This window comes from Acipenser ruthenus, chromosome 29 (assembly GCF_902713425.1).
Source record: "Acipenser ruthenus chromosome 29, fAciRut3.2 maternal haplotype, whole genome shotgun sequence".
Lineage (NCBI taxonomy): Eukaryota > Metazoa > Chordata > Actinopteri > Acipenseriformes > Acipenseridae > Acipenser > Acipenser ruthenus.
In genome coordinates, this window is record NC_081217.1 from 1,204,869 (window position 1) to 1,346,358 (window position 141,490).

Consider the following 141,490-nt stretch of genomic DNA (forward strand, 5'->3'; position numbering starts at 1 on the left):
GACTCCAGTTTGAGGAGGTACGGCAGTCGGTGGTTAACTATGATTATTACTATATTTTACTATACTCCCATACGTGGTAAAGCATAGGAAACGTAATCCATTCTTTGTGATGGACCATGTTCGCTATGCTTTACCCTGCTTTCCCTAGGCTTTTACTGGGCTCCACTGCACTGGCTTGTACCATAGTATACCAGTAACTTTAACTGCAGAAGGGATCATGGACTGTTGTGGTTCTAATCTGCAGTAATATAATATGTTAACCTGAGATCCTTCAAGGTTGTGGCACTAGAAATATCAGAACTCTACAGGGAATTAGCCAGCAAGTGTGTTATGGTACGAGGGTTCGTTTTTGGTGTGTTTATTTGGAGCAGCTGGTCAAATGATCTTTCTGCCGTGAAATCCCCACTAGAAAGCTAGCACCACAGAGAGTTTCAGCCAGTAAGACTCACCACCCCCAATATCAGGATCAGATGACAGTGTAGAAGTAAAGTCCTTGGGTGGAGGTGAGCGGTCAGAAACACAAACGTCAGCGTGCTTTCTCAATAGCACGTATCGCATTTTGTACTAGAAGAAAGAACACATCTTCTAAACTGAGTTGCACTTTAACCTCTCATTTGCCTGGACCTGCTTTTTGGGTCTTCAGTTCTCCAGGTGGGAGGCAGGTCTGGAGACAATCATCCAGTGAAGCGGAGTGATCGCCAGGGGAAACCGCTCTGGAACAAAAACTGGGTTTAACATGAGAGATGACATCATTGCCTCCTTGCGCAGCTCTATCTAACTGCAGAGATTCACCTGCGAGTGAGTCACAGACTGGCTGGAGTTCCTGTTTCATGTTGCTCTTCTATTGTTGCTAAGGTGACGGCGGAAGGTCACACTTAAAGGTTTTGTAGCGCTAAGGACTCATCGATGAAGCTCTTTAATAAAATAATTCCCCAGCTTCACATCCACAGACCTGCACTGCTTTATTTATGAACACAGTCAGCCTGTGGGGGCTCATAGAGATTCATTTGAATGTAAGAATATTCACTCTGTTGGCATGGGTCTGTTGTCGGTGGGTGTTCCATTCAGCGATCAGACACTCCCAACGATCCCTGCACTCAGCCAGCGATCAGACACTTCCAACGATCCCTGCACTCAGCCAGCGATCAGACACTCCCAATGATCCCTGCACTCAGCCAGCGATCAGACACTCCCAACGATCCCTGCACTCAGGCACAGCCAGCGATCAGACACTCCCAAGAGAGCTGAACCCTCCCCTTCCCAACCAGCTGCACGCTGCCATTCTTGTGTCCCGAGTCTCTTTGATCTCATGTCTGTCTGCAGAGTGTTTTCTTTAACATCCAGTTACAGTAACAAATCGTCCTAACATGTTGAATGCACTGCATGCCGCTTTGAAGTCTTGACATCTTGCACTGGTTTGCTCAGTTTGTATAGATACGAGATCCTCAGATGAAAAAGGGGGTGGGAGGCAGGATGCGCTGCGGGACGGGAGTGGGGGGGCGTGATTAATGAAACCAGGTCCTCAGTCTTGTAGACTGGATGAGCTTCACTCTGTTTGATTGAGTAAACTTGTTTTAATGAGAAACTACTGCATGTAGTCAGTGGCGCGGCACTACTCTGTATCCAATGGCATTGAAAGTGATTCACACAGTTACTGTTTGTAGCATCCATAGTTCAGTGAGTTAAAGTTTGACTGTGTAAAGTTCCCAGTAAAACAAAGCGACTTGAAAATAAAGCACCATTTAAAAACAATAATATACATTAAATACAACATTAGTACCAATTGACGTCAATCTGATTTATTTATAAGACAAGTTAAAGGATTGTTCAGTAATAGACTGTAAATATATAGCATGATCCAGCAAGCAGCAAGACCAGAGGCACTGTCGTGAAACTGTATGCTGAAGAGGCTTCAACCTGAAATGCATACTTATACAAACTGAACTTTAATATGATGTGCTGTACAGTACATAAAGGTATGGATAGTAACAATCTGGGATAACTGTGTGATAAAGGTTAGTCCTCACTGTGTCTTTCTTGAGCTGTCTCAGAGGGATCCGCTATAAAACCCACCCTGTTAAAAATAACGCTCGCTGCTGCTGGAGCCGTCACTCTGAAAACACGAGTCCCTGGATTTACAGCCACTCAATAAACAAGACATGAAAGAACAAAGAACGGGAGTCCACACCTTTGATGTCATCCTGTCTAGTGCAGCATTCAGCAAGCCCTTTAATAATACATGTTAACCGTATTTCACTGTGTATACGGTATGCATGTGTGTCTGTGTGTTTGTGCACACGTGGATAATGGAGACGTCCATATGGGTACTGCAGCCAGCCCCCCGTTAAGAAAGCAGCGGCTACCTCAAGGGTGAAAGGTTTTCCGAAGACAATAAACAGACCTCCTGGATAAGGGCACGACCGTTCCTTTTGAACAATAGCTGTTGTTTTTGTTCCCCTAGTTGGTTCAGTCTCAGTGCAGCAGGTAGAGCAGGGCTGCTGATGCTATCTACAGGGCAGGCTGACATGATTGATAAACTCCTTTGAACTGCACAAGTCAGAGAGGAAAGTAACCCAGCCTCACATTAACCTCTCCACCCCGGTCTCCCCGGGGCACTGAGTGCGGAGGGGTCCCGGGTGAGAGGGCTTCAAATTGGCCTCTGGGGAGGTGGGATGGTGGGGGTCTGTACAACAGGCTGCTTCTCACTTTTAATCTCTGAACCTGGAGCTCGTTCTGTGGATTCCCTTCCGTCGCTGAGTCAAGCCGAGCAGATCTAAAGAAGCCTCTGCACCAAATCCTGCTGCACCTTTTCACTTAATTAGGAAGCGGTAAAGTCTGTCTAACTGAGCAAAGTGCAATTATCAGCTTAAGATAACAACTCGCTTCACACCAACCTGGGGGCTTCACCAAGAACTGGTACAGGACAGAAAGCAGTGGAGCAACCTTTGCACTGGAGCTCAGTGTGAATGACCCAGTAAGTGTTCTCTCTATTGATCTGCTCCTGACTGTGTGAAACAGCTTTTCTTTTGTTTCTTTTCTTCTTCTATCACTTGATCTGTGGTATGAGCGACTCTTTGAAGACCAGCTTGAACTAATGGTTTGTTAGAAAGCCATTGAACCAGCAAGGCCGCCAATGATTTACGTAATTCACTGCCGACATGCCTCCCCGCTTTAATGAAGAAAAAAAACAAACAAAAGCAGATACTGTGCAAAACCAGCCTGGCTTCCCCTTGAAATACCCATTTTAACCCCTTGCTATACCGATAAGAGTTACGCAGGTGTTACTAAAAGGGGAATTGAAACAAAAGGTGACCAATTGCACTCTAAAGCTGAGTGCAACAGCTTCATGGTGGGAATATACAGTGACAGAGTGTCAGGGTGGTTGGCAGTCAGCTGATAATGAAGGAATGCAGATATTTGTGAAAATGCCAGCTCTGTTGATAGCATCAGCATGGATGGAGCAGGTTATCCTTACCTTAGGTTGGGTTTAAATCAGTGAAATTGCTGCCTAAAGCTATGTATGAGCCCTACAGTCTGGAGCCACCATCATCGCATTCCACAAGCCTTTACATCTGGCAGTCTGCTCTTAAGGCTTGTCCCATCGTAGCATTAGATTAAAGATGGCGAATTTCCATAATGATCGTTGCTGGTAATCACAGCCCTATTAACACAATGCATTGCCAGTTTCCACCCGTCTCTCTTCACTGTGCTTCACTTTGCAGTGCTTTACAATAGCGATCGCTGCTGGTAATCATGGCTCCATTAGCGCAATGCATTGCCAGTTTCCACCCGTCTCTCATCACTGTGCTTCACTTTGCAGTGCTTTACAATAGCGATCGCTGCTGGTAATCATGGCTCCATTAGCGCAATGCATTGCCAGTTTCCACCCGTCTCTCATCACTGTGCTTCACTTTGCAGTGCTTTACAATAGCGATCGCTGCTGGTAATCATGGCTCCATTAGCGCAATGCATTGCCAGTTTCCACCCGTCTCTATTCACTGTGCTTCACTTTGCAGTGCTTTACAATAGCGATCGCTGCTGGTAATCATGGCTCCATTAGCGCAATGCATTGCCAGTTTCTCACCCATCTCTTTTCTGAACAGCGCTCAGCAGTGGAGCTGTCAGATAGGGAGCTATGAGTTAGCAGGCCATCATGCCAGGAAGACAACACCCTTGAGGGAACGTCAGCCTCCCTGCCATCCCGATGAATGGACCTCTTTCAGAAGCAGTTTGTTATGCACCTTGTATCCAGGGAACACAATAAGCATTGCACTGACCCCAGGAAACCCTGGCCAGTGAAACCTCGACTCAATAGAAGCGTTATGGAAATGTGTTGGAGTGGAGCAGAGAGAGCCTACAGGATTAATATCAGTGTGATAATTTAGTGGCTTCACAGGAGCATTCCTGTTTGATTTGTTTAGTTCACAGGCAGCTGAGGGTCTCATAAATAACTGCCAGGAGTAATAACACAAGCCCTTCCCAGGATGCTGTGTTTCCCTCTTTATTTCAGATGAAGTCAGAAGAGCTTTAAAGCTGTACATTCTTATTTATTGTAGAATTTAATATAATCACCATTAAAAAAAAAAAAAAAAAAAAAACATGCAAAGCAACTGCAGCAGCTTCTCCTGCTGGCAATAGAAATACACACGGCTGATGACAGAAATACACACCGTATAGTAATGTTTACAGTGAGGCTGTTATCGTGCAGCAGAGGTATAATGTTGGCTTTGGTGAGACCTGCGTTTTGGATTTATTGTTCACTTGCTCTGACCACTCAGTTGAAACACAATGCCCGCATTTCAGGGGTACAGCAATGCCAGAATGTGAAGGGAAGTGTTTGCAAACAGACGGGCCCGTGAGATTGTGCTTCCTTTCCCTTCTCCATCTCACAGGAAACATGACGCTGCTTCATCCATGAAGTGAAGAGAACTGATTTCAAGAAATCCGACTCTTATCAGTTCCAGAGCAGATGATCTCAGAGTTAGCAGTGGAATGGCATGACCCTCTTTGATTGCTCAGCAGCCCCCGTTCCGTGTCGAAAACATTCCACTAAGTGGCTTTACGTACGCAGTGCCAAGCACCTGCTTCAAGGTATGAGATTGGAAGAGATTATTTGCATTACATTTGCTATTTCAATTTTTTCTAAGTTGACATTTTACCCCAAAGTCTTTTTTGCTCTTTCATCTGAGCCAAAGTCAACTCATTCCTGAATTTATGGGATGGATGTTTCTTTTTTAATCTTTTTATTTCTTGCAGTCTGGTCAGGTCTCATCTGGAAACCCATACTAGCGGGAGCTGTCACCAGTCCAAGTGTTTTATCTCAGCTGCCTTATCTTTCCACAAGATCAGCTAATCCCTTTTTTAAAATGCAAGCGATTAAAACAGAAGCTGATGAAACACATGTTGTATATTGTAGGAGCCAAATGTTGAAACGAATGACCGCTTCAGTAATTTCCAATGTATTTGTTTCCATCTGATTTGGAAATACAGTACAAACAAAAAAATATATATATATATGGTTTTAAAAAAAAAAAATTCATGCAATTACTTAATTTCCCTTTGAACTTTATCTTAGACCAATAGTATCCATGTGGTTTACGTTCTATTGGTATATTAGTGAGATAGAGAATGATTGTACCACATACAAACAGCAACCTAGACCCATAGATGAATTTACTGTGGTCAGCTGTTCTACAATGTACTATACTTTACCTAGTTACTGTAAACACCAGTAAACTGAGCCTGAGCCAATCAGAAAGATGAGATGGCAGACTTCTTTGATAAGATATAGCACGAGTCAAATGCATTTCCGTCTCAGAGTGTGGCGGGCCCATCCCTTATACTAAAACTCATTCATTTCACGCAGCATCTCAGAAGTAGTCTTGAGTAGCTTGTTTCTTACTTGAGTTTTGAATCCTTTCGAAAATTGTGCTGTTAAAAAACTCCTTAAATAAAACGACTGAAGCTGAATAAAAAAAACACAGACTTGTTAAATTGGTGTTTAGCTACAGTTCTGTAAAAAAAAAAAAAAAAAAAGTCAACTGAATGCACTCGTTTCCAGAAAGGCGATATCATTTTGCGAATGAACTCGGAGCGTCCTTGTTAATATCAATCTTAATCTAAATATCCCAAAAGAAAAATGCTAACATAACAGAAGCATTATCCCTCGCTCTGGAACAGCCAGATTCCTGCGTCTAGGGTTGCTGGAGTCTAGAGTCCCTGGAATGGACGATGAATTCCAGAGTTCCGTGGATAAACAGCAACTATGTCAATAACAGGAATACCCCAAATAACTTTCTCTGGCCCCGCTGCAGACATACCCAGCCTGCGACGGTGGGAGCCGGTCACATGGGCAGGGGAAGCAAACAATGTGCTGCAGGGGCATGTCCTTGAGGACGGTACCTCAGTATGCAGGCTGGCTTGGGGTTCGGTTCTGTGGCATTTCGTTCTGAAAAAAAGGACATATGCAAACATTTACTCTGCATAAGCTTATAATCATGTGGGTTTATAAAATTACATATGTAGCTCGTTTTGTATGTGGATATGTAACAGCTATCAACAACACTAAAACAGAATAATAATGATAATAATAATAGCTTGTTGAAATGACAATGTGGTCGGGTTGTCTTTCTTTGAAGGTATGTGGCATAACCGCAGCGCTGAGTAAAATCGGAACAGTATGTTGTCCACTGAGAAAATCTATGAAGATAAAACAACTTTTAAAATGTTTGTCCTGTTGAAGTGTGGTGAGGGATCGTGTTCAAGCAAGGCCCTCAGGGATCGTGTTCAAGCCTCAAGGAACATGTTCAAGCGAGGCCCTCAGGGATCATGTTCAAGCGAGGCCCTCAGGGATCGTGTTCAAGTGAGGCCCTCAGGGAACGTGTTCAAGCCTCAGGGATCGTGTTTAAACAAGGCCCTCAGGGATTGTGTTCAAGCGAGGCCCTCAGGGATTGTGTTTGGCTCCTGTGTAGGTGTGGTTTCCACCGCGAAGCAGGCAGTTTTTTGAGGCATGTGCAAAATCTCATGTTGGTCCTTCACCAGTGTGAAGTAACAGCTGCAGCACATGCCACGTATTGCTGCACTGCAGCAGCTGGCACTGCGGTGGACAGGCAGGGCTCACAGGCAGGGCTGCACGCAGACACCTTTCACTGAAGAGTAAAGAATGTGCACAAACCGATAAGGGGCTTTACTGGGAGAGGAACCACCAGCATGGATGTTTCCAATATGAGTCACCGAATAGAAGACGTTTTTAACAAATAAAAAAGGATGAAATGTGATTTCTAGTACTTGTGCAGTGAGTTGGGTTTTCCATTGCCTCTTATTAAGTTGTGGTGAAAATCCCTCTTCATTTTAGTAAAATATTTACTAAAGCAGGATCCTCCAAGGGCATGGAATGGGAAGTTAAAAGACATTTAAGAGCAATTTCTTTTTTAAGCAGACGCACATAATTCATGCTTCATTATTATAGCACAGTGCCCCAGTATAATATAATATATATATATATTTAATTTAGAGTACCCAATTATTTTACCCCCGATCTTTCTCTCCAGTTTAGAATGCCCAATTATTTTCTCCTCATGCAGCGATTCCTCACACAGCTCAGAGGAACTGAAGGTTCAGTGGCATCCTCCGATCCCACGACCCAACCAGTAACTGTTGTTACAACACCTGCCTGATTACACCTTCCATAATAAATCAAAGCATCTAATAAGTGCTACTGTAGTACAGCAAACCCTCTTTGTGAGCAGCTCTGGATACCTGAAGACCTCCCTTTATTAATCTGTTCGGTGCCGCTGGGGGTCGGATTACAGAGGGATTCCTCTGCGTTTATGTCGGACATGTGGGGATGAATCCCCAGTCTGTGCCTTTCCCAGGAGAAGTGCTTTGGATTGAGATGGAGACCGACGCGCACGGGTTCGTGTGTGACGAGTCGGGGGTCCCCGTGTGATCAGTCAGGTGGAAGTGAGGCATCACAATATGCTTCTCAGCGCCCTTATTTCCAGTCGCTGAAGAGCAGAGCACAATATCATGAAAACGTCCTCCTCCCTGTGCTGCTGTGTGTGTGTTCTCCTGCAATCCGACTCTGCCACGGGAATTCTGCAGATAACTTTTCCAGGCTTGTTCTGAGCGACCGCGCTTCGAACTACATAAGCGGTGATTAGAGGAGGTGCTTATCAGATGAGCCGATGATTTCATTGCAGCTCTGTGGTCGTCCAGGCTGTCGAGACATGACTTGAAGCCCCGAGTCACGTGACAGGACCTGTTTGCAAAACCGACCAACCGTCACACGCTGTCGGAGGAAGGAACCATTCCTATCTGGTGGAGCAGATAAGCCCTCTGAAAATACCACGCTTTGATTGCATGCAATCTATTGTCTTCAAGTTAACCAAAGCCGATAGAGTAGGCTCTAGAGAAAGTGTTTGCAGTCTGTGTAGCATTTATTTCATTTTATGCAAAAAAAAAAAAAGCCATTATCATTCCAGGTGTAAAAAGCTGAGCCAGACTTTTTTTGCTGCATTGACAAAGGAACCGGTTTATACAAAATTATTGGAAGAGGCAACATAACTACCACCCCCTAACAGAAGATGGCAAAATATATATGGGTCTGTGTTCAGGCTCCCATTCGCTGCCATGGAGCACACTGTACTGTGCTGCACAGCAAGCCCGGCTGGGAGAGGTGCACCGGGGTCAGTCCCAGGCTTCCTCCCAGTCAGGGTGCTCCCCCCGCGGATCACTGATCTCTTTATCATCCTGGAGAACTGTGGCAGCCAACCGCGACTGAGATCTGCCACGTGGCTCGGCTCAGGTCAAAAGCCACGGCTGCACAGATCTGACTCACGTGACTCCGTCTGTAACTCCATAACAAATGATTTGAACAGTTATGGGTGCTTGAACAAGCAGGCGTATCAAACCCTGTTTCACTGATAAACGCAGCTGTATGTCTTCTGAAGCTTTCAGATAGTCTACTTTTACACAGCTTGCTCTCTTATACCTCAGTGTCTCAATCTCAGCCTCATTACCCCTTCTTCAGGCTCCCTGTCCATCCTGCTAAAGGAACCATCACATTATCGATGTTTCTCTAAAGAAAATACACCTGGCACAATGATTTTATCTGATTGCCACCGTCAATTTGTAGGACTCGCCAACAATGGTATTTTAAAAATGTTATTTGTACACTACATTTGTTAATTTACCTTTTCAGGAATAAAAGCCCAATAGTTTACAAAGTGGACAAACATTCCAGCTAAATGCCTTCTTCAGTGTAACAGTAACACACACACACACACACATGCACGCACACACGTACGCACACACGTACGCACGCACACACACTGACACACACACACACGCACACACACTGACAACACACACACACACTGACACACGCACACACACTGACACACACATACACACACTGACACACACGCACACACACACACTGACACACACACACACACTGACACACACACACACACACTGACACACACGCACACACACTGACACACACGCACACACACTGACACACACGCACACACACTGACACACACACACCCTTGTTTTTTTTCAGTAACTGGTGTATAAAGATAAGCAGGGCCCAGACAGTCTCCCGCTGAGTTTGAGCAGCAGGCAAGCTTCCACAACTCTGCAGCACCTTGCTCTCAATCCTCCCTGAGAGTGAATTCTGGAAGGGGCTGAGCAGTCTCCTCCTACTCCTCTCTCCTCTCCCACTTCAAACATTTAACTGAGGAGCAGCTCTGGTGCAGGGGCACAGTGAGAGAGGCAGGCAGAGCAGAGCAGAGAGAGAGAGAGAGAAAGAGAGAGAGAGACAGAGACAGAGAGACAGGGACAACATCCTGGACCATTGCTTTTTTACTTTTCCTTCACCCTCGAATCTGTGGATATCCTACCAGAAGACTTGGCTCTTGTGCTGCATTTCAGTTAAAAAGTTTGGGGAATTAAGACATCTCAGAGAGTCGTTGTGAAGACTTGCTATGGGTTACAACTCCAGAAGGGGCACCAGCTGAAGACAGAGAGAGACAGAGAGAGATAGACTTGTTTCTGGAGTGTGCAAGAGAGACACAGAAAGAGTCAGTCTCGTTCTTGGAGTGTACAATTGTTTTCAGACGGCTGTTGACATGATGCTTGCTCATCTCGCGCACCTGGTCCAGATTCTGTCGGTGGCATGGGCTCTGGAGGGTGAGTACAGAGGATGTTTCTGATGCCTGAGGGTCACTGATTCTTCTCATGCCTTCTCCCTGCAGTGGGTGGCTGCTTCACTTCAGTTCTCCACTGCGTCCCAATGATAAATGCTTTCGAAGTCTCTATAATGAAGGCAGCACAGTACAGTATTTCACGTGTCAGTAAAAAAGCGAAATGACAGTCACACTTTAAACACTCCCTTTAAAATAATACTGGAATACTTCTTACTTTAAACAGTTTCTTGTGGAAGTAAAATAGCCCTCGGAATAATTGTAATGATGCCTATTTCAAAACAGTGAATATGTTTTTATTAGAGTGCAGAAGTGAGGCTTGATTTATAGAATACTTGTATATCGGTTTGAAATTAATACAATAAAACAGAGTCTAGCCTTCGAAATGTCTTGTTTTCTAAATGAAACGTGGATTCTCAATAATTGTATTGCTCTGACGAATGAGATGTGATTTTTAAAAAGAAACGTTTCATCGATTTCATAACATTTTAGTATTCGTGAAATGTTTCTAAACTTTTCTGTTAAACAGGTGCTTTTTGGTCATACAAACTTAAAAACAAAAGTTTTAAAAAGTTATAAATAATTATGTCTTTAAATATCTTACAAGCGAAAGCTTTGCAAATTGGTTCCAGGATCCCCAAGCAGATAAAGGCTGAATTCTTTACATGCAATTCCATGTGTAGTTGTGAAGGGTATATAGGCTTGTGCTGCATTGTAGACTCCTAATACTTGAAGGACTGGTTGCTCCCTTTGGAAACCGGGTTACAAATCCCACTTACTGTTCCTTAATTGGGTCCTGGCTGCCGTCAGCTCCCGGCGTTCCGCTTCCTGACAGATACTCAGCTCGGATACGCTATGACAAGGGCTGGCTTCAGAGTCTGTTTGTTTACAGCAAAGGGAAGTGTTATCTGAAGAGTGTTGTAACAGTATTATGAGGCTGCTGGGGTGCTGTTTCGCATTTTCTCTCATCTCCGCTTTGATGTCTTTAGAAGTAATACAACATCTGTGACCCTTTTGCCCCCCCCTCCTACCCCTGTACTGAGTACAAGTCTTTTGTACGTTTGACATTCTGTAGTTTTACCTCCATTATCCCCATTCAGTGTGTGCCTCTGTCTGAGAGCAGTGAAGTGCTCTTGAGGAGCTGCGTCTCTGGGCTCTGCCAGCTCCCTTCCCTGCGCTCGCTCCAGTGCCTGTCTGAGAGCAGTGAAGTGCTCTTGAGGAGCTGCGTCTCTGGGCTCTGCCAGCTCCCTTCCCTGCGCTCCAGTGCCTCTGTCTGAGAGCAGTGAAGTGCTCTTGAGGAGCTGCGTCTCTGGGCTCTGCCAGCTCCCTTCCCTGCGCTCCAGTGCCTCTGTCTGAGAGCAGTGAAGTGCTCTTGAGGAGCTGCGTCTCTGGGCTCTGACAGTAGACGGTGGGCTAGTTCTGGTAACAGCAGGAATAATAAACCAACATAACTGTTGCACTGAAGCCACCCTCAGTCTCGTTTTATTTTTAACACTGTCCTTGAGTCCTAATTTTTCTTGTCATAATGGTGACAGTGAAGGGGATGAAAGTAGAGCAGTTTATGGAGCGTGAAATTAATTTCTAGTAACAACAAGGATTAGAAAGAATACAATGCCTCCAGCCTCTTTCTTTGCAGATGCTAGCTCTGTGCAGCTTCCAGATCACCAAGCCTCAGGAAGCCTGCTCCGTAAGAGAAAAGCAGGCTGATTAAACTGGTCGGGCTCAGTGTAATCAAACTTTGAAATCTGCTTGAAAGAATAGGATGCAAAATTGCCTGTTTGCAGACGTTCACGTAAACAAGTAAGAGAAAAGCAGGGAGGAGGCCAGAGAGCTGCAGTATCGGATTATACCGCACATGTGAAGTGTAATTACACCCCGTCCTAATTCAAACAGGGTGCATTAGCTCAGCGAAACAGGAGGCTGGCTGGAGTCTGCACGTGCCCTTCACCATGTTCTTCCAATGCTTATTCCATGCACTAGTTTTGTTTGCATCATGTTTTATCATGCATCTCTGTGGGATGGGGTTGGGAGGAGGGGTCTGCCTTAAGGTCATTTTGAGATAAGCTGATCAGAGAGGGTGAGTTTGGTTGCTTGATTGAGTGATTGCATGATTACATGATAGTGTGTGTGTGTGTGTGTGTGTGTGTGTGTGTGTGTGTGTGTGGTAGGCTTGGATCTTTGTGTTTTTTTCAGTTAAGATACCTCTTTATGGGCAGCAGTGTGGAGTAGTGGTTAGGGCTCTGGACTCCTGACCGGAGGGTTGTGGGTTCAATCCCCAGTGTGGGACACTGCTGTTGTACCCTTGAGCAAGGTACTTTACCTAGATTACTCCAGTAAAAACCCAACTGTATAAATGGGTAATTGTATGTAAAAATAATGTGATATCTGTATAATGTGAAATAATGTATAATGTGATATCTTGTAACAATTGTAAGTCGCCCTGGATAAGGGCATCTGCTAAGAAATAAATAATAATAATAATAATAATAATAATAATCCAGTAGGTTTCTACAGTACAGTGTACTCCTCTGTGCCTATGAGGATCTCTTTACAGCATGGGGTCTGACAGCTGCGGCTTGTCATTCATTACTTTTCTGAAGTCTCTGCTGTTACATTGTCGCTAGTAGCTGGCTGCAGGAAACCAGCATTTCATTTTAATGATCTCCTCTGATGTTCCAGCTTCATCAAGGCTGTCAGGCTACTTTATCAGCAATGATCCGGGTTTCTGCACAGTTGTGTCGACGTCAATCTAGATACTTGTTGCGCTAGTACAAGCCAGTTAAGAAGCTTCAAATCATGTTTTACTAAAGATGGCGTTTGTAAAATGGTTATCAGAGAGAAAACTAAAATAAAATTACAAAATCTATTTCTTCATTCAGTTAGATTTGTGTTACAATGTTTACCTCTATAAACACAGTCATGAAAACGTCATCAAAACAGACTTTAAAGGAAAAGTAATAAAGTAACGAGCTGCAGCCTTTTTCTGTTAGATACCAGGCTGTTTATTAAGCATGCCCCTGCTCTGCCAGGGGTCTGTTTGGCAGCTCTGTCTCTGAAATCACGTCACCATGCACGCCACTTTAATTCAAAGAAGCAAGAGCTGTGATCAGGACAGGAATGAGGATGATGCCAACCAACAAAAACATGGGCAGCACATTTCTAATAAAGAGAGCTGAGTTGCTGAGTGGGGCTTTGAACCGTGGAGGTCTACATGGCAGCCACCTGCACCACACAAAGACACTGACGCTTTGGGCTTGATTCCCTAAGCACTTACTAAACTTGCTCCATAGATTTTCTTGTTCCGCTTTTCCAAACTGCAAAAAGGCTTTGTGAAATAAATCAAATCAAACCTCATTACTCAACACGTCGCGCAGCATGAAAAACGAGGCATGTGCATTTTTTTTTTTGTTCTTGTTGTTTTTTTAGTGGTTTTTTAAAAAAAAAAATTGCTGTCATCTGGTTCCATATGGTGCGCAGCTCGGAGAAGGCTGTCCTCTGAGCAGACAGCCAAGCGCACTGGAATTACAGGACGCGGGATAAGAAAGTACAGGCTGCCTTAGCCAAACATGTGAGTACAACAGCAACCAAAACATTGCTAGTCATGGGAACTGAGCCTCAATAAGCACGGACTCAACTGGAATGTGTGTGATGTGTGCTGTGTGTGAGATGCACGGCTCGCCAAGCCCCCTCTGGTGTAAGACTGAATTCTCTGAGCAGAACTGCTCCTAGGCAAGAGGACAGGAGAGCACTGGCTGGGCTGTCCCATCGTTCACCCCACAGAGACAGCACTGATAACAGGAAGGGTGCTGCTATCGGAGGTGTCTGCCAGGCTGGGCTCCAGCCCCTATCTGGCCCTCAAGCCATTCACCTGTCACGCTTGCTTCAGCTTTTGGGTCTCGGGTTCACGTGTTTTAAAGAGAGATTTCTTCAGGAGTCCACTGTAAACAAGTTGCACGTGTCCAAAAGCTCCTTCAGAAGAAAGCTCCCATTGTCTCCCATTGCTTTTTCAACTCCTAATGATGTCTTATCAGACACCATACACCACGCTGTAATGGACGAGGTAATGTGAGCCTCAAATGAAACACTGAACGATCCTTTTGAGCAGTGCTGAGTGTACCTGCCAGGAAACAGAAAGGCTGGCAGTGATTTGTAACAAATTATTGAAGCAGGGTGTCAGTGATGTGGAGTCGCCCAGATTGCTTTACTGAAGTTTTGCATGAATCACATTGTGGAATCTATGAAAGCAGCCATCTCCCAAACTGTTCTGCCAAGTAAGACATGTGTATCCTTTGTTCACGTAGTTGATACTGTGGCAAACCGCGGTTTCTCACAGGAGGAGGAGGGACGCGAACCCGGGACCTCCCGCTCTGAAACGCAGTGCCGATAGCGCTGTACAAAAGAGCCGGGCTCTCTTGCAGGGGCAGCTGTCAGCTGTCCCAACTGCGTCGTTAATAACCGTGCTGTCTGCTGTAACAGCAGTGCTAACTCCCGCGCTCTTCTTAAATATACAGTCAAAGCAAGACTTGTTTTGCTTTGCTCTGCTCGTCCAACCAATGAAAATCTTCCGATCAGGTCTGTTGTTTAACCCCTCCCCCGGGGCTGAGATACTGAAAGGCCGTTCAAAGGGGCCCGTTCTCTCTGCGTGCTCCAGTGGATTTATTCTGTGGTTGGGTTGGTGGTCCTGGAATTCTCATAGATTCTGACCTGTACTTGACTCTGCTCAAGGTTTATGATGTTATTTCCTCAGTCATGGCGCCCTCTGCTGCCGAGCCACTCTTATTACAAGCCAAACCTCAGGCTGGTTACACACTGTCGACATATCACACGTGTCACAGTGCCCTCTACTGGAGGGGAAGAATGTTACCAACCCCATTCCTGTCGCCTGCCAGTCCCTGGCTGACCAAGCCCAGGAGATGTGGCTTCACCAGGACACTGCTACACAAATATATTCAGCAGTATAAAATAACCTGGTAGGAATTACAGTATATTAACATTTCAATAAGTTACAGTCTTTACAAGTTCAGATTGGTTAAAGAGGCTGCAACTGGAACTAGCAAATCCCCACTAACCTAGCTGTGCATCTGGTTACGCTGGGTGATGCGCTACAGCCTCCACTGAACCCCTCGAATTGAAATGATGCATTGACGACTCTGTGGCTTGTCTGGTTTCAGAAGAACAAACACGGTCACTCCCTTTGGACGGAGTACAGAACAGAGAGCGGGATTCACTTTGTGGGATTGTTTGACAGGTTCATTCCTCAGGCACTGACATGCCAAGACCTCTCTTCCAAAGCGAAGGGAAGCTAGTCCGGGGTCTGGATCAAAGCCAGGCGGCTGCAGCCCAGCTGAGAAGCCGTCGTTTTTTTTTGCCAAAAAGACAGTGTGGTTTGTGAGCCAGCATCCAAAAAAAAAATGAGGGAGGCGGTTTGGTTTTGATGGAATGGGGCAATCAAGGAGATGAATCTGGAGAGGAACCTGAGGGTTTCAGGGCTGTACTGGAAAGCAAAATACTGTATGTCATTAATATACGGGGGAGAGGAGCCTTAAGAGTTAATGTCACTCTGTTCAAGACGGGTCACTGATATGTGGCTGCTGCTGCTGCTTCCTAACATGCATGTTCTTCTATGAGCTTCTGGTTGACGTTCAATGCATTCCTCACTATACCATGAAAGCCCTGGCTTTAAACTGTGGTGCTCAGTCCTGTTCAGAATTGTGATTCCTATTCACTCTGTTTATTCCTTCATAAGCCCAGGCTTATTGAGACACACACATACAGCCTTGCTAAGACACACACAGACAGTGGATTCCACTCTCAAACTTCAAACTTTTTCAGACAGTGTTGGAAGCCTGTAATTACATCATGCCTTGTGCATCTGGTGTAGTTGTAAAAGCGACTTCTCCCACCTCTGGAAAGACTGAATGTGTGCACAGAGCAAGGGAAGAAGGCTTTTAAATGAGCCCAGTTCTTTGTTCTGTGAAGGCACAGATTGCAGGTGCATGAAGACATGTTGAAAAGGGCTGGTCTTTGGCTTTCGCGTGGCGTTCAGTAAAGTCACAGACCGGAGTTCAGACGGCAGAGGGAACCCGGCTGCAGGCAGGCAGCCCCGGGTTTGACACCTGGGACCGAACGAGATGGAGCTTTATAGACCGGATTCACCGCACTGACAGAAACGTGGCTTAAGAGACCGAGTCAACTTTGCTGACTCAAGAACCAGCATCCTGGATTTCTGTGGACCCATTCGAGGGAAGCTTGTCCAGCATTGAGGCTTGGTCATAGTCCAGCTCACCTCTCAGAGCAGTGATACATGAATAGGGAGGTCTGTGCTGTAACTGAAAACTACGTTTCCAAAGAGGGCTGATACCCTCCTGCTGCTGGGCTTCTTGTAATGGACTGCTGTCTGACGCAGCTCATTATAAAGCATCAAGCCTCTAGCTCACCAGTGCAGTTGCATGTAATTGCTCTCTGTGCAATTTGAGGTGTGGCAGGGGACCTGCTGAGATCGTGATTGAGCCTTTTAATGACACACATCTCGTTAAAAAACTTTTTAAAGGTTGAAACCGCAGTTTATATTCACGGAAAAAAAGCGAACCAATTTACTCAGCATCAGCCTCGTATGCTCAGTAATTTTAAAAGCTTTTTTTTTTCATAATTGCAACCATATGTTTAATCACAGATGTAATCTTTTCCACTGAAAGGCACCGAATCATGAAAAATTGGGTGAAATTGAACGGCTCCGCGTTTAAAACCCAAAGCATCCCAGTGAAATTGCAGCTCCCACTCAAATTAAAATGGTATTTTTATTATTCCTTTTGGGGGTTTTTTTAATTCTCATTTTCATCTCATTTTACTGGTCTGCAGACACAGTTGGCATGCTTTGTTTCTCCAGAGTTAGTGAGAAGTCTACATGAAACAGATCACTGAATGGACAGTTTAAATAAATGTGTGACTTGGAATAAGCCCTTTAATTAAACCTGATTTATTCTGTAACCCTAAGAGAATTTCTCTAAGATTCTGGCATATCCCAAGAGTATTACAGATTTTTGTTGTCAGTTACCAAAATATTTACAGAAGAAAATTACAAACATATTTATTTGGCTGGAAATATGAAAGCTGTATCCATATTTTGGTGGTAGACACTGAAACTAGCAGAATGATACATGAGGTGACAAGCTGGTCTGTATCTCCATTGAAATGGTTTCTGGCTAACCCATAAAATGGTTTTCTTCTGCATACTTGGAAGCCTGAAACATATGGAATTAATATATTATTTTTCTGAGTGCTGATTAATTGTGTTCCGTTGTGAATGGTTTTGAACGCGTATCAGCTAGCTGGCTGTGCTGCAGTAAAGTGTTCAATTAAAACACATGTGCATGATAAAAACCTGCCTCTATCTTGTTTTAATCACCCAGCAATGAAGGCAGCGCTACCGTTGAGGGGGTTTATTCAACTGATCCAAATCACTAACAGACAGAAATCAGATGAAGAGTCGCACATGCACTGCCAGGTGTTTGGTTTGAATCAACTCACATTTTATAATTATGCACCATCAAATAATGTATTTCTACTAACTTCATGTTACAATGACTTCATATAAAATCCAATTTGCATTTGAAAAGAAGCATGCCTGTTTGCTACCGACATCTTGCAGTAAACAGCTTTGAGAATCTAGACTCAGTTTCTGCTCCTGTATCTTGCACATTGCTGCCAGTGGTTTTGCAGTCATTAAACAGCTCGCCTTTGTCTTTCCAGTGCTGCCGATCTCTGGAAGCAAGCTGTGGGACGTCCCGTCAGCTCCGCACCCCCAGGTGAACACAACGGTCAAGCTGCAGTGGGAGCCGCAGTGCCAGTTCCAATTGCGCCACTTGCAGGACGGGGCGAGGATCACAGCCCTCGTACCACCTCAGCTGGAGGGCAACTGGGTGTCCACAGGGTAACACTTCCATCTGCTGACTTCTCATTGTTAGCTTATTCAGCTCCCTAGCAGTTCAGGCATGACAGAAAGTAATAAGAATTCTCCAGAGAGCCTGAAAGCATGGCAGCTGTTTCTATTATAATTTGAATCCATGTTCATAAGCTCATTATGTCATGTTGTATTATATTATAGTTTGCTAATCTCATGCGATCTTAACAAACTTAGCAAGTTGGCTGCTGTGTTTGCACTGCAGAACTCCAGCAGTGCATTGTGTAAGGAGGCACTGTGCCATTGCTCAGACAGGACAATAAACAAAGCCTGCCACTGCTAACAGGGGCCGGTCATTCCTTCAAAACGAAAGCTATCCTGCTTAAAATAACTTCATGCAACATTATTGAATCTTCCAGGAGTGTTCCAGCTGAGGTGTATTAATGATACGGTTTCCCACCCCCAGGCACAGACTGTAATGAGGTGCCTGTGTTTCTGCCCCTGTAGGTGTGAGGTGCGCCCTGGTCCGGAGTTTCTCACGCGGTTCTACACCTTCTACTCCAACCGGCTCTTCAAAGCCCTGCAGTTCTACTACCGGGATGGGGGCTGCCGGGAGCCCGCCTACTCACTGACCATCAAGGGGAAGCTACGACTGCGCCAGGCATCCTGGATCACCCGAGGAGCCACCGAGACCGACCACCACGTCAACAAAGTGGGCATCGTCTTCCACAGCCAGGCAGCCATGCAGGAGCTCACGGGCCGGATCAACCTCACCTGCCCGGGGTTCCCGTCGCGGGGGGGCCGCTGGGCGCCAGGGAGGGTTTACGAGCTGTACAACTCCAAGAGCGGCCGTGACTGCAGGGCAGGCTTGGGCTTCTCCATGCTGGAGCTGGGGCTGCTCAGGGTGGAGAAGCAGCAGCACCCACAGCGCCGCCTGGTGGAGGAGCTGTTCCTGGGCGACGTGCACACCGACTGGGCGCAGAGAATGAACTACAGGCCCACCGGGTACCAGCGCCCGCTGCAGAGTGCCATGGTGAGTGAGTGAGTGGCAGCGGGCTGTGTGTCAGAGTAAATAGGGCTATCCAGACAAGTTGGATTGGGCTTTCTCTCTGCGTGATATAGTTTAGAGAGGGTTAGGCTGCAGCTGTGTGATGCTTAGGTGCAGTCCCATTGCCAGTAACATGGGTTAGGGTTATGGTTAGCATGCACATTAGGGTTAATGTTAGTGACAGTGGTGACTGGTAACAATGTATATTAAGGAGGGGGGTGCTTGACATCATGGTCCTGGTTTAATGAATGGCTGCTTCAAAAACAATGCTCACAGAGTGGACCTCTGCTACCCTGCTAACCCTCTGTCCTCCCACAGCACCACATACACCCGTGTCCGGCGTGCGGAATCATCTACCGCTCCAACGAGCACCAGCCCCCCATCCTGCCCCGCCAGCCGGACCTGCCCCTGGAGCTCCAGGGCAAGTGGGTGAGCCGGGAGTGCGAGGTGCGACCCGCGGTCCTCTTCCTCACCCGCTACTTCATCTTCCAAGAGCGCAGCCGATCCTGGGAGGGCTACTATCACCACTACTCTGACCCTGCGTGCCGGCAGCCCACCTTCACCGTGCACGCCTCGGGGCGCTACGTGAGGGGCCCCCGCTCCGCAGCGGTCCCCGGCGGCACCGACTTCGTGTTCAAGGTGACTCATGCCAAGGTGACGGCTCTGGACAGGGCCTCGGTGCTGATGCTCAACGCCTCCGAGGAGGGCACCTGCGGAGAGGCGGGCTCCTGGACGCTCGGGGAGGAGCAGGACATCACCGGCACTCAGGGCTGCGCCTCGCTGGGCATCACGCTCCCCCACAATGAGTACGAGCTCTTCAAAACACAGCTGGACCACAAGCAGCGCCCCCTACTGTTCATCGGCGAGAGGCCCACCGACGGCTCCAGCCCCGACCGGCCTGAGAAGAGGCCCACCTCCTACCAGGCCCCGCTGGTCCAGTGCGCAGGGACGGTGGAGACGGCTGCCAGGCACGGCCAGCGCAGCCAGCCGGGCAGAGCCAGCGTGCTCACAGCGACTCCCTGGGCAACCCTGCTGGGGGTCAGCTTGTACCTGCTCGCTGTGCTCTGAGTGGGGACTACGGAGCGGGGATGGATTCTGTGCAAACTGGATGCATACGCAAACATGTAGATATTTATATATATATATATATTGTTATACCTTTAAGAACTATTTAAGAACTGTTTTTTTTTTTATTTTAAGGTGCTATTGCCTTTTGCCTTTTGAGAAATGACATGAAAAATTATATAATAAAGTCATTAATCAGATATTCAGGCTAATAATAATAATAATGGAACAGCCTATTTTAATGTGAGGTCCATCGAATACATGGTACACCTCAGTTCTGCCAAGTTAATAGAACTACTGGTACTTAAACCACTAAGCATCCCAAGTTATAAGAGGTATACAACTGTTACTGTTTCTGCCTCCTGGTAGAAGCAGGAGTTGCTCCAGTTTCCCCCACAATTAAATTCCTGCGCATGTCCCTCCCTATCACATCCTGAGACACTCGCTACCGGGGTGCGTGGGGGGGATCAAAACTCCCATCAGCATCAGAAAGCTGCTGCAACCCTGAACCACAAAACAAAACCTTGTGCCGAAACGCTGCTCCTTTCAGAGACAAAGAAAGCCACAACAGTCTTTGTAATATCTGGCTCGGTATCTGACATGTTCTCCATTTCCCTAGTAACAGCTGTTAAAAGCAAATAGTTCAAGGTTAGGGTCGGGGCAAGGATTAGTTTAATACAAACAAAATAATACAACGCTGCTTGGCAAAACCCAGCAGCGACTGCAGTAATGGTAATCGCTGGAGCTACAGAGCTGTCGCTTTGATTTAGACTGGAAGAGCTCAAAGGAAGCAGATTCCAGAGAAGATGAAAAGAAAGAATAAGAAGAGCTTCACAATGTTTGAGATTCCAGAGCTGGTGTGCTTTCTCCTTCTCAACCTTGATCTCAGGCTTCGGACCTGGATTCCAGAGCTGGTGTGCTTTCTCCTTCTCAACCTTGATCTCAGGCTTTGGACCTGGATTCCAGAGCTGGTGTGCTTTCTCCTTCTCAACCTTGATCTCAGGCTTCGGACCTGGATTCCAGAGCTGGTGTGCTTTCTCCTTCTCAACCTTGATCTCAGGCTTGAGACCTGGATTCCAGAGCTGGTGTGCTTTCTCCTTCTCAACCTTGATCTCAGGCTTCGGACCTGGATTCCAGAGCTGGTGTGCTTTCTCCTTCTCAACCTTGATCTCAGGCTTCGGACCTGGATTCCAGAGCTGGTGTGCTTTCTCCTTCTCAACCTTGATCTCAGGCTTCGGACCTGGATTCCAGAGCTGGTGTGCTTTCTCCTTCTCAACCTTGATCTCAGGCTTCGGACCTGGATTCCAGAGCTGGTGTGCTTTCTCCTTCTCAACCTTGATCTCAGGCTTGAGACCTGGATTCCAGAGCTGGTGTGCTTTCTCCTTCTCAACCTTGATCTCAAGCTTGAGACCTGGATTCCAGAGCTGGTGTGCCAAGGCTCTCCTGAATTCAAAATGTAACAGGAAATAATGTATGGGTTCCGGTAGACTTTTGCGATATCATTTTGTAGTTGCTTTGATTACACAATGTTAAATAACAGATCTAATCAAAGCAACTCTATGAAGTAAAGTCTGTTAATTCTACAGGGTGAGGCAGAGCTGTACACATATCTAAAGTATTTAATATGTAGAGGGCTTGCCATGTTTTTGTCTCATTTTAATGCTCATGTTATTGCTGCTTTGTAGGTCCTCTGCATTTCCAATTATATCATTTTATATAAAATACATTAAAACATGTTTTCCACTATAATTTCTGGAGTGGGTTTGGTTCTTCCTGGAAATCGAGTGTCTGTTTTCCTATCTTCCTGGCTAACGACAGACTGGGTTAGGATGGTTTAGGAACAGATCCAGCGGGTGTATTATAAATCACAACAGATGGCTCGTGTCTTCCATGATGTCAACACAGTGTTTCAGAGCTGTTTATGACAGCCATGGAGACCGCCACTTCTAAATCATGATAAAGCATGCTCTCTTATACTACACAATTATGTACTAGAATAACAAACTCTATCAAATAACAGTTTCAATGGAGCTTTTTTTGGCCCACCAGGGGCTGGGAAACTTGGCTCCTTTTTATGTTAATTTGTTTAAAAAAAAAAAAAAAAAAAAAAGTAACTGCCCGTCATGAAAAAATAACCATTTGATGTTTTTCGGCATCAGCTGATTAGATAACCAGCCTTTAACATGGATACCAGTTACACTCGTGACTTAGTTTTGCCAGCTTATCCTGTTTCAACAGTCAGAGTTGTTAAGGGAAGATATTTAGAAATAAAAATGCTAAATATTCTGGAAAGTGATACCACACCTCAGATGAAGTCACTGCACCACCAGCTCCCACAGGAAAGCTGTCTTTCATACTTACTAGAAGGTAAATTACCCAATTATTTGAAAATAGAAAGTAAGGAATCAGCTGGATTTGAACCCAGTGGCCCCCCAGGAGAACAGCACAGCATACTAATGAACTAGCCCACTCCCCCGCCTCACTTCCACGTGCACGCTTGCTTTTTCATTGACTGAACGGCAATTTAACCAAGTCTTTGAAAATAAAGGAAGGAAACCCTCAACAAAAACAACTCGGGACTGAAATGGTTAAACACGCAGCTAAAAACGGCACCGTCCCGCTTCAGCTCGGTCGTCACGTCAAGTTGTTTTAACTAAATCCTCTACCCTGATGGTAAAGATGACTTGTGAACTACAGCAGTCAGCTTCCAGAGATCACTAGCTCTGTTGGCTCTGTTTGAAAGGCTGCCTTTTTCCACAGCTCTTCAATTTTTGTATTATTTTTACTATTATATATTTCTTTTTATTATTATTATTATTATAATGTTTTTTTTCTCCAATTTTAAGAGAAATAATGAAGCAATAAACCTCAGGGTTTCATTAAAGATCAGTTCCTGGCTGGAACGGGACGGGAGGGTTTTGAGTGTCACGTCCAAGACAAACAGGCTTTTCAAATTAAGCCGAAAGCCTGCTTGCAGCGGTTGCTGGTACGCGCCATGAGGTAATCGTTTGGTTGCAGCAAGTGTACGAGGCTTGGGTTTTGAAAACAGCCAGCCTTTATCAGTGCTGATGGATGGGGTTTGGGATCCTTCATTAAATGAAGGTTAATGCCTCATAAATCTGAGCTGGCACACGGTTCCAACAATAACACGCGGGGATGCCCTACTGCTTCGCATTGTGGTCTGGTGTTTGGGAGGGGGTTTAGAAGTGTTCTTCACAAACACGCTGTGGTTTGTGGAAGAAAACCGACCGTTACTTCATTGTAAGCTGTTTGTAATTAAGCGAGCAGACGTTCAGTCCTTCTAAAGAATGGATTTTAGGAGTTTGCTGTGGCTGTTTCAATTTTAAAAACCTCGCAAGGTCAGGATGCTTGGAACGAGACGACGCCGTTGACACGGACAAGTTAATGCAGGGCAGGCCAACGTCAGCTACTGAGAAACCCAAAGGGACAATCCAGCTGTCCAGCCAGGATAACATGAAAGTGCTTGTCTCCGGGACTGGCCTGGAGCGGACACACTGCAAACCGACAGAGTGCAATGACTTTGTCCTGATAGAATACTGTATGTTACATACGGGGAAGGAGCTGGGAAAACTACTAGATCAACTAGGATACGCAAATAAAACAGGCAGCTGGGACTTCCCACCAAATTCAAATAAAAATTCAGACATCTGGAAGGGATTCTCAAAGGAGGCTCCCAGCTAGCCAGCCAGTTAACAGCAAAGCAGAGCTGCAGTGCAAGGATACAGACCTGCTAGGTGTTAATCTGTAGTGTAAATACAACGCGGTACTTTGCACATTATTAGTACTTCTTCACCACCCATCCTGTAAAAGTGGTCCCTGAAGTTGGCAGACAAATCTACAATGGGCATGCACTGTAGTTCCTTAAAATGAAGGACTGTCTCACATGCCCATGTGCCACACTACATTCAAAACACGAGGCACCCTCTGCAGTACAAGCCTGGCCATGCTTTCCACTCTGTCTGTCCTCAGTCCGATTTGAAACAAAGCCACTATATAGATTTTGAGTTTTACTGAACCTTTACTTATAGGATGGCTCAAAGTCAACAACGTGAGCGTACCGAAGCCTGCATCGCACGCACAGATACAAAGCCAGCACACAAGTCAATGGAACGTTCCTAACATGCATCGTGTTTTGTGATACAGTGATGTCACAGATCTGACCCCTGCTGGTGAGGTGATGTTAAAAGTGCTCTATCTACTGGGTGCACAGTACACAAGCCAGGCTATTTTGTGCAGTGGTTAAGTCACTTGACTGGTGCCTGGTTCCTGCGCCCGGTCTCTAACAATGCATCCGAAAGCCCCTTGCCAGTGTTAATATATGAAACAGTTCTGCAAAAAGCCTTGTGTTCTGAATGCTCCAAGTACCACAGCAAAGGTCTTGCTTGGTGAATAAGCACATCAAGAACACGTACACAATCGCAGCATGTTTGTTTAGTGCTTTTTATGGGTTTCTGTTAGCACCGACAATGGGGCATTTGGTTTTGTAAGGTATGATTTACTGTAAAGCCGGCTTCCTCGCAGTGGTGCTGTAAAAGGGGTAGAACAGATAAAAGTGTCGGCTCCAATCAACACTGAATACTGAAGTTCCAGCTGCTAAGCTTCTTGCTGGCAGACACTTCACACTGCCAAAATGACATCAGCGCTGCATTCATCTTCTCACAACTGAAATTATTATTATTATTTTTTTTTTTTTTTTAATGTCAGGCTCTGTTAAGAATATCCTATTATTATTTTTTTCGCCTATATAAGCTACAGCTGCCTAATAAAAAAAAAAAAAAAAAAACAGCATAAGAAATGCATTAGGTTTCTGGCTCAGAAAACGCAGAACTGTTGAAAAATGCAAACTTCTTTTTTTCCTTTCTAAAATGAAGGAAATGAAGGGGGGGGGGTTCTTTTGCCATATTTCCAAATTAGACCCTTAAATCGTTTCCTTTTTTTAGAACTGGAAAGTCCATAAATACCACAAGCCCCTCTTCCTGCTCCCATTGCATAAAGACTGCAGTGCCATCATAGAAGGGCCCCATTCACAAAGCTCTGAGGCATTACCTTTTCCTTTTTCTTAATAAAGAACGTCTTCTTATATACTGTTCTGTACTGTTTGTGGTTTCCAGGACAACAGTTTCATGCATCTAAAACATTATTTTATTTAGAATAACATTCTTTAAAACAACTCACGAGTAAGCTTGCTGAACACAGCCCATAGTCTGAATGGCAATGCAGGCAAAGACAACCGCGCTGCTGTGACAAATAAGTCATGAACCTGTATCTTAAATAAAAACAGTCCCTAAATGTTGATGGCATATTTTCCTTGAGACAATTTGAAAGGAAATTGAAGTAAATCCTGGAGATGGGAGGGAAGTAAGAACATAAGAACATAAGAACATAAGAACATAAGATAGTTTCCAAACGAGAGGAGGCCATTCAGCCCATCTTGCTCGTTTGGTTGTTAGTAGCTTATTGATCCCAGAATCTCATCAAGCAGCTTCTTGAAGGATCCCAGGGTGTTGGCTTCAACAACATAACTGGGGAGTTGGTTCCAGACCCTCACAATTCTCTGTGTAAAATGTGTAAAGTGTTTCTAGTATATGCTGCTGATGCTGTTAGAGGCACACACAAACAGCCCTACTGTGCATGTAGATTTGAAGTAAGCCGCCAGTTTAGAGGAGCATGCTACAAACCAAAACCTACGTCTAGCTCCCGGCAAAACCAAAGGCACAGCTGAGGACTCCAATTAACCATCAGAGACAAGCCAGGGTGTTCTCGCTTTAGACCGATAGCAACGCTTTTCTTCTTTTGTTAAACCGATGCAACAAGAAGCTAAATCCACAAGCCATGAAGCTAAATCCACAAGCCATGAAGCTAAATCCACAAGCCTCCCCATCAGCTCCTGATGAGCCAGCCAGGACTTCAACATTCAACGTGAAGCTAAATCCACAAGCCATGAAGCTAAATCCACAAGCCATGAAGCTAAATCCACAAGCCTCCCCATCAGCTCCTGATGAGCCAGCCAGGACTTCAACATTCAACGTGAAGCTAAATCCACAAGCCTCCCCATCAGCTCCTGATGAGCCAGCCGGGACTTCAACATTCAACGTGAAGCTAAATCCACAAGCCTCCCCATCAGCTCCTGATGAGCCAGCTAGGACTTCAACATTCAACATGAAGCTAAATCCACAAGCCATGAAGCTAAATCCACAAGCCATGAAGCTAAATCCACAAGCCTCCCCATCAGCTCCTGATGAGCCAGCCAGGACTTCAACATTCAACGTGAAGCTAAATCCACAAGCCATGAAGCTAAATCCACAAGCCATGAAGCTAAATCCACAAGCCTCCCCATCAGCTCCTGATGAGCCAGCCAGGACTTCAACATTCAACGTGAAGCTAAATCCACAAGCCTCCCCATCAGCTCCTGATGAGCCAGCCAGGACTTCAACATTCAACGTGAAGCTAAATCCACAAACCTCCCCATCAGCTCCTGATGAGCCAGCCAGGACTTCAACATTCAACGTGAAGCTAAATCCACAAGCCTCCCCATCAGCTCCTGATGAGCCAGCCAGGACTTCAACATTCAACGTGAAGCTAAATCCACAAGCCTCCCCATCAGCTCCTGATGAGCTAGCCAGGACTTCAACATTCAACGTGAAGCTAAATCCACAAGCCTCCCCATCAGCTCCTGATGAGCCAGCCGGGACTTCAACATTCAACGTGAAGCTAAATCCACAAGCCTCCCCATCAGCTCCTGATGAGCCAGCCAGGACTTCAACATTCAACGTGAAGCTAAATCCACAAGCCTCCCCATCAGCTCCTGATGAGCCAGCCGGGACTTCAACATTCAATGTGAAGCTAAATCCTCAAGCCTCCCCATCAGCTCCTGATGAGCCAGCTAGGACTTCAACATTCAACATGAAGCTAAATCCACATCAAAGGGCACTGTCACGTCTCCATTTTGTTCCCTATTCATTACTTGGGTTATTTTGCTCAGCATTGTGAAAGTGTATGAGTTGTGGCTTGACTGTCTACCAGTACAAACTTGCATATGGTCAAATTATTCTCAATCAGCATTTAAAAAAAGAAGTAATTTAATTCAATCACCAGAAGAGAATAGTCCTGCCATTTGGCATTCTTTAAACCCGTCCTTGTAGTGCCGGAAGCCTCAAGCCACACTATTTCCAGCTGTATCCTTGCAATCTTGTGGTGCTGGGATGCGAGTCACACGCACTCAATGATCCCGTTGGGACTGTTCTGGGCTCCCCTGGAAAATATGCAATTGTTTCAAAGTGTTCTGCAATGGTTTTGTTATTTCCCTTCTAAACCCAGCGTACGGGCCTCTCGACATGTGCAAGAAATTCATGCTGGCACTTGGATCATGTTTAGTCCAAATCTCTAATAAAAAAATTAAAAAACTGTTACCCGTTTTTAAACAAATCTAATTCCTGGGAAATATGTACACTGGGAAATGCTTCATATGAATCAATGCTAATTATTTAGACTGATTTTCTAGAAGGACAGGGCTGATGAGCAGGTCTTTAAAGGGACCTGCGAAGTGGCTCATAGGCAGTGAAAATACATTTCTGTGCTTAACACAGAAAACCTGTCTACACCTCTGCACTCACCCAGTCCCTCGCCTCCACTTGCATCTCAAGCCTGTTTCTTGTTCTGGTAGAGCTCTATCATAATTGGTGGATCCCCGGTAGCTCTGTGTTCTCATTGGTCGGTAGACAGAGAGGTGTTCAGCGGAATAGAACTTCAAGACAGGTCTTCAGAAGGTTGAGAATGTAAACACTGTTTGAGCTGCACATGAACAGGAAGCGCCGATCACTGATGTAACACATCTTGTTATGTAATTCCATCAAGAGTAGAAATGAGTACGGCTGGTCACTGTTGCAGCAAGAGGCGGGTAACTTCACAGGAAGTGCATTTCAAAGGGGCAAGTTAAGCTCATAAAGTGAGCCAACACTAAATGTTAAAGAAAAAAAAAACATGCAGTCGTTTTTTGTATGCGGGAAACTGCCACAAATAGGTTTACCAAAAAATGTCATCAGAAAACTCAACTGATACAAACATATATATAAAACAGTTTTCTTAACCCAATTAAGAAGCAAGATATAGTCTTGCCAAGAAAAAAAAAATAAACTAAGCATATTTAGTTTGAAAAAAAAAAATACATATTTTCAGGAAAATATTGCATCAACAACATTCTAATTACCTGTCATTTTTTTTGTAAATTGTACATGTTTCTGTGTGTGCTGTCCAACATAAAAACATTACCAGACAGCCATGAATGCTAACTACCAGATCCGCAATAGGAACCAGATTCCTTTGGGCTTGCCGAAAAAAAAAAAAAAATAAAAAATAATAATAATAATAATAATGATAATGTTAGCAAAAAACAGACAGAAACACTAGACCTGCCTTAAATATTAAAAACTTAAATAAAATAGCAAAAGCATGCAAAAAAACAAAACCCTAATTTCACTGTAAACCTGGGGTGGTAACATAATGTATCCCTTTATCTCAACAAGAGGGTTAACTGCAGACAAGCACTCTTCGCTTGATATATGTAAAAAGGGATCATTTTTAAAAGGCAGACGAGAGAGCTTCTAAACATTGGCCTTGTCACCTATAAAGAAACAGTGTGAAGCCGCAGTGACAGATCTCCACATGCTAAAAACATTTTAAAAAAATTTCAGCACTAATAAAATCAGGAAGTCATACATGTTAGTACAAAAACAAACAAATATACACAGCATGTAGGTTTGGGGCTTTATTTAATTTATTAAGATGCTACATAGTCCAACAGGGTTGGGCATTACACCATAGACTAGTTTACTACGAATATTCATTTCTCAGATAGAACTGTTATTGATATACATACAAAACAGGTGCCCGGCTTCTGTGGTAACACTATGGCGATGGTCTGAAGCTGCTTTACAGGCCTAGGGGCTGTTTCTCTGGGGGCTACTTTAACCTAAACAAACAGCATCGTGAGGGCATCACAAGAACAGCGTTCACAACCCAGTGTTTCCCAAAGCTCCATCCATCTCCAAACTGCACTTGAACCTGTCATGAGTTCACGGTTCATCTGGGGTCGTGGTGGACCTTTACAACACACTGCGACACCAAGAGGACGCAGATACACGTGCGTGTGTGTGTGTGTGTGCGCGTGCGTGGCTGCTTAACCAATAACAGTTTCCTTGAGTCTTCAGCAGCACCACACGAATATAACAGAGTTTTTGACCCTTTATAGATACCAAAAAAGATCGAATTCGTTTTATTTGCCTCTTTAGCAATACTTGAAAAACAAGCGAAGCTCAGAAGAAGACCCAGGGGTTTTGGGAAACACGCGTCAAGATAGATCTGAAGCAGTTGCACCGGATTAGAAGAGAATAGTTTTGAAGTCACAAGTAGTACTGTTGCAGGTCAGTGTCTAAGGGATCTCTCTGTGGGTGGGTGGGTGTGTGTGTATTTCAGCATCAAGAAAAGTTCCATTCACCTTTTATATGTTTTAAAGAGGTGTTTTTTTTTTTTTCATCTTGCAAGTTATCATTTTCTTACAATATGCAAACGTGAGACGAAACACATTTAAATTATTTATATGCGTATATTTAGAAATCCGTCCCATTGACATTTAAGACCATAGACTAAACTAAAGCTAGACACAAAGTGGTCCCTTTTGAAGAAGACAGTCCTTGGGGCTTGTTCAGAACGATGTTTTAGGGATAACTTTTATTACAGTGCATGGAAAAGTGATGCAGTGATAACACAATGAAGGTTGTGATGGCAAAGGAGTCAAAAACAATACAAATAATTTAAATCTATAGAACTGATTTATAAATGGATTTACGCCAAGTTTAAAAAAAAAAAAAAAAAAAACAACGAGCCGATTTAAAAGTGACTAACAGTGTTTTCGTTTTGAATAACAAATTGCCTTGGTAATCCATGCATTTCTGTATAAAGCTCTGCGCTATACCCACCTACACTCACTCCGCGAGAACAGATTATTATGCTATTTTTTTCCCCCTTGTCCTACAGTAGTAGAGCAATTTGCTCATCATCATTTCAAGCTAAAACTCTACAAAACTTTTGAGTTTTGTGGCTGAAGTCCAGAAGCTGCTCCTCAGCATGACAAAGGAAGACACCCTGTACTCCACATGCCTCCCAGTGCTGTATTTACATGTTGAATGTTACTGCTGTACAGTAGATATTGCTGCAATGCAAACTTTAGAGTAAACAAAAATCAAAGATGTAACCTTTCAGCAGCTTTGCTACATATGCCCTTTATTTTTAAATAAAGAATAACTTGCACATGAAAGATCGACATTCACTTGAATGAAGCTCGTTAGTCAGAACTCTCACAAGAGAACGCCATCGTTGCACAAGGCCCTTCCTTACAATAACGAACCCCCCCTTGGCATCTTCTATTACTAACAAAGTTTGCCTGTAGTTTCCTACCCTTCTATCTGGCCCAGCCCCAGATCTGGATTATGATTGGCCAGCCCCAGTTCCTGATTATGATTGGCCAGCCCCAGATCCTGATTATGATTGGTCAGCCCCAGCAGTCGTTCATTTCACTTTAGTTAGATTTTATCTAGAGGTCTAAAATAAAGGATTTAAAAAAACATTCATGGTATGCCATTAACTTTATCAATTATAAGATTTGCCTTGTCTGGTGTGTTAGGAAACGTCACTCATTTATTTAACTATACAAGTTATCATTTTTTCCCATTAACATTATCTGCATCTGTGCAAGGGGAGAGTAATTAAAAGGCAAGACCTGTGAGATTTTACATTTTATATATATATATATATATATATATATATATATATATATATATATATATATATATAATTTTTTTTATGTATTTTTATTATTTTTTTATTTTTTTAACATAGCATGATTCAATTCTACCCCAGTGATATGGCATATTTTGATTAATAATCCAAATCCATTTCTTCCTTAGCAAGCATGCTGCCTCTACAAGGCCAGTTTTCCTATAATCACACCGAGGATTAAGAATAACACAGCCAGAGCGAGCAGGCGGGTGGTGGGCCCTTCCTCTTTCACAAGAGCAGCGTTGGCTCCTCCTGAGGGGCTGCCCGTCATCGGGGCGCTCCTCCTCATCCTCAGCCCTTCGTCTTCCTGTGGGAAAGAGGATTAAACAGGACAAGGGTCAAACCAGCACTAGCCTGCAAACACTCCTGGCTCTTTAGAACTTCTCTCAATGAAGTCTACTGTCAAAACGATCAGGAGACTGGGAGTTTGATGTGACGTAAACTGTTCCTCCCTTTGCAGCTGCAGCAACGACGCCTATGTTAGTGACCCTACAGATAAATGCACATTTTCAGATGTCCAGGTCATAATGAACCACAGATTCTAAATGCTTGTTATTAGTCTCAAACTCTACATGTACAAGCGAATAAAATCACAAAAAGCCAACAGGTTTCTGAAGGGTTCATTGTAAGGGCTGCACAGTGCTTGGTTCCCTGGCATGCATACCTTGATTTGTTTGTTCTCGTCCCGTAGTCGCTGCACTTCAGCCTGAAGCCTCTTGCACTCTTCCAGGATCTTCTTCACTTCACTGTCATCCAGGGTGGAGCTGGCGGACTTGAACAACGATGACGATTCAGACTTCGACGCACTCGTTGACGTGATTTTATTCTGATCAACATCATGCTGTAAAAAAAATTTAAAAAACAAGCATTTTTTTCCCCCGCTTCCATAGTTGTAATGCTTTGGAGCTCAGATCGGAGACGTATTCTTTGCAACAAGTCTCTAAATTATTAGATTTGGACAAAACTCTGCTGTTCAGGCTCAGTATCTTTATGGCTTTTCCAGCTCAAGGTCCCGAAAGATAGCTGGATAAAGTATTGCATCTGTGGTTCTCAAGTTATGATCGTGTATGTTACAAAAACACACACAAAAACATGACTAAATGAATGTGACTCAGAGAAACAGTCCAGGAGGATGGCTCTGTCCCCTGTATAAAACACCTTACAGGCAGCCATGTATCAGCACTACGAAACGATTACTTGCCAGGGACAGGCTTGTGCTTTCCGTTAGGCATTTCTGAAAGTCCCAGCCTGGAGTGCGTATACTTACTGTTTTCTCATTCTCTGACGGAAGCTCAAAGACACACCTCAGCTTGGAATCCATCAACTCCTCTGGCTTTGCTTCTTTCCACTGGAGAGGAAGAGGACAGGGGGAAGGCATTAGAGCCAAGAACATGTAACCCACTGCACCTGTGCCCGATTCACTTTCTGGAAACCGCACGGCTTTCGAGACGTTTCACACTTTCTGCATTCCGCGATGAAAAAAACATACAAAAAATAACACAGCGCAGGACCGAATTCAAGCAGACAGGTTCACTACAGAGCAGGACCGAATTCAAGCAGACAGGTTTTAATACAGCCTCCCTACATAACCCTACATAACCCCCCCATCCACGATACTAATGGGCTAACCCCAACAAAATATACATTTCTATTTCAGGACAGGTACGAGACAACATGAAAACGTTTTCAGCTGGAGTGTGTTAAAAATGCTACACCCAGCCCTGTGCGTGTGGCACTGTTTACTGGATCCTGTGTAACACATTTCTTTATTTTATTTTAATTATTTTAATCACGCTGGCCCAGTTAAACATGACAGTGTGCTCTGCATTCTCTATCCTCTGTGCCAACGAGGTCTCGAATTCTGGCATGAGCCTCGCTCGCCAGGCTCTGCATGGTGAAGGCTGCGGGCCAGCAGTTAACAGCATGAACACAGCTCAGAAACGCTCCCAATCTGGAAGTAAAGGCGTTGCACACTTACTACTCCCTCCATGTCAGTCACGTTATCTGGAGCCATCAGCGACTGCACCATAAACTTGTGCTTGCTTTTCTCATTAGGGTCATAGTCAAACGGCTGTAGCATAACTGCAAGAAGAAAAGACAAAAGCACTAAGAATTAAAACTAAAACACACCGACATAGTCATCGTTTGCAATCCTTATGAGGGAAAAACAACTGCCACGAGGACCCTGTTTCTTTGGCAGCCTTTCAGCCTTTTGTGCATGAATTCTTGAAAACAGTTAAACACATTTGAAGTAGTTCTGGACACACAATATATATATATATTTTTCCCATTGCTTTATATGAGGAAATATTGCATCGTTATATGTGGTCGTTTGGGTCTTCCATACGTCCCCATATAACGATTAGAATAGTGTTTGTGATCTGTGCCCGTGCATGAAAAGGTTGATTATTTTTTAAAGGGCTTATTAACTGTTGATTGAATAGTAAGTATAGCTGAAACGTAAGAATTATAAAATCAAAAAATATACCTGAAAGATGTAAAGCCGCACCACCTTTTCACTAGCTGGATGAGGTCTGTGAAGCCTGCGTTTTGATGCAAGTCTGTTTTTAACAGCACAGATGTGGCAAAATCTGCATTTTTGTTTTTTATAGCATTCCATGTACATAATTAAGAAATAAACATCTCCAGTTTGCAAATTAAAACCAGACCCATGTTTTATTTTGTTTATTAAAAACAGTACCAGTGATACTTTGTTTGATAAGTATTCTTAAATATTAAAAAAAAACTAAAGAAAAAGAAAATAGACAAATGCCTGTATTTTTGCACACTTAACTGTGGCAACTAAATAGATTCCAAGTGCTTGAACACCTGGAAAGTACAACATAAGCGTGATTGGCGACTGGATGCCTCCTATCTAAAGCAAAGTGCAAGACAGTAAAAGTGGGTCATGAGCTTAGCAACCATGCAATGCAGCAAGGAGCGCAGCCAGACACTTTATTTAGCACATGTAACAAAGGCAGCTAATAAAGGCTGAAGATGAAAAGAGTCCAGAGGAGTTGTTTTTTTTTGTCGACTCCAAACCTTGGATGGGAAAGGGCTGTTGAAAGCTGTGTCTTTATTTGTGCAGTGTATAATTAAAGACTCGTGTTGCATGCCAGTTTGAGCTGTTAAAGCTTCTGGTGAGAGCTTAATTAAGCACACTGTGCATCTTCTGAAGAGGCCACGATCAATTAAGGCTCATGAAAACTTGGAACTGCCCAAATTGCTATGCTACTGGAGTCTTCACAGAATCCATGTTGTCCTGTATAACACGGTAAACAAATCTACATTTGCAATGCCACTCACAATTTGCAGGCTGAAAAGAAATTGGATTTAATAACCCTGTACTGTGAACAACATTTCCAGTGCAACACAGAGCCCGGGCTGCATTCAGACGAGTCATAACAGTCCCATGTAAAGAAGGTCATGATCCGGCTGAAAGGCAGCAGTAGAACCGCTTTCCTGGTGGAATGCAGCTGTGTTCATTTAGCTGCTGTGACCTTTAACACGGCAGAACAAAAAGGCTTCAGTTTGCCAAGGCCAATCCCACCTACAGGTGCAAATAAAAAGCTTGCGGACAGCGCCACGAACATGCTACCACTATGGGGAGCGAGGTTAATTACAGCTAATTGCTGTTCCCTTACAGCATGTTCATTAAATGTTGTGACTCAAAAGGAAGGCAATCAGAGAGCAGTTTCCGATCAGGATTAATTTGCTCCTGAGGGATGATAATAAAACTACAGCAGCAAGTAAGAGAAGTTCACCCCAAACGAGCTTCTTCACAGCTGGCGACAGTCGGAAAGGAAACATCGTCTAATGCTCAGTGAAAGGATGTCAAACCAGTATGACAAAACTATTGGCTAAATGCAGTGTCACGTGACCAAAAATGGTCAAGTCTGTGCTATTGCCCACAGACCGGGCAATGGTCACTATAGCGGTCAATAATGAAAACATCCATTATTGCCTCCTGATTTAATTTTTTTATCACCCATGCCTTTTACCCAAGGCAGAAACATAGACTAGGAATGTAAACAGACAGGTCTGTATTTTCTTTTAAAAAGAACATTATTTTATTTTAGTGTCACATGTTCTAGGATTGTGGAAGACTGCAGCTTTTCAAGTGTCATTAAGACTCTACAGATTCCAGGAGTCAGATTCCAAATCCAATTTAAAAAATCTAAATGTCAGTGCACACAAATACTGCCCGAGGGCAAATACTGCCTGCTATACAAGTGCTTCTAGCGAAACCTGCAATGCAAGGTTTTTATTATTCCTTGAAGGCCCTACAGGAGATCAAGTATCGGGGTGCTTGTCAGTGTAAAGCGAGGCAGTCACAGCCCCACCATTACAAGAGCCCCACAGTGTGAAACCCGATAGAAGCCCTATAAGACGATGCAAAGACAGCAGATAGCTTTCACAAATGGAAATGTAACAGCATACCGCCTCCCCTTTATCCAACCCTGAAACTTGATGTGGGGCTAGCAGCTGTTTACTGGGTGTCAACAGGGCTTCAGCTCCATCGGGGGTTACTGCACAAGTGGCAAATGACATCTGGGAATAACCAACAGTAATGCAAGAACACGCTGGTCTTCAGGGTAATGCTATCTCATTCCAGCCAATGAAGGTGGTCAGATCAGGCTGGGCACTGCATATTTGTGCATCTCGTTTACTAGAGCCTCTGTGTACGTTTCATTTCATTCCATTCCACTGAGCAGGTCCAGCAAAAAAAAACAGGATTGCAGAAAAACTAAAAAGAAAAACGCAGTAGTATTATTATGGAAATAATGCTTAACTTAAATCAGGTGACCCAAAAAAATAACTTTCCTGCATACTGGTTTGCAAGTATCAAGATTGAGTTTCTGTCTTTGATCGCTTCCCCCATGACTGCAGACCCACGCACACACACACACACACAGAGCCATGCATACACACACACACAACCCCATGCACACACACACGCACACAGTCACCTACCCGACACATCGACGGATGCTCCCGAATCCAGGACTCCACTGTTGGGTCTCACGCAGTACCGGCGCGGGGCCGTCGTCTTCACTTTAAAATAAACCTTCCTGTCTGAGGGGTTTGTGAGAGTAAGGGTTGTGGTGACCACATCTGTGAAGGGACCTAAAGACACAAACAAATAAACATGTAGAAAACAATGTCACGTCTGACACAACAAGCCCTAAAAAAAACTAAAAGCTCTTTGACCATTTCACTCCCCCCCCCCCCCCCCACAGTAGTAGCTCAACACTCATGAAAACAAACAAAAGCAATTAAACAATTAGCTCCTCATAGCATTACTACAATGATTATTAACCTGTGAAATAAAATGAATGATCTACAAAAAACAAAGAGAAACAAGACGCTCCGATACCCTCGAGGGTGCTCGTACTTTGCCAAGTTTGACAAGTCTGCAGAGGTGAGTCTGAGGTGCCATTAAAATATTTACAGAACTAGGCTACAGCACTGAAGAAAGGGATACAATTTAAAAGTAAATGAACACTGTGTAACTGGATCATTCAGTACCTACGAGTCACAAAAACACCTGCAATGTGAGGAGCTAGAAGCAACCTGCTACCTAACATTAGAAAGTAAAAAATACACAAAAAACACAGCAAGAATCACATTTTACTTTTAATCACGCAGATCAAAATAGATAGCATGGACAGAGTAATCCACCTGGCTGAATCCACCAGTCCCTTTCCTTGCACTGCAAGACACAGTGAGATGGGAGCAACACTGATCAGCACACACAAAATGGCCCTGGTAGGAATAGGAAGGGAGGCTTCATACAAATAAGATTTCTGAAGGCAAACGTGTGCACATTGAAGGCTTGTCTGTCAGCAGAACTAACTGCAACTTTAAAACTGGATCACTGGAAATCACCGCCTCTGTTTAAGGTTTGCACTCCTCTGACATATTGGACTGCCTAGTTTTGTCATGTGCGCACAGTCTACACGTGTATATGTAACAGCAACCAACAGGGAAGTAAATAACACTGCACACCAGTTTGATCCATTCCTGGTTTTCACTAGGAGTTCAGTAAGACACACCTGAGCTTGTTACCTATACGCTGTGGCTAATCAAGCTCCTAGTAAAACCTCGAACTGCCATGTCTTATTTGCATCCACCGGACCAATAATGATGATGCATGCATTTCCTTTTTGTAACTACTGTAATCAGGGAAATAATCATTTGAGCGCATGCTTTTAGCATTCAACAACGCAGGGACCTCCATCCATCACTCCTGGTAGGAATGCCATGATCAATACTGCTGTGCTGGCAGAAGATCAAATAAGAAAAAGAAAGGCTGCCTGACATGACCAGACGGACAGAGCAGGCTACAAATCCATCAAGATTTCCTTTTTAAAAAGAGATACTGTACTATGGTTTTGCACAAGTGCTCATTAGGTCTCAAGCTTTATAGAGCTCCATTGTTCTGCTTTGGAAGATTCAAGTTCTTTGCATTCAGGTTATGGTTCGGTCTCTTTCTGGGGGGCTGACTCGTGACATGCAGTTTACACTCTTTATATGTGACTCCTGATTACCAGTGAACTGTCATCATCACAATGGAGAGCATCAGACCCCTGCAGAGTGCACAGCACACGCATTCAAAGACATGATACTCCTACCTAACCAGAAGCTTTGCAATTGTGGGTGACACATACGAGGAGATTGTAGTGTGGGCTGGACGCTGTCAGAAAACAACGCCAGGTACAGGAGCCTTTGTGCACCCCAGTTATGGAAACCCAAATGCCCTCACCACAATGATGAGAGACTGCCTATTAGGTGTGGTGCACTAGAAAGAAAGAGAGGTGGTTGTATTTGTGGGGAGTAGGAGAGCACATCTGTGCTCAGGTCTGGGATTAGAATCGGGTTCAGGCATGTGACTCTGCACAAGAACACAGTGCAAACATCTCACAATGTTCATAGACACTTTATATTTCATTTGTTTTCTTTTTTTTAAAAGTTTAAAGAAGAGTCCAGTGGATTTTAATTTTTGGACAGCAGATTATATACAGTAGAAAAACGCACACATTTACAGCACTAGCGACTGCAGTTCAAGTGTATTAATAAATGAATTCATCTACTGCTGTACCAACAGATCATAAAATACCATATTCGTTCACTAGCTGAATTTACTGTAGGCAGCGTGCTAATATTACAAATACAAAGGCCTGCCTGACATTAACCAAGGGAGGAGGGGTTGAACACAAACATTTTCTGAAGACTAACAGTGTCAGAATTATCACAGAGAACTGTAAGAGTGGAATAAACGCCAGCGTGTTTAATACATGTCAAACAGAGGGGGGTATGCGACGGGTCTACAGGCTGACAGTGCAGTAATACAGAATGTCTACGTATGCGGTACATCGGGCATCGTCCTGCCGGACATTAATACAGGAAACAGCAGCACCTTCCTTAGCCCGGTCAAAAATGCGATTTGCTTTTGACATACAGAGCAATGCCCTAAATCAACAGAGGTATCTCCTTCCGAATAAAAATAAAACCCTTGTAATGATCTAGCTAATTTAAAACAACCAATCTCTCGCAGACGCAGGCCTACGGAAACCGAAAAAAAAAACACCATACTACAAATTCAGATGACATAGCTGAAATAACTGGGCCGGACTTCAGCCCCCGGGCCTGGGATATCAAATGGAGCGTGTCCCGGTGTAACCGGTGTGGATATACACTTGTTATTGGGGTGTTGTTGTAAGTGAAGGGCACACGGTAGCTGCTGTCTCTCTCTCTCTCTCTCTCTGTATGCGCCGGTCTGTCTGCTCGAAAGCCCCCTTCTCAACATGGCTGCCGCCGTCTTATTTTCCCATGCACATTTTGCACGTCTTGCTTGTTTTCAGTTTCTCCCCCCGTCTCCTTACCTTTAAATTTGAGTTCGTGCTCGGGCTGTAACAGCAGCACCTGTTCTAGCCTGGCCATGTCCCGGGGTTTTGGAGAGCAGTTTTGTGGTGTTTCTTGTTATTTTTGTTGGTTCGGGGGGGAGGAGGAGGAGGAGGAGGAGGACAGGAGGAGGATTTTATTTTACTGTATTTTTTTTTTTTTTTTTTGTACAGGGAGTTGCTGGAGAGCTGCTCGGGATGGCAGAGGCAGTGATGATGCAGCAGGAAGGAGGTGAGAGAGAGGCTGCCGGTGACGTCACCGCCCCGCAGCAGCCAGTGAGGGGCAAGGTGAGTTCTACGGGGGGCGGGGCTAGGGGGGTTGACGTCACCTGAGGAATATTCAGGTAGCTTCGACGTCAGAGGGTTCCATATATACATTTAATATAATTGAAACACATGTAAATTGAATGGGTTATGCTATTTCTACATACTACAAAAAAATACAAGGTGCATTTATTTTAAGATTGGTATATACTAGGAACATTTTTATTTATTTGTTTACAAATGTTAAGAGAATTAAATCCAGATGATAAAATCATTAAGGAAATTAAATAAATAACTGATTTTTTTTTTTGGTTTGTTTTGTGTAGATTTATCTTACAATCAAAATGGATTACTTCTTCAAAATAAGTTTGGATTCACAGCGGCTTCTTTCCGCTTAGCCGGGGGTGCATCAGTGACCTGGTTTTATAAACGCATTACTTGCTATAAAGGAAACGCATACACAAGTTTGAACACAAAACTCAAGGGTGGTAGCGAAGGAATTCTGTTTAAATTATTATTATTATTATTATTATTATTATTATTATTATTATTATTATTATTATTATTATCCAGGGTGACTTACAATTGTTATAAAATATCACAGTACAAAGTATCACATTACAGATAAGAGCAGTGGCAAAGTACAACAAAATCATTCGCAAAAAATAAAAATGAAATAAGAAAATTAGAGAATACAGTAAATAATTCCATGCAAGAGCAGTTAGCTTATATTATAAATATTTGCTTCTACGAGTAAAGTCCGGCGTGAGCACGTTGTAAGTAGGATGAATGGATGAGAGTGATTTCAAATCAGAGCAATTACAAAGTGCTCCAAACTCTTTGCAGCTCAGTTTCCCCGCTGCAGTGTGCACAGAGCCACGACCTAAGAGCACAGGTTACCAAGAAGCGCTGCCGTGCTGCGCATCCGAGACGCGGGCGCATTCTCTCACACGGGACCCTCGGCATGGCACAGGCTGCCTTCAATCCCGAGCAGCTTCAGCTTCATCTTCATCGCGTTGTTATAGAAACCATGAAGACAGGGGTCACGTAAACTCGTGTAGCCATCATTACTCATGTGTTCACAGTATGCCGTTGGAAGCGGTTTGTCTTTCTTTCTCTGAGTGCTATTTGTCCTGTAACTTGCCAACACAAGCGCCGGGTCCACGCTGTGAGTAAGGCTTTGTTGTCTTCCTCAGTGAGTAATATATACCACCGCCTCAGTGTGTGTGACTAACATGTCCCAGCTCATAGTAATACATCACTGTACTCTAATAGAAATATTGGAAGAAGAGCCCCTCTCTGCAAATTGGATTTTTATCTAGAGATTCCACACCAAGACAAAAACAAATCTTAAAAAACAAACAAAAAAAAACAGCTAGTGTTCTGTACCATTTTTTTTGTAGACGGTTACTTATATCCCCCTGGGTCACACATTTTCCAGTTCATTTTTAGAAATTCTAAAGCATTTTGCGTGAACTCTATGGAGTTGGAGAAGTTGCCCCGTCACAAACATGTATGCATTATAAAATGGATACATAGGTAGGAAACTTAACATGGTCCAATCGTGCACACGGTGACTGAAGCAGATATAGCGACTGCCGGTTAACTTCACACTCGCTGTAATGGGATGTCAATTTATAATTTATCACTGGGTTATAGCTGACATTACAACCATGTTCTTAGCGGGGTGGAGCAATACGATTGCAATGTTAAAACACAACAGCTTCAACAGTGTTTATAATCAAAGTTCAAACGTTCAGCGTACAAACAGATATCAGACAGCAGCTTACAGTACCACCTTGCCCCGGTCATAAAAATCCAGCGGTGCCGTGTTCAGCTGCATTCTGAGAAGCGTTCTTGTTGAGCCTGTAATGAGCTATAATCATTTCCCCTGGCAGGGAGGAGCAGGTTTGTAATTCATTAGAAACGTGTGCCGAGAATTGGAGATGCATTATAACATTCTATGATTAAATACGGAAAATAAAAAAAAAATAAAAAAAAAACATTTTCACCACCGAGACCAGCATGAACCTGCTTGCAGAGGGAGTGGAAAGCAGTCATTGGAACAGCAAGCACGTTGTGGTCTAGAATGAATGAACCTGCTTGCAGAGGGAGTGGAAAGCAGTCATTGGAACAGCAAGCTCGTTGTGGTCTAGAATGAATGAACCTGCTTGCAGAGGGAGTGGAAAGCAGTCATTGGAACAGCAAGCACGTTGTGGTCTAGAATGAATGAACCTGCTTGCAGAGGGAGTGGAAAGCAGTCATTGGAACAGCAAGCACGTTGTGGTCTAGAATGAATGAACCTGCTTGCAGAGGGAGTGGAAAGCAGTCATTGGAATAGCTAGCTCATTGTGGTCTAGAATGAATGAACCTGCTTGCAGAGGGAGTGGAAAGCAGTCATTGGAACAGCAAGCACGTTGTGGTCTAGAATGAATGAACCTGCTTGCAGAGGGAGTGGAAAGCAGTCATTGGAATAGCTAGCTCATTGTGGTCTAGAATGAATGAACCTGCTTGCAGAGGGAGTGGAAAGCAGTCATTGGAACAGCAAGCATGTTGTGGTCTAGAATGAATGAACCTGCTTGCAGAGGGAGTGGAAAGCAGTCATTGGAATAGCTAGCTCGTTGTGGTCTAGAATGAATGAACCTGCTTGCAGAGGGAGTGGAAAGCAGTCATTGGAATAGCTAGCTCATTGTGGTCTAGAATGGGTTTCGTGGCTATGGAAACGCAGCTCAAGGGGCGATCACACCTGGTGCTGGATCTAGTGCATCCAGCCAATCCATGACTAATTATAATAGGGGTTAATGTGCAAGTCAACACCCTCACTGTTGTAAACCCAGAGCTCTCAAATGACACCTCCTCCTGTAACAGATCAGTCACTGGCATACCAGTCCTGAACCTCACCATGGCTACCACTCTCAATTCACTCCAATGCACCTGCCAGTGTTTCCATGAGTAGCTTGCATTTCCACTGCAGTGATTCCTGATTACAACATTTTTATTTACAGTGTCAACAAAATGAGCTGTTTGCCAGCATGAACAGTATTAGCCAGAATAAAAATAATATATACAGCTCTGGAAAAAATTAAGAGACCACTGCAAAATTATCAGTTTCTCTGGTTTTACTATTTATAGGTATGTGTTTGGCTAAAATAAACATTTTTATTTGGAATTTGGGAGAAATGTTGCCAGTAGTTTATAGAATAAAACAAAAATGTTCATTTTAGCCAAACACATACCTATAAATAGTAAAACCAGAGAAACTGATAATTTTGCAGTGGTCTCTTAATTTCTTCCAGAGCTGTATATAAAATGAATACCGGTATGGTTGCAGGGGGAATAAATACACAGGAAGATCTGAACCGGGAAAGACGACTACCCAGCTAAATAAACACAAATAAACACAAGACTGTATTTTACAAATGGATTTATTAGTAAACTGTATAACATTTCCCTTTTGCACATTCAGAAATACACAGTAAACGCAGTGATTTCAAGCGATTTTTTTTTTTTTTTTTTTTTACAATCGGTACAGTATGTAAAAATATGAAAGCTCAGTATGACAAAACGTATAGGTGAAGTTAAGGAAAGGTCTTTCTGTTGTCGTGCCTTTGTAAAAACTAATAACGATACAAATCTGTGTAATACAGAAATTTCATCAGATGTGGTTTTATGAATTGTTTTTGCATCTACAATTAAAACAATAAGACTTCTAATGGAGTTACTACATTGTCTCAGGACCAGCCCAAGAACCTTTAAGAGAACTCACTCGTTTTCACTGAAGACTGGCACACTCTCCTAAACTACAATACTAAATATTCCAAGCGATAGCGCCGGATTTCATGCATTGAAGCTGCAGCCGTCAATTACAGCATGCAACACTGCTCGAAGCGGTTTAATGTACAGGCTACAATATAGAGGCACAGAACATGACGTTGCCACGACACAATGAAATCGTAGCGACCTGCCATTGCACTTCAACATGACAAACCACACCCTTTAAAACTTGGCACAGCAGGACAGAAGTGTCGCCCCCCCCCCCCCCCCCCTGCCCCTGCCCCTGCCCCTGCCCCTGCCCCTGCCCCTGCCCCTGCCCCCCGCGTCAAATCAAAATAAAACATTCATACAGAAAGAACATTTACAATGACCAATTCAAATCACTTTTAAACTTGGAATAATAATAATAATAATAATAATAATAATAATAATATTTAGATGCAATAAAAAAAGGATTCAATGCTCATCCATATTTATTTAGGTTTTAATAATACGCTGCTCTTATTTTTAATTTGCAGAAAATGGTTACCCTCCTGAGATAAAAAGGTGGTTGAATTGGAGTCCTGCGCTGTGTGACTCACCCTGCACACCACACGGCTGTGTTTTTACCAGGTGAGCCACTCGGGGTAACTGATGTCTGTAATTGTCCCTTAAGCAGAACGTGGCTAAAAGTATCTTTGAACACAATTCATGTCACTCCACACAGGGAGCCGTTTCTTTATCCCAATTTAAAGGTACAAAATTAATTTAGCAACCATTTCAATTTGATGCTTTTTAGGTGCATTAAAAACGACAGCAACCAAAGCTATTTAGTGGAGTGGTTTCAAGCTCTGAAACGCATGAGGAGGAGAAGTGTTTTATGGATCCTGGGCGTGACAACATTTAGGCTTTACACTCATGCCAGGTCTTTTTTGTGCTTTTAAATCCACATATTGGCACTACAACAGACTCCTAACACAAGCATCTCAGAGTCACAGAAAGGAAAACCCATAATCACACAGAACAAGTGCCTGGATTCATCCCGTACAATCGTTTGTACACACTGGGCACACACAAGACCCCTCTGGTATTGCTGAACACAGTCATTAAAATGAATTTAATGCTCTTTCCAAGCCTCATTAAAACAGCTTTTTGGGGGTTTTTTTATAAAGGGTTTTGGTCAGTCTCTGTGCATCATGCAAACAGCTAATTTAACAGAAGTGAACTGCATTAACTCTGAGGAGTGGCAACTCATATTTACAAGCGTGAACACCAAGGGACAGTACTGACCTTCTAAACCAGCCTGTCAATGATGAACTGAAATCATACAGACTCGGAAAAGGTGCACTGTGTCGCTGGATCTAAAAACTAATCTCTGATATTCTGCTCGCAGACAGAGACATGCATGTACAGTCGACTCAAGGCTGTGTTTTATTTGGCAGGTGAAAGGCTGCGGACATGCGCAGCTTCACTTTCACTAAATTAAAAGGCAATCGTTTTGAATTACTTCCCTCCTCATTCTAAAAACGTGGTCGTATGTAGCTGACATACTGTACACATCACCACAGCATCATTGTAACACCACATTACAGACGCCAGTCAGTACCATGATTAAAAAAACTGAAATGCCACCAGGACCTCCTTACACAGTATGTGAACACAGTCACAAATATCCATGTTTAATCAACGAAGAGCAAGCTGTTACAAACATAGATCCTTCACTAGCCCACCCGGAGCAGCCAAAAGCACTGGTCTGTTTCTTTCAAATGAGGACTCATTGATTTGAATTAATGAACGGTCGATTAATCGCAGGTCTTACAAGTCCCATATTATATGAAATTGTAATAATAGTCTGCCAACCTCAAAGCATTCAGAGAAAGCTGATTTAAGGAGATGGCTATTTTAATTTAGTGTTTAACTCGGGCGGTGAAGATAAATACAAGATGATCCTAAAATATTTGCAGTGCTTTTTAAAATGCCACAACTGCAAGAAAACCTTATTGGTAAAAAAATAAATAAATAAAATTGATTTGATCTCCAGTCCAAGACCATTATATTTCTTCCCAAGCCACTTTACCCTTTTGTTTTGTTTTTTATCTCCTGCCAGCATCAAAAACTATTTGGATCGGAATTATAAGCCAACACTTTTTTAGAAAAAAGAAAGTTTATAGAACAATTAAGGGGCTGGCACCACCTCAGTAAATCAACATCTCCTGTAAAGAAACAGCAGGGGTTCTAAGAATAGGCTTGCCAATGTATATACAATGGTTAAAACTGGACTTTTAAAACGCTGGTATTAGTCCCAGTGGTTACTATGAATTGGGCTGGCAACACTTTTAACCACACTGCTGTTATTCCTTAAAGAGCTTCACAGGGGTTCAAAGTGCGAGCATCCCAGAACAAAGTGAAATTGAGAACACAGCTTTGCAGCTCCAGGCTGCTGGTCTTGTAAAGGACAGGGCTGCCAAATATCCTGCACGGAACTAATTAAGAAAAAACAATCAAACCAGACTGCCAAATACTTATTAGGACAGGAATGGAAATAAGACTCGCATGTTGGCAACAGATATTATAAAGACTTATTCCTGGGTTATTTAAGAGACAAATGTGGCTCCTGTATGTGGTACATTAGAAAGCATGAACACAACACAACAGAAGTACCACCCAATGCAGGCATGTGCAGGTACTTCCAGGACCACTCAGGGGTTAGCATGCACACACACTCGAAGAGGACACGTCGAAGCTCCCCGGGACACGGCCCCGTGCAATCTGGTGTGGGAGGGCTACAGGGTGCTCAACTTTAAAATAATTCACTGGCATCTTTAAAAGTGCTTGCATTACATTACATTTCCCTTTTGCATAAACATAACAACACTGTGTCTACAACTATAAAGCACACTGCTCAGTTCAAAGGATTTATCGGTCTTGGCACAATTCAATGAAGTTACCATCTTGTCATGGTCTTTCTTTCTTCTCAACGAAAGAAATCCAGTCTCAGTCCGATCCCAGTCCTTTGCGGATCAGGAATTCGGAGCACATGCAAAGCATTCAGCTCCCCATCACAAAGCGCCGCGGTGCGTTCTGCTGCCAGGACTGGGTTTCAGTTTAGGAGCACTAAATGAGGGGCTATGTTTTAAAATGCTTCTGTATTTTTCTTTTTGTTATTTCATTTTAAGATTTGAAAAGGCGTTAGCAGTCTTCTAGCACTCTCGTTATTCCTGACGTGTGAAAAGCTGGATGCAAACCTGCTACACTAGCCCATTGGGATGAGGGAAACAAATCTGCATTTCCGTTTTCAGAAGCTTGTTGAGCCTCGACTTCACAAGCCATGTACAACACCGAGGGACAATTACTTATAGATAAAAACAGAAAAAAAAAAATTCTAAAAATCTTTTCTCCTTGGATAGAAGACGAGTCAGTTTGCTTGTTGGGATTTTGTGTAGATGGCTCCTGAAAAGCATGAAGGATTAAATACTGTAGAGCTCTTTTTAGACGCTGTGAAACGGAGATTTTAATGTGGAGACGGCTTTACAACGCTCCTGCTTGCGTGGTGGCGACCACGGATCTGCTTCCGGAAGGCCTCAGCAGCATCTGCGCTTGGTCTCGGACGGTTGCCTCCTAAGTTTGAATCCCTTGCCTCCTGCTCCAGCACTGGAATCAGCAGACGGAATCCTCTGACCTAAAAACACAAGATTTAATTAACAAGCCTGCCTTGTAACGCTGCTTTTAAGACTGTGTGGGGCAAGGGCCAATAAGCATGCCAACCTGGCAGATCCAGACACAATTTCTATCGGTCAGCAGGTCAGCATGTCAGCATGGGACTAACAACCAAAAGCGCAAGATGGGCCGAATAGCCTCCTCTCGTTTGTAAACTTTCTTATGTTCTTCATTGATCAGGACTCGTCAATTGGTTTCAAGGGCTGTCTATTTCAAGGCTTATCTATTTTGAAAATGCAGGGTTTAAACGATAACAAGGGAGTGTGTTTTTTTGTTGCACAATTTTACAATGAGGAGGGGTGGTTAGATTCTGCTCAGAAAGTTACTGCCCAGCCCAAAAGAAAACAACAAAAAGGAAAATAGAACAAAACACGCAGAGGGTCGGACAGGTTTGACTGCACCGATGGGAATTTACAGCTGCAGTTGAAGCAGGAGGAACATGTTGCAATACTCACTTATTTCTAAGAAGAGTTCATTAATGTTAATGGCGTTTTTGGCACTTGTTTCCACAAAGATAGCATGGATGGAATCTGCATAGTCCTTGGCATCCTTTTCAAGCACTTCCCTGCAAAGACACAGAGAAAGAGAGCAGCTCTGCAGCCCTGAATCTGGCAGGAGAACGAGGGCCCGAGGGTCTCTGCACCTCCAAAAAAACAACATGCTATTACTGGCAAAGAGAACGAAGGCAAACACACTGTGCACATTGAGTTATTAAAAGATTACCAGGAATTACATTCAGCACACTGGGCACGACGCCACCTGAACACAATGCAAACATGTCGGCTGCAGCATCCCCACTTCTGTTTGGAATTGGGGTCACCCTGCTGGATCATGTGGCGTGCGACAGAGGAAAACAGCCTTTACAGAGATCTGAAAAGCACAGAGCGTGCAGAGAGGCCCTGCGAACGGGACTGGAAGCACATGATCTGTATTCCTCAAAGCCGGAGCACAAAGGGGGCCGTTTCAAAGTTACTCACACAGAGACTGTGTTAATGCACGGAACACACTGAGTAGGTCAGCTGTCTTGTTAATAGTATACATTATAAAGCAAGTATGTCAGTAGCATAAGCATTGTACAGAACCTTAACTATATCTGTCTCCCCGGGACAATGCATTCACACCCTTATTTAAACATGCTGAGCTGCTTTAAAGACTGGCCACGGTTCATTAACACAGAAACACAAGCTCAAGGTTACCTTGCATCGGCAATGTCACATTTGTTTCCTGCGATTGCAACAACAATATTGGGAGGCCCGTGCTGTCTCAGTTCTTTCACCCAGTTCTTTAGTGTCTGGAAAGATTCCTGCAACACAAAGTGTGCACTGAGCTACAATACCAGTGGGGCCTCCTCAGTGAAACCAATCCAGATAGAAAATGCAACAGGAATTGTTACCTCTTTTGTGATGTCATACACAATGATAGCAGCAGCAGACCCTCTGTAATACATCGGTGCCAAGGCCCGGAACTGTTAGGGATTGAAACAAGCAGAAAAGGATTCAGGAGGACTGGAATACAATCGTTTATCCAGTAAAGCTGGACTGTTACCCTACTCAAGACTGCACACTAATTCAATGTAGCCAACGCCACCCCGTCACGCACACGCTAGCCACACCGTGAACACGCACTCCACCAACTCCAGCACAACCCATTTACTATAGGGGTCTGTAGCAAACATTACAATGTAAAAGACAATGGCAACGAATCACAATCACAAATTCACAGCCCAGTGCTGCATTAATCAAATACCTCTTTGTGTGTTTGGAAACCATTACTGCCTACTTAAACTGTACTGCAACACGTGGAAGCAATTATGAGAAAGACTAAAAGATGCCAAGGCTACTTAGAATCTCAATCCGTTTGGTACTGCAGATATCTGGGTCAGCCTGGCTTGTCAAAAAGATCCACTATTAGAGCCCTAATGGTTATAATAAAAAGCAGGCTGGGAATAAGTGTGCATGCCCAATTGAAAAAGCTCGAGACACTCAATACCTCATGCACTTCTTCTTAAGTGTAATATTTTCCAAAGGCTTACTATCGCTGGCTTTAAAATAAAAAGTACAAACCAGAAAAAAAAAATCTAAATCATTTGCACACAGTGTGAAGCCCCAGGGAGCGCGGCTGTTGTGCAGTGTGAAGCCCCAGGGAGCGTGGCTGTTGTGCAGTGTGAAGCCCCAGGGAGCGTGGCTGTTGTGCAGTGTGAAGCCCCAGGGAGCGCGGCTGTTGTGCAGTGTGAAGCCCCAGGGAGCGCGGCTGTTGTGCAGTGTGAAGCCTCAGGGAGCGCGGCTGTTGTGCAGTGTGAAGCCTCAGGGAGCGCGGCTGTTGTGCAGTGTGAAGCCCCAGGGAGCGCGGCTGTTGTGCAGTGTGAAGCCCCAGGGAGCGCGGCTGTTGTGCAGTGTGAAGCCCCAGGGAGCGCGGCTGTTGTGCAGTGTGAAGCCCCAGGGAGCGCGGCTGTTGTGCAGTGTGAAGCCCCAGGGAGCGCGGCTGTTGTGCAGTGTGAAGCCCCAGGGAGCGCGGCTGTTGTGCAGTGTGAAGCCCCAGGGAGCGCGGCTGTTGTGCAGTGTGAAGCCCCAGGGAGCGCGGCTGTTGTGCAGTGTGAAGCCCCAGGGAGCGTGGCTGTTGTGCAGTGTGAAGCCCCAGGGAGCGTGGCTGTTGTGCAGTGTGAAGCCCCAGGGAGCGCGGCTGTTGTGCAGTGTGAAGCCCCAGGGAGCGTGGCTGTTGTGCAGTGTGAAGCCCCAGGGAGCGTGGCTGTTGTGCAGTGTGAAGCCCCAGGGAGCGTGGCTGTTGTGCAGTGTGAAGCCCCAGGGAGCGTGGCTGTTGTGCAGTGTGAAGCCCCAGGGAGCGTGGCTGTTGTGCAGTGTGAAGCCCCAGGGAGCGTGGCTGTTGTGCAGTGTGAAGCCCCAGGGAGCGTGGCTGTTGTGCAGTGTGAAGCCCCAGGGAGCGCGGCTGTTGTGCAGTGTGAAGCCCCAGGGAGCGCGGCTGTTGTGCAGTGTGAAGCCCCAGGGAGCGCGGCTGTTGTGCAGTGTGAAGCCCCAGGGAGCGTGGCTGTTGTGCAGTGTGAAGCCCCAGGGAGCGCGGCTGTTGTGCAGTGTGAAGCCCCAGGGAGCGTGGCTGTTGTGCAGTGTAAAGCCCCAGGGAGCGCGGCTGTTGTGCAGTGTGAAGCCCCAGGGAGCGCGGCTGTTGTGCAGTGTAAAGCCCCAGGGAGCGCGGCTGTTGTGCAGTGTGAAGCCCCAGGGAGCGTGGCTGTTGTGCAGTGTGAAGCCCCAGGGAGCGCGGCTGTTGTGCAGTGTGAAGCCCCAGGGAGCGCGGCTGTTGTGCAGTGTGAAGCCCCAGGGAGCGTGGCTGTTGTGCAGTGTAAAGCCCCAGGGAGCGTGGCTGTTGTGCAGTGTGAAGCCCCAGGGAGCGTGGCTGTTGTGCAGTGTAAAGCCCCAGGGAGCGCGGCTGTTGTGCAGTGTGAAGCCCCAGGGAGCGTGGCTGTTGTGCAGTGTGAAGCCCCAGGGAGCGTGGCTGTTGTGCAGTGTGAAGCCCCAGGGAGCGTGGCTGTTGTGCAGTGTGAAGCCCCAGGGAGCGCGGCTGTTGCAGGGTCTGCAGCAGAAATCTTCTTTAGAGTATAAGAGCAGCACAATGGGAGCTGTGGATTCATTAAACTTTCATACAGACTCTTAATGAAACACGGGCTCAGCTTGCGCGGTGATGGACCTAAGAGGAGATTGCATTACTCCTGCTGCACTCACCAAGCCCAGGAGCGCTGCGTATTAAAGCTACGATACACATTCTCAAAGCAGATCTTCAACACAGCTTCAAACTCGCACAGAATGAGAGATACAGGAAAGCCATTCTGACTGGCACATAAAGGGAAACTGATCTGGGAACGCTGCGATGATCTTGCTACTGTACATACACACTGTGAGCAAATTATGTTTTGATTAACCAGTTTCAGTAAACCAGTAAAGTTGCAGTCCCAGCTTTACATGTGTCTAGGAAGATGTGAACGCATGGGCCGCAGTTTGAACACAGCTCAGACACTCTACAAAACACGTGGCACGGATCAAGAGAAAACTCTGGTTGTTATTACAGAAATTGATTTTCAGCAATTTTCCAAGTTCTATTTTGTCACAAAAGACCAAAGCCAAGCCCCAAATGAGTAACAGGAGCGGATTTTCCTTTGGGCTCCACATGAAAGATGCTACATAACTGGCATACCTGAACGCTGTTCAAGGCTAGTCCAACATGAATTACACACGTACTGTACAGCCCATGCCTAAAGACACTTCGGAACTGGTTCAGAAATACCACAGTGCGGTGTAGCGTCTGCTTGGCAGTACAAAGCGAATGGTTGTGCAAATGTCTCTGGATTGAGAGACCGCGAATCAGCCCTACAACAGTATTATTATTATTATTATTATTATTTATTTCTTAGCAGACGCCCTTATCCAGGGCGACTTACAATTGTTACAAGATATCACATTATACATTATTTCACATTATACAGATATCACATTATTTTACATACAATTACCCATTTATACAGTTGGGTTTTTACTGGAGCAATCTAGGTAAAGTACGTTGCTCAAGGGTACAACAGCAGTGTCCCCCACTGGGGATTGAACCCACAACCCTCCGGTCAAGAGTCCAGAGCCCTAACCACTACTCCACACTGCTGCCCTAGTAACAGTAACAGTCTATTGGAAGTCCTGGAAGCACCACATTATACTATCACAAGCAAACCTAAAAAAACACGTGCTAGTGTCACTACAAACCCAATCACAGACTGCCCCTTACAAACCACTGACAATACAGGATCCAATCACAGACTGCCCCTTACAAACCACTGACAATACAGGACCCAATCACAGACTGCCCCTTACAAACCACTGACAATACAGGACCCAATCACAGACTGCCCCTTACAAACCACTGACAATACAGGACCCAATCACAGACTGCCCCTTACAAACCACTGACAATACAAGACCCAATCACAGACTGACCCTTACAAACCACTGACAACCCAGTCACAGACTGCATCTTACAGACCATTGCCATTTTATGTTTGTTTTTTTACTTTACACAAAGCTGCATTACACTTCTGCATTCTACACCAGATATGTGTGGTCCAGCGGTTAAAGAAAAGGGCTTGTAACCAGGAGGTCCCCGGTTCAAATCCCACCTCAGCCACTGACTCATTGTGTGACCCTGAGCAAGTCACTTAACCTCCTTGTGCTCCGTCTTTCGGGTGAGACGTAATTGTAATTGACTCAGCAGCTGATGCATAGTTCACACACCCTAGTCTCTGTAAGTCGCCTTGGATAAAGGCGTCTGCTAAATAAACAAATAATAATATGTCTAGTGCCCAGTGCTGTTGTATTTGTGTCTATTGTGACCGCTGCAGCGCACACAGTGCATTCCAGCCCAGCAGCCTCTCAGCTACTGAAGAACAATTACACAATAAAATAACAGCATGATGCACCCCATCACCCAGTGAAAGAAATGCACCACAAAGCCATCTCAGCATCCTCTAAAAGCACTGGTTCCTCATTCTGAATGACGTAGTCTTTTTGTCTGTGTTCTTTAATAAAAAGTGCAGCTGTGGGCATACCTTTATCGCCTAAACATGGCAAGATGCACACACAGTTGTCGTTTCCCAGTATAATCAGAACATCTTGCTTCAGAGAGCCCTGCGTACTGCAGTACAGTAGAAAGTGCCAATCTGCTAAATACAGAAGGGAGTTCAGATTACAGGGGGTGCAGTACTGCTGAGAGTTGCCTAGATGGCACCATCATCCCAGTAAACCTGCTTTTTCTTGGTTCAATGACAAAGTGCTCCTCTGGTATGAATAGGGCCAAATCCAGGACTTGCTGAGCGATCCCAGAATCTAGTAATTTGCTGACTGATCAGCTCTGGTATTATTCACCATAGACACAAGCTGTTTGGCTGCAAACACAAACCCTGTCCCTACAAATTAAAACCAGGACTTGGGAGTGACAAACAAGTATCTCTCAAAGCCTGTTCACACGTGTAGAGCAAAGTGGGGTCATTTACATTCATGGCTGCATGTCAGTGACAAGTGGCTAAGAGTGCAGGTACTGTACCATGCAGAAATGATATGGCAGGCCAGCGCGTGTCCTTTGAATGGAGTATCACGAGAGGGATCTGGGTCAGTACTATGCATGCACTGGTTCCACAGCAGACCTGGGCTCAATAACACCTGGGATTCACTGCAATTACAACGGAACTTGCCTAGGTAGTCTTAATAAGATCTATCTATCTATCTATACGAACGCACACACACACACACACGCACACACACACACACACACACATACCCTCTCCTGCCCCGCTGTGTCCCAGATGAGGAACTTGTGTAGCTCGCTCTGGTACTGCACAGTTTTCGTCATAAATGATGCTCTGCAAAAACAGAAGTCACTTCAAAAACACATACATGAACAACAAGGACTGGTTCCACAAACCCTGATTAGCACGAATCTCAGACTTTAGATAAAGTCTCCCAAGATCAGCGCTAACCTGGCTCTGTGGAAGCAGACAGGAAGCTTGCAAGTTTAACAGGAATCTACATATTGTATAATATTAGTGGTACCAGTAAACGGAACAGAGAGCAGGATTAAGAGCCTTACAATGCTTTCCACTGGTTTGTGGTTACGGTGCTGGCTCCTCAGCAAACAGGCAGCTCAGTATTCACAACACTATATATACACCTTGGTGTGGCTGCTGCTGTATAAATACATGAGCTGCATGTTGTGTGATTGCTGTATAAACAACGTCTGGTTAATCCACTACTCCAACCAGCTCCAACCTATAGAAACTACCAAACAATAGAGGAATTGATCAAATACAAAAAAAATAAAAATTACTACTAACTTACCCAATAGTTGGATTGATATTAGGATCAAAGCTATCTTCCACAAATCTCCATACAATACTTGATTTACCAACCCCAGTGTCCTGAGGGGGGAAAAAACACATGGCTTGTAATCTTGCAGCTCCAGGGGTAAACTGTAAATATTCAAAACAGTAAACTGGTTTTGCTGGAAGTCCTTTACCATTGCCTCAGGTTCAGGCTAGATCTGTGCTCAGTGCTGGTTTCAGAACTACTCTCAATGAAGGGCGTGTTAGAATGATCTGAAGCCAGTGGTTTGAGTAATCCTACCCTCTAAACCCTTAATAGTAAACCTACTGCACACACTGAGGCGACATTTATTTATGCTGTGATAAGGGCGTGACGGCTCAAATTCCTTGAAACTAGTCATTTCTATCGTATACCTAAAAAGGGTTGTTCTGAAACCCAGGACTGTGTGCAGAACCCGTGTCATATTCTATGCAATTATGCACAAGTCTTAGCGAAGGTGACGATTTAAGTGGCTGTGTGTCAATACGGTGTTACCGTGTACATTAATATCGAAGACCTCTTATTTGTATTCATCTTTACATGTCGTGCAAATATGTTTTTATTTGTATTCTGAGGTTTAAAATATTCACGTATATTAACAATAAATAAATAAATAAATAAACAGATAGAAGCATCTCCCAAGGGAGGCTGTAAACGGTCATGTCCACAAAACACATACTGTTAGACTGCGTGGCTTTGTTCTGCAATGCAGATGTCTCGGCCCCAACAAAATAACTGCCGATTGACTTATGAACAAAATAAAATAATGATGCTTTTAAAAACACAGATCGATGTATTTATTTTTAAAAGAAACGTATTTCACGCATTCTGAACCTCGGTGACTGGGTGCAAAACGATTTATTTGCGTTTTACCTGAACGCATAAATAAGCAATGTAAACAAATAAATAAAAACAGATGTATAAAATAATAAAAACACAAGCACTCACCCCAAGCAGACAAACCTTCAACTCCCGAAGTGCCATCGTTCACAACAAATCAAAACTTTCTCAACATTTCAACAGAATAAAACATAATAGCAGCCAAAACAACCGACATACACAAAATACAAATACACCAGGACCGCTTGTCTTTATCGAGTACTCTTTTAAAACATCTAATTTATTTTAAAACCCAGTTAATTTCTGTCAGACTTCGGCGAGAAAAAAAAATCGAATAACAGACGCCATCTTGGACAGCCCACTCGGTCACATGACCTGACGTGAATTTATTTTTATATATATTTGAAGCGTAATTTTTATATATATTTTTTTAAATATGACACAGGTAAACGACTCTTAATTATAGCCAAGTCTTACGTATTTTAATTTATAATTTAAAAAACCCCACAAACCCTGTTTAGGAAACGGTTTCAGGAAGTGGTTTTTGCTCTCTGCCCCGTTCAGTGTTCAATTCAAGATGGCAGGTAAAGACATTTAATCGCTTTTAAAGTTTATTTCGCTGTGATTAAAACTCTTAACCTATATATATATATATATCTCCGTACTTGCATTTTACATTCAGCAGGAAATGTTTAGATAGGCGACGTTTGAGTAATTAATATGTGTTGTTTACAATTGCAAGTGAACAATGTATTACTGAATAGAAACATCACTGAATAACAAGGTCTCCTTGACACTAGCGGTATGCTGTGGTGATATTGCACAGGGTTGGTATTGTTTGCAGTCGCTAGTGTTTCTTTGCGATGTTTGTGCTTGTAGTTCGTGTTGTGGAGGCGCTGATTTGATCGTATTGTATTCACAGCACTGTCTGTAGGTCGGGTCATGTTTTGAAACGGCGGTGTGTTTCCGAGCGCCCATTCAAACATAATTACACACCCGTGTTTAAATCGTATCCGGTCACAACTGCTCTTAAAAGTGTCTGTCAATTAAATACAATGTTCTGAGCATGTGGATGTTTGTTCTTGAGCTGAACGTTTAATAATAATAGGTGTATACAAAGTCAAGCTAGATGGTACAGTAACTGTATTGGGGGGGCAGGCCGTTCTAGTTCTAGTAAACGAGTGCGATAAGACACTGATTCCGTTTGCACCGATTTTGGTAAATTTCTGTGTGTCTCATCCAGTTGTGTAATTGTAAAAGAGCAGGTATTGTGTGAGTGCTGCTACCGGCCAGTCCAATCGACTCGACTGTGTTTTAATAACTCACTACCGCGTATCGTACGCTGTGCGTCATTACCGGTATGTATATCACGTGGTCTGCATTCCTGAAGTTCCTTGCTTGCGCAACGCGTTACCCAGGTGTGCAGGTGTGCAGGTGTGCAGGTGTGCAGGTATGCAGGTATGCAGGTGTGCAGGTGTGCAGGTAGGAAGCCGGAGTCTGTCTGAAACGGAGTTGTGTATTGAGGTAACGCGTTCGGGTTTGACTGTTATTAATATAGCACCGTTTAAACCTTTTTATTTATTTGTATTTAGAAACGATTACATAAATGTATGTAATGTCAGTGAAATTGCAGTAAAAGTTCAGATGACACGCCAATTCAGGTGTTGAGTGTCATCTGCAGTATTTCCCGGTAGATGTTTGATGCATTATTACCATGAATTCGTTTCTTTCTTTCATCTATGTATGTATCTTTTCTTTAGGGCTTTCTTTATACTTTGAAGACGGTCATGATGATTTGGATGATTGTAAGTTTTTTTTTTATTTTTTTTTATTCATAGGCATGTTTAGTCAGTAATGTTTTCTGTTCATTCAGATCTGTTACCCCCCTATGCAAATACTGTTAAGCAAAGATACCTCTTACTGTAGTGATTTGGTAAGGGTATTGATTTAGTTTATCAGCATTATTCGAGTGATAGGTGCAATTTGAATGGTGGCTTGCTACATCAAACTGTTCATTAAAGTTCCTCTACCAGTCATGCAATACAAAACATATAGATGCTTCTGCCATCAGAAGAGAAACTATCTGGAACACCACATCCCAGTAAACGTGCAGCTTGTGAGGGTGAAGCTGGGATACTGAAACAAATGAAACTAAAGCAGGCTGTACACGGTGAAAAGAAAATATAGAGCCAACTAGACTAAGAAGGTAAAACCGAATCTGAATCGAAATAATAGGATTAAGAATGAACTGAAAGCATTGTCTCCCTGCAGCTTGATGAGCACGAGTGGGGTTTTCTAAACATGAATAGCAATAATAATAATAATAATAATGATAAATCTTCATGTCCACATCTATCAACAGAATTGTTTAATATGTCTAGAGGCTTGTGGTAAAGGATACAGTGTACTGTATCAGCCGATGGTGTCTATTTTAAACAGTGTCAGATAGAAATAGCTGACGTTTTCTCCCAGGTTTAATTAACAGCACTGAATACACTCATTTGACTGTAATTTACTGAGGTTTGAAGGAGGGGGCATACATTCAAATAAACCTGTATGTGTTAATTCCATATTGCAGCCAGATATTCACTGTATTTCATCTTTTTTGAACCGCAGTTGGATTTGATGACTATGGTACAGAGTGTGATGGGATTCGGATAACTGCTTTTCTGGATGCTGGGCAGGACAATCTAACACCACTGGGCCGTCTGGAAAAATATGCCTTCAGCGAGAATGTGTTCAACAGGTAAGGTGAAGGGTTGTATTGATCAGTGTGGCTGCTGTGCATACTCAGAAGGGTTGTATTGATCAGTATGGCTGCTGTGCATATTCAGAAGGGTTGTATTGATCAGTATGGCTGCTGTGCATATTCAGAAGGGTTGTATTGATCAGTGTGGCTGCTGTGCATACTCAGAGGGGTTGTATTGATCAGTGTGGCTGCTGTGCATACTCAGAAGGGTTGTATTGATCAGTGTGGCTGCTGTGCATATTCAGAAGGGTTGTATTGATCAGTATGGCTGCTGTGCATATTCAGAAGGGTTGTATTGATCAGTGTGGCTGCTGTGCATACTCAGAAGGGTTGTATTGATCAGTATGGCTGCTGTGCATATTCAGAAGGGTTGTATTGATCAGTATGGCTGCTGTGCATATTCAGAAGGGTTGTATTGATCAGTGTGGCTGCTGTGCATATTCAGAAGGGTTGTATTGATCAGTGTGGCTGCTGTGCATACTCAGAAGGGTTGTATTGATCAGTATGGCTGCTGTGCATATTCAGAAGGGTTGTATTGATCAGTATGGCTGCTGTGCATATTCAGAAGGGTTGTATTGATCAGTGTGGCTGCTGTGCATACTCAGAGGGGTTGTATTGATCAGTGTGGCTGCTGTGCATACTCAGTCTCTGAAGAGCTATAAAGGGTTACTTGCAAGCAACAGTGGAACTTTGATCCACTGGGTAAAAATTGAACATGCAACTCCTATCATAGACTTTTACTGCTTCAGTCGTGGTTCATTGTGTCAGCACTTTAAACTTGTTAATTGAAATATGCAAAAGCAGAATTTTTAAACTGCATGGCAATCGGTGTTTCAGCCTTGTGAAAGTGAGCTTCACTGATACGATTTGACAAGGTCTCATGAGTGGGATTTTCTGGCATTTACGAACAAGACTGGGGAAGTCATGTGCCAATAAAATACCAGGATCGGTAAAAGCTATGCAAACTGCAGTTATGTAAGATTGACAAGGGCATACCATTTTAAATTACATTGCCTGCTACGTATCAATAAGCCAAAAGAAAAACTACTGTGCAATGTAATATAATGACCATACATAAAAGCAGTACTGAAACACTGATGTCTGACATGCGCTAGTGTTGATAAAGGATACCGGGGGGATTTTTATACCTCGGCACTAAACTGAAATTGTTTTGTTTTTACTGTTCAAGAAGGATTTCCAGATTTAGTTTTTTTTGTTCAGAGTGTGGAGGTCATTTTTTTTGCCACACAAGTAGCTATGCAAAATGTGTGTTGGACAAGACACAAGCTAGCACAAGCATGAAAGACATCTACAGTCTGTCCCTCCTCTATAATATTCTGCAAGGAGAACATGAAACCATTGACTAAGAGGAACAGCCACTTCACTAGCTGAGTGACAAAAAAAACGAAAGAAGCTGCTGCAATGGCTTGTGTGACCACCGGTGTCACTGTTGCGCCGTATCTTGACAATTTTCCAAATCCAGGAAAACCAATGTACTGTATTGGATTTCCTGGACATGCTCAGTCAGCTTGTTTTTGTTGTTCTGATGCATGAAAAGCATCTCCTCGTCTCCCAGCAAGATCTTGTTTAATGTAGTGTATGGAAAGTGCTCTTCATTTTGAAGGCTTTTGCATGCTAGCCCATGCTTTGAAAAGCGTGTTCATCGAATGCTCAGCTGTTAATATACCTACACCCTAATTGTTGCCAGTCGGAATTAAGATATATATATATATTAGCAAAAACTGGTCCAGAAAGCGCAAATGACAGCCCTTGTAACTGGGCCAGTTATTGTGCTGATTGAATCAGACCCATGCCTTTAATGAGGAACAACTGCGCCACTTCATGTGTCTGGTGTGGGGCATTGCTTGGATTATATTAGGAGAGAAGACACAGCCCCAGCATGCTTTGCCAAGCACCAGGACTCCAAGCAGAATGCTTCTCTTTACTGAGGCTGGTGGTTTTCAAATGAATGTGCATGTTTGATGTGGTTTTGATGCTTTTCCTGAAGCCAAAGCTGTAACTGCTTAATGATACCTGTGGAAAACGCCAGGAGGCCCCCGCAGTTCTTCATCTGGAAAGAAAGAGTTGTTTGTATAATTATACGCTGTTAAGTGAAGTAGCAGTTTCTTCTGGAACGTTTTTTTACACCGCGCGGTACAGAAGGAATGTGACGCTCGCGGCCTTCAGTTCTGTTAGGAATTCGCTCTCTGGAACAGCTTAGAGTTTTTATGTTAGCGCACCAGTTAGACACACATGTGGCACAAATTCTCTTTTCACTGCTTTCTCTTCCTTCTTCTAGTGCCAAAATGCAGTACCTTTTGTTATTGTATTATTCCTAACCCTTGAAAATGTATTAAAACAACAAGATTATCTTAAATAAGGAAAGATACATTTAGAAAGAACAGCTATATTTTTAAATAACTAAGACACTAAACAAAAGCCCTTTTTAAAAAAAAAAAAAAAAAAAACTTACCAGGGGCAATGTTTAGATCTGCTGTTGTTGGTGATTTCAGTAGAGCCCAGTTATCTTTTAAGGACTGGTACGTAATTGTATACCTCTTTGAAGTTATGAAGGGACAACCCGTAATGAACCACATGTAAACCAGCTGCCCCTCAGCCTCGCACTGCCAGGCAAAAACAACAGGCAAAAAGATAGCAGATCAGAAACTTCATCAGCAGCAGCAGCAGAGCTGAAAGTGTGGCGCTGCAGTCAGCTCTGTGCTGACTCAAGGAAACCCTTGCACGCTAATAAAAGGTTTGAATAGTACTGGGCTGTTTCACTACCTCCTTGTTGGCTGAGCGCACAGAGTTCAGGAGCTGACTCTGACTCAAGTGCTGCTTGTGCTCCGCAGGCAGATCGTGGCGAGGGGGTTGCTGGATGTCTTGCGGGAGTTCAGCGACAATGAAAATGATTTCCTCACAGTCATGGAGACTGTTGCCAGGATGTCAGAAGATGGAGGTATGTGTGGAGCGCATGAGAGCTGGGATACCTGTGTGCGGATTTCATTTGAACCTTTTCAGCACCAGGTCACTTTCTGGAAAGACTCCAGCAGCTAAACTTTTAGTGTCTTAAACTGAAAATTAAAATTATAGATTACACTAGTTATTCTGGATTTTATTTTTTTATACATTTTTTATAAATAACGTACATGCAATCTTATAATCCAGACATATTCTCAAATATATAATCTAAACCCACACCCCAATACCGTCAGTGATGATTATTATCTAATAGGGATAGGAACAAACGTTACTTTTTTTTTTTTTTTTTTGAAGTCACTGTAGTAAGACAACAGTAATATGCATTACAAATCTGTTTTTGTAATGAATTTATAAATGGGCCCCACATTTTAATATTGGTCTGCATTGTTGAATAGGTAAACATCCACACTTTTATGGATTTGATTGTCGTTGTCATTTTATTAGCAGATGGAAACGCGAGACACTCTTGTGTGTTTGTTTTTTGTTTTGTGATTCCAGAGCCAACAGTGCGGGCTGAAGTGATGGAGCAGGTTCCCAATATCGCCATGTTTCTCCATGAGAGGAGACCCAACTTCCCAGCGGCTTTCTCCAGGTACCTGGTACCTATTGTGGTGAGGTACCTGACCGACCCAAACAACCAGGTGAGGAGATCTACCTTCACGTGTCTGCCGTGCAGCAAATCACTATAGACCTGGGTCGGGGGTCAATTCCTGTCTTTCAGTTCCAGTTCCTTTTAAAAATCAGTTCCAATTCCTTTTTAATCAATTCCAACGCATCATTGCTCAAGTATGCAATCGGCAGCATTCTGTTAAAACAAGCTTATCGCAGTGGCAGCGCTGTTTGTCAATTAAGTTGGCTTCAAATGAAAGCAGTTGAACAATCGCAACAATTATGTCTCTAAAATATCAATTCAAATTGATTTTAATTGAACCCAGCCCTGCTGATCAGGGTCTGTCCTGTGGCTCCGTGCCCCTGGTAGATCCTTGACTAGAGCTGGAAAGCAAGCCTGTTTTCTTTTGTGAATCTGCAGGTGAGAAAGACGAGTCAAGCTGCGCTGCTGGTTCTGCTGGAGCAGGGTCTGATCAGCAAGAACGATGTTGAGAGCAAGGTGTGCCCTGTCCTGCTGGACCTCACCACACCGAACAGCGACGACGACTACAAGATAGAGGCCGTGGCAGTGCGTACTGTATTCCGCTTGACTTGTATTGTGCTGTTTTGTTTGATTTTTGAGGTTTTAAGGTAACTGATTAAACAATAAAGATTGAGTATTATCTACCAGAGGAGTACAGCTTGTAGTCTTGTAATTTGAGGAGCTCTGGTTCTAATCGTTTTCTGTATGTTTTGTGTTTTTTTTCTAGATAATGTGTAAATTGGTCTCGATGTTAACCAAGGACACCGTGGAACATCTGCTTCTGCATCGATTCTGCGATCTGTGCAGCGACGGAAGGTTGTTCCAAGTTCGTAAGGTAAGAGATCCTACAACATTTCATGCAAGGAGCATTTACTCTTCTGAATTCAATATGAAACAGGCTTTGTGTCTATGTGCTCATAACAAAATAGCAACGTTCTCATTTTAAATTCATTCAGCCCCAGTCTCTGTAAGTTGCGTGCATTTTGTTGTAAAGTGTGTTTTGCACCCTGTGAGTACTTGCTTCTTTCTTAATAGGTATGTGCGGCTAATTTTGGGGACTTCTGCAGTATTGTTGGACAGGATGCCACAGAAAAACATTTGGTAAGTGTGTATAAAACTGGCGTGCATGTGGTGCATTGTTGTTGGAGCTAAGCAGGCAGTGCTGTCCAGGACTGCTGTAGTGCAGACAGTTTCAGCAGAGGCTTTCTCTTTCACTGGTGAATCCGAGATGGAAGCCGTCCAGAGTCCAAGGGTTTCATTTTACAATCTGTTTGATCTTTTGTACTTTTCAAGCCTTGTTTCCTTATTTAAATAATAAGAAAGACGTTTAACATTTGTGTGCATTTTTTCTTTCAGATTGCTAAATTCTTTGAGCTGTGCTCGGACAGCGTGTGGGGTATACGCAAGGCGTGTGCAGAGTGCTTCATGACCGTGTCCAACTCCACCTGCCCTGAGGTCCGGCGGACTAAACTGTCCCCTCTCTTCATCAGCCTCATCAGCGATCCCTCCAGATGGGTAAGATCATACAAATATAGGCTGTTTCATATTTCCAAAACGATGTTCGTTAAGTGGACAGTGTTTTGTTATTTCGTAAATTTAAAAGGTGGGAGTGGTGGTTGTAGATTCATTTAAAATACCAATATTGGGGTGCCAGAATGCACACAGCATGGAATCAATCGTGGTAGGAAAATTGTTTTGTTTTTCGAGTGATAGAAAACATTTCGTTTTTTCAATTGTAGGTCCGCCAGGCTGCTTTCCAGTCCCTCGGTCGGTTTATTTCCACGTTTGCGAATCCCGCAGGCGCAGGGCTGTACTTCAAAGAAGACAAGTGTACTCCAGCAGGGAGGTAAGCAGCCTCTTGCAAACACCTTGTGTTTCTCAATACAGGGGAGTGTGATTGTACAGTATACTAATTGAAACACTGCTCCTGTTATTGGTTTATTTTACTGAGTTCCTTTCGATCTGCTCTTAAGTTTACATCATCTAAGAGTATGGATGGATCCCTTTCTTTTTGATATGCTCTGTGGCGTTTAATTACTAGTACTGGTTTTGCTTTTCAGGTCTGAAATCGCTGTTGAGGGCTCCACCTGCAGAGAACAAGACAAGAATCGCTGTGAAGTCTGGAAAGATGCACCCACTGCAGGCAGTGAGGCTGCACAGATCACCCCTAGCAACTGCACTGAAGAGTGGGGTGCTCAGCCAGCATCGCCCGCCCCCTGCAAAGCAGAGGAGCAGCGCTGTCTTCCAGCTGCCAGCGAGAACAGCAACAACAGTGCAGAAGCGTCTCCGGAGAGCAGCGAGGACACCTACAACTCCTTTAACTACTGGAGACCTCCGCTCCCAGACATCAGCCAGGACCTGGAGCTGCTGCAGCCCCAAGCCAAGGGGGAGAGGGAATCCGTCTGGAGCTCCGAGGGACCAGCTACCCGCAGAGAAATCCAGAAAGCTCTGGAGAGTTTGCAGCCTCACATGGATGACCCCGACGTGCAAGGTAATGATGAGAAGGAGGGCTCAGGGCACCTTCGCGATCTTCTCTGACGCCGCCTGTGTCTCGGTGGGCTGGCCTGACTCTCAATAAAGTGCTCTGTAAGTAAATGCCATGTGCGCATCATAAGACCTCGGGTCTCGGGCAGTTTAGCTGCCGGGTGATGCTTTGGATTTTTTTTAGCAATCAATGAGCTCTCTCTTTAAGTTGTGCAAAAAAACAATCCTATTATATAATGGCCTTTTTTATCATAATGGTTTTTTTTTTGGTTTTTTTTTGTTACCCTTTGCAGACCCCAGTTTGTGTTTGTCGATTCTCTGTGTGTTCATTTTCTGCAGTGTGCTACAGCTTGTATTTGAACCCTTCCTGTTGACTTTTACAGCACAGGTACAAGTCCTCTCCGCTGCCCTTAAAGCAGCCCAGCTGGACGCACACTCTGAAGAGGAGCTGCCAGAGGCTAGTCAGGATTCCTGTGGTACAACACAGCAGCAGCAGGAGCAGCAGGAGCAGCATGAGACTCCATTGCTAGCCTCCCCCTCAGATGGTGTGGACCCTTCAGACAGTGAAGCCCCACCAGTTTCAAACGTGGGTGTTGAGCCCCCTGTGAAGAAACCTCCCCTTGATTATGACCCTTATGATAATGTGAGTTCACTGAATGATGGGATGCAGTTCACAGTGGCTGTTCAGTGGAGAAATGCATATTCTTACATGAAATCCTTTCCTTTTCTTGCCACAGAGGATGATGCCCCAGCTGATTGAGAATGTGCAAGAGCTGCACATGGAGCAGGACCCTGATCTGCTGTTTGAAGAAGAGACATCCAAGCTTCAGGTGAGTTTCAGCACATTGGGAAATGACACATCCCAGCTGGTGCATGCCACTTGATTTAAAAAAAAAAAAAAAAAAAGTTTCAAATCTCCTTTCCTTTCCCTTGCTCAGAATGTCATCCCGCAGCAGCTGTTGGACCAGTACCTGTCAATGACAGACCCTGCCCGAGCCCAGACTGTGGACACTGAAATAGCCAAACACTGTGCCTTCAGCCTGCCAGGCGTGGCACTGACCCTGGGCCGACAGAACTGGCACTGCCTGAAGGATACCTACGAGACCCTGGCTACCGATGTGCAGGTACATTGCAGCCAGAAGTGATCAGCAGGAACCCTCTGAACCGTGCTGGATCTTAACACAGCTGTCTTTTGCCTTTGTGAAAACCAACCTCTCCCACAGTACCGGAGAGCCTCTTTCGTGTCTTTTTAGAGTCTCTCTTATCTTTTAAACTTTACAGAAATGTCAGGATTGTTCCTAGTTGTGTTATTTAAACCGGTATTTAAACATTTTAGATAATTGATCCCGTTACCTATATTGCTTCATAGTCAGGGGGTTTTAAACGAGAGCTATACTGAAGACTTTGATACAGATGTTTGTCAAAGAATTGTAATCCAATATAGTACTAACTTCTATAAACGTGCAATCACTGTCCGCTACGAAAGTGCATACATATGTGTAATAATGTTGCAGTGCCTCCTTACTGAGGGAATAATGCCATGAAAGTCCCCACGGTTTTCATAATGTGCTTGAATCGTTCCTTCGTAGTGGAAAGTGCGTCGAACCCTGGCCTTCTCAATCCACGAGCTGGCTGTGATTCTGGGAGAGCAGCTGACAGCTGCAGATCTCCTACCCATCTTCAACGGTTTCCTGAAAGACCTGGATGAGGTGCGGATCGGAGTCTTGAAACACCTCTACGATTTCCTCAAGGTAAGAGAAGCTGCTTTGTTACAATGCTAATGAACATGCACTCTGTGTGTGAGCGATATTGTAATAATGAAACTCTGTAATAAGCTGTAAGTTCTATTGATTTTTGTGGTTGGGATGCAAGCAAGCCAGGTGTGAATGCTTGCTTGTTTTTGGTGTTCATTTTCACTGGTTTGATTTCCAGCTGCTTCATGCTGATAAGAGGAGGGAGTACCTGTTCCAGCTGCAGGAGTTCATGGTGACTGATAACAGCCGCAACTGGAGGTTCAGATACGAGCTGGCAGAGTGAGGCAAACGATAGTTCTTTTCTGTTTATTTGATTTTTCTGCGACAGTGGTGCGATATGCAGTTTATGTAAGCTTTGAGCAGGGTTCCATTTTTTTGCATTGTGTCTTCATGTATTTTCTGTTCTGTGTTTTAACAGGCAGCTGATCCTGATCGTTGAGCTGTACAGCCACAATGACATATACGACTATCTGAGGCAAATTGCACTGACGCTGTGCTCTGATAAAGTCTCTGAAGTCCGATGGATCTCTTACAGGCTGGTAGGAGAGCTTTCTGTTATCGTTCTTGTTGTTTTAAATCTGCACGTTTCTCAAGTCTTGTAAATCTGTATGATCCAAAGCAGAAACCCATTCCTAAAGGGTGCAACGACTCCTCCCTTGTTAAATGTTGTCAAAACTGTTCTCTGACAGGTGGTGGAGATCTTGAGGAAGTTCTACATGAATGGGGCCAATGACCTGGGCTTGAACTTTCTCAATGAGCTCATAATGAGATTCTGCCATTGCCCCAAGTGGGTGGGAAGACAAGCTTTTGCCTTCATCTGTCAGGTGAGCCCCATGACAACTTTCACCATGTTCAGTAACTTGAACAAAAACCTGTATTGCATTCGACATTGTAATCACTGCTAGGCATCTGAACTCAATTTTAAAGTTCCTAGCCCTAGTGTAACAAATGTAAGACTCTTATTTGAGTGTGTAAACTCTGAATACTTGTAAGACAATGAAGGAAATACTTCCACGTGCTAACTACATCTTCTAGTGCAGCAAGTGATTGGACAGACTGGACAGTGGAGGAATCTGTCGTGATTTTAAGGGTAGCACTGTTCTGAATGTGGTGATAGAAACACTGCTGCTGCTGCTGCTGCTGCTCATCATCTCTCTTGTCTCGACTGCAGGCTGTGGTAGAAGAGGATTGCATGCCCATGGGCCAGTTTGCTCAGCACTTACTCCCCAGTCTTATTGCGCTGTCTGCAGACCCTGTGGCTAACGTCCGAGTGCTTGTAGCCAAGGCTTTGCGGCAGACTGTACTGGAGAAAGGTAAATACGCATGCAAAGGCAGCACTTCTAATATGTGAATTGTTAATGTATTCAACATCTGCTGTATTCGTAGAAGGCTTGCGTCCTCCTTGCATGCAGGTCGCATTGGCAATGAAAATGAAAAGAAAATTGTAAGCAAAGCAGGCTTACAATTTGAGCACGCTGGCCGACCACGTTTTATAACCAGAGCCGATTCCCTTGTGGTTTTAACTCCCAACACGTGCTCTCTTGTTTTGTGTTCCCCAGCGTACTTCAAGGATGCAGGTTGCCCCCATCAGGAGACTGTTGAAGAGACTGTGATAGCCCTGCAGGCTGACCGGGACAGGGATGTCCGGTTTTTCGCTAGTTTGGACCCATCAGTAAGCACAGAGGACACTGCTGCCTTAATTTAATGACACATCAATGGAGAAAAAAAACAAACAAATAGTACTCTGGAGCGAAGCCAGCACACAGTCTGAACATGCCACAGCGCTCGTGTGCCCTCTGCGCCCCAAAGGTGACAAGTTCAGAAGCCAGCACTGTGACTCGGGTGGGGTTGAGTTCATCCCGGGCTGTGTTCAGCAGGAGGGCTCCTCTCCTGTGGGACGGGGGTAGCAGTGGTCTGCCGCGCAGAGGTGAAAACCAATGCACACAGTATATATATTATATAGTAAAGTCTGTTGGAGAAGACGACACGGTAACCGCCGATGCTATTTCAGTAAATGGTGCTGCTCAGAAAGTGGGATTGCCTGATGTATTACAGTATAAGCATTTAATATAAAAAGAGTATTTATAAATAGTTTCAATGGTTTTCTTTTAAGCTTACTGTAATATATATTTTTTTATTTATGTTCTTTTATTTTTAGAAGAAAAGAAATAGATGTTTTAAAAAGAAAAGAAAGCAAACACTCAGGGCTCCACACAGTTCAGTTGCCCGTACATGACCAGGACATGTCTCGCTCTGTTCTCAAGTCACAGGACTTTTCGTAGCTGACACTGTGCTTGTCTCCTTTTCCTGTAACAGCTGCAGGACTTGAGCTTCAGCTGCAGTTCCCTACCGCCGTTGTGTGCAAATGGGCTTCTAAAACAGGAGACCACTGACCCACAAAATGTATTTAGGAGGTAGGCTAAGTATGATGTCGAGCAGATTAAACCCACAGCCACTCAGTCCAGCTCCATATATAACCACTACATGGTTTGGGTCGATTTCTTCCTGCTGTAAAACCACAGACACACATTTGTGTTTTTTTGTGCAAGTTAAAGGCTGCTCTGCCTTCAGCTGTGGAAGTAGAAAGCACTACGGTTTACTAAAGCGATCCATGCAGGAACCATACTGCCATGCTTTAAGTGTGATATTTAGAATAGCAGTGCCTTCACAGCCACCAAGAGGGCATTAGAGTACAACAATATATATATATATACACAGATACTGTGTTGGGTTTGTTATTCGGGGTGTGCCCGATGCCATCTGGCATTATGTTGGGATCGCAAATGGAGAAAACAGAGAAGTCTGAATCTGGGATATGCCCCCATGATTCAACCCATACAGGAGCTTGAAGTGGGCGTGGAGCTCTGTGAAGGGAGGAAAGGGCAGGCTGAACTGTACTGTCAGATAGCTGTGCAAAGAGCAGAACCCAGTAAACCCTGCTGGAGGATGGGAGAGGCACAGTGTGGTGGACTGTTCAATAGCCCAGCAAACAGACGAAAGGATGCGTTTGAGCCGGGGTGCTTGTGATGGGAGAGCAGCGGAACAAGACAGGTTGCAGGAGCAGCTTCGTGGGTAACGGGTGGACCAGTCAGTCTGGCTGAGTCAGCAGCAGTGTGGTTTCCCAGTGCCTGTCCATCTGATGATCCCTGCAGGACCAGCTTCACAGGTGGACAGGCACCTGAGGTTTGTCTCTGTTCCACGTCTGGGGCCGCACGTACTATGGCCAGTAGAGGGGGTGGGTAGTATTGGGGACTGTTGCACGTTTATTTAAAGGATTTTTCTATTTATTTTTCTTTGTAAAGGAAGGTTGGTGTATTGTGGGAGCATTGTGTATCGCCTTCAGCAAGCACTGGGTTGCATGTAGCGAGCGGGTAGATCTCAGTTAGAAGGGGCAGTTCTAAAGCCTGTGGGTTCATGTTTTCAGACCTCTGTTCATCTCATTCACAGATCACAATGTCGGAATGAGGCTAAGTCTCAGCAGTGTTTATTTGTCAGGGTCTCTGAACTTTTTAATGTTATAGAAATGTTTATAAATATTTTATGCAGAGTTTAATTTGTTTTTCTAAATGTACCTTGTTTATTGATTTTAAAATACTTTGTATACTAACTTTGCAGTTTTCAAAGCATTTAAAAATAATTGTCAATTTTTAACTTGATACATCTTTTTTTTAATTATAATTTTCTGTATTATTTTGATTAGCCTTCAATAAACATAAGTTTGGTAATGTCTGTGGAGGAAAATGTAGATTCAAAAATGTAATTACACAGGAAAGTGGGAAATGTTTATGCACAAGTAAATCATTTAAAATATTGAAACCACGTTTACCAATCACCAACAGTACACATTTTAATTAAAATCTTTTGCTGAAAATGAAATCTGATGGTTTTTATTTTTACTAATCCCTTCTATATAATAAATGCAGCCCCTCGTGCCACATCTGTAAAGATAATAACTGTAATAATGATATATTAGTCCAGTTCGTTCTCCTAATTGTTTAGGATTGAGAAGAGAAAAGGTAAGTACAAGATCCACAGAATGAAGGAGTTTGAAGAATCAAGTGAAGTATTAGGAAGCAACTGGACTTGTTTGCAGGCTTTGGAAGATCTGAATATTGCAAATTGAAATGTCTGAATGCATGCCAAGCCAAAATATCTTCCACTAAAGAACACGAGGACTGTAGCATATTACTGGTGCTAATAACAGCACAGCAAAGGAAGTGGATTTTATCAATAGTAAAATATGTTTCATGGGAATAGAGGCATTGCTACATTTGGAACAGGTGTACCAACAGACAAGATCTGGGGAGGGAAAAAAAACAACTTTATATACTTTTAAATAGAACGCATCAAAGTGTCATGTTTAATATTTTCAAGTAAATATGGGCACAGTTGAAAAATTATTAGAAAGTGGGGGAAAACAGGCGGATTTAACTAAACTAATTCATAATAAAGTAATTACTGTACGTTGCAAAAGCGTAAGTAAAAACTCGTGGAGTTTACAAGAACACTAAAGAAAGGGAAAACATTTGAACAGGTTAGCGCTTAACTGAACTACAGAACCATGCATCCAAAAAGAACGTGCATCTTCTGCCCCTCCAGTTACCACCTCCAGCAGAATAATAAACGCTGCATACATTATCTATATAAACTGGAGCCTGTCCTAATAAGTGTTGCAATCGGTTAGTATTTCAGATGCAAATCACTCCACTTTCGAATCACAGGCACGCTATTGTGTGTGTTCCAGTTCCTAACTCCTGATTCCACGAGTCGATTTGGAAGTGTGTGTGCGTGCTCGTTTCCTAGGAGCTTTGCATTCCAAACAGAGGATAAAGAAAGGTGTGCGGTGAGCTCCATGAGTTGCACGGTTTCTCAGCTTTACTTATTTGGTATTTGTTCGGTATAAATGAAGCTGTTTTAGTGCAATACGATGACAAGCCTTGCAGCATCAACCAGGATATCGATCAGCAGAGGCTGCAGAAGGCGAGTGAGGAGGAAGTCGGGTAAGACCGGCCCGAGCCCCCAGCAGTACAGTCTGTATACGAGATTCCAGGATACCGGGGAGTTGTTTAAAGTACCCCACTGTCGCGGCCAGACGCTTATAGGGGAGCTCAAAGACTCCCTGGAGCTGGTGGCCGGCATCCCCTCCAATTTGCAAAGGCTTTCCACCTGGACGAAGGTAATTCACTGCACATGATTAAATACTATTAAAAGAAAAAAAAATGCAAAATCTGCAACTGTTTAAGAGCGGAAAAACAATTAGAAAGGTCCTAATTAAGCAAACGATCAGTTCAATGAAGGGTCTAGTTCAGTAACTGGGAGCTCGGTTGGAATGAAAACCAGCAGACACTGGGGGTCCCAGCACCCGGGATGGGAAGCGCTGCTCCGGGCGATCATGTCGGGTACTGTCAGCTCACACATGCCAGCTCCCGGGGACTTCATCCTGGAGAAGACACTCGATTTGAGACCTGCTGCCAAGCAGAAGCCGGATTGGCACGCCTTGTTCGCCCGGTCCAACGTGAACAGTAGCTGGTGTTGAGACTTGCTTTAATTATTATTCTTAGCAGACCCCCTTATCCAGGGCGACTTACAATTGTCACAAGATATCACATTATTTTTACATACAATTACCCATTTATACAGTTGGGTTTTTACTGGAGCAATCTAGGTAAAGTACCTTGCTCAAGCGTACAGCAGCAGTGTCCCCCACCTGGGATTGAACCCATGACCCTCCGGTCCAGTCCAGAGCCCTAACCACTACTCCACACTGCTGCCCTTTAAGACGCGTTCACGCTTTTGCCAGCTGGTCCCCATAATTCCGGGACATACAGACGCCCTTTTCTAAACGGCAAATGAATTGATTTTATTGAGCGTGTGTAGTCAGTATGAATTGCGTGAACTGTCTCTAAAGGAATTGAATTGTTTCGCTAACGAGTTACCTAAACTATCACACACACCTGTCCGTACGGATCGCTTCCATCAATCAGACCTATACAGCCTGCTGATTTGCTGTATTTGTCTGATTGGGGCGGGACTGTGTGAAACAGGAAGGAGTATTAAAAAAATAGACCCTAAACGACACAATGTTTAACAAGAAAGAGTGCGGGTTATATAATATAGCTATCTATCTATCTATCTAGATAGACAGATAGACAGATAGATAGATAGATTATGAGGCCAATTTTACAAGCCTCGTCCACACACGTACGCGCGTTCGTTATGATGTAGCTAAGGTGACCTGATTTCATTAAACTGAGACAGTATGGAAATATTGTGAATAACTTCCATCGTCCAAGCTACGGGGAAGATCCAGGGTTTGTATTTTCACTTTGGCCATGTTAGATCGAATATTGGAAGTGAATGCAAAACTTTTTTTTTTGTGAATAAATTGTGTTATTGTCTTTGTAATTTTAATTTCTACACAAGTATAGTTATTACATTACACAGTATCAATTCAATAGTATACAACTGGACTGCTCGACTGATGCTGCTGTGTGTGATGTGAGCGGTGACTTGGTACCTGTCCTCTGGGTGCGGGGTAATTCACACAGCATTGACTGCGCAGGTGAGGCATGGTGTGTCGAGTTGGGAGAGTCATAATCGCAGGACAAATGACCAAATACTTCGTGTTGACTCTTGTTTCCCTGGCAACCAGTGTACACTTCTTCTTAATCACCGTTATTATTTTACTTGTGCGCTTTCAGAACCCCGGGATCACCCGCCCCACGCCCCGACCCGCCCCGACACGCCCCGACAAGTCACCTATATTTCCATGAACAAAGTTACGCTTTCTCCTACGCGGGTCGGGTCTTGCAGTTTTTAACATTACCTCTCTCTCTCTCTCTCGACTCGAGGCGACCTGCCGAACAGCTCCACGGTGTGTTTCAATGACATCGTCCCGGGAGCGGTGATTACACTGCGGGTGTGGCACTATGACGGCTGGATGAGGCTGGTGAAGGCGGCGGTGGAGGGAGATGTTGAAAAGGTATCTTACCTCATATCATCATTAGACCTGCAGCACCTGCCAACGCAGAATGGCTCAATCGTGCTCTCAATACAGCTAAATACAGTGTGGGAGAAAAAAGTGAAGCTGAACTCTTGGGGGGTGGGTGAGGTGACCTTGACACACAGAAGTCTGTTCTTGGGTGTGAACAGACTTCTGTTACAGTACAGTATCCTTGCCACAGTGACTCAGGGACAGCCTACATTTTAAGAATGTATTATTTGTTCTAAAAAATTAAATATATATATATATATTTTTTATGAAAAGTCACCCAAATTGTTTTAATTTTCTGTTTCTGCCTGACAGCTGAAGGCTGCGGGAGTGACAGCAGCGGACTGTTCGTATTCCACTCCTAACTCGTTGCGAATGAACGCGGTGCAGAGAGCTGTGTGGGTCTCTCAGAGGGCGTCCTGCGCTCTGTACATCAGCGCACACAGAGGACACCACGGAGCAGTGTGCTTCCTCCTGCAGAACGGTACCAGACTGGCTTCCTCCAAGCAACGATTGAGGCCCTCCGCGTCCAGGGAGGGTCCTTAAGGGCCCCGCTGTCGCTGGCAGTTCGGATTACCATCTGGCTCCATGTTCACTGGGACAGTTTGAGAGAGTTGAGGCTTTTCAACCCGTCTCAGGTACTTTTCATGTACAGATGAACCCGTTTTATATCACCTCACTTAATATCATACCCTGTTTATTATCACGATTTTTGAAAAAGCACTCGCCATGCATCATAGGTCCTTTGAGAAATGACGGCTGCACGGCAATCGTGATATAAAGCAGGTTCATCTGTATTTCTTTTTTTTAAGAGTAAACTACACTTACCAGAATGCATTGGGGTGGGAGTTAAAAAGCCTGAGCTGTCCCAAACTGCCCCGGTGAGCATGAACTCGCATGGTAACCCTAACTGGCAGCGGCAATATCAGCTCCCCGATGGGAGCACCCTTCAGGGGTTGTGGGAGCAGTTCAGTCTCCCCGATGGGAGCACCCTTCAGGGGTTGTGGGAGCAGTTCAGTCTCCCCGATGGGAGCACCCTTCAGGGGTTGTGGGAGCAGTTCAGTCTCCTTGATGCTTCCAGGAGAGAAGTTCCTCATTTCACTTCATGTCACTAACGACCTGTTCCAGATTCGAACCCAGAGCTGAAAGACTAGGGTGTTCAACCACCTGGTCCCCCTGATTAGGTTTATTGTTTTTTCTCCCTTTCTATGTGAACTTCGCACTGGATCAGAATCTCCGTCCTGCCACCTCGTGCTGGGAAACCCCTGCCCGCTGCTAACTTTGCTATCTCGTTTCTTTTTCAGGTGCCGACGTGAGACTCAAGACTCCTCTGGGCCTGACTGCCCTCCACGTTGCAGCAGCCTGGGGCCGCAGCCAGTGCATCGACGAGCTCCTCAAGCACGGGGCCGATATCTTCAGTGAGGACCGGCAGGGGGCGACGGCGATGGACTATGCTGCCCGGCATGGCCAGAAGACCAGCATACGACAGCTGCACATGTTCAAGTGGAAGCTGAGATCATCCGCAGGAAGAACCAAGAGCCTTCCAGACCCGGAAGAGTACTCTGAGAACCAGAAGAACCAGAAGAGCCCGGAAGAGCGCTCTGAGAACCAGAAGAACCAGAAGAGCCCGGAAGAGCGCTCTGAGAACCAGAAGAGCCCAGAAGAGCCCAGAAGAGCGCTCTGAAAACCAGAAGAACCAGAAGAGCCCGGAAGAGCGCTCTGAGAACCAGAAGAACCAGAAGAGCCCAGAAGAGCGCTCTGAGAACCAGAAGAGCCCAGAAGAGCGCTCTGAGAACCAGAAGAACCAGAAGAGCCCGGAAGAGCGCTCTGAGAACCAGAAGAACCAGAAGAGCCTGTGCACCTTTCCAAAGAAGCGCTTCGGCATTCTGAAAAGCATCCCCGCTTGAAACACAAGTCAATACAACTCACAAATTACAGGCAAATCAATGACATGCACGTGGCAGGATCCCGCTACACACAACAGCACCTCTGCTGGGACAGCTGTTGCGTGGTCATTCTGAGCCAGCTGTTGCGTGGTCATTCTTAGCCAGCTGTTGCGTGGTCATTCTGGGGGGGGGGTATTCAGAGCCGTGTGTATTAAGCATGCTTGAGCATCGATTCATGCATGTCCAGTCTGCATATTCAATGCCAGGCCTGTCTCAGTCTGTGGTGAGCACACAGCGTAGTGACCCAGTGTGGGGGGAGGGCACAGACTGTGTTGTTGAAGACTCACCTGGACTTTTCATTAACATGACAGGGCTCTTCTGCATTATTTCAATACAGGGCTGTAGGATTTATAATGCATGATGTCTCTGAATGTCCCCTAATTGTTTCCAGCCGTGTATTTTAATTTCTTTCATTTTTTTATATCTGTATTCCACTGACTGGTTTATCTTTTTGCTGTGTTTTTTTTACAGAAAGTATTAATAATACACATTTTAAACCCCCAGGGATACAGTAAATGGGGGAAAATGGAAGAAAAAACCACTTATGTCATTTATGTCTAAATAAATAAATACCAGCAATACGCAATGGCTCCTTCTTTTTATGTTTCCATTCTGGCAGTGTGTCGCACTGAAAACTTATCCTGATTCTTTGATCTGTATTTCTGTTCACATTTTCTGAGATTTTGTTTGGTATCTATGTTTAAAATATTTGATTAAATACATTAGACCTGAGTGTTGCGTTTCTTTTGTGCATCAGTGTACATCATTTTCTAAAAAGAAATAAATACAAAATAAAGTTTAGTTTGAAGCAGCAGTGTGGAGTAGTGGTTAGGGCTCTGGACTCTTGACCGGAGGGTTGTGGGTTCAATCCTTGGTAGGGGACACTGCTGCTGTACTCTTGAGCAAGGTACTTTACCTAAAATTGCTCCAGTAAAAACCCAACTGTATAAATGGGTAATTGTATGTAAAAATAATATGATATCTTGTAACAATTGTAAGTTGCCCTGGATAAGGGCGTCTACTAAGAAATAAATAATAATAATAATAATAAAGTGAAGCTGATAAACGAAGTTAGGTAGAGAAATGTTTTGGGCTCGTGCCTTCATCAGTACCAGCACACTGGTGAAAGCTGTGTCCAAAACCTACTTTCTTACAAGGGTTACCTCATATTGTGATTGAGTGTTTGTAAGGTATGGCTTTTTTTTTTTTTTTTTTTGTCAGTCACAGTAGGATGAGAAAGTAGCCGTACCCTCTCTGTAGACTCACCCTCATGACGTCTTCCAAACTAGCAACATTGGGGGGGTGGGGGTACTGCCTCTACCGCGCCTCCTTCCCTGCATTCCACAAAATTGTTTTTCAGTTCTAAGAAGCCCTGCAAGATCATTAGGATAATACCCCACCCAGAACAGGGCAGGTCTGTTTGGTTAGGAGCGTTATAAAAGAAGAGGGCGAGGTGGCAGCTGGAGTGCAAGCAAGCTTTAGCTTCATCAGAGACACGCATACGCAATATCTGGAAGCAGGCTATTGAAACGCAGGGCGATATGGCTTTACTAGGTGAGTACAACATAGAAACTGGATTCTGGAAACTGGATTTTAAATAGTTTTTTTTCAGCAGTGCACAGAACTGCTTTATTTGTATTTACTGGACTAGTTTGTTGGGGCAGCATGTGTCTATCATATTGTACTGCGTCTGCATAGTTGCAATGTTGTTTTTATATTAGCACGCTGGGTTATAAACAGTGGAGTGTTGTAATAAGATGCTACAATAATTCATTAGTGATGCATGTTTCTGTCCAGTATTGATGAATACAAAACAAACTCTCTTCTAGTCTTTACATGGAGACATGATGACCTCATATGAGCATGGCAATTTTTTCCCATATAAAGTGTGCAAAATGTCTTTTTTTCTTCTTCAATATTTCATGTATGAAAGGGTTAAATCCCTTTTCCGAATCTAGAATTCTACTCCTGCATTCAACTGCAAAACAGCGGGCAATGTAACCTTTCTTTTCCCACCTCATCAAAAGTGAGGAGCGTTGAATTTGACTTTGAGGAAAACAACGCGTCTCATCACACCAGGGGGGTCAGCAGTAGGAGCCCGATACTGAGGAGAGGCCAGCCCTTCACCATCACTCTGCACTTGAACAGGACCTTCCAGGAGCGAAGCGACACCTTGGACTTAATCGCTGAAACAGGTACAGCACACCTTCCTGTGGAGCACCACGTACAAGAGATAGTGATGGAGCTTTTACAGCTCATTACTGGACAGGCTTGAGTTTTATGTTTCATGGTTATGCGCACACGCACACACATGCTTTTTTTTCCATTCTGTCTTGTTCCTTCCAAAAACTACAGACTGTCCACCATTCACCTCTGTATTTTATAGAGCACATTGACCCACATACAGTATATACCTGCTGTAGAGTTTAAAGTAAGCCCTTTGTCGGTGGGTGAATTGCAGCTGTGGGATTTTGCACTGTAATTTAGTGACCTCTGGTTTTAATCTTGGTAGACACCGTTTTTAGGCTTTCTGGTGCCTTTGGAACCTTCTCATCCTGCCATGCTTTCTGAATCTACAGAGTCCAAGCTTGTCACTGCTCTACCTTCTCATCCTGCCATGCTTTCTGAATCTACAGAGTCCAAGCTTGTCACTGCTCTACCTTCTCATCCTGCCATGCTTTCTGAATCTACAGAGTCCAAGCTTCTCACTGCTCTACCTTCTCATCCTGCCATGCTTTCTGAATCTACAGAGTCCAAGCTTGTCACTGCTCTACCTTCTCATCCTGCCATGCTTTCTGAATCTACAGAGTCCAAGCTTGTCACTGCTCTACCTTCTCATCCTGCCATGCTTTCTGAATCTACAGAGTCCAAGCTTGTCACTGCTCTACCTTCTCATCCTGCCATGCTTTCTGAATCTACAGAGTCCAAGCTTGTCACTGCTCTACCTTCTCATCCTGCCATGCTTTCTGAATCTACAGAGTCCAAGCTTGTCACTGCTCTACCTTCTCATCCTGCTATGCTTTCTGAATCTACAGAGTCCAAGCTTGTCACTGCTCTACCTTCTCATCCTGCCATGCTTTCTGAATCTACAGAGTCCAAGCTTGTCACTGCTCTACCTTCTCATCCTGCCATGCTTTCTGAATCTACAGAGTCCAAGCTTGTCACTGCTCTACCTTCTCATCCTGCCATGCTTTCTTGTGTCTCCTTCGTTTAGGACCATCCCCGTCCGAAGCCTCTGGAACTAGAGCAGTGTTCAGAGTGTCCGGTCCTCCAGTCAAGAGCTCATGGAGCGCAGCTGTGCAGAACAGTTCCTCCTCCTCAGTGACACTGTCTGTCACCTCCCCTGCCAACGCCAGCATCGGCAAATACTCCTTAAAGATACAGGCCGCCAAAGGAACTCCCCAGACCTCAGCGCTAGGAGAGTTCATCCTGCTCTTTAATCCGTGGTGTGCAGGTGAAACAAAGTCTCCTTCTATTAGAGGTGCCACGAGGAACATGTTTAGTTCTGTGTTCAGGGATAACTGTAACAGAAGGGCATCTACAAAGGGCATTCGACAATCTACAGTGGTCTGATCCTTTTGACATATTTTGACTTACCAATGGTGTTACTATGGCATGACCAAATGCACAGTGCTGTAATCCATTTCAGTACCACACTAGTGTTCTAGTGTGAGCTCCACTGTGAGATGTTTGTGTTTCCACTGCTAGTAGTGCTAAGGTTTCATCAGGATGTTTTAAGAAAGTTTGTAATTAATAAAGTTTCCCATCAATAAACAGGGTGGTGTCCTGTGATGCGTGAGACCCTAATAAACTCTTCATTTGTGACCTGCAGCGGATTCTGTCTTTCTGGCCAATGAGGATGAGCGGCAGGAGTACGTCATGAATGAGCACGGCTTTGTGTATCAAGGCACTTCAGAGCATATTGAGGCAACGCCGTGGGACTTTGGACAGGTATGAGCTGCAGTGGTTATGCCAAACCACGAGGGACACCAGAAATGCTGGTTTCACTTTTAAATGCAGAAAACTTCATGTTTCTAGGTATTTCCCAACTGGCTAGTTTCAAGCACCTGAACACAGGCCTCCAGCCTGTTTTGTGAAAAAAAACAAAACAAAAAAAAAATAGAAAGAATGGCCACTGTTTTAGATCATTAAAATAGACCCTGTGATGATCAAGCAAACAGCACTGTTTTTATTAGGTATGTATCAAATTCAGCAAAACGCTTTCTTTCTTGACAAAGTAGATAGAACACCATTTACATGTGAATTGAAACGAGGAACCTGGAAGTTGTAAGGTGTTGCAGAAGCTGTGTGGGTGGATTACATTTTTTCACAAGGGCATCAGGGCTAAGATAACACGATGCAATCGTGAAAGAATGTACAGCACAATGACAGACAGACCCGCACACAAAGAGCATGAATCACTATCCTAAGGGTTCTCAAACTGCCACACAGGGAAGCGTATAGGGCATAACCCTTTGCATGTGCAGGCTTGATGAACGCTTGATGTAAGCCAGCATTCTGTCACCGTTTCCATTGAGAAGAAGAGGCTTGTCATTGAATCACTGTGAGAGATCCCAGGCTTCTCTTACACCTGTTTGAGCCAGGAGCTGACCCTGTCAGTCTAATAAATCAGAACAAGCTGGGGTGCTGCTGATGTACAGCAGTCTGAGCTCCATGATGAAGGAGGGTGTTGCTGTGTGCATGACAGATCAGCAGCGTAGCGTTCGCGTAGCGAACATTTTTACAAAGCTATTTTTGCCAGAATTAAGTGGAAACTACATATACACCAAACCAGCCAATTGCTGTGCCCCTGATTCCTCAGCACGGCGCCCTGCAGTCCAGCATCACACAGTACCTTCTTCTTTTTTTCTTTTATTAGTTTGAGGCAGATATTGTGCACATATGTCTGGAGCTGTTAGAGGTCAGCCCCAAACACAGAAAAAACCCGGGCCTGGACTGCTCAAGAAGGAGCGACCCGACCTACGTGGGCAGGGTGGTGAGTGCAATGGTGAGTAGCCTTTTCAGCGATACAAACTAAAGTACTTTTTATTGTTTTGTTTGGATTTATCTTGGATAAATGGTTTCCTGCATTATTGTACAATGCTTCTGTTTATATATATATATATATATATATATATATATATTTATTTAGTATTTTCTCATGATGAATGTTGCCGATCAGTTCAGATTTAAACAGTTCCCCTGTGCTCCCCAACCCCCCCCCCCCCCCCCCCCCCCGCGCAGGTGAACTGTGTCGATGACAGAGGGATTATTAACGGACGATGGGACGGGATGTACTACGATGGCGTCTCTCCCTCCCGGTGGAACGGCAGCGTGGATATCCTTCGGAGGTGGTTCAGCTGTGGCTGCCAGCCGGTCAGCTACGGGCAGTGCTGGGTCTTCGCTGCGGTCATGTGCACTGGTAAACATGAGAGGATGTACCATTGCTTTAATATCGCAGGGGTGTGTTCAGGGCAGGTCCACCTGCATCTGGAACACTGAGACTGATTGCCATCTTAGAACAGGGAGGAGATGCTGAGTCAGTGAATTACAATATTCACTCATCTACAAAAAAACCTGCATCACTGTTAACTATCCACACTGAAGCGTGTTTGCATCACTGTTAACTATCCACACTGAAGCGTGTTTGCATCACTGTTAACTATCCACACTGAAGTGTGTTTGCATCACTGTTAACTATCCACACTGAAGTGTGTTGCATCACTGTTAACTATCCACACTGAAGCGTGTTTGCATCACTGTTAACTATCCACACTGAAGCATGTTTGCATCACTGTTAACTATCCACACTGAAGCGTGTTTGCATCACTGTTAACTATCCACACTGAAGTGTGTTTGCATCACTGTTAACTATCCACACTGAAGCGCGTTTGCATCACTGTTAACTATGCACACTGAAGCGCGTTTGCATCACTGTTAACTATCCACACTGAAGTGTGTTTGCATAATGTTGGCTCACTTGTCAATACTTACCGGATGTCAGGGCTGTCGTACATTTGCATGCCAGTAAGTCTGTACCGTTACACAGCGTGCCTTGGGTGGGTGGGGGAGGATCTCCTAGTGCTTGTATGTAATATCATGGCAGTGAGCTCCGCTCTTTAGATGCTCATGGATTTCTTTGTTTTCAGTAATGAGGTGCTTGGGGATTCCAACACGCCCGGTCACAAACTACGATTCCGCCCATGACACGGACGGTAATCTGACTATTGATGAGTTCTACACTCTGAGATACGGAATGAAAGTGAAGGAATCTAATGACAGCATGTGGTGAGTGTCACTACCCTTCATAAAGGTAGTAAAAGCACAGCAAAGCATGGTACTTCTGCGAACACAAAAATAACCCTATTGTAGATGTGCCTGGAACCTAACTTACACATTGGGAGGGATACGTTTTCAAAGAGGGGTGGCGACCGCGCCCCGCGGGTTCAGCTGTGATGTGACACGTAACATTCATGGATTTGCTGTCTCTCCCTTCAGCTCACAGCCTCCTCACAGTTTATTACATAAGCTACAGGGCCAGACTCCACTGGGAATCTCCAGCACACTCTCCGTGTTTCTTTCTGAGTTGTAATGTGTTTGAGTTGAGGCCAGCTGTTTGTACTAACCCCACCCCCTACACACCCACACACACACACCCCTCCACACACACACACACACACACTGTGCAAATGTTCCAATCCCAAACTCTGCCGTGTCTCTCCAGGAACTTCCATGTGTGGGTGGAGTCCTGGATGACCCGTCCAGATTTACCAGCCGGATACGACGGCTGGCAAGTGCTGGACCCCACTCCCCAGGAGAAGAGTGAAGGTACCAGTCCACAAGATTTGTATTTGATTATGGATTCGCTCCTCACAGTACCAGTGGTGCCTAATGGGGTGGTGGATTTCTCTGCATTAGTTTAAAGACATTACCCCTTCTTCAAAGGCACTACCGAATGTATAGTTTTATCGCTGAAAACATTTTAATAGGATCAGCTGAATATAGTTATAAAACAAAATCAGTTAACTTATAGCACTGAAAATTGAAAGTTTGAATCTTACTGTTGGATAACATTTATTTGATTTTTTTTTTTTTTAATAACTAAAAAAAACTTCTAAATCGCTGCGTCATAAATAATTAGAAACTAAAGTAGACATAATGAATAATCACAAGACCGGACAAAATATTCGCTTGCTTAACACAGTGACCAATGAGATGATTTGCACAATGATGATAAGAGTTGCAACCCTTGTGAATGCTGCTTCTCCAGGTGTGCACTGCTGTGGTCCTGCCCCAGTCAAAGCCATCCTGGAGGGAGACACAGACCTGAAGTACGACGTCGCCTTTGTGTTTGCGGAGGTCAATGCTGACAAGGTGTGCTGGGTCGTCAAGCCTGATGGGACGATGATCCGGGACAGCTCTGACATCAAAACTATTGGGAAGAACATCAGCACCAAGGCTGTGGGAAGTACTGAACGAGAGGACATCACCAATCTGTACAAATACCCAGAAGGTGTGTGGAAGGTCTCACTGCACATTCGGGATCGTTAAACCTGTTAAGGTTTTGGCTTTGTGTTCGTGCACACCCCTTTTGCGTATATCCTTACATTAAAGCAAGCAAAGCTAACAGAATAACTGTGGGAAGTCTTCCCTAACTTGAATGACCGTTCAGAGATCTCACGTTTTACTATACTGTATGAGGGTGTGGAATGGGTTAACTAGTCCTGTTGATGTCGATGCACATGGATCCTTTAAGATGGGCTGGATGGCCTCCTCTCGTTCATACCTTTTCTTATGCTCTTGCTGTTTGTTTTTTGCTTAGGGTCTGTGAAGGAGAGAGCTGTGTTCGAGAAGGCTATTCAAAGAGGTAGCCGGATCTTAAAGAATATGCTTAAGCATTCAGACTCGTATCAAATCACCAAGGGGGTGCAGCTGAATTTTGTTCAAGAAACCCACGCTGTGAGCGGTAAAGAAATCGCTGTGACCCTCGTCATATTCAACAACAGTGAAACCCCCAAGAGCCTGACCCTCAACCTCAACGCCCAGGTCATGCTGTACACCGGGAGACCTGCCTGTCAAATCTGGAGCAGAAGAGTAACGACAAAGATCGGTCCCAATACAGGTACGGTTCTGTGTGTTAGAAATGCTCAGTGTTATATCATGTTGAACTGCAGTAACAGCCTTTACACATGCTTCAGAAACACTGAACATATGGGGACACTTTAGTTTAGGTATCTGTTATAAGTGTATCCATTTGAATTTCTCTTCACAGATTCAAAACTGTTCAGACTTTGCTCCTCTAGGGTTTGCCAGTTAACATTCTTCATATAAAGGGTTGTGTCACCGGTAATGAATCTGCCTCCAAAGACCGTAACTAGATTGCCCTCTAGTGACCACTAGTGGAATTCTGTGAAGTGTAATCTGGAAGCTGTTGTGTAGTGAGGTGTGTTCTCTGCAGATGAAAGGCGTGTAAGTCTTTGTATTGGTATCATTGTGCTTTCAGAGACGGAATTCCCTGTCAGTATTGCCTACTCTCAGTACGGCAGAGTCCTGCGTAACAATAACACCGTCAAGCTGACTGCCATCGCCGTGGAAGACAGCGGCAGCCGTGAGATGAGTTTCACAGAAAAGAACGTCGTGGTTTCCAGTCCCGAGCTCCTGCTGCAGGTGGGTGTTTCATGTTTTTCAGATCTTAAGTTGCTATGTTACTGGTGTTACTGGACTGTGGGCCCTGCTTCTTGCAAAATGATCCGCTCCAGACAATGTTTTGCATCATCTACAATTTTAGGATTGAGACATAATACAAAATAAAAAGAATCTATATGAACATCATTTTGTTCTTATATTTAACATCATGTAATCAAAGAAACTACAAAACAATATCGCAAAAGTCTACCGGAAGCCATAATAGTAGTACAGGATTTCATATTAGATTTTGAAATTGTTGTCAGTTTTCCGTTAAGTATATGGAAATCTACAAAGTAGTATGTAATTCAATATGTTAACATTATTCAGGTTTCCTTAGACTTCATGAAGCAAGGTTTGTTAATTATATAGGGTGATGCAAAACTTTTGACCATAGCTGTACAAGGAGCCGTGCCTAGAAAAACTGACACTGCTTAATGTTTCCCAATGCTTCTTCTTTCTTTGTCGTGTTTGACAGGTGAGCGGAGATCCTGTCCAGTACCAGCCCATGATGGCTGAGGTAACATTCTTCAACCCCTTGCTTGAGCCCTTGACTGACTGCACCATGTCTCTGACTGGGAGCGGCCTTCTGTTCAAAACCATCGACACTTGGTAAGTAAACCAGCGGGGTTATCATTGGTGTTCACTGGTGCTGTTTCTCATTTGTCACTGTGCAGTTACGTTGCGGATTGACCCAAAGTATTCGCTCAGTAGGAATGCTGTATTAAAGTTAGATTAACAGTAAGCATTACAGAAAAGGTAAGAGGTGTGCATATCTGCCAGTTCCAGAGATGCAACGTGAAGCAGTCTTCTCTTCTTCCTCTGCTCTAACATCACACTCCGGCTGTGCTCCATGTATACCTCAGCTGTTTCCATCTTTTTCTTCTGTAAGCACGTTTCTTTCATTGTAACAGTTCTCTCGGTTTTAACATGTGCCTGTTTTATGTTCTCCTCCCCCTGTTTCATGAGGCGGCCCCTCCTCATGCTGACAGTCCAGACACTCACTCACACATACTCTGCAAACAGACATTTCAATGCAAAGTTCAGACAGCCTTCATATGACCTAGTCTACGTATCTCCTTCTCAATAACTTCCCCTTCCTGCTCAGGTTTATTTTTACATAGCAGAATGTCACAGAAAATTCTCGTCTTGACCACATCCTAATACAACCTTGAGTTAAAAAAAAAACACGCAAACAAGTGATGCTGGAATAGCAACACAGAAAATGACAATCAATATTTAATCTCGCAACACCTCCAAATACTGTAGCTAGATTGCCCTCTAGCGGCCACACAGGAATGGAAGAAATCATAAAGGAAAGCAGTGAAAGGTTTTAATATTTCATTTATGAGGGAGTTTGTGTTTCAATTGACTGATAGTGTGGAGATGTCCGGAGCAGGACAGCTTCAGTTTTTCTTCTCAGCCTACAACCAATAGCAAAGAGGACACACACACAACCAACTCAATGAACCCAAATCACAGGATGCAGAGCATTGGTACAGAAGGTATAGCTCAACACTAGACTGCAGACAGACTGGGTGGAGCAGGCTTATTACAAGCAGAGAGAGAAAGAGAAAATGTATCTGCCTGCCTTGACCACATCCTGTGTGATTCTAACCTGCCTGTCTCTGTCCTGTTGTCAGCGTGGGCACTCTGGGTCCTCAGCTCAGGGTCAGACTGCAGATCCCCTTCACTCCCACCAAGACCGGCTCCAGGATGCTAACCGTGGGCTTCAACAGCGACCAGTTCTGCGATATCAAAGCCTACACCAGCGTGACCATTAACCCACCTAAATAATGACAGAGCAGCGCTCTACAGGGTGTGCGCTCGCCCCTGCAGCACACCAGCAAGTGTTAGTGCACATGTGAAGCAGCCGAGACAGGGTCAGGAGGTGGGGATCACAACAATCAGCAAGGGCACATTCCCGGCTCGGCTTGTCCATACCTTTTTATATTTATTTAATAACAGCTTACTCTCAGAAAGACAGTGTTAACAGATACTGACACTGTCGCTTCAGTGTTTCATACATGCTGTGTTAGATCCGAGGTCTGTCTGGATCATCTTTTACTTTTGTGTACAGAAATGTATTCTACACTGATCAGTATTGTTTTATTTCAAGATACAGAGAAACCAAAGGGATCTTTTCTTTATTATGCATGTTTTTTTCCTAATTCTTGTAATACATTGCAGAATTGTTGCATATAGCAATTAACATTCAAATATGTTGGATGGTTGGATTCGAACCAGAGACTATATGTATTTTAGCACAGGTATCCTGTATGCTGGGCCAACATAGAGTAGTGTTTAGAGTAATATACACAATGAACCACTAGAGGGCGTACTGTTCACACACATTTAGGTCATAGTTTTATAAGTCATACTGTACCAAGTTCGATATCTACTTTTTCACACATGAGATTTGAGCAGCCGTCAAATCAGAACACCTTTCACACATATAGCCTGTTAGGGATTACTAATTAAGATTGCTAATAGGCTGCATACATCACACAGGGAGATTTCTTTACCCTTCATGTTATAGGGACCAAACCAAATATTATTATTATTATTATTTATTTCTTAGCAGACGTCCTTATCCAGGGCGACTTACAATTGTTACAAGATATCACATTATACATTATTTCGCATTATACAGATATCACATTATTTATTTTTTTTACATACAATTACCCATTTATACAGTTGGGTTTTTACTGGAGCAATCTAGGCAAAGTACCTTGCTCAAGGGTACAGCAGCAGTGTCCCCCACTGGGGATTGAACCCACAACCCTCCGGTCAAGAGTCCAGAGCCCTAACCATTACTCCACACTGCTGTAAAATGTCCAAATAAACTTCTTGGGTAAAGAAAGGAAGCATAGCCACTTCACTGAGGTGGATAATATGTATGTTGTATTGTTATGTCAGTAATAAAGATATGTGCGTCCTGCGCTGATGGGAAAGTATTTCAGACTGTCAGTGTGATCCCTGTTTGTTTCACACTGGATATGAAAATGAAGTTCTGTTAATTATCTGTGTTGTGTGTATTAAATTCCTGTTGAATAGCGCAGCCTTGTATGGTGTCATTTATGTACGGTGGAAGTGAAGACGCTGGCAGTGCACAGCGTTTCCTCTGAACCTTGCGGACCCGCCCCATATGGGAATCAAAGGCAAGCACTTAGCTGTGAAGAAAATAGCTTTACTAACTGACCCTAGTGTCTGTGTTTGGAGTCACACGAGGTCATGGTGCCAGCGTGAGAACATTAACAGGGCAGCATCACTGGTAAGGCTTGTTACCGTCAGGGAGAGACTCAGACACAAGAAGCTGCAGGTTAAGCACTATTGCACACTGTAATTAACAACAACTAACAAACAAGCAAATAAACAGGCACGAGGGCCAAAACAAAAGGTTCAGGCAAAACACACAAAAAGATAATGAAAAGCACAGCACAGCACAGCACACAATACAGTTGAGCACAGCACACAACACACAGCACAGCTGAGCACACAGCACAACACACAACACAGCTGAGCACAGCACACAGTACACAACACAGCTGAGCACAGCACACAACACAGCTGAGCAGAGCACAGCACAGCACACAACACACAACAGCTGAGCACACAACACAGCTGCGCACACAGCACAGCACACAACACAGCTGAGCAGAGCACAGCACACAACACAGCTGTGCACAAGGCACAGCACACAACACAACACAGCTGAGCACACAGCACAGCACACAACACAGCTGAGCAGAGCACAGCACACAACACAGCTGAGCAGAGCACAGCACACAACACAGCTGAGCAGAGCACAGCACAGCACACAACACAGCTGTGCACACAACACAGCTGCGCACACAGCACAGCACACAACACACAACACAGCTGTGCACAAGGCACAGCACACAACACAGCTGAGCAGCGCACAGCACACAACACACAACACAGCTGTGCACAAGGCACAGCACACAACACAACACAGCTGCGCACAAGGCACAGCACACAACACAGCTGAGCAGAGCACAGCACACAACACACAACACAGCTGAGCAGAGCACAGCACACAACACAACACAGCTGAGCAGAGCACAGCACACAACACAACACAGCTGAGCAGAGCACAGCACACAACACACAACACAGCTGTGCACAAGGCACAGCACACAACACAACACAGCTGAGCAGAGCACAGCACACAACACACAACACAGCTGTGCACAAGGCACAGCACACAACACAACACAGCTGCGCACAAGGCACAGCACACAACACAGCTGAGCAGAGCACAGCACACAACACACAACACAGCTGAGCAGCGCACAGCACACAACACACAACACAGCTGTGCACAAGGCACAGCACACAACACAACACAGCTGTGCACAAGGCACAGCACACAACACAGCTGAGCAGAGCACAGCACACAACACACAACACAGCTGAGCAGAGCACAGCACACAACACACAACACAGCTGAGCACAGCACAGCACACAACACACAACACAGCTGAGCAGAGCACAGCACAGCACACAACACAGCCAAGCACACAGCATAGCACACATCTCAACCACCTTCATCAACCTTAACACCAACATTAAGATAAACACAGCTGAGATTTCCCTTTTTATACAATTGAGGAGCCTAATTAATCATCAATTACTCAATTTTATGGCTCCAGCCACATTCCCATGTGTGTTCTGGCACCCTCCCTGCCAACCCAATATTCCCCCCACACCCCCACACATTACACCAGCATCAGCCCTGCCACAAGCTGTCACTATGATAGCTCCTCAATTGGCTTGGGTTTTATGTTAGGTGTGAGGGTAAGAGCAATTTCATTATCCACTGTGTTTCTACTAGGGATCTGGGCTGGGGTCACCATGTGACTTCATGTACACCAGGACATTCTGGTACGTTGACCCTGTCCCGGGCACCTTTCACAGCAGGACTACACTTACCAGAATGCACTGGGGTGTCACCTGTCCCAAACTGTCCTAGTGTACCAGGAGTCATATGGTAACCCTAATCTGGGAAATATATACCTCTGTACAGCACGTTCTAACACCTTGTTTAGAAAGAAGACACCTGCTGTCAATGCTGTATTTGACTCCCCCTTGGTTTGTCCTGCAGATTGACAGGTGACTGACCTTCCAGTGTCTAGTACTACAGTACCACAGCACACACAATTACAGGCATGTAAGCTAAGGAGTCATTTCTAGTTAGTTACTAACTTACTATGACAGCTGCCAGTTTTCTTTGGAATGTATGCCAACCACCCAAAGCCTGCACACCCAGTTTCAGTGATTCATTTAAAAACCCTCCAGGGTGATCATAATGATTTTCTGTCATTGTTCCCTTTGACAGATTCAACAGTAAAATCCACAACAATTATGTATTTTGGTTTGGGAATACATAGGAAACATGCCCTCAGTTTGACTTTATTTACAGTAATCACAATAATGATGCAGATCTAGATATCACTCCACCAAGAAGAGGAACATCCTGGTGAATCTGTTCCTGGCTCTTGCTAAAATGCCAATTTACAAGACCAGGAAGCGCAAGATCACTGGGGAGGGTCTCTTTGTCTGTGGAGCCATCATCAGGGCCCTGGTCAGATCCCCGATTTCTTTAGAGCACGCCAACGCGAGTCCACTGGCGACATGATGGCCTTTGTTGACCAGTGGGCTCTAAGTGGTGTGCTCTGCACAGTTACTTTTGGTTCATTTTTGAATTATACATTTAATTTACAGTATTTAATTTTTTTTTTTTTTTTAAATGAGTTAATGGCCAGTTTTTGTTTCCACCCCCTTTTTGTTTAGGAGGTGTTAAGTAGTATTTTTTTCATCAGCTATAGCATCGGCCATACTACCTTGAGTAAGTCTGATCTCAGAAACTAAGCAAGTTTGAGTTTGATTTAGTTGGATGGGAGACTGCCTGGAAAACCAGGTGCTGTAGAAAGCTGATGTAGTCCCCATACTGCTCATTAAATAGGACTACTGAGAAGTCACACATGTCTTCAGCTCCTCAAGTAGCAAATTAAAAACAGTTGATACATTTTGCACAGGTTTCATTCTCTGCGTGACTGTCAGCTACTGACTGTTTAGCTGGCTGTCAGTCAAGCACATGATGAAACCTGTGCAAAATGTGACAGAGGGATAATAAGATAATTGATAGCTAGTTAATCCCTCGGTCACCACTATAAAGACCTGCAGCTTGGGCTGCAACCAGTGGAGAAGGAGAGTCAGAGAAAGAGGAGGAAACATAATCATTAAAAGAAACAATTGCTGCGCGTGCTGTTTTTGAACCAGCATGATACTTGTTATTATTATTTTCTTAGCAGACACCCTTATCCAGGGCGACTTACAATTGTTACAAGATATCACATTATACATTATTTCACATACAATTACCCATTTATACAGGAGCAATCTAGGTAAAGTATCTTGCTCAAGGGTACAACAGCAGCGTCCCCCACTGGGGATTGAACCCACAACCCTCCGGTCAAGAGTCCAGAGCCCTGACCACTACTCCACACTGCTGTTATTATTTGTTTTTCTGTTTCTTTTGGCTAACATGCCCTTTTGTTTTGTGTTTTGTTTTTTTTAAACATTTTGTTTTGTTAATAAAAGCACAAGCAGCACATTCATTACCCCAGTACTGCCATGCGTGGCTGACTCCGTCCAGATCAGTGACGTCATCCACCAGCCATCCAACTCACAAAGCTGCTATATAAAATAAAGATTGATTGATTAACTGATTGATTAGAGATATCTCGAAATCATTTAGAGATATCTGGAAATGAACAGGAAGTCATTTTAAGATATCGCTAAATGACTTCCTGTGAAAATCCTCTATGATTTGAATGAACTCCATTGAGAGCTATCGCTAAATGAACTGGAAGTTATTTAGAAATATCTTAAAATGATTTAAAGATATCTGGAAATCATTTTAGATAACTCATTTAAATCTCCATTTAAAGATATCTGGAAATCATTCTGAGAGATCTTAAAATGATTTTGAGATATCTTTAAATCATTTGAAGATATCTGGAAATGATTTAGAGATATCTATAAATCAATTTGAGATATCCCTTCTAAATGATAATTTGGCTTGCCATACTTCTTCCACATGCTAACATATTACATGATAAATACACTTGATAGATTTACAGATACTCCCCTCATGGAGCTCAATAATTCGACAAACAGATACAGTACACAAAAGGGTTTCTTTACAGTTATACAAAATATATAGTGTGAAATGAAATGCAATCATGTTTATATGAAAGTGACCCTTTAATTGCAGGAAGCTCGTTAGTCCAGCAGTATTTAAACACTGAAGCTGTATATTATCAGTAGATTAATGGAATTCACAAAACAGGGAATTGAATATTACCCAGGTGAGTCGCAATGCAATACATGTTTGTTCCTGTGTTACGTTCTCAAAAGGCAAAGATTCATTTTGGAATATTTGGGTTTGAATTTCATAAAGACAACTAAACGTGTTCTGAATTACACATTGGAGCAAAACATTTATTTTGCTGAATGCATGAAGGATTACATTGCAACTGTGGATGACACCCAGGAGAATTCCATCTCCATACAATTACTTCAGGTGTGGTGATTATAGCTTTGTCACACATATTACTGGAATGAAGATCATACATTGTTAAAGTAATTGCAGGGTTAATTGAGAATGCACAAGTGTTGAAGTAATTTTAGAATACATGAAAGGAGATTGTTATAACAGGGAGTAGTTTGAATTGATCATTGATAAGCTTCCTGGTTTAGATTAAGTGTTCCTTTTGCAATTATTGGTGAGGAGTTTCAGTACGTATTTTGGCAAATCCATTTGAGTAATCTATCAACCAAAATCCAAACCAAAAAAATATATATGTCAGAAGAAGGAAGGGCACCAAAGTCCTCTTGGCACACAGAAAATAAAATAAACATTTTCTGATAAGGAGCTGAGAGTCCTTACGGCTGGGGTCACTCAGCATGAAACTGAGCTATTTGGAAAAGCCTCAGCCAACATCAGTTATGCTAGTATCCTTAGGAAGTAATATGTATTGGCCTGCCCTTTTCAGCATGACATCCAGAAATTTCGCCTAGCACTCTGGTCTGTGGTCTGAAGGGAACCAGAGGCTAAGTAGTGCAGAGAACACAGCACTTTCACATGTGCAGGGATAGCGGCCCCTACATTGACGCTGGAGTCTATTAGGTGTAGGATGACCCTGGGATTGAATCTTCTCCGTCTTGCCCTTTTCCACAGCAGCCACCCTGAAGCCAATGACAGGTATCTGCAGGAGTGTGCTTTTATACAGCTCTTAGTTACTTGCTTCTACAATTGCCTAAGTGCAAGGCAAAATCCTTATGTCACATTATAATATTTGCACCCGCTTAATATCCAGATCCTGCCCAATTCCATGCTCTTTTCTTCATTTGAATGCATTTCAATGTAATTTTAATGGATTAATAATGGCATTAATGGATTCATGATGGCATGATAGCGGATGCAGAACGCCAGGTGAACACCATGCTTTACATACGCTGCATTTTTGTTGGCGCTAAAATCAGACTTTACGGCTGCTAAACACATTTACGGATGCATTATGGTGGGTTTGCACGAATCACTTTGCGAGTATCCTTGCATCTAGCCCATAGTGTGCACATCATATATTAGAACACCTCAAAATTAGCTATGTATATCCTATATATAACTACAGCTATCTGCATCACCTAGAATTTTATCATTGATAAATAGTTTAAAAGAAAACTATATGAACATAATTTAGATCTTTTATTTAACATCATGTAATCAAAGAAACTACTAAATTATATTGCAAATTATATCGCTACTCCGCTGCTGTGCTCCCTATCGCTGCTCGCATCCAATTCAAAACTCTTGTTCTTGTCTATCGCTGTCTCGACCTTTCTGTACCCTCCTATCTCCAGTATTTTTTCTCCCTACACCCCCTCTTGCCCCCTCCGCTCTGTGTAAATGACACTGAATACAAGGGCTGTCCTTATTACTGAGGCTGGCTTTACACTTGCGTCAATAGAGGAAACCTGGAGTGTAAAAAAAGTGGCTTTAATTGTGGTCTTTATACAAGATGGCCTCAATGTGAGTTTTTGCATTAACATATTGTATTTGACTTTTTGAAGCAAATTTAGTTAATTCTATAGGCTGATGCCCAGAGATGTACCTGCATGAACACCTCTGGGTGTGAGATTTTCAATTTTCGGTCAGTAATCAGTGATGTAGAAACAATAGGCACTCCTGTGTGAAAATGTTAGACCACGTTGTGCTTTAACTAGACATCTTAAACAACTTCTAAAACGTCTCATTCATTTTACCATGTGTGGCTATGTGTTCCTTTACTTTAATTCAATAAGACAACCACTAATTTGCCTATTTTGACCATTTTCCAAGGTTTTTAGTGACAGTGGTTTGATTTCCTATGCACAACACATTTTTATTTGATACAGATACAATACACAAAATGTTTTCTTTAGTTATACAAAATATATAGTGAAATTTGAAATGTAATCATGTTTATATGAAAGTGGTGAGGGCTCTGGACTCTTGACTGGAGGGTTGTGGGTTCAATCCCAGGTGGGGGACACTGCTGCTGTACCCTTGAGCAAGGTACTTTACCTAGATTGCTCCAGTAAAAACCCAACTGTATAAATGGATAACTGTATGTAAAAAAAAAAAATAATGTGATATCTTGTAACAATTGCAAATTGCCCTGGATAAGGACGTCTGCTAAGAAATAAATAATAATAATGTTTGTTCCTGTGTTACGTTCTCAAAAGGCAAAGATTCATTTTGGAATATTTGGGTTTGAACACTAAACGTGTTCTGAATTACACATTGGAGCAAAACATTTATTTTGCTGAATGCATGAAGGATTACATTGCAACTGTGGATGACACCCAGAAGAATTCCATCTCCATACAATTACTTCAGGTGTGGTGATTATAGCTTTGTCACACATATTACTGGAATGAAGATCATACATTGTTAAAGTAATTGCAGAATTGAGAATGCAGAAATTGAGTTAGAAGTGCAGAATGCAGAAGTGTTTTAGAACACATGAAGGAAGTAGTTTGAATTGATAGAGAAAAGCTTCCAGAGTTATTTGGGATATTTTGGCAAATGCATTTGAGTAATCTATCAAATGAATCTGCATTTGTGAAGTCTCAGATGCATTTGCATTTGTATTTACATACAACACATAGTGTTCACATTTATTAGACCACCTCAAAATTAGCCATGCATATCCTACAGCTATCTGTATCACCTAGAATTTCGGGATTGAGAAATAATTTAAAAGAAAACTATATAAACATAATTTAGATATTTTATTTAACATCATGTAATCAAAGAAACTACAAAATTATATCGCAAAAGTCTACTGAAAGCCATACTAGTAGTAGAGAACAGTATTTCATTTTAGATTTCGAATTGTCTCGTTTCAAATGTTGTCTGTTTTCCGTTAAGTTAAATTGAAAATCGGGGATCTATGTGGTAAAGTTGTCAAAATAATTTTAATTCACCTTTGAAAGCCTCAAATTCTCAAGCTGGTGAGTATTTCTGCTTACACGGTGGAGCCATTGCAAACACCTCCTTCTCTTAAGCACTTTCAGGTTCGAAAGTGGAGATAGAACCGTGTATGTCTCAGGAATGCAGTTTCCTGTGCTTCGCACCATTGTATATTTTCTCCTGGGGTTGCGTGTTTTCTTACATTGGCACGTGATATTTCACATCACAACCACATCTGCCATGTTTGTAAAGGGAGGGCCCGGGAGGTTTTTAATCCATTATGAACCTGAGTGGATTTTAAATCATTATAAAACCTCTTAAAATCCATATTTACCTATCAAAAAATCTTTGTGAAATTCTTACCCTCGGAAATCTCTCAGTAAGGAATAAAAACCTGGCGGGAAAACCTCTGATCTGGCAACACTGACTGGTGCCATGAACCCTCCCTGTAATGTCAGAAATCCGCGCATACGCAGTAAAGGTGATATTCACGGTCTACCCATTTCCTGTGAAGGGGTTTTATATGTTTATATAAAATGCTATATTCCGGGGGAGGGGCTAGGAGATTGTGGGTATATATACCCTAGGCTTCACTCAAAGGGGAAAGGGAGAGTTTGAGGAGATTGAGTCACACTGTAGAACAGAGGAAAGGGACTGGGTTGTGGTAACTTGCCTACAGTACACAAAGGGTTAAATGATTAGAAAATAATTTATTTCAGGAGGATCTGGACATATACCCTTCTTCGAGAGGTGTTTAAAAAAGACTATATATATATATATATATTGTATACAAGCTGCACTCACTCGCCTTCGTTTGCCCCTAGAGACCCGACACACAGAATTGCAGTTCCCTCATCTTAAGACCTTCCTTTTACCAGCAGCATGTGTCATGCTTTCGTAGGTGATTTTTGTTCTTGCAGGGGAGGCCACCTTTTTAAACAAATATGGTGATGTTGTTCGCTATGAAATAGAGACTCCTTATGAAAAGATTATATGCGTGAGGTCGCACACCTCGGAATTAAAACTAAGCTGCCATCGGTGTTCCCTCAGCTGAGACCATCTTTTAATACAAGCATGACGATGTTGTTCACTATGAAACAGGCACACCTTATGACAGGATTACATGCTCAGGGTCACACCTAAGAGGGATTAAAAGTAAGAAATATAAATAATTTCCTTTACGAAAAAAACAAATCTAATGCTCCAAACCCTAACGCCAGTCTCAGACTTTGTTTTAAGTTTAACGCATCCTGATGCCACTGTGCTGTGAAGTGCGTGCAGTGAATGAGCATGGGGTACTAAAACTGTACCTGCTGCAGAAACTAGCTTGACCAGAGCCACAGCGGAACTGCACTGATTCTGTTGTGCTTGTGTGCATGCCTGAATATCATTACACAATTTTGTATTTCTCTACATGACTCCTCAGGAAAGACAGTCATGCAAATTTAATGACTTTTAATTTTATTTCATATGATCTGCCACACCTGGTAGCATTAAGGACACCGTGTCTGAGAGCAGTAAACTGCTGAAGACATGTCAGGGCAATACCTGGGTACCAGGAAGTATTGTGCACATTAATGGGACTCTTGACTTTCTCACAGAAGGAAATTCATGTTATTTAGCAAGACATGACTGCCCATTGAATTAATTCATAATAATTAAAATAACCCTAACTCAAACCCTTACTATATTTATTTACTTTTTAAATTAACACAGCAAATAAAAAAAATATGTTCAATAACAGTAAATATCACTATGCACAAAAAAAACAGTTCCAGTGTATTGTAAACAAAACTGGTTTATTTTTATATATTAACATACGTTTAATTGTAAATATAGCATGTGTTTATTAAAATGTTCATTTCTGTATATCAATTACATTAACCTATTATACTAATTCATTAATCAATTAGTATAATTGAACAAAAGTTATTGTATTTCTTGCTCTTATTGTATTACTTGTATTGTAACGCTTGAAATGTTTTTGCTTACGATTGTAAGTCGCCCTGGATAAGGGCGTCTGCTAAGAAATAAATAATAATAATAATAATAATTAATGGTCATATATAACTTTGTAAACTACATAAATAAGTCTAACATGATTTCTTTAGCTTCTCCAGGTCTGCGGGTGTTATTGGGGGATAGTGAGTCGCTTTGTCATTTCCACTTCGTCTCAGTTTTTTAATTACTGTTTCGAATACATTGCTAGCTTTTCTGCTGTAGAGCGGATCATTCAAAGCGATTGATACCAGCTCGCAGACTAATGAAGCTGGAAATGCTGTACTGCTCGCCATCTTTATTTCTCACAGAAGCATAACATTCCTGTGAAAGTAAATGAAAGGTAACAGCTTTACTTTTTTCTTGAAGCTAGTTTTTTTTTTATGATGTTCACAGACCAAAAGCTTTTATTATGTTTTTTTTTTTTTTTTCCCCGTTTAAGTTCAAGTTGATTTAGTTCTGTTTCTGTTACAGGTTTTCTTTTAAAGTAAAGTTAATTACTGGTACCGGTACTTTGTCATATTCGGGAAATTGATCTTCATAGCATTCGTCAAACATTTTTCCATTAAAAAGATCAAAATTTGATTTTGGTTCTGTCATTTTAGTTTTTAAATTAATGTTAATTTACAGACATTAAACGTTATAGAATAATGGTTTTGTTGATGCATCTGCGTTGAAAGGTTGTGTGGATTTCCTACAGATGTCAGGACTGCCCAGTCCCTGACCACATTCCGGCGCCTCCTTAAGACTCACCTCTTCAAAGAGCACCTGTAGAACTCCTCTGTTTGTATCCTGGGACACTATCACCCTTCATGTAAATGTGCTTTATTTTGCTCTTATCTGCCCCCTATTTTACTGCATTTAATCCTGTACTTCAGAATACTGTAATCTGCCAAGTTTTTAACCTGTAGTACTTTGTATTTAATCACATCCTGATGTAACTATCACTATTTAATCATATCCTGATGTAACTATCACTATTACCTGCTGTATTATTGAATTGTGGTTTGTCAAACTTGTACTTTACTTGAACAAAAGTTATTGTATTTCTTGCTCTTATTGTATTACTTGTATTGTAACGCTTGAAATGTTTTTGCCTACGATTGTAAGTCGCCCTGGATAAGGGTGTCTGCTAAGAAATAAATAATAATAATAATAATAATAATAATAATAATAATAATAATAATAATAATAATAATAATAATAATTAACGTATGGCTGATAGAACGCAGCTAACCAATCAGAAAGCAGGATTTTTCCAAGCAGGTTTATAATGACTCTTACATGCCTGGATCTTTCTTCCTCTGTTAATATAATAGAAATGACAAGTGCAAGAGATAAACGACACGCCTAAAAAAAAAGGCGGCATGAAAACGCAATGCACAATCCTAACACTAGAGGGGGTGTTTCTGATAGTTGAGAAAGCCCGAGATTCTTGGAATGACAGATTTTTTTTTTCTTTTCCTTGATTAAAATTGATTTCACACCTAAAAGAGGACGGTCCTGTTCTGTATGGAATTCAATAAAAGGAGAGGGAGGCAGGCAGCAGAGCAGAACAGCTCCCGAGCACAAAACAGAAGCATCTCTGAGACAAACAACAGTTCAAGCTGAAGATCAAAAATGACTTTTGGTGAGTAAAACAAAAATAACTACAAATCTAACTATATATATATATATATATATATATATATATATATATATATATATATATATATATATATATATATATACTGTGTATAATATACTAAATATTGTATATATTATCTAGCACTATATATATATATATATATATATATATATATATATATATATATATATATATATATATATATATATATATATTGGACAGCACTATATATTATATAGTGCTGTCCAACAACACTACACTGTCCTATAATACATTCTAGTGCAGTTTACAATATGAACATGTTTTTAAAGTACTACAGATGTGGGGTTATACGCGCTCTGTTGTCTTTTCAGCTCAGTCTCAGTGTTTGCATTGCAGTTGCAGCTTTTGGCACAGAGTCATACTGTTGCATTCATGCCTGTCTTCCGCTGAGGATCCTCAGGTTCAAATGGAATAGAAACTGTTTCAGACTTCTTACACAAGCCTAGTAATTATAACAAATTAAAGCAAATTGCTCAACTTCTTTGTAAAGTGCATCTTGTGGGTTATTTGGAGTATTTACGGTATATAATATTTCAGAACTGTTGCAAGTCGTTTCGTATTTATACCTAATGTGTGACTAGTATCAGAGTGTCAGAAAAGGTACTTGTTCTGTTCATTGTTCAGTTTCCAATCCTCCCGTCAAGAGCTGCAGTTGCTGAGGACAGACTCTTGACCTCACTGACTCTGGAATAGTTGCCATTCTTTAATTAACTTTGAGTTTTCTCACGAGTATGTCAGGTTTTTTTCCCCCCACAATAATTGTGCAAATTGAACACTGCTCCTGTAACATGCTTCCAAGCCACGTTGACAATGTTGAGACCTGCAGCAACACAATGTTTTTTAAAACATTTTGTATTTATTACTCCAGCTGTGAGTAGCACCGATTTCCATTATGAGGCGAACAACAAGGCTCACCACACCAGCGAGATTACCAAACAGCGCCTGATACTGAGGAGAGGGCAGGCCTTTACCATCACTCTGAATTTACACAGGGGGTCCCAACCGGAAGTGGACAAGGTGCAGCTGATTGCAGAAACAGGTAGCTACTGAACTAATGAAACGTTGCTCTGCCTCTGATGACGACACTTTCTTTAGATCCCTAAGGGGCCAGATTGAGAAAGCAGCAGCAGCATGATGTACTGAGTATGTGCATTTTCAAAAGAAGCTTGTGTTGTTTTAATCAGAATCTGTTACCACAGTATGTTTACATGACTTTCTTTCAGGTAGTCTGTTCCGGTTTCACTTCCTTGAGTTTCAGCTCAGCAGAATCTAGAGACCAAGCTTGTCACTGCTCTACCTTCTCATCCTGCCATGCTTTCTGAATCTACAGAGTCCAAGCTTGTCACTGCTCTACCTTCTCATCCTGCCATGCTTTCTGAATCTACAGAGTCCAAGCTTGTCACTGCTCTACCTTCTCATCCTGCCATGCTTTCTGAATCTACAGAGTCCAAGCTTGTCACTGCTCTACCATCTCATCCTGCCATGCTTTCTGAATCTACAGAGTCCAAGCTTGTCACTGCTCTACCTTCTCATCCTGCCATGCTTTCTGAATCTACAGAGTCCAAGCTTGTCACTGCTCTACCTTCTCATCCTGCCATGCTTTCTGAATCTACAGAGTCCAAGCTTGTCACTGCTCTACCTTCTCATCCTGCCATGCTTTCTGAATCTACAGAGTCCAGGCTTGTCACTGCTCTACCTTCTCATCCTGCCATGCTTTCTGAATCTACAGAGTCCAAGCTTGTCACTGCTCTACCTTCTCATCCTGCCATGCTTTCTGAATCTACAGAGTCCAGGCTTGTCACTGCTCTACCTTCTCATCCTGCCATGCTTTCTGAATCTACAGAGTCCAAGCTTGTCACTGCTCTACCTTCTCATCCTGCCATGCTTTCTGAATCTACAGAGTCCAAGCTTGTCACTGCTCTACCTTCTCATCCTGCCATGCTTTCTGAATCTACAGAGTCCAAGCTTGTCACTGCTCTACCTTCTCATCCTGCCATGCTTTCTGAATCTACAGAGTCCAAGCTTGTCACTGCTCTACCTTCTCATCCTGCCATGCTTTCTGAATCTACAGAGTCCAAGCTTGTCACTGCTCTACCTTCTCATCCTGCCATGCTTTCTGAATCTACAGAGTCCAGGCTTGTCACTGCTCTACCTTCTCATCCTGCCATGCTTTCTGAATCTACAGAGTCCAAGCTTGTCACTGCTCTACCTTCTCATCCTGCCATGCTTTCTGAATCTACAGAGTCCAAGCTTGTCACTGCTCTACCATCTCATCCTGCCATGCTTTCTGAATCTACAGAGTCCAAGCTTGTCACTGCTCTACCTTCTCATCCTGCCATGCTTTCTGAATCTACAGAGTCCAAGCTTGTCACTGCTCTACCTTCTCATCCTGCCATGCTTTCTGAATCTACAGAGTCCAAGCTTGTCACTGCTCTACCTTCTCATCCTGCCATGCTTTCTGAATCTACAGAGTCCAGGCTTGTCACTGCTCTACCTTCTCATCCTGCCATGCTTTCTGAATCTACAGAGTCCAAGCTTGTCACTGCTCTACCTTCTCATCCTGCCATGCTTTCTGAATCTACAGAGTCCAAGCTTGTCACTGCTCTACCTTCTCATCCTGCCATGCTTTCTGAATCTACAGAGTCCAAGCTTGTCACTGCTCTACCTTCTCATCCTGCCATGCTTTCTTGTGTCTCCTTCGTTTAGGACCATCCCCGTCCGAGGCCTCTGGAACTAGAGCAGTGTTCAGAGTGTCCGGTCCTCCAATCAGGAGCTCATGGAGCGCAGCTGTGCAGAACAGTTCCTCCTCCTCAGTGACACTGTCTGTCACCTCCCCTGCCAACGCCAGCATCGGCAAATACTCCTTAAAGATACAGGCCGCCAAAGGAACTCCCCAGACCTCAGCGCTAGGAGAGTTCATCCTGCTCTTTAATCCGTGGTGTGCAGGTAAAACAAACTGTTTGTCTGTATATCACACAATCACAATCAATCTGTGTACTGGGTGGTGTTGCCTTGATTCTTAACTGCTGTGAATTGGGATTGTAGATGTTTTCAATTCCTTGCCAAGAGATACTATATGCTGTGTTTAAGGCACCTGTAAGTGCAGTTTTACACCCATTGCAAACAACTGTGTTTCCAGTCTGAAGGTAATCTGTGTCTGTATTGCAGATGACTCCGTGCACATGCAGAAAGACAATGAAAAGCAGGAGTACGTCATGAACGAACAGGGGCTTCTGTATAGAGGATGTGCAGAAAGTTTCTCACCCAGCGGATGGAATTTTGGACAGGTGTTGTGTGAACCAAACGAATGCTTCTGCGAACCTTCCTGGCATTAGCTTCAGTATTATCATCCCCTCTCCCGATATCCTTGCTCAGGGGAGGTCACATTTTACAAAATTATTTTGGGGACCTTGATGCTTTTATATTAATGACTTCCACAATTAATGATGCATGACTAAATGCAATGACAGTCCAAAATCACAATTTAAACAGTGGAAGTTACTGATTCATTTATTTTATTCAATTGTATTTATTTGTTTACTTTAGTTTGAAGAAGACATTGTGGATATATGTCTGAAGCTATTAGACGTTAGCCCCAACTACAGCACAAACCCGGGCCTGGACTGTTCAAAAAGGAGCGACCCGACCTACGTGGGCAGGGTAGTGAGTGCAATGGTAAGGATTGATAAGGAACGAGACATGAACGATGAATTATAGTTGGGTGGGGTTCGGGGCAGTTGGAGTTTGTTTACCTATGGTCATTTCTTATTTGGAAGGTCAATATACATTCGCAGGCCTGCTCTTGCACAGGCTTGTATTACAGAACTAGGCAGCTCTATGTATTTGTACTCTACTGCTTTTTAAAAATTATTCACAGCAGTGTCATTGCTCAGTGCACTAAAGGTTCATGCATTAGGTCGCAATAGATCATTGTGAAGAGACCAAATCAACTCAATAGAAATAAGAGTTTGACAAGTCTGTCCTCCCTGGCAGGTTAATTGCAATGGTGATCGGGGGATTCTCCTGGGGCACTGGGGCAATGATTACCGTGGCGGGACTCCTCCATCCCGATGGACTGGGAGTGTTGAAATCCTCCGACAGTGGTCCCTAAACGGCTGCCGACCGGTCAAGTACGGGCAGTGCTGGGTCTACGCTGCAGTGATGTGCACAGGTAAGCACTACAACAGCACAGAGAACCCCACGCCTGCACAGGAAGCCCACACAAGCACTCAGTGCTGGATCTCTGTGACCGTGGCACACACCCCACCCCATTGTTTAACTTAATTGACATTCCAGTACAGTGACACATGCACTAAATGCATTACTTTCCTTAAACAGTATTGAATTGGATTTTAGCACATTATATATGATTAACTTGTCTTTACTGCGCAGTGTTATTGAACATTCCTTTCTTTCGTTTCAGTTATGAGGTGTCTGGGGATTCCGACACGCACAATCACAAATTTTGACTCTGCTCATGACACAGACAGGAATTTGACTATTGATGAATACTATTCCGTCTCTGGCCAGGAGTTGAAATTATCCAGTGATAGCGTATGGTGAGCTGCTGCTTCTTCTCCTCCTTCATTTCAGTCAATTCAGGTTAGATAGATATTCTGTAGACACCACCCCAACCCTAGTATCCTAATTATAATTTTATAGACTTTTATCATATATATTCTCATTTGGGCATCACTTTTTTTTGTGTACAAACAACACTACCCACCTTAGCTACCCACCTGTGCAAATATTCCAATCCCAAACTCTGCCGTGTCTCTCCAGGAACTTTCATATGTGGCTGGAGTCCTGGATGACCCGTCCAGATTTACCTACCGGATACGACGGCTGGCAAGTGCTGGACCCCACTCCACAGGAGAAGAGCGAAGGTACCAGTCCACAAGATTTGTATTTGATTATGGATTCGCTCCTCACAGTACCAGTGGTGCCTAATGGGGTGGTGGATTTCTCTGCATTAGTTTAAAGACATTACCCCTTCTTCAAAGGCACTACCGAATGTATAGTTTTATCGCTGAAAACATTTTAATAGGATCAGCTGAATATAGTTATAAAACAAAATCAGTTAACTTATAGCACTGAAAATTGAAAGTTTGAATCTTACTGTTGGATAACCTTTTTTTTTTTTTTTTTAATAACTAAAAAAACTTCTAAATCGCTGCGTCATAAATAATTAGAAACTAAAGTAGACATAATGAATAATCACAAGACCGGACAAAATATTCGCTTGCTTAACACAGTGACCAATGAGATGATTTGCACAATGATGATAAGAGTTGCAACCCTTGTGAATGCTGCTTCTCCAGGTGTGTACTGTTGTGGTCCTGCCCCAGTCAAAGCCATCCTGGAGGGAGACACAAATATAAAGCACGACGTCCCCTTCGTGTTTGCGGAGGTCAATGCCGACAAGGTGAGATGGACAGTCGGTTCTGATGGGTCAAAGAAAAAATCTTACAGCAACACCAGGCAGGTGGGGTCTAATATCAGCACCAAGGCTGTGGGCGCTAACGCACGTGAGGATGTCACACGCTTCTACAAATACCCAGAAGGTACGTCACAGAGATAGCGGTTTGCAGAGTCTTCATATGAAAGTTTGTCACTTGTTAAAATACATAAGCTTTTACAGGACATTTCTGCTGATTCAGAATGGAATTTCCTGATCAGATCAGATCTGCTAAATGTTCAGTTTGTTGGTCAAAGATTGCATAACTTGTTTACCTTTTTAAAAAAAAACATACATGCAAGAAATAACAATACTGCAAAGTAAAAAAAAAAAAAAGACTGGCCATTGACTATTAAGCAAGTAGTGAAGATGCAATATCATTACTAGCCTCTTTCCAAGAATGCTGAATGTTTATTGGAAGGTAAAAGCTATGTTTTCCATTTAAGGTTCTAAAAAGGAAAGAGATGTGTTTGCCAAAGCGGTCTGTAACCTGAAGTCAACCGGTACTCCTAGATGTCTTGATGCACCGCCACCAGCAGCCTCTGGGGTCATTGAGCTGTCTATCAAGCTGCAAAAGACACCGGTAAATGGGGAAGACATCACCTTTTACCTGCGCATCGTCAATAGGAATCAAAGCTCCAAGAACCTATCGATCACCACCGTTGCCCAGGCCTTGCGACACAACGGACGTCCCGAAGATCCATGCTGGAAAAACACCCAGACCATAAAGATCGGAGCAAACGGAGGTAAAGCCAGAATGCTTTTCACTTTTCTTTTTTAATACAAAGAGTGCAGCAGCTGTCTCCATGGTTGCAATCAGAACCAAAAACTCCCCTGTGCCTACCTTCAATTCTGTTCTGCAGTTGTATTAAGTTGATTTTCTTTAGGAACCATAAACATTTGGTTATGGTCATTTCCATGGAAAGAGATACTTGCAGAAGACCAAGTGATGATATGTCAATTTTTTCTGGAACCCTTTTTATTTACAGAGACAAAGGTCACTCTTCTGGTACCCTATTCGAAATATGGAGCGTCCATGCTCGAGAACAATATAGTCAAACTGACAGCCATCGCGAAGGAGGAGGGCAGCAATGAAATGCACATGACAGTGAAGGACGTCCTGGTTGCACACCCAACGCTCAGCATTGAGGTTAGTTAACATGCTTGCTGCTTTCCTGAAAGAGGAGCATTCAGTGTAGGGTATAATTCGTCTTGGTATTCATAATGATGACAGTGGCCATCATGACAAGTAACATAAACCAAAGAAACTGTTGAGATAATAATGTCCATCTCTATGGAGCAGGAGACACCCGATATTAGAGAACACCAGAGTGTGCAGATAACTGGGTTTGGCTTCATTGTTAGAACAAAGGAATCACAGTTCCTGATGCACAGCTTTCTCTTAATGAACAATCATTTAAATCCTAGCAAACTGACAATCTCTTCATGCTACTTCAGTCCAGCTGAACATGCAGAGCTGGCCTTAAGTGTTTACTTCGTGGCTGAATTTGTAAGTTACATCAGCACTTAAAGTAGCATGTAGATCAATGTTTTTAACATCATTTAAAAACTGTTCAGTGACAGACATTAAGTGTTTTGTTTTTGTAAGCAATTTAATATGTAGTGCCACAGGAAATATAAACTTGCTCGTGAATTCATTTTATTTTTTCTTCCATCAGGTAAAGGGAACGGCAGTACTGCATCAGGAGATTAAGGCTGAAATAACATTCACTAACACTTTATCCGAGACCTTGAGAAACTGCCTTTTGACACTGTCTGGGATTGGTCTGATCCGGACAAAATATGAAATTCCGTAAGTATACGACAGTAAAACATATAATATCCAATCTGATTGAGACCAGGGGGTGTTCAGATGAAAAGAAACATTCGGGTATCAAATTCCATGACCTTCACAACCAAGAACTCTCTAAAGGACATAATTCAACCCTCTTTACCTGTAAATATATAACATGCAGTATTGAACTGCTCTTTAAATACCAGAGACTGCGAGCTGAATAGCACATTTTCTATGGCATCAAGGCTTTGCTTTAGTTACTAGGTAGCAACTTAAAATGCAACTCTGTATTAATGGTGGCTCTATCCTGACCCTCAGTCCTCTCGGCTGGTCGTTGTGTTGTCTCTGTATATGTAACACTCACACTGCTTTGTTCTGTATTAATGGTGGCTCTGTCCTGACCCTCAGTCCTCTCGGCTGGTCGTTGTGTTGTCTCTGTATATGTAACACTCGCACTGCTTTGCTCTGTATTAATGGTGGCTCTATCCTGACCCTCAGTCCTCTCGGCTGGTAGTTGTGTTGTCTCTGTATATGTAACACTCACACTGCTTCACTCTGTTTTCAGTGTCCGTACAGTGGGTCCAAATAAGATGTTGAGAGTGACCATCCCCGTCACACCCACCAAGCCTGGCTCGAGGATGCTGACCGCAAATTTCGACTGCAACCTCTTCAGGGACGTGAAAGCCTTCAAGACTGTGGAAGTGAAGCGTGCCTATTAACTTCACTCTGGAAACATGCTTAAGAAAAAATGAAAAAAATGTCCAATAATTTTGCTTAAGCTGATGAGACATTCCAGAGATAGTGAACATAAAAAAAAACAGTAGTGGGTAATATATAAACTTTGGGAATAAATGAATGCAGGCTTTGAGTTGCATAAAATATTATATAATAATAATAATAATAATAAAAAATATATATATATATATCATTTAAGAATATATAATAGATATATTGCCATGGGAGCTTATTAGGATGTATGGAACTGTATGTGTATAAGGGCATAAAAACTTAATAGAAACTACTACATGTTAAGATTGATGCAAATACAAACTGTGCTTGTAAAAACTATAACCTATCTGTTATTCTGCTTGGTGAAATGCCTGCTACACTAGACTATTTAACAAAGGGTAACTTTGGTTTAATTGTACCTGGAATGCATATACTTTTTAGTATTTTATTTTCATTAAACTAAACAATAAATAATTTCTAAGCAAAGTTTTCTGTTAGTCTCTTCTCTTGTACCCCATACAAGTTTCTTTTTTTGTTTGTTTGTTCAATACTTTGCATTATCAGTGTTTGGTCTTTGATAAGACCCGCTCAGAGGAGGTTTAGTTTGAAACGGAAACCTGTGAGCGCCTTCAGAATCGCTCAGGACAGCGTGTTCCTGAGGCTGCACTCTGAGTGTCTGGCTCATCGCAAACCAGGGCGCCCCATCCATTCACAGGGCAGAGTGCACCAGCTCAGGGCACCCCATCCGTTCACAGGGCAGAGTGCACCAACTCAGGGCACCCCATCCGTTCACAGGGCAGAGTGCACCAACTCAGGGCACCCCATCCGTTCACAGGGCAGAGTGCACCAACTCAGGGCACCCCATCCGTTCACAGGGCAGAGTGCACCAACTCAGGGCACCCCATCCGTTCACAGGGCAGAGTGCACCAACTCAGGGCACCCCATCCATTCACAGGGCAGAGTGCACCAACTCAGGGCACCCCATCCATTCACAGGGCAGAGTGCACCAACTCAGGGTGTCCCATTCGTTCACAGGGCAGAGTGCACCAACTCAGGGCACCCCATCCGTTCACAGGGCAGAGTGCACCAGCTCAGGGCGCCCCATTCGTTCACAGGGCAGAGTGCACCAACTCAGGGCACCCCATCCGTTCACAGGGCAGAGTGCACCAGCTCAGGGCGTCCCATTCGTTCACAGGGCAGAGTGCACCAACTCAGGGCACCCCATCCGTTCACAGGGCAGAGTGCACCAACTCAGGGCACCCCATCCGTTCACAGGGCAGAGTGCACCAACTCAGGGCACCCCATCCGTTCACAGGGCAGAGTCTGAGTGCACCAGCTCAGGGCACCCCATCCGTTCACAGGGCAGAGTGCACCAGCTCAGGGCACCCCATCCGTTCACAGGGCAGAGTGCACCAGCTCAGGGTGCCCCATCCGTTCACAGGGCAGAGTGCACCAGCTCAGGGCACCCCATCCGTTCACAGGGCAGAGTGCACCAACTCAGGGCACCCCATCCGTTCACAGGGCAGAGTGCACCAGCTCAGGGCGCCCCATTCGTTCACAGGGCAGAGTGCACCAACTCAGGGCACCCCATCCGTTCACAGGGCAGAGTGCACCAACTCAGGGCACCCCATCCATTCACAGGGCAGAGTGCACCAACTCAGGGCACCCCATCCGTTCACAGGGCAGAGTCTGAGTGCACCAGCTTAGCTGAAGGAACTTCTTCGTATTCTGTGCCTCACTGCTATATTTCTCAGCTGTAAACCCTGCCAATTAGGGCAGTGCGAAGGCCAACACGGTGCTTGTGCAACTCGTGAAGCCCCAGTGCACCGTGCTTGCAACACATCTGGTCTCCAGTTCAGCAAAGTCAGACACAACAGACTCTTACTCAACACACAGCACAGAAACAGATGGCTTCCGACTGACCCCCGCATGAGCCATAAATTCTCATCAGCGTTTAGGTCCTAGTGGCAGACAGGAACATAAGCGCGCTTCTCTGGCTTTGCTACTGAGTGTAATGCAAGCAGGATGCACTTGTGATGATTTCCCTAAATGTCCCCGGCTAGCTGTAGGAAAATCCACCACAACAAGACGCGAAAGCAGCGTTTGCGTTTATTTAGGAGAACACAGTAGAGCAGTAGAGTTGCACACAATTCACTTAACAGACTTTGCAGTATGTGTAGAGGGTCTGTTCGTTCAGACCTGAGCCCATCTCGGGTTCAGACGAGCTTACACTTCTCACACTTAGCGTCAACGCCGTCGTCTGCCAACCGTTATAACCACAGCGGCGGGGCACTCATTCTTATTACTAAACTCTTAAAGTGAAAGAGTCCTGTATACATGATCATTACATATTGTGGGATCACACCCCAGTGAAGGGCAGCTGCTCCCTTCAGTTTACATTCCATTGACAAAAATACAGTGGTTTGACTCCCCATGTTCTCGCCAGTCGCACCTCTGGGGGCTGGTGACTCTCTTGGGATGGAGGCGAGAACTAAGAACTGGGAAAAGTATGCGATTGCTTTGCATTTCTCCTATTGTATTATGCATTATCCTGAAAATAATACGTTAATTTGTTACCGGAGCAAAAGTCAAGGTCCAAACTGAGGTTGGGTGGTTGAGTTCCGCCTGTCGTTTGACCTGAATATAAAATGTATTCCCAAATTCTTTTTCGTTACCTCTAGGTGAAGTTAAAGTGAGTTGGGGGTGGAAACGAAGTCTGCTCTCTAAAACATCTTCTAACAGTCATCACCAGAAAAAACCGGAAGGCGGTGAAATCCCCTCCGTTACCGACACTTTTGTAGAGTATGTTTTAACCTTGAAACTCATTATTAATTGAACACACTGTACTTGCCTGTGTGGGGAGTGAGGTCCTGTGCGTCCGGGCGGAGAAGGCAGTACGGTTTGGGGGCTGGGTCCCGTGGAGGAGTGACAGAGTTCACTGAGCGGGTGCATGCTCTCTATATACATAAACAACCTAAAAAGTAAATAACAAAGTGATTAAATGGAGTCGGCGTTATTTAAAAGCTCTGGGTTAACTGTTAGTTAATATATCAGAGCAATCTGATATAAGACCACTAGATGGCACGGTTGTGTTATGTAAGTAAAAAATCCAGTTCTAAAAGTAAATGAAGGATGTTCCTGTTTGATTGGCACAGTGAGTGTAGTGGGTCTGACTCCGTCTCAAACACAACACTGGGAAAGAAAATGTGACAGGAAAGTACAGCGAAGAAACTTGAACCAAAGTGTATGTATGTTGCCGGTGTCGCCTATACTGCACATGCGCGAAGTTCTGACTTGAAAAGCAGGATTTATAGTAAATTCATTGCAGATTAAAGGACCCAAATATATCTAATTTCCACTCAACTGTATTGAGAAACCACCTGTTAGTTTACTTATTCCCGGTTCCTTATTCGCGGTATACCTGACAACGCAGCGTGTCCATTTTCTGTGTGTCTTAACTCACTTACACATCTTGCTCAATAAATATATTTGTACCATTTAAAAGATAGTCGCCCCCTCTTTAAAAAAAAAAAAACGAAAATATTAATTAAAAACAAAATCTGTATCAGCAGCATAGCGGTACCCCATATATTACCCGCTTGTTTTACTCCATGTACCCCTCTTAGACGCTTTACTCTCTAAGAAGAAATACCAGGAACGCGTAATCAATCGGACTGCGGAGTCTATCCGTCTGATGCGATACCGCCGAGCTCCACGTCTTCCATCTGAACCGAAGATAACCCGAACCCTAACGCACTGAGCAACTACTTCGAGGCAGTGTGTTTTCTATTCACCCGAGCCAGGATATTTCCTCTCCGCGATTATTTGGGCATGGTTATTAAAAACCAGAAATTATTGGTGAAAATGTGTCTCAGCTAAATGTTGGGGTGGGTCGTTCAAACCGGGGCGTTGACTCAGCAGAATCATATATCTATATATATATAGATATATGATACATATAATTTGTAACCGAGAGCACTGCAATGCTTTTATATAGCTCTTAATCCAGTGTGTATTTAACTCCCGTATTTTTAAAGGAGAAAAACCACCTGCTCATTTGAAAACAAGAACCAAACGACTAAGAAATATAATAATTCTTCAGCACTCGCACTTTGCTTGCTACTCATAATTGTTATATTCACTGTACATGGAATTGTATCATTTAAAAACATCATCTGGTGGAGTAAACGCTTTGAAAATATGACCCATAGTTAATTCATGAGTCCCTCTTGTTGCAGGTTAGAAAGGCTGAATTTCTGTTCACTAATCCTCTATCCGAGCCCTTGAATAGGTGTCTGTTAACAGAGTCAGGGAGTAATAACATTTTAAAAAAACAGTTATTACCTAAAAGCCAACCAACCAGCAGGTGAGATAAATGATTTAATGCAAAACTAGAACAGTCTCTCTCGTGTGTCACACATCGTTTGTAAAATGTTGCATTGGGCTGTTTTTAATGTAATGGTTTAATTGTGAAACACTGATTCTATTGCGGCAGCAGTGTGGAGTAGTGGTTAGGACTCTGATCTCTTGACCAGAGAGTCGTGGGTTCAATCCCTTGAGCAAGGTACTTTACCTCGATTGCTCCAGTAAAAACCCAACTGTATAAATGGGTAATTGTATGTAAAAAAATAATGTTATTGTATGTAAAAATAATGTGATACCTTGTAACAATTGTAAGTTGCACTGGATAAGGGCGTCTGCTAAGAAATGAATAATAATATTCTTCTTCTTCTTCTTCTTATTTATTTCTTAGCAGACGCCCTTATCCAGGGCGACTTACAATCGTAAGCAAATACATTTCAAGTGTTACAATACAAGTAATACAATAAGAGCAAGAAATACAATAACTTTTGTTCAAGCAAAGTACAAGTGTGACAAACCACAATTCAATAATACAGCAGATAATAGTGATAGTTACATCAGGATATGATTAAATAGTGATAGTTACATCAGGATGTGATTAAATACAAAGTACTACAGGTTAAACACTTGGCAGATTACAGTATTCTGAAGTACAGGATTAAATGCAGTAAAATAGGGGGCAGATAAGAGCAAAATAAAGCACATTTACATGAAGGGTGATAGTGTCCCAGGATACAAACAGAGGAGTTCTACAGGTGCTCTTTGAAGAGGTGAGTCTTAAGGAGGCGCCGGAATGTGGTCAGGGACTGGGCAGTCCCAGTGTGCATGCCTGGATAGTATTACACAATTTTGTATTTCTACAATCTACCACACTTGTGCCTGCATGTTGAAATGACTCCTCAGAAAGAGTAATGGCTTTTAATTTAATTTCATAGAATCTGCCACACCTGGGAGCATAAGGGACAGGGCAATACCTGGGTACCAGGAAATATTTTACACAGACTCTTGACTTTCTCACATAAGGAAATTCATGTTATTTAGCAAGACGTGATTGCTCATTGAAATAATGGGTTTTATTGCAATATGACATCAGTATGTGACGTGGGCAAAGTGTCACTTACGCAATTTCTTACGCAATCACTACTGGGAAGATTAAAGGCAGCATGGTTTATTCTGATTATTATTTTAAGTGTAGTTCCACCACTGTTTAAATAATTTTAAAAATACCCCCCCCCCCCCCCCCCCCCCCCCACAGTGTCACTTATGCAATTTCTTACGCAATCACTACTGGGAAGATTAAAGGCAGAATGGATTATTCTGAATATTATTTTAAGTGTAGTTCCACCACTGTTTAAATAATTTTAACCCCCCCCCCCCCCCCCCCGTGCTCCTTCTTGTTTAAGAGATAATTACAACGCCCCCCCTCCCCCCGGAAACCATCAAACACTGGTGCAGGTTCGACTTGTATTATTTTAATGAAAATGATTGAGATTTAAACAGAACCTTCCCAACCCCTCCCCTGACTGCTTTACTAAACCACATGGTTTAGGTTGCTAGGTTGACATAAGTGATGCATCCCCTCTCTTCTTTTCTATAGGGAACATGTATTAACCCCTCATGAAGTAATATAAGTTTACTAGGTATGCATAGTCTGGCACCTTTGACCAGGTGCTAACAGCTCACAATCCCCCTTCAGACAGGCAGCTGTTATTCTTCTGTGTGTGACAAGCTGAAGATGGAAGCATTCAGAAGCAGACCTGTTTGTAATGTGGCAGAAATAAACTCAACAGACATAATGCACACGCTTCCATTAGGACCAGGCTGTGACACTAGTGTAGTGTACAGTAGTACTGCACAGCCAGATCCATTTTGCTTATTTCAGGGAAGTCGAACAGATCTGGATGAATGCTAGTTGATACTGGTGGAAAATTCAGCGGAGTCTCAGAATGCCTAGCTCCATGTTAAAAGTAAATTGTAGCAGAATGAACTTGTTTAAGATCAGAGTGTCACCCCTGTTCAGTAACCTCTGCTGCTGCCTGGACAGGGGCTTGTTTAATGGCTCCTACATGCCTGGGTCTTTCTTCCTCTGTTAATATAAACAGACTCCTTCTTGATCATTCAAAGAAATGAAATGACAAGTGCAAGAGATAAACGACACGCCTAAAAAAAAAAAGGCAGCATGAAAACACATGTGCAAAATCCAGGGTTTTTTTTTCTGACAGTTGCGAAAGTCAGAGATTCTTGGAATGACAGATTTTTTTTCTTTTCTTTGATTACAATAGATTTCACACCTAAAAGAGGTCGGTCCTGTTCTGTATGGAATGCAATAAAAGGAGAGGGAGAGGGAGGCAGACAGCAGAGCAGAACAGCTCCCGAGCACAAAACAGAAGCGTCTCTGAGACAAACAACAGTTCAAGCTGAAGATCAAAAATGACCTTTGGTGAGTAAAACAAAAATAACTACAACTCTAACAACCAAACTGCTCGTTTCAATACAGATGCAGAATGAATTACTGATCAACAGCTGAATCTACAAAAAAAAAAAAAAAAATCCAATGGATACTTACATTTTATTTCATGGGTGCTTTGCCAGACCGAACTGTAGGTTTTTATAATATTAACATAGAGCTAATATTTATACAGATTATATAGTGTATTATACTGTATATATATATATATATATACACACACACACACATACTGTGTATAATATACTAAATATTGTATATATTATCTAGCACTATATATTATATATATATATATATACTTTAAAAACATGTTCATATTGCAAACTGCAGTAGAATGTATTATAGGACAGTGTAGTGTTGTTGGACAGCACTATATAATATATAGTGCTGTCCAACAACACTACACTGTCCTATAATACATTCTACTGCAGTTTGCAATATGAACATGTTTTTAAAGTACTACAGATGTGGGGTTATACGCGCTCTGCTGTCTTTTCAGCTCAGTCTCAGTGTTTGCATTGCAGATGTGGGGTTATACGCGCTCTGCTGTCTTTTCAGCTCAGTCTCAGTGTTTGCATTGCAGATGTGGGGTTATACGCGCTCTGCTGTCTTTTCAGCTCAGTCTCAGTGTTTGCATTGCAGTTGCAGCATGGCAGGATCTAGATCAGAGCACAGCATTCAAGCCCACGGCTCTGCTTTTGGCACAGAGTCATACTGTTGCACTCATGCCGCTGAGGATCCTCAGGTTCAAATGGAATAGAAACTGTTTCAGACTTCTTACACAAGCCTAGTAATTATAACACATTAAAGCAAATTGCTCAACTTCTTTGTAAAGTGCATCTTGTGGGTTATTTGGAGTATCTACGGTATATAATATTTCAGAACTGTTGCAAGCCGTTTCGTATTTATACCTAATGTGTGACTGACTAGTATCAGAGTGTCAGAAAAGGTACTTCTACATGATTATTATTGTTATTGTTGATTTTTTTGTGTTGTTCATGTTTTAACCTGCTGGGTGTAATCATTAAGGAAAGTGCTGGGATGTCCTGGGGCGCTGCCTGGAGCAGATGCTGTTTTTTTCTGAATATTTCTTGTGGCTAATCAGAGAGTTAGAAGGCAGCATACTTTCATGACATCAATCTGTTTAATTAATACAACCCTAATTAAAGTGAAAATAAAACAAACTTCCACTATACCTGCATCATGAGAACAGGTGAATACGCTGACATCTAGAAAACTTCCATAGCCAAAGAAACCCTCTACACTGTGTACTTCTTCTGGATCCTGAATAACAATATATACAATCTTTAAATGTATCAAGTGACCTGCAATGACAAGGCGAAGCTAGTCCAAGTAAATTAAAACATATACAAATGTAAATTGTAAAGTAGATTCATCTAGATTAATGTGTAAAACTGCAGTATGTTCCTGCACATATTAATATATGATTTCACATTTCAAATACAAATTTATTTAGAAAATCCTAATTGTGAAACGGTTCAATCACCCTTTTATTATTATTATTTATTTCCTTATCCAGGGTGACTTACAGTTGTTACAAGATATCACGTTATAGATTATTTTACATTATACAGATATCACATTATTTTACATACAATTACCCATTTATACAGTTGGGTTTTTACTGGAGCAATCTAGGTAAAGTATCTTGCTCAAGGGTACAACAGCAGTGTCTCCCACTGGGGATTGAACCCACAACCCTCCGGTCAAGAGTCCAGAGCCCTAACCAGTACTCCACACTGCTGACCTACCCTTACCTTTCTATTTAAAAAAAATGTTTTAATGCACTCCCAAAAACTTGACAGAATTCTAATTAATAATCATTTTGCGTCTTTCTATCAATTGACCTCTCTCCTTATTTCCAGCTCCACACTGTTGCAGTCTGACCAGTGTAATCTGTGGCCCCTGCAACTCAAGCATGGCTTACTTAGCTTTTGAGATCAATCAGCTGTTAGGAACCGGATGACCACAGACGGGCTGAATGGCCTCCTGTAGTATGGGAATGTTGTTCTGTTCATTGTTCAGAGCTTCCAGTCCTCACTGACTCTGGAATAGTTGCTATTCTTTAATTAACTTTGAGTTTTCTCACGAGTATGTCAGGTTTTTTTCCCCCCACAATAATTGTGCAAATTGAACACTGCTCCTGTAACATGCTTCCAAGCCACGTTGACAATGTTGAGACCTGCAGCAACACAATGTTTTTTAAAACATTTTGTATTTATTACTCCAGCTGTGAGTAGCACCGATTTCCATTATGAGGCGAACAACAAGGCTCACCACACCAGCGAGATTACCGGACAGCGCCTGATACTGAGGAGAGGGCAGGCCTTTACCATCACTCTGAATTTACACAGGGGGTCCCAACCGGAAGTGGACAAGGTGCAGCTGATTGCAGAAACAGGTAGCTACTGAACTAATGAAACGTTGCTCTGCCTCTGATGACGACACTTTCTTTAGATCCCTAAGGGGCCAGATTGAGAAAGCAGCAGCAGCATGATGTACTGAGTATGTGCATTTTCAAAAGAAGCTTGTGTTGTTTTAATCAGAATCTGTTACCACAGTATGTTTACATGACTTTCTTTCAGGTAGTCTGTTCCGGTTTCACTTCCTTGAGTTTCAGCTCAGCAGAATCTAGAGTCCAAGCTTGTCACTGCTCTACCTTCTCATCCTGCCATGCTTTCTGAATCTACAGAGTCCAAGCTTGTCACTGCTCTACCTTCTCATCCTGCCATGCTTTCTGAATCTACAGAGTCCAAGCTTGTCACTGCTCTACCTTCTCATCCTGCCATGCTTTCTTGTGTCTCCTTCGTTTAGGACCATCCCCCTCCGAGGCCTCTGGAACTAGAGCAGTGTTCAGAGTGTCCGGTACTCCAATCAAAAGCTCATGGAGCGCAGCTCTGCAGAACAGTTCCTCCTCCTCAGTGACACTGTCTGTCACCTCCCCTGCCAACGCCAGCATCGGCAAATACTCCTTAAAGATACAGACCGCCAAAGGAACTCCCCAGACCTCAGCGCTAGGAGAGTTCATCCTGCTCTTTAATCCGTGGTGTGCAGGTAAAACAAACTGTTTGTCTGTATATCACACAATCACAATCAATCTGTGTACTGGGTGGTGTTGCCTTCATTCTTAACTGCTGTGAATTGGGATTATAGATGTTTTCAATTCCTTGCCAAGAGATACTGTATGCTGTGTTTAAGGCACCTGCAAGTGCAGTTTTACACCCATTGCAAACAACTGTGTTTCCAGTCTGAAGGTAATCTGTGTCTGTATTGCAGATGACTCCGTGCACATGCAGAAAGACAATGAAAAGCAGGAGTACGTCATGAACGAACAGGGGCTTCTGTATAGAGGATGTGCAGAAAGTTTCTCACCCAGCGGATGGAATTTTGGACAGGTGTTGTGTGAACCAAACGAATGCTTCTGCGAACCTTCCTGGCATTAGCTTCAGTATTATCATCCCCTCTCCCGATATCCTTGCTCAGGGGAGGTCACATTTTACAAAATTATTTTGGGGACCTTGATGCTTTTATATTAATGACTTCCACAATTAATGATGCATGACTAAATGCAATGACAGTCCAAAATCACAATTTAAACAGTGGAAGTTACTGATTTATTTATTTTATTCAATTGTATTTATTTGTTTACTTTAGTTTGAAAAAGACATTGTGGATATATGTCTGAAGCTATTAGACGTTAGCCCCAACTACAGCACAAACCCGGGCCTGGACTGTTCAAGAAGGAGCGACCCGACCTACGTGGGCAGGGTAGTGAGTGCAATGGTAAGAATTGATAAGGAACGAGACATGAACGATGAATTATAGTTGGGTGGGGTTCGGGGCAGTTGGAGTTTGTTTACCTATGGTCATTTTTTATTTGGAAGGTCAACATACATTTGCAGGCCTGCTCTTGCACAGGCTTGTATTACAGAACTAGGCAGCTCTATGTATTTGTACTCTACTGCTTTTTAAAAATTATTCACAGGAGTGTCATTGCTCATTGCACTAAAGGTTCATGCATTAAGTCTCAATAGATCATTGTCAAGAAACCAAATCAACTAAATAGAAATAAGAGTTTGACAAGTCTGTCCTCCCTGGCAGGTTAATTGCAATGATGATCGGGGGATTCTCCTGGGACGCTGGGCGAATGATTTCCCTGACGGGACTCCTCCATCCCGATGGACTGGGAGTGTTGAAATCCTCCGACAGTGGTCCCTAAACGGCTGCCGACCGGTCAAGTACGGGCAGTGCTGGGTCTACGCTGCAGTGATGTGCACAGGTAAGCACTACAACAGCACAGAGAACCCCACGCCTGCACAGGAAGCCCACACAAGCACTCAGTGCTGGATCTCTGTGACCGTGGCACACAGGAGTTCTAACGGGTCACCTGTCCTTCCCCCACCCCATCCCATTGTTTAACTCAATTGACATTCCAGTACAGTGATACATGCACTAAATGCATTACTTTCCTTAAACAGTGTTGAATTGGATTATAGCACATTATATATGATTAACTTGTCTTTACTGCGCAGTGTTATTGAACTTTACTTTCTTTCGTTTCAGTTATGAGGTGTCTGGGGATTCCGACACGCGTGATCACAAATTTTGACTCTGCTCATGACACAGACGGGAATCTGACTATTGACGAATACTATTCCGTCTCTGGCCAGGAGTTGAAATTATCCAGTGATAGCGTATGGTGAGCTGCTGCTTCTTCTCCTCCTTCATTTCAGTCAATTCAGGTTAGATAGATATTCTGTATACACCACCCCAACCCTAGTAGTTTCTTTTCCACAGTCTGATCTTATAATTGTATAGACTTGTATCATATATATTCTCTCCTGGACATCACTTATGTATGTGTCCACATAACTCAGCGTCAAGTATACAAAAAAAAGAGAGAATAATGTAAAAAAAAAAAAAAAAAAAAGGCTCCTTGTTGGACTGGCTTTATCATCTTTTTCCACTGGCTTGGCTTTTGCTGGGTCATGATGTAGAATGAGGAGATGCTGAGTATTCTGTTTATGTACTGCAATAAGTACAATGTACAGTCAAGAAAGAGCGTTAAAGGCTAAATGAAACATTACTTTCCTTAAATGAAGCTCTGCAGTTAGAATAGTGCAATTCACCCAGACGGTATCTTGGGTTTTTATAAAAGTAAGGTAGATTCCCTCTGCAAAGTTGAACACAAAGAATTTCATCAACGATAGCACTCAACCCGTTGTATGACGTAGTAATATACCCACTCGTTCTTTAGTTACCCACACTGTGCAAATGTTCCAATCCCAAACTCTGCCGTGTCTCTCCAGGAACTTCCATGTGTGGGTGGAGTCCTGGATGGCCCGTCCAGATTTACCTACCGGATACGACGGCTGGCAAGTACTGGACCCCACTCCACAGGAGAAAAGTGAAGGTACCGTACCAACTGGAGTTTGAACAACACTCCCGACACAGAATCGGTTAGCACATCATGGACAGTTCTTCGGTTTTCATTAACGTGCTGTCTGCTTCTCCAGGTGTGTATTGTTGTGGTCCTGCCCCAGTCAAAGCCATCCTGGAGGGAGACACAGATATAAAGCACGACGTCCCCTTCGTGTTTGCGGAGGTCAATGCCGACAAGGTGAGATGGGTAGTCGGTTCCGATGGGTCAAAGCAAAAATCTTCGAGCAGCACCAGGCAGGTGGGGTCTAATATCAGCACCAAGGCTGTGGGCGCTAACGCACGCGAGGACGTCACACACCTCTACAAATACCCTGAAGGTACGTCACAGAGATAGCGGTTTACAGTCTTCATATGAAAGTTTGTCACTTGTTAAAATACATAAGCTTTTACAGGACATGCTGATTCAGAAAGGAATTTCCTGATCAGATTACCCAAACTTTCAGTTTGTTGATCAAAGATTGCATAACTGGTTTACCTTTATATATAAAAAAAAAACAAAAAGAAAACACACATGCAAGAAATAACGACTGGCCATCGATTATTAAGCAAGTAGTTAAGATGCAATGTCATTACTATCCTCTTTCCAAGAATGGAGAGGACGGGGGGTTGACTACAACATTTTGACTTTTCAGAATGTTTATTGGATGGTAAAAGCTATGATTTCTAATTAAGGTTCTAAAACAGAAAGAGATGCATTTGCCAGAGCGGTCCATAAAAGGAATGGGATTTCAGACGTTACTCCTAATGGTCCTGATGCACCTAAACCACCAGCCTCTGGGGTCATTGAGCTGTCTATCAAGCTGCAAAAGACACCGGTGAATGGAGAAGACATCACCTTTTACCTGCACATCGTCAATAAGAATCAAAGCTCCAAGAACCTATCGATCACCACCATTGCCCAGGCCTTGCGACACAACGGACGTCCCGAAGATCCATGCTGGAAAAACACCCAGACCATAAAGATCGGAGCAAACGGAGGTAAAGCCAGAATGCTTTTCACTTTTCTTTTTTAATACAAAGACTGCAGCAGCTATCTCCATGGTTGCAATCAGAACCAAAAACTCCCCTGTGCCTACCTTCAATTCTGTTCTGCAGTTGTATTAAGTTGATTTTCTTTAGGAACCATAAACATTTGGTTATGGTCATTTCCATGGAAAGAGATACTTGCAGAAGACCAAGTGAATGTCATGTCAATTTTTCTGGAACCCTTTTTATTTACAGAGACAAAGGTCACTCTTCTAGTACCCTATTCGAAATATGGAGCGTCCATGCTCGAGAACGATATAGTCAAACTGACAGCCGTTGCGAACGAGGAGGGCAGCAATGAAATGCACATGACAGAGAAGGACGTCCTGGTTACAAACCCAACGCTCAGCATTGAGGTTAGTTAACATGCTTGCTGCTTTCCTGAAAGAGGAGCATTCAGTGTAGGGTATAATTCGTCTTGGTATTCATAATGATGACAGTGGCCATCATGACAAGTAACATAAACCAAAGAAACTGTTGAGATAATAGCGGGTTGTCCATCTCTTTTGGAGCAGGAGACACCCGATATTAGAGAACACCAGAGTGTGCAGATAACTGGGTTTGGCTTCATTGTTAGAACAAAGGAATCACAGTTCCTGATGCACAGCTTTCTCTTAATGAACAATCCCTTAAATCCTAGCAAACTGACAATACCTTCATGCTACTTCAGTCCAGCTGAACATGCAGAGCTGGCCTTAAGTGTTTACTTCGTGGTTGAATCTGTAAGTTACATCAGCACTTAAAGTAGCATGTAGATCAATGTTTTTAACATCATTTAAAAACTGTTCAGTGACAGACATTAAGTGTTTTGTTTTTGTAAGCAATTTAATATGTAGTGCCACAGGAAATATAAACCTGCTCGTGAATTCATTTTATTTTCATCAGGTAAAGGGAACGCCAGTACTGTATCAGGATTTTACGGCTGAAATAACATTCACTAACACTTTATCTGAGACCTTGAGAAACTGCCTTTTGACACTGTCTGGGATTGGTCTGATCCGGACAAAATATGAAATTCCGTAAGTATACGACAGTAAAACATATAATATCCAATCTGATTGAGACCAGGGGGTGTTCAGATGAAAAGAAACATTCGGGTATCAAATTCCATGACTTTCACAACCAAGAACTCTCTAAAGGACATAATTCAACCCCCTTTACCTGTAAATATATAACATGCAGTATTGAACTGCTCTTTAAATACCAGAGACTGCGAGCTGAATAGCACATTTTCTATGGCATCAAAGGCTTTGCTTTAGTTACTAGGTAGCAACTTAAAATGCAACTCTGTATTAATGGTGGCTCTATCCTGACCCTCAGTCCTCTCGGCTGGTCGTTGTGTTGTCTCTGTATATGTAACACTCACACTGCTTTGCTCTGTTTTCAGTATCCGTACAGTGGGTCCGAATAACTTGGTGAGAGTGACCATCCCCCTCACACCCACCAAGCCTGGCTCGAGGATGCTAACCGCAGATTTCGACTGCAACCTCTTCAGGGACGTGAAAGCCTACAAGACTGTGGAAGTGAAGCGTGTCTATTAACTTCACTCTGGAAACACGCTTAAGAAAAAATTTAAAAATGTCCAAAACACTGAGAAAAAGAAAAAAAAAGTAGTGGGTAATATATAAACATTGGAAATAAATTAATGCAGCACTTGAGTTGCATAAAATATTTGTTATATGTTAATATTATGTTATACATTTTTGCTACTGCATTATGTTTTGTTTTTTTTAAGTTTAAAATATAATATATATTACATAAATATAATAATAATAATAATTTATGCATTAATTGTTTTTCTTACAGTAAATATACTGCCATGTGAGCTTATTAGGAGGTATGGAACTGTATATGTATAATGCAACATGTCTTCATAAACTTGTAAAAACTATACAAAATGTAAAAACTACTGACTATATATGTTAATATTGATGCAAATAAATACTGTGCTTGCAGAAACTATAAACTATCTGTTATCCTGCTTGCAGAAATGTCTGTGACACTAGACTATTTAACAAAAAGGGTAACTTTGGTTAATTGTACCTTTTGTTTTCATTACAACTAAACAATAAATAATTTTAACTTAAGTTTTTTGTTTTTGTTCAATACTTTGCATTTGGTCTTTGATAAGACCCGATCGGGGGATTGATCTTGAAACCATGTGGGCCAATTTGTTTTCAATATTGAAAAAGCACTGCACCCTTAAAAAGAGCTGTCCTAAATGATTCTGGTTTTGTTTGCGTTTGTTTTAAATCGTACTTTCTCAGCTGCCGTCAGGATGGCAGTCCCTGTGAACAAAGTCCTTACATCTCAATGGAACAATCCTGAGTAAACAGCTGAGAAAACAATATCTTTCATCAGTGCTCTGACAGGTTCAACTGGTTTAGTTAACTTGATGGGCTTGTCAGACATGTTCATACACTGTAGGGCATTCACAGTGTTTATTCCTGGAAAGGATCTATCTGCTAAAAAATGGGCTCCAGTCTAGACAGTGTGGCTCTGCCTTCGACCCGCAGGAAAGCAAAGCTTTCGCTCCTCCGCAGCACTAGAGGATTGTAGAGCACAGCTGTGGTCTTATGTGTTTTACTGCAAGCGATGCATCGGGCTAATTCACAAAACTGTCATGCCTCTTACCTCTGCTAAAACTGAAAACGCACACAAAAACAAATCACCAGCCCTTGAGGTTTGGGAACTCCTGCGGTCTCGTCTCCAGTACTACATTATTTCATCATCTTGGGTTTTTTTGTGTTTTATTTTCTATTATCCAACAGTAGATTATGAATCCGAACGGCACAAACACCTGCCGGTACACAGCAAGAACACTTTTGTTAACATTATATCAAAAAGGCAAAGTATGCTGTATAATATATATATATATACATATTATCTTACTTATCTTAATAAACTGGTTGAGCGGTTTGGTAGTGGTGGCAAAGTCTATTTCCCATCTTGACTTGATTTTTATTTATTTTTTTAAACAAAGTCTCCTCTCTCTCTCATTTTTTTTTTTAGAGAAGTTCCACATATAATTTGTCTAAATAGAGTTCTGGGTTAAGTTCTTCACTTTCTGCATATTGTGTTGAACTGCCCCATCCAAAAACTGCACCCAGGCAAGCTCAGCCTCTGGACACACATGGCTTGACCTGTCAGGGAGATCAAACAGCTGCAGTTAAAGCACATCTCTCACACGTTTCTAGCTCCAGTACCTCTAATGGAACTCATTTCCTTTTACTAATTAAAAAAAATAACATGTATCTGAATTTGGTTTTGTATTAGCCAAGAAAAAATAAGACAGGATTCAAACAGGGTTGGAATAAAAAAAAAATATTGAGCAGGATATTTCCAAATAAAAAGCAAGTAAACAGCTGAGAAAACAATATCTTTCATCAGTGCTCTGACAGGTTCAAGAACAACAAAAAAAGGACATTTGCATGACTTCTTTTTTACATTTACAAGCAACATGTTTTTGAAAGGAAATAAAGAATGCTGCAGATCTAGTTAAACACTTGAGAGCATCTGACAGTTGTGATCAGTCAAAAGTGTTAAAGCACTTGAGGTATGTGCCCTGTTCTACATACACACCCAAGACAGCCAGACAAGCTGTTTATTTTCATTGTGAATAACTGAGCATTTAGCTGTTAATGTAAAACTATCAGTAGCAACTGAAGTTCCAGAGAAGACAGTAAATTCCCAATTCTTATCACACGCAAAGGTGCAACGACACTGATACAGTAATCACACATTAACTTTGTGACACTATGCCAGCACACAGTATGCTCCCTAAAGTGACATCAAGCCGTGGTGCAATTCTACTACACTTACTTTGTTATTTCCAGGACTTTCTTTACAACAGATGCAAGTCTGGCAGCCTGTCATGAAAAATCAGATGCAAGTTAATCCACTCAATCACCCTCACCTGTCCACTTTTCTTTTCTTCACATTATAACAAAAAAAGAGACATAATAAAATAGCAATAAACACATTATCGGATGCAAACCCTGGAATAATAATAATTGTTAAATAGGGACTTGTAAATAATCTTACATTTAGTCGGACTCCTGCATAGTTCATTGGTGGATACAGGCTCAGTGCAAGGTCATCCACACTGTGGAACAAGAAAACAAAACGGGTATTATCAGTAAAAATCTGTGTTTCTGTATACAGGTGCTTATTGAAGATGATCAGCATTTTAATGTACATCAGTGACTTTCATGCCAGCTGCTTTTTGAACGGGCAAAAATATTATAGCCAGTTTTTGCTACGTAAAACCAACATGCAAATGTGACTTCACTGCAGGGAACAGCAAAGCCATGTCTCATGTCAGCGCTTTCACATCCGGGTCATAACCTTTGACCTGATCAATCTAAAAACATACATTGGAGCTATCTTGCTTTAAACAACCCTAAAGATCCGAGTTTGGTGTAAATCGGAGATGGTAGGGTGTGACCTGTTGGGTGATTTGTCATGGAATGACCCATCCTCCTACCTTTCTGGGAAGCACATAAGGAAATGTTGAAACGTATTGCCACGGTTTAATTCTTAAGTTACAGGTCAAGAAAATAAAAAAAAGACTATTTTGAGAAGTTCAATGACTGAACTGCTTTTTAAAACATAAAACCAACATACAAATCTAGTTCTGACTGCTGCGGGGGCACAGCGTAGCTTTTTGAAAAGGTCAAATGACTGAACTGCTTTTACCTTGCAAGTTCTTCGTTAAGAGACACAATTTATTTAACAGAAAAACAAGAGGATCATTCCTGCTCAAGCGCGGCGAGTTTCCTCTACTCCTGGTTAATGAGACATTTACCATGTGACGGAGAAAAGGGTTTCAGGGTGGGTGTTGTGTTATAAAAAAAACAGGGATGGAAATAAAACTCATTTCATAGCAGTTTGATCCATTCCTAGTTTTACTAGGAGTATAATAACACTCAGCTGAGCTTGTGGCCCATACTGTGGCTAATCAAGCATGTATTAAAAGCTGGAATGGATGAAACTGCTATGCAAAAGGTGTCTTATTTCTCTCCCTGTATTTTGTCGTATTACCTTCTCGTCGATTACCAGTTTCGGTTTATTGATTCGTTTTGCAGTTCAGTTTGCAGGTTAATTGTAACGTGTGTAAGTATTATCAATAGTATTATTTAATATTCTTGACTAGCCTGAACTCACGTTGGACTGATTTCCTTGGTGATGTCTGCTAGATCATCCAGCTGAGCAATGCACTCCGGCGAGTCCACTTTCCCGTGAGCCTTCACAGCTCCGGAGAGCTTCTTCAAGCAGGCTTTTCCTGCCTTCATGAGGCCCTGGCATGGAGCCATCAGCTGCTTGTCTTCCTCAGACCAGTAAGTGTCCTGGTTTCCCCTAGAGTCCAGATCGTCGTCGTCCAGGACATCGCTGAAGGGGTCCTGGCTGTCAGCCTGAGCCTTCAGGGAGACCCAGAAGACACTGTTAGTTACCTGGGCAACAGGTGTGTGTGTGTGGTGTGTCTAATTCTAACGCAGCTCACACTAAAAGCTGCAATGACTCAGCCTGCTATGCAAAGGGAGTTTTAGATGTCAAATTGCATTAGCAGAGCTAAACTTACAATAAATAAGAACTATGATGACAGAATACTTTTCTAAGGCGTCTGGATCATAGTGTTACAGTACAGTCTTAATTTTGGGAATATATATAATGTGTCTACACAGCTGGCACCAATTTATAATTATTTCCAACTGCCAAAATGATTGTCAATTTCCAAATACAGTAATCAAATCATTTAACAGACGTTTGCACGTGTATGGTGGCAGGGAGGACTTTAATCTTTTCCCTGCCAACCAAACAGCCATTCCCCTGTGCAGGGGTTAATTTACAAAGTTAGGTGCTAGCCAAAAGGTTCTTAAATGTTTGAACAAGTGTCTCTGCATCTGCGTTAATTGTTCATCAGTGGTATAATTATCAAAAAGCTTACTATAGCAACTGCAAAGAACAGGTTTGGCCGCACACCCAAAGCATTCTTCTTTATCCTTTTATCTCTTTAAATGTGAGCAGTTCATTAGTAGAAAGGTGAAACTCTCCATATTCCAAAACAAGAGTAGTTTTATTGTTTAAAAATCACCAGCGACACAAGGCTTTTTGTATGGAATGTGTCTTCATTAGATTCAACAGCACATTCCGTGTCTAAGCATGCTGTTACGCTGGTGGTTTTTTAACAATAAAACTGCTCTTGTTTTGGAATATGGCGTGTTTCACCTTTCTACACATATACACATGCGTCGACACGGAATGTGCTGTCGAATCTAATGAAGACACATGCTTTGCAAGGGTGTGAGCTGTTCTGAAAAGCTCTTTTAGCTTTAAAATCACAAAGGTTTATGGTGCATAGTAATTGTTCACGCTTTTGATATGCCTTGTTTGGCTGTCTTTGCCTTCATCAGTTTCATAAAGTTATAATGATTACTTGATTTTTCACAAGCTTTAAAATCGACTCTATCTTAAAGGTAGATGACCCAGATCACAAATGTGCCACTATGGCTTTTGTCATACTGGACAAACCTTGTAGTACATCTTAAGCCCCTTTCACACTGGCACTTCTACCCAGGTCCAGACCCGGGTTCTGGCCACCCGGGTCACAATCCCGCGTAGCGTGAAACCATGTTTAATTTGCCTTGGGCAAGCGTTAGGTTCTAACCCTGATAGACAGATATAATATATTATATTATATTATAGATGTGTGTGTGTGTGTGTAAAATAATATTAATATGGGGTACCTGTTCCATCTCTTCGATTGCATCTTTTACAACTGCAGAATAGGAGGCCATCACAGACAGAACTGCAGCTTGGTTATCTGGGGAGACATTATGCCAAAAAATTAATTAATTAATTAATTAATTAATTACAAAAACTTTTGTGAACACTTGTGATTGGTTTTCACAGACCCTGATTATCACTGATCTTGGATAACCTTACCAAAGGTAATATTAGGTAGTCCAAAACTAGTGCTACTCTGTGAATTCCAAGTCTTAGATCTTTGGGACTGCATTTTAAGTGTTCCTCAAGGCAGAGCAGTGTTGATGGTAAGAAGATCCTTAATAAGATCATCATCATCAGAGAATTATTATTATGGATGTGATTCTGTCACAGTGGTCACGGAACCTGTGAATTCTGACACTTGTTTCCAATAGGAAAGGAGCAGTTCATGTCTTTTGAACTGGTTTCAGTTCAAAATTAAAGTGGTTAGCAAACATCAAATAAAGGAGAAATTAAGTTCTAAGCAACTAGCAGAGCAATATCCCAAACAATTTCACGAAAGCAGAGGAAGCGGATTTAATGAGAAACAATCTTCAAATTAACCGAAGCCTTTTGTGCAGAAAATGTACCTCTGCACACACTTGATAATGCAAAGCCTAAAAGGAGGACGGTTTACAGTTCTGAAGAAGCATGAACCCTGATTTGCAGCTCTTGCAGTCAATCCCCTGCAGTGATTAACAGTACAGTACCTGTCAACACTGTAAATGCACAAATACTAAACCACGACAGTATATTACATGAATAAATATATTTAAGTTCAAATCTTTGTCATTGTAACCATTCTGTGAAATTGTCTATTTTTAAAGTGATAAATATAATACTGGGAAAAAAAAAAAATTTCACCAGTATTTCTCAGTAATACCAGTGTCAGCATTGCAATTTATTTTTGTATAATATATTGCATGGGGGGGGGCAACCAACCAAAATACAGAAACCGCTTTCATCCTTACCTTGAGGCAGTCTGTGAATATAATCACACGATGACCACACTCCACCTGTAGAAGTCAGCTGCTCTTGGGATAAACTAGGAAAACCAAAGAACTGACGAATTAGAGGGACACCTAAACACTTAAACATTCACAAGCCCCAAAACCCAGAGGAGCTAAGAAAACTATGGTGAATAATAAAGTGAGGGAACACAAACCGAACTGTAACTGCAACCGTAACTGAACAAAACAGCATTGTAACTGTAACTGTAATTGCAATTTGAGCAGTAATGGTAAGAGTACTTGTAATGGAGCCCCCAGGTGTGACGGATACCTCTGCAGAGGGGTGTTCAGGATCACTTCAATCAGCTGTGAAATTCCCTCCAGCACCTCTACGGTGGCATCCCGAGCTATTCTCCGCAGTGTTATCCCTGAAGCAAAGGAGACACAAGACAAGGGCTGAGAACACGAGGCACCCAGGTTCCAAACAGATTTACTCTTAACGCCTCTCATGCCACGGCACCCCAGCCCACTTCGCAACTAACATTTAAAAGATCTCTAATGAGCTTGTGGTTAAATCTGTTCCAGCTACGGAAAAGCAACTCAAACAGATGGGTTTTCAGTCTAGGTCTGAAAGATTTGATTGGGATGGCTTTTCTGATATCGATTGGGATTGAATCCCATAGCATCGAGAAGCCCTGGTCCCTATAGAAAGGACAGAACGCAAAATGTTTACTTCAGTATTATAGGATCGGACCAAACTCAACTCAGTTTGAAGGGGAAAACTAAATATCTGTAAAAATGTGTCAATTGTCAGAAACAAATTTTCACAGAAACACACAAAAAAAAAGTTTGAGGTCAACCAAGACATGCTATCTATTTTATAAGCAATTATGTAAATACTATACACAGTTTGTTACATAGCATTCTGAAATTAACTTGTAGAACATTTAGCCTATATAAACTCCAAGCTTTTACCATTTCATTCAGAAAGTCTTACCCTGACTTTTAGGCAGCCAGTAGTAAACTGTAGCCAGTGTCAGGACATTCTTCTCAATGCTGTCAGCTAACCTTTCACAATCCTAGAGAAAAAACAACCAAACACATGCATCTAATTAGTAAAGTCACCGGTCTGAAGCTGAGATATGTTATTATTTTTATATGCACTGTACCAGCTGCTGCGTTTCTTTTAAATAATAGAGGAACCTACTTGTGCTGAAGGCAAGGGTGGTTTGGAAAACACAAGACTCAGTTTAGTGGCTCCTTGTGAGGCTGCTTTAAATGCCTGGCCTGTAAATGATAAAGAGAATAATCAGACTGTATAGAGAGACAACTCATATTTGAAACAAAATCGAAAACGCTAAATAAATATCCCTGAGCAGACAATCTATACAAGTTAATATCACCAAGTACATTACCTAAAGTGTCCCAAAACTGCTGCAAGTTAAAATCTTCATTGCACTCCTTGGACTCTCCATCTGTAATTATAAGAACAAGGAAGATACTTTTACATTTTGTTATCAATTTTTTTTTTTTTTTTTCTTCTTATCTTAAAAGGCTTTTTTAAACAAGTACTGTGATGTAAATTCCTTGAATTTGGCACAAAATACACACAGAGCCAATGTATAATACTGTATACGCAGATTAAGATTATATATATATATATATATATATATATATATATATATATATATATATATATATATATATATATAAAGTTTAAAGAAGACAAATCTGGCAGAATTTGGCTTTTGGAGTTAAATGTAAGGTTGCCACTTTTTACTACATGAACTGTCATTGGTCTATTTTTTATGTATTTATTAATTCATTTTTTTAAGAATAAAAAAAATCAATAAGTTACTGATTTTTTTTATTAAAAAAACTGAAAATAAAAAAAACAATTTAACCAATGACAGTTCATCCGGTAAAAAGCGGCGGCTACCTTACACTTAACTCGAAAAGCCAAATTCTGTCAATTTGTTTTCCTTAAATTTTATTATATATATATATCTCGCAAATCGTATTGATGATATCGACATGAAGGTTTAGGATGACAGAATGTTGTGTTTTTAAATATGTGAGTTTAAGTGTAACGTACCTGCTAGACAACATCAAAAAATGTGTCCTCTCTCTAGCCAGGCTGTTTCCTTGAAACGTACGACAGTTGCCATGAGGCACATTTTTTATTTCCAAAACCAATTGCCAATGCATTTACGGTGCTGTATTTTACTTAGCATGATGTGCAACCAGCAAGCGGCCTAATATAATAACACTTGCTTCTCCAGTTCACAAAACGACTTACACTTCCACTCGGCTGGCGACTGAAATAATTAATGATGGTGTCGTACCTCTCACCCGGTCCCGAACACACTGCACTGAGTTCCGCAGATTCCGCAGAGGGACGGTCACGTCCCCGGGATCCAGACTCGAATTGTCGGCACTCATGTTACCCGCTATCCCCAAACCGCTCAGCAGAACCGAATCCATCGCCCGGAACTCACGTCAGAGATACTTTGCATGACGGAATTAATGCGGCACGGACACATTTACGCTGATTGACATCGGACGGTATTAAAGAGGACACTTTGAAGCTGCTAAGACGCCATGTTGGTGAAGGGAAGTAAAAATTCTCAACGTGATTCCGGGTGCTGTGAAAATCTCTAGTGGCTGGTTTCACAGAGCGAGATTAGCACGAATCCTGACTACCTACTGTTATTTTATGTAAATTCATCTCAGAGATTAGTACTAATCGGAATCTATGAAACCTGTCGTTGATGTTATCATGCACGTTTTAAAGGTCTGGTTAATGCTACTTCAAGGTAGTTTTTAAACATGGAACTGTGTGCAAGACCGCTGCTGGATTCTGGAATTCTTGGATTGCAGAATTCCACCAGGAATTGAGAGCAGCACTTAATTTATTTATTTTTATTGAGATGCAGTACCTTTGAGTAAGCACCAGGTGGAGCAGCTTTGTAGCATCATTTATACCATGCATCCTAGAGACAAACTAATGTACTGATTAGTCGATTATTGATCAGCGTGGCTTTTATTTGCCAACATTGATTGCTCAAGGACTATATTTTCTATTACCAGCACATGGATGTTTCGTTGTACTTGAAGGCTTTCTGGCAATAAAGTTTGCATAATGCATACATGATATAGGTCAAGTGACTTGCTCAGGGTCACACACGGTGAGTCAGTGGTTGAGCTGGGATTGAACCTGGAACCTCCTGGTAACAAGCCCCTTTCTTTAACCACTGGATTAGCGATCCTCCTGTTCACTGTTAAAAAACACAGAGATTCTATAGAAACTATAGGCTGAACCAACACCAGAACCCAAATGACATGGACCAACAGCGTGTTAAATACAGGTCTATACCGAAACAAAAAGGTGAACATACATTGCTGTTGATCTCATTGAGCCGGTTTCCAATTACCGCAGGCCAGCACATGAGATTCGTTTAGTTTCTGTGAGGGGTACTGTAGTAGATTATCAGTTATACAGTGCATGCAGTTTACTGCAGTAAACGCAATGCGTGTTTTTAAAGGTCGTTTTTTCTATCATAGTCTGGTCTTGTACTTTAGCGACTGTTATATGTTGACTTCAATCAGCACCTGTGTTTCAATTGTTTACAACAGGTACATGAGCAATGAAACGTCAGTGCGTGCATACGTGCATCGAATGACACCTGCACTCCAGAACGCACGATGTTCCCGAGCCAAGGTCTAATTCTTTCATGAGACGTGCTTGGCCACATCCATTTGAACGTCACAGATAATTGTCAATAACATGTGTATTTGGAATGCCTCGTTGAACCCATTAGACATGCTAAAGCTGTCTGTCATCTATTTTTTTATTTATTTTGTGAATAGAAGATACCTCCTGCAATAACATATTTGCTAAAATTGCAGACAGTGTGTTCTAGCACAGGGTTTAATTATCAGTTTACTGGAGGGCGGTTTAATCTGCAACAAAAGAGAACACTAGACGAAAGAAGTTATGCAACAATGTACAACCGCACCTGTACGTGTATTAATAACTAAGCTATTTAAAAACATGTCCAGTTTTAAACTAGAATGCATCTGCTGTGTGTTTTATTCGTACACAATTCACGCTTATGCCCACTTGTTTGTTCTGGGATTTGAAAGATAGGATTCGTGATTCTATATAGATTATCTACATATTTAAGATAGATCGCTTGCTTTTACTTCGATTTCAGCTTGCTTTACTACACTTTCCTATGCTTTAAACTTGAAAAGCCCTCATCGTGGTATGTGAGACAATGTTAAATGTACGACTCAAGCACTGCATTGCTTGGAGGCATCGCTTCAACTGAAAGTTAACAGCGGCTCGAAGCATAATTCAGATTTGTAAACTTCTATTTAGAATATTGTATTGATGCATTGAGAGTTCTTTATCGAAGAATGGTTACTTGCGGCTTTCTCTGCCTTTCTACTGATCGTCTGAGTGAAAATACAAGCACGATATTGCCAAACCTTTCATTTTTATTTCAAGCGTCTAGGCTTGTTGTTCTCTATATGTTTTTTTTTTGTCTGGTAGATTATACGTTGTGTCAAAGTTACTTTGCAGATATATCCAATCTCCTATTAGATACAGTAATTATGAAGAAAAAAAAACCCAATTAGATCAATTAGAATAAATATAATCATAACGTGAAAGAAAGAAAGAATATCGATGTCAATGAGGGTGCAAGGGCAGATTTCAAATTGCTGAAGATCGCAGAATCCAGAATCTTTGCTCACAACGCCTCCGCCAAACCCCCAACGCCACAAACCAATCAGAAAAGAGCAAGCTGATACTGACTCTTGGCAAGAGTTCGATTGTCAGGTGCGTAACGGACCGGCAACCTTTCGTCATGTCTTTGGAAAGCAAGTAACAGAACAAATGTATTGCATCAGAAGAGTAAACTGGGCCAAAGTGCCGGGAGATACGAGCGGCGCAACTGCTTCATACTGGGGTTTTCATTGTAAGTTAATGGACAGGCGTCATAAACAAGTTGTTGGTTGAGTAATTTTCGCGCAGAGGTTAATTATTAAGTGATGTTTTTTTGGTGGGGGCTAAGTTCATGTACAGCACACTGAACGACCCCCAAACACCCCCTTTAGTTACAGCTGACATAGGACGGACATACCGGCTTCTCAGTATTTATAGAGGTACCTGACTTATTGGTAATCACAGCAAGAATAGCCCAGTGAACTATTCAAAAGCCAGCAACATTTATCACAGAAAAAGTGCTGCTCCAGGAATAAGCCAAGGCTTCAGGACAAATTAGAAAACAGGACAGAAAACGCAAAGTAAGTCTATATGAGTAAGCGAGAGAATGTGTATTATAAGTGTGTTTACAGCACAGCTGTAACTGTTTTGCAACTGTCCGCTATGGTGCTGTATTTGTGTTGGGAGTTTTATTTAAAATGTCTCCTGCATTTTGCCAAGGAATGCACATGTATGCTGCTACAAAATAATTAGCAACGTGTGTTAAGACCGTGTCTCCCCTCTCTAATTGCAGGATGCTGAACTGTTTTACACAGAAGTCCGGCAGATCCTCGCATCCCCACATCATGGCTCCTCAGCTGCAACCCAATCCACTGTCCAGCATGCGAGTCCTGCAGGGAGACCTGGGCGCGCTGAGCCCCGCTCTGAGGGACTTCATCGAGCAGAGCGCCCGCCTGTGCCAGCCCGACAGCCTGCACATCTGCGATGGATCCGAGGAGGAGAGCAGGAGGGTACTAGCGCTGCTGGAGGAGCAAGGCATGATCAAGAAACTCACCAAGTACGAGAACTGGTAGGTGAACTGGTTTCCTCTAGGCTGTAGTATCTCAACAAGATCACCGACCCAGCCGGGTGTGAAGCGTTAATCCAGTGGAAAGTTTGCGCGCGTTTTCAGAAAGCCAGTCACTTTGCTAATGTTAGCGCTCCTCCTTACAACTCTTTTCAAAGACAGTTTTTTTGTTCTGGAAGGGCTCTATGCATGCTGTGTAGCTAACATCTCATTCATTAAACATATATTAAGAGTGCAGGTCACTGTAGAGTGTATTTTGCCATGATGTCCATTTTCAGTCAGGTTTGTTTGATTTTTTCTTCTAAAATCTTGCTCAGTACAATGCTGTTTCTTGTAAATATTGCTTGGTTGCAGTTATTAGGAATCTGTTGAACATTGCAAATCCCTTCCACGTGCATCTCTCCTGATCGTAATGCTCTGCGTTCTGCTTTCAGCTGGCTGGCCCGCACAGACCCCCGGGATGTGGCTCGAGTAGAAAGCAAGACGGTGATCGTGACGGAGGAGCAGAGGGACACCGTGCCCACGCCCACCAGCGGCACCAGCCAGCTCGGACGCTGGATGTCGGAGGAGGAGTTCGAGAAAGCCAAGAATCTCCGATTCCCCGGCTGCATGAAAGGTATGGGAAGTGTGCATGGCTGTTTCCACCCTTGTAACAGTTTACCACGGTATTTCTGCACGGCATTTCTGCAGTATTACCATGCTTTAAGTTATATGCTTTCCCATACCTACCCATAGCTGTTCCTTACAGTGCTTGCCTATGCTTTACCATGCTTTCACTGTGCTTTATTACACTTTGCTATACTTTTACTATGAGACACTTTTATAAGGCAAAGCCATGGTATGCCAATGTGCAACTGAAGGAAGAAAGAAACACCAGTTCACTTTGCAAAGTTTACAGCAAACATCTTAAGATTGCTCAGGAGTATCTGAATTATAGAGCCCTATTCACAAAAATGTTAAAGTGTTTTTACACAAATATACCGCTATCCAGGATAACAAAAACAGTGAGCAGTGAGCAATGCCCTAGCAGCAGCCAGCCTACGAGCTAACAAACAGTGACCACTGAACAGGTTCCAACACAGGCGCTTGTAGAGGAATTCATCTTTACAATATGAACAGCCTTTAAGAGCGTCGCTCAGATGAAGTCAAACACGTTCTTCTGGTGGTCTGATGTGGTTTGTCTGCTGCGTGTCCGCAGGGCGCACCATGTACGTCATCCCCTACAGCATGGGCCCCGTGGGGTCCCCCCTGTCGAAGATCGGGGTGCAGCTGACGGACTCCCCCTACGTGGTGGCCAGCATGCGCGTGATGACCAGGATGGGATCGGCTGTGCTGGAGATCCTAGGAAGCGAAGACTTCGTCATGTGCCTCCACTCAGTGGGGTGCCCCCTGCCTCTCAAGAGTGAGTCAACCTCCAAGCGCTTGGCTGGGTTATACTGTGATGATAATTAAAATCCCCGATGACACAACTGTTCAGACGCAAGAAAAGTACCCTGCCATGTGCATCATGAGCAGATGCATTACAGTGCTATATCAGTTCACATGGAACTACAGTACAATTCCCAACGCTGATTGTAAAGCGCTATCAGATATCATTTAATGCACACAAACAACAACTTTTTCATCTAACACTTTTCATCTAATGATTTCTTCCCCTCCTGTAGAGTCACTGGTGAATAACTGGCCCTGTAACCCCGAGCTCACCCTGGTGGCTCACATCCCAGACAAGCGGCAGATCATCTCCTTCGGCAGCGGCTACGGAGGCAACTCCCTGCTGGGCAAGAAGTGCTTCGCTCTGAGGATCGCCTCCCGCATCGCCAAGGAGGAGGGCTGGCTGGCCGAGCACATGCTGGTGAGGGTCACTGCCTGGCTTACTGTCTCAAACAGAAGCTGTGGGAGAACAGCAGGAGCTCAAATAGAAACGCGAGGGTTGTTGTTGCATGCATCAAAACTGCATCCTACTGTAAGTTTCAGGAGGGGCTTTGGAGATTTAACAGAAACCCACACTACAGTTAAGGGGAGCTAGTTGACCATCTGGAAGCATAGTGTGTAATGACGGAGCCACATCTTTAGAGATCATTAACAAGGGCTTTATCTCCACTGACCAGATCCTGGGCATCACCAATCCTGAGGGCCGGAAGAAGTACATCGCTGCTGCGTTCCCGAGCGCCTGTGGAAAGACCAACCTGGCCATGATGAACCCCTCTCTGCCGGGCTGGAAAGTGGAATGTGTGGGAGATGACATCGCGTGGATGAAGTTCGATGAAGAAGGTAAGAGACCCATCTTGGGCTTTCATTTCAAAGCCTGGACATTATACACAGAGACTTGTTCCGTAAATAAAGAATTCAACTGCTTTGCTTTAATAGAACCCTTGTTTTAAGCAGAGACAAGGACTGATTTTCACAGCAGGAACTGTTCCCATAGGTAACCTCAGAGCCATCAATCCAGAGAACGGCTTTTTCGGAGTGGCCCCTGGAACCTCAGTGAAGACCAACCCCAATGCCATGAAGACCATCATGAAGAACACCATCTTCACCAATGTGGCGGAGACCAGCGACGGCGGCGTGTGCTGGGAGGGCATCGACGAGCCCCTGCCCGAGGGAGTCTCTGTGACCTCCTGGAAGAACCAGCCCTGGAGCCCGGAGAGCGGTAAGGGAGAGCTGCTCGCTGCTTTAAGCACCCCAGATACTTTCACTGGACCTGTTTCTTCACTGCGTACCGTCCTGTTTATTAACTGCATTCCACCCTCCCTCTCTGAATGTTACAGAGGAGCCCTGTGCCCACCCCAACTCCCGCTTCTGCACCCCGGCCAGCCAGTGCCCGATTATCGACCCCGAGTGGGAATCTCCCGAGGGGGTACCCATCGAGGCCATCATCTTCGGAGGGCGCAGACCTCAAGGTAAAAAGCAATTGCAGTCCATTTATTTATTAACGTAGGTTTCAGGTTACGACACCCAGCGTTATGTGGTTCTGGTTGTGCTGAAGGGGAAAGCTAGCCCCTTGTGCTGATTTTAAAACACGCAGAGACAGTGATTGAATTGCACCAGCGTGTAGAGTCAGTACATTAAGAGGACCCTCGTGTGAATTGCACCAGCGTGTAGAGTCAGTACATTAGGACCCTCATGTGAATTGCACCAGCGTGTAGAGTCAGTACATTAAGAGGACCCTCGTGTGAATTGCACCAGCGTGTAGAGTCAGTACATTAAGAGGACCCTCGTGTGAATTGCACCTCTTCTCTGGGTTGCAGGCGTGCCTCTGGTTTACGAAGCCTTCGACTGGCAGCACGGCGTGTTCGTTGGCGCAGCGATGAGGTCAGAGGCCACGGCAGCAGCAGAGCACAAAGGTGAGATAAGGGAATGAACGGGACTTAAAGTGTAAGAGAAGCACTGGACCGCTTGAAAGAGCTTGAGCAGATCAACATTTATGGCTTGTCAACCCTTTTGATAAATATATAAATCTAAAATGTTTGGGGCAGCATTGAAACACAAAGGTTTCAGATTTTCTCGAGTCCACGTTTCTAAGACTTTAAGACTCACCCAGTTATTGTTTGTTCGCAGGCAAGGCCATCATGCACGACCCCTTCGCCATGAGGCCATTCTTCGGCTACAACTTCGGCAAGTACCTGGCGCACTGGCTGAGCATGGAGCACCGGCCCCAGGCCAGGCTGCCCAAGGTCTTCCACATCAACTGGTTCCGTAAGGACGAGCAGGGCCGCTTCCTGTGGCCTGGCTTCGGGGAGAATGTACGCGTCCTGGAGTGGATGTTCAAGCGCGTTGACGGCGAGGCAGGGGTCTTCCCCTCCGCCATCGGCTACCTGCCCACCGAGGGAGCCCTCAACGTCCAGGGGCTGGGCTCCATCAACCTGAAGGAGCTCTTCAGCATCTCCAGGGACTTCTGGGAGCAGGAGGCTCGCGAGATCCGGAGGTACTTCGAGGAGCAGGTCAACGACGACCTCCCCTTCGAAATCGAGGTCCAGCTTCGACACCTGGAGCAGAGGATACAGCAGCTCTGAGGAGCCGTCAAACACAACTACTACCAAACCTCAGCCAACAAACAGGGCATGGCATAACCAGCAGAGCAAAAAGCAGCTGACAAAGGCATGCTGCACAACAGCCTGCGCAAGGCAGTGGAAACCAGTGTAGGCACTGATTGTATGCTTTGATGTGCTCTACAGTGTTTAGCGTATAGTGATTACGTATGCCCTGACCTTAATCAGTCTAGATTGCACAGTCAAGTGCATGCACAGTCAGGGATGTACTGAATCCATGTTTTGTTAGCCATTGTTGATTGTGTCTCAAGTTATTGTCGTACACGTTTTTAGGTGACAGCATAGAACGTTTCTATGTGTTCCAGGGGAACCATTTTTAAAGTAACATGTCAATGCAATCTTCGAATATGAATGTTACTGGAAGATTTTCTGTCTATTGATCTTTTTTGTGTTAACTGTCCTAGAAATGTGAATTTATTTTTTATATACTATTGTGTAATGCTTGTTTAAACTCTTTATATATTAAAAAAAGTATCTAGAGGAATCTAAATAAAATATTTGTTTTATTTATAAATATTTGTGTTTGCATTTTTTTCTTTAAAAACTACAACAATTTATGACATACATGATCAGAAATAAGATTTAAGATATGTGCTGATGTTTAGCATTGCATTATTCTTGGACAGATTGGAAACTGTTTAAACTGAAATCCATATTGAGATGCATCCTCTCCAGTGCTTTATCATACACTGAAATACCACAAAGAACTATACAGAGAACAACACTGAACAATATACATCCGCACAGCAGCTTTCATGCAGACCGACTTCAGAACACAAGAAATGTTACGAACGAGAGGAGGCCGTTCGGCCCATCTACGCTTGTCCGGCTGATCTCAAAACTTGTCAAGTTGGATCTTAAAGGATCCCAGTGATTCTGCCTCAGTAACATGACTTGGTAACCCATTCCATCCCCTCACCACTCTCTGTGTGAAGAAGAGTCTCCTTCAACAACATGACTAGGTAACCCATTCCATCCCCTCACCACATTGGGGCTCCTACCCTCTATCCTAAGTCTATTCTCACTTCATTTCTAACTGTGTGTCCTCTGGTCCTGGTTTCTGTGCTGCACTTTGTCAATTTCTTTTAAGATTTGAAAGTCTTCAGTCTTTCAAATTCAGATCTATCAACCTATCTTCATAGGTCATTCCTTTGAACCTTGGGGTTAGTCTGGTGCTTTAAATAATATAAAATTAGAAAATAATTGAACGTGCAATAAAACTACCATACAGAATACTATAGTATTATTAGTCACCAGGGATAAAACTAACCACTATTTAAAACGAGCGACGAATTGTGCTCCTCTGACATGTTGTGGAGCTCTGCTCTGCGAATGAAGCAGAACCTGAGGTTCGATATGGAAACACAGCAGATTACTCTGGGGCAGGGACACATATCACCTTTAAAGCAATGCTCAGCTGTGCAGCATCAAGGGTTTGCGCTTGTGTGGGGAGCTCCTGCCACTGCATTAGATGCCTGAGCCTCAGTCCTCTGGTCTGTGTCCCGGGGCAAGCTGAATCGATAGGGGAGCCTTAAGGGTAATCTCGTGCATGAAAAAAAAGCATCCAACAGGCTAATGAATTGCCTCACTATAAGTGCTTTTAAACTCCAGTCACTTACCTGAACCTTGGCTATTGTCAGCACTATAGGCGTGAGGGCCAGTACTCGAGGTTATCACTGCAAGCATGTTGTGTAAGAGTCTGCACAGTCTTTTGGAATGGTAGCTGCATAATCCAGTACTAACTGGATAGCTGTGCTAATTCAGGGACACGTTGATAAACCACTGCAAATTGTGTAAGAGACATATACCTGTATGCATCTTAAAAAACAAGTGCTATATATACATCAATGATGTTTCCCAGCCACTGCATCGCTCACATTTCTCTTAAAGTAGTGTTATGTTGTGAGGCTCTCATTATTGTAGGCAGAATAGATTAGTTCTGTGCTCCCTGATTCATTCTATCAGACTCAAATCTGTGGACAGCTCCTGGCAGCCGCTGGTCCTATCTACCTACGTGCCCGCGTGTGTTTTAACATTACCTCACGGCGTTTTAACGTCACCTCAGACCTTCGCAATGTTCTCACACAGAACTGGACAGGAGCCAGGACAAGATAAATCAATAGCTTTTCAAACTGATAAAATACATTGAGAAAATAGTGCTGTGCGTCACGACTAATCCACCCCCTCCCTCCTCCTGTTCTGTTACAGATTACATAACCCAGCCCCCTCATAGCGGCCAGCGTCAGTTCTGTTATTGCTGCATGTGCTGCTGACTCCTGCACAGAGCCTGTTGAGGGAGCACACTGTCCAGGGGTCCTTCCCCTGTGCTGCCCAGGTCGTACAGTTCAGACTGGCACCCTGCTGGAGTACAATGCACAAGGCTTTTTAATAATTGAACTTGCATGGTTCACAAAAGGACAAGATCAACATTCATGTCTAATTGTTATTATAAAAGGTATCGGTGTTACACACACACTAGTTGTGTTTGACCCAGCAGCCTCATAAGCAGTGAATCTTCATCATTAAGTCAAGATTCTACAGTCTATTTTCAGCAGTATCTAAAACAGGAGAAGAGCTATTATTTCCATAACCCATAGCTCATCTGATTCAATTGATGTCATAACCCTTATAAAAGCACAGCAAAGTGAAGTGTAATAAAGCATAGTTAAGCATGGTAAAGACCAGAGAGGTATGGTAAAGCATATCAATAAACTACGGGAAACTTTTACTATGGGAAACTTTTACAAGGGACCGATGCCACTGATAACCTTGGAAGCGGCTGGAATCATTGGCGACTGTAGATGCACCGAAATGGCCTCCGTCACATTGTTTTCATGTTTCACAAATAAATGGTGGAGTATTCTCTTATTTCTGAGTCACTGAGACTTGAACTTTAGATGACAACTCATCCAAGAAGCCCAAACCCCAGTGCGAGTGAGGGAATGATTAACGGGTAAAACCACAGGCAGGACGTGCTAGTGATGAGGCTCTGCCCCTCCACACTGCAACACAGGCATGTTTGTGTGTTCAGTGACCACCCGGCTGCACTCTCTTATCCTGGGGAAACAGTCTAGTTTTGCAGACTGCAACAGCGAACTCTGTGGGAAGAAAAAACAAGGTATTTATGAACAGAGCTGGGTTGAATGTGAATATAGAATAATATTGTATTAATCATTATGTGCAAACGCTGGACTGGAACAACACCACGTAATAAAGGGTTTTGTACCCAAGATTCCTGGAATAGGCAATATGAGCGTTTACTCGTGAGATCAAACCTGTGCTAATAAATGTGATATTCATTCGACTGTTCAGGGCTGCTGCTGTGATTTTCTTTCAGCTTCATCAATATCAATCTGTATTCAATCCATCAAAACACACTTTGAAAAAAACATGCTTTAAACAACTCCTGACTTCGGGGTCTTCAAAGTGAACAACAATACGTTTTCTTCATCAGATCAACACAATGGCGTGGTCTGACCTTTACACTTAACCTATTGCTTCAGCTGTCCAAACCAGGCTCACTGCCGTCCACACTTCACTGCCGTCCACGCTGCTTCGGCTGTCCAAACCAGGCTTACTGCCATCAACGCTGCTTTGGCTGTCAGTGGAAGTAAGCTCCTGTCTCTTTGTTTCATTGCTATTTCAGTAGTTTTGCATTGTGACCAACAAAACTCCATACGTCTCTCACACAGATGGCTGCAATACTTTCATTTGAATATGAGTCATGTCCCATTTAAATGAGACACTGGATTTGCTTAGAGAGTGAATGTGGTTCACTGGAGAGTCCAAAGCAAGTGAAAAAAGAAACAGAGTCTAAAGTGAGGATTGGGATCTCTACACGCTGAGCTGCACTGACTCACTCCCTTCCACAGTGAAGCCTTGTGCCCCTGCCTGTTACCCCAGCATTGTAACACCCACACTGACTCACTCCCTTCCACAGTGACGCCTTGTGCCCCTGCCTGTTACCCCAGCATTGTAACACCCACACTGACTCACTCCCTTCCACAGTGAAGCCTTGTGCCCCTGCCTGTTACCCCAGCATTGTAACACCCACACTGACTCACTCCCTTCCACAGTGAAGCCTTGTGCCCCAGCCTGTTACCCCAGCATTGTAACACCCACACTGACTCACTCCCTTCCACAGTGAAGCCTTGTGCCCCTGCCTGTTACCCCAGCATTGTAACACCCACACTGACTCACTCCCTTCCACAGTGAAGCCTTGTGCCCCTGCCTGTTACCCCAGCATTGTAACACCCACACTGACTCACTCCCTTCCACAGTGAAGCCTTGTGCCCCTGCCTGTTACCCCAGCATTGTAACACCCACACTGACTCACTCCCTTCCACAGTGAAGCCTTGTGCCCCTGCCTGTTACCCCAGCATTGTAACACCCACACTGACTCACTCCCTTCCACAGTGAAGCCTTGTGCCCCTGCCTGTTACCCCAGCATTGTAACACCCACACTGACTCACTCCCTTCCACAGTGAAGCCTTGTGCCCCTGCCTGTTACCCCAGCATTGTAACACCCACACTGACTCACTCCCTTCCACAGTGAAGCCTTGTGCCCCAGCATTGTAACACCCAGGCAATGCAAACCAGCGCTGCGCCGGTCTATTACCCCCCTCCTCTAAGGCACAGTGCTGGCTGTTTCTTTGTTATTTCAGTGGTTTGCCTGTGTGACTGGCCCTGCAGGTATTAACTCAACGCTGGTCCTCTTGCACAGGGTTGGCTGCTGCATGACGCTGCCATTTGCATGCCCCTCATGTTCCATTTAAACAAGGCTCTGGATTTGCCTGTCTGTCATTTTCACAAGAGCGTGGATTCATCAGGATCTGAACTTGAAACAGGTGAGAATTACATCTTAAATATCTCCACAGTTCACTTTTAAATGCATTCTTTGAAAAAAGAAATGTCCCAGTGGAATTACCTCCCAAACAAACTTGGAATCTAATATCGGATCTATTGATAGATGGTTGTTAAAGAATTTGTAGCAATCAATCGTTTGTACAGTATTTGCTTGCTGTCTCTTTCAATAACTAAAAAGCAATATTTCTTTTAGAAAGTACAAAGTATACTACCATATATATATATAATATAGTATGTGTGCTGTATGGTCTTTGATAGTCCAGGTTTGTGTTTGGTGTATTGTGGTGTGGCATTATGTCACCTTTATATTTCATTTGCATGTTTTTTATTGTTCTTTAAACATCAGTATTCACGCATGCTGTATAAAAGCATCTTTGAAATTGTCTTTAAAAAGGACATTACCTAATGCTCAGCGCAAAACGTTCAGATTTCATCTGACCCACAATCTCATGAACTTCCTTTCCGATGATCCAGATATTGAACCTGTATCTATCAGCTGTACAGTATTAGAAAAGAAAAGATAAGGCAGAAGTATGGAAGAATGTAACACAGATACCAACGATCTTAGATTACAGCCACAGAATATTCACACACTTTAAACAAGTGTTTAACTTGTAAGCTTGGAGCCAGGTGTATTCATGCTTCGTCCATGACTAGAATGTGCCCTTAGCGTGCCTGGAACAGGTTTGTAAATGCTTTCAAACATGTTTAAAGTTTTTAAAGTTTTATAAAGAAACATAGTCATTTAACATCTAGTTTGGTTTCTAGAGTGGATGTTAGAAATAGGTTTCGATTTCTTTAGAGATAAAAGTACTGCAAACTTTGCATAGGGGCAAGTAACCCAATCCTTAGCTCTGACCACT

The 141,490-nt window shown here is 43.1% G+C and overlaps 10 protein-coding genes across 10 annotated transcripts; 7 read left to right on the forward strand and 3 right to left on the reverse strand.

Moving 5' to 3' along the window:
* Positions 1 to 9,754: 9,754 nt before the first annotated feature.
* Positions 9,755 to 21,973, forward strand: LOC117429412 (protein APCDD1-like). Its single transcript, XM_034048844.3, has 4 exons — positions 9,755 to 10,197; positions 17,961 to 18,141; positions 18,619 to 19,144; positions 19,478 to 21,973. Exons 1-4 carry the CDS (start codon positions 10,137 to 10,139, stop codon positions 20,225 to 20,227), a joined length of 1,518 nt encoding a protein of 505 aa, XP_033904735.2. The 5' UTR covers positions 9,755 to 10,136; the 3' UTR covers positions 20,228 to 21,973.
* A 7,021-nt stretch (positions 21,974 to 28,994) lies between these two features.
* Positions 28,995 to 39,158, reverse strand: LOC117433147 (vesicle-associated membrane protein-associated protein B-like). The gene is made up of 6 exons (XM_034908254.2): positions 38,965 to 39,158; positions 36,053 to 36,205; positions 33,057 to 33,160; positions 32,346 to 32,426; positions 31,743 to 31,919; positions 28,995 to 31,385 (listed from the first exon to the last, which is right to left on the reverse strand). Exons 1-6 carry the CDS (start codon positions 39,020 to 39,022, stop codon positions 31,221 to 31,223), a joined length of 738 nt encoding a protein of 245 aa, XP_034764145.2. The 5' UTR covers positions 39,023 to 39,158; the 3' UTR covers positions 28,995 to 31,220.
* A 4,171-nt stretch (positions 39,159 to 43,329) lies between these two features.
* On the reverse strand, positions 43,330 to 54,828 carry LOC117432407 (ras-related protein Rab-22A). The gene is made up of 7 exons (XM_059004360.1): positions 54,570 to 54,828; positions 53,598 to 53,677; positions 53,041 to 53,122; positions 48,110 to 48,181; positions 47,913 to 48,019; positions 47,172 to 47,281; positions 43,330 to 46,678 (listed from the first exon to the last, which is right to left on the reverse strand). Exons 1-7 carry the CDS (start codon positions 54,603 to 54,605, stop codon positions 46,581 to 46,583), a joined length of 585 nt encoding a protein of 194 aa, XP_058860343.1. The 5' UTR covers positions 54,606 to 54,828; the 3' UTR covers positions 43,330 to 46,580.
* An 88-nt stretch (positions 54,829 to 54,916) lies between these two features.
* On the forward strand, positions 54,917 to 67,456 carry LOC117427673 (serine/threonine-protein phosphatase 4 regulatory subunit 1-like). Its single transcript, XM_034045866.3, has 20 exons — positions 54,917 to 55,045; positions 56,222 to 56,266; positions 57,078 to 57,207; positions 60,063 to 60,169; positions 60,691 to 60,833; positions 61,223 to 61,369; positions 61,551 to 61,658; positions 61,859 to 61,924; positions 62,180 to 62,338; positions 62,563 to 62,669; positions 62,884 to 63,314; positions 63,691 to 63,950; positions 64,045 to 64,137; positions 64,246 to 64,431; positions 64,897 to 65,058; positions 65,240 to 65,340; positions 65,480 to 65,600; positions 65,751 to 65,885; positions 66,233 to 66,374; positions 66,621 to 67,456. Exons 1-20 carry the CDS (start codon positions 55,039 to 55,041, stop codon positions 66,764 to 66,766), a joined length of 2,796 nt encoding a protein of 931 aa, XP_033901757.2. The 5' UTR covers positions 54,917 to 55,038; the 3' UTR covers positions 66,767 to 67,456.
* A 2,233-nt stretch (positions 67,457 to 69,689) lies between these two features.
* On the forward strand, positions 69,690 to 74,628 carry LOC117427880 (ankyrin repeat domain-containing protein 60-like). The gene is made up of 4 exons (XM_034908339.2): positions 69,690 to 70,237; positions 71,913 to 72,043; positions 72,368 to 72,536; positions 73,357 to 74,628. Exons 2-4 carry the CDS (start codon positions 72,002 to 72,004, stop codon positions 73,734 to 73,736), a joined length of 591 nt encoding a protein of 196 aa, XP_034764230.2. The 5' UTR covers positions 69,690 to 70,237; positions 71,913 to 72,001; the 3' UTR covers positions 73,737 to 74,628.
* Positions 74,629 to 75,379: 751 nt separating this feature from the next.
* On the forward strand, positions 75,380 to 85,745 carry LOC117425715 (protein-glutamine gamma-glutamyltransferase 2-like). The gene is made up of 13 exons (XM_059003750.1): positions 75,380 to 75,552; positions 76,026 to 76,193; positions 77,213 to 77,452; positions 77,831 to 77,949; positions 78,878 to 79,006; positions 79,243 to 79,420; positions 80,148 to 80,286; positions 80,723 to 80,826; positions 81,269 to 81,511; positions 81,821 to 82,120; positions 82,502 to 82,665; positions 83,162 to 83,295; positions 84,327 to 85,745. Exons 1-13 carry the CDS (start codon positions 75,540 to 75,542, stop codon positions 84,478 to 84,480), a joined length of 2,085 nt encoding a protein of 694 aa, XP_058859733.1. The 5' UTR covers positions 75,380 to 75,539; the 3' UTR covers positions 84,481 to 85,745.
* A 10,985-nt stretch (positions 85,746 to 96,730) lies between these two features.
* Positions 96,731 to 105,367, forward strand: LOC131702074 (protein-glutamine gamma-glutamyltransferase 5-like). The gene is made up of 13 exons (XM_059003751.1): positions 96,731 to 96,860; positions 97,768 to 97,938; positions 99,606 to 99,845; positions 100,068 to 100,186; positions 100,446 to 100,574; positions 100,893 to 101,070; positions 101,323 to 101,458; positions 101,682 to 101,785; positions 102,221 to 102,463; positions 102,804 to 103,103; positions 103,347 to 103,507; positions 104,037 to 104,170; positions 104,718 to 105,367. The coding sequence occupies exons 1-13, from the start codon at positions 96,851 to 96,853 to the stop codon at positions 104,869 to 104,871; spliced, it is 2,079 nt and encodes a 692-aa protein (XP_058859734.1). The 5' UTR covers positions 96,731 to 96,850; the 3' UTR covers positions 104,872 to 105,367.
* A 6,164-nt stretch (positions 105,368 to 111,531) lies between these two features.
* LOC117422422 (protein-glutamine gamma-glutamyltransferase 5-like) lies at positions 111,532 to 120,329 on the forward strand. The gene is made up of 13 exons (XM_059003752.1): positions 111,532 to 111,683; positions 113,962 to 114,132; positions 114,546 to 114,785; positions 115,008 to 115,126; positions 115,386 to 115,514; positions 115,833 to 116,010; positions 116,295 to 116,430; positions 117,041 to 117,144; positions 117,248 to 117,490; positions 117,846 to 118,151; positions 118,395 to 118,555; positions 119,085 to 119,218; positions 119,587 to 120,329. Exons 1-13 carry the CDS (start codon positions 111,674 to 111,676, stop codon positions 119,738 to 119,740), a joined length of 2,085 nt encoding a protein of 694 aa, XP_058859735.1. The 5' UTR covers positions 111,532 to 111,673; the 3' UTR covers positions 119,741 to 120,329.
* Positions 120,330 to 120,932: 603 nt separating this feature from the next.
* On the reverse strand, positions 120,933 to 128,452 carry LOC117431460 (cyclin-D1-binding protein 1 homolog). The gene is made up of 11 exons (XM_034052382.3): positions 128,260 to 128,452; positions 127,330 to 127,389; positions 127,122 to 127,201; positions 126,912 to 126,993; positions 126,246 to 126,342; positions 125,936 to 126,009; positions 124,946 to 125,022; positions 123,366 to 123,619; positions 122,244 to 122,304; positions 122,022 to 122,068; positions 120,933 to 121,342 (listed from the first exon to the last, which is right to left on the reverse strand). The coding sequence occupies exons 1-11, from the start codon at positions 128,396 to 128,398 to the stop codon at positions 121,234 to 121,236; spliced, it is 1,080 nt and encodes a 359-aa protein (XP_033908273.1). The 5' UTR covers positions 128,399 to 128,452; the 3' UTR covers positions 120,933 to 121,233.
* A 2,599-nt stretch (positions 128,453 to 131,051) lies between these two features.
* LOC117424737 (phosphoenolpyruvate carboxykinase, cytosolic [GTP]) lies at positions 131,052 to 136,275 on the forward strand. The gene is made up of 10 exons (XM_059004323.1): positions 131,052 to 131,227; positions 131,440 to 131,715; positions 132,147 to 132,328; positions 132,911 to 133,114; positions 133,377 to 133,564; positions 133,821 to 133,983; positions 134,138 to 134,362; positions 134,481 to 134,612; positions 134,961 to 135,056; positions 135,271 to 136,275. Exons 2-10 carry the CDS (start codon positions 131,441 to 131,443, stop codon positions 135,723 to 135,725), a joined length of 1,920 nt encoding a protein of 639 aa, XP_058860306.1. The 5' UTR covers positions 131,052 to 131,227; position 131,440; the 3' UTR covers positions 135,726 to 136,275.
* Positions 136,276 to 141,490: the final 5,215 nt, after the last annotated feature.

What these genes read in the sequence shown, in the direction of transcription:
- LOC117429412 (XM_034048844.3), top strand. Translation starts at nt 10,137, where the DNA reads ATGATGCTTGCTCATCTCGCGCACCTGGTCCAGATTCTGTCGGTGGCA. An exon ending in GGCAACTGGGTGTCCACAGG is followed by an intron (nt 18,142 to 18,618) that starts GTAACACTTCCA and finishes CTGCCCCTGTAG; the next exon opens with GTGTGAGGTGCGCCCTGGTC. An exon ending in GCCCGCTGCAGAGTGCCATG is followed by an intron (nt 19,145 to 19,477) that starts GTGAGTGAGTGA and finishes GTCCTCCCACAG; the next exon opens with CACCACATACACCCGTGTCC.
- LOC117433147 (XM_034908254.2), bottom strand. Translation starts at nt 39,022, where the DNA reads ATGGCCAGGCTAGAACAGGTGCTGCTGTTACAGCCCGAGCACGAACTC. An exon ending in GCACGAACTCAAATTTAAAG is followed by an intron (nt 36,206 to 38,964) that starts GTAAGGAGACGG and finishes TTGTGTCTTTAG; the next exon opens with GTCCCTTCACAGATGTGGTC. An exon ending in AGCATCCGTCGATGTGTCGG is followed by an intron (nt 33,161 to 36,052) that starts GTAGGTGACTGT and finishes TTCTTCTTGCAG; the next exon opens with TTATGCTACAGCCGTTTGAC.
- LOC117432407 (XM_059004360.1), bottom strand. Translation starts at nt 54,605, where the DNA reads ATGGCACTTCGGGAGTTGAAGGTTTGTCTGCTTGGG. An exon ending in TGAAGGTTTGTCTGCTTGGG is followed by an intron (nt 53,678 to 54,569) that starts GTGAGTGCTTGT and finishes TTCCCCCCTCAG; the next exon opens with GACACTGGGGTTGGTAAATC. An exon ending in AATATCAATCCAACTATTGG is followed by an intron (nt 53,123 to 53,597) that starts GTAAGTTAGTAG and finishes CTGTTTTTGCAG; the next exon opens with AGCATCATTTATGACGAAAA.
- LOC117427673 (XM_034045866.3), top strand. An exon ending in TCATGATGATTTGGATGATT is followed by an intron (nt 56,267 to 57,077) that starts GTAAGTTTTTTT and finishes TTTGAACCGCAG; the next exon opens with TTGGATTTGATGACTATGGT. An exon ending in AGCGAGAATGTGTTCAACAG is followed by an intron (nt 57,208 to 60,062) that starts GTAAGGTGAAGG and finishes TGTGCTCCGCAG; the next exon opens with GCAGATCGTGGCGAGGGGGT.
- LOC117427880 (XM_034908339.2), top strand. Translation starts at nt 72,002, where the DNA reads ATGAGGCTGGTGAAGGCGGCGGTGGAGGGAGATGTTGAAAAG. An exon ending in TGGAGGGAGATGTTGAAAAG is followed by an intron (nt 72,044 to 72,367) that starts GTATCTTACCTC and finishes TCTGCCTGACAG; the next exon opens with CTGAAGGCTGCGGGAGTGAC. An exon ending in GTGCTTCCTCCTGCAGAACG is followed by an intron (nt 72,537 to 73,356) that starts GTACCAGACTGG and finishes TTTCTTTTTCAG; the next exon opens with GTGCCGACGTGAGACTCAAG.
- LOC117425715 (XM_059003750.1), top strand. An exon ending in GGACTTAATCGCTGAAACAG is followed by an intron (nt 76,194 to 77,212) that starts GTACAGCACACC and finishes TCCTTCGTTTAG; the next exon opens with GACCATCCCCGTCCGAAGCC. An exon ending in CTTTAATCCGTGGTGTGCAG is followed by an intron (nt 77,453 to 77,830) that starts GTGAAACAAAGT and finishes TGTGACCTGCAG; the next exon opens with CGGATTCTGTCTTTCTGGCC.
- LOC131702074 (XM_059003751.1), top strand. An exon ending in CTTTAATCCGTGGTGTGCAG is followed by an intron (nt 99,846 to 100,067) that starts GTAAAACAAACT and finishes TCTGTATTGCAG; the next exon opens with ATGACTCCGTGCACATGCAG. An exon ending in CGGACAAAATATGAAATTCC is followed by an intron (nt 104,171 to 104,717) that starts GTAAGTATACGA and finishes CTCTGTTTTCAG; the next exon opens with TGTCCGTACAGTGGGTCCAA.
- LOC117422422 (XM_059003752.1), top strand. An exon ending in CTTTAATCCGTGGTGTGCAG is followed by an intron (nt 114,786 to 115,007) that starts GTAAAACAAACT and finishes TCTGTATTGCAG; the next exon opens with ATGACTCCGTGCACATGCAG. An exon ending in CGGACAAAATATGAAATTCC is followed by an intron (nt 119,219 to 119,586) that starts GTAAGTATACGA and finishes CTCTGTTTTCAG; the next exon opens with TATCCGTACAGTGGGTCCGA.
- LOC117431460 (XM_034052382.3), bottom strand. Translation starts at nt 128,398, where the DNA reads ATGGATTCGGTTCTGCTGAGCGGTTTGGGGATAGCGGGTAACATGAGT. An exon ending in CACCCTTGCCTTCAGCACAA is followed by an intron (nt 126,994 to 127,121) that starts GTAGGTTCCTCT and finishes TTTTTTCTCTAG; the next exon opens with GATTGTGAAAGGTTAGCTGA. An exon ending in AAAGTCCTGGAAATAACAAA is followed by an intron (nt 121,343 to 122,021) that starts GTAAGTGTAGTA and finishes TCTCCCTGACAG; the next exon opens with GTCAAGCCATGTGTGTCCAG.
- LOC117424737 (XM_059004323.1), top strand. Translation starts at nt 131,441, where the DNA reads ATGCTGAACTGTTTTACACAGAAGTCCGGCAGATCCTCGCATCCCCAC. An exon ending in GGCTGGCCGAGCACATGCTG is followed by an intron (nt 133,565 to 133,820) that starts GTGAGGGTCACT and finishes TCCACTGACCAG; the next exon opens with ATCCTGGGCATCACCAATCC. An exon ending in GATGAAGTTCGATGAAGAAG is followed by an intron (nt 133,984 to 134,137) that starts GTAAGAGACCCA and finishes CTGTTCCCATAG; the next exon opens with GTAACCTCAGAGCCATCAAT.